Here is a 121,896-nt window from a genome sequence, read left to right as displayed (position 1 = left end):
TTGGAAAATTGAGCGCATTACGCAATTGATGGCCTCAGGGACCAGGTTACTCAGACTCAAATCCCAGTTCTGTTCCCTCCAGCCTGTGTGAACTTGCATGAGTCACTTACCCTCTCTGTGTTTCAGTGTCTTCTTCTGTAAAATGGGGATAATAATGATACCTACCTTATGGGGTTGCTATGAGGATTAAGAAATTAAGATTAGGCCGGGTGCGGTGGCTCATGCCTGTAATCCCAGCACCTTGGGAGGCCAAGGCGGGTGGATCACCTGAGGTCGGGAGTTCGAGATCAGCCCAATCAACATGGTGAAACCCTGTCACTACTAAAAATACAAAAAACTAGCTGGGCACGGTGGCTCACGCCTGTAATCCCGGCACTTTGGGAGGCTGAGGAGGGCGGATCACGAGGTCAAGAGATCGAGACCATCATGGCCAACGTGGTGAAACCCCTTCTCTACAAAAAAAAAAAAAAAAAAAAAAAAAAAAACAGAAAAAAATTAGCCAGGCATGGTGGCACATGCCTGTGGTCTCAGCTACTCAGGAGGCTGAGGTGGAAGAATTGCTTGAACCCGGGAGGTGGAGGTTGCAGTGAGCTGAGATTGCGCCACTGCACTCCAGCCTGGGTAACAGAGCAAGACTCCGTCTCAAAACAAAAACAAAAACAAAAAACTGGCTGGGTGTGTTGGAGGGCTCCTATAATTCAAGCTACTTGGGAGGCTAAGGCAGGAGAATCACTTGAACCTGGGAGGCAGAGATTGCAGTGACTTGAGATCACTGCCATTACACTCCAGCCTGGACAACAAGAGTAAAACTTTTTCCCCAAAAAAGAAGAAATGAATATTTGTAAAGCTGAAGACTGCCTGGCACAGGTAAGACAGAGCAATGTGGAAATACAGTAGCTGTCTGGTTTCTATCACACCATGTGAAAGATGCAGCTTCAGCCACGAGAAATGGGTTCATGTTTTATCCGTTTCCTTTCCCTTGGGCTCCCCCTTTACACATGCACACACACACGCGCGCGCACACACGCACACACTTGCACACATGCGCGCATGGAGGAGAAAGAGTCGCTTTTCTCCATCAGTTTCCTGAGGCCAGCCCACCAGGCAAGGGGATCGGTGAGGAGGGAGGAGGTTTAAACTCTCCACGAGGCTCCTGCTTCCCCGTGCTCTTTGCCAGCTCTCTAGGGAGAAATCATCCCCGTTTACCTTCTGCCTCCTTATAGTACCTTATTTGAACAAGAAAACATCCAATGGCCCAGGGAAAAAGTCAGAAAGGGGAGTCCCAGAAACAAACCCTCTTCTCCCCAGGGCTGAGCTGGTGGAAGCAGAGGCAGCTGTCTCTCCCACCCAGGAAGTCAGTTTTCTGCCCCTCTTTCTCCGTGGAGCAGCTGTATACGGCCACACACATCCTGCCCTGCAGCCTGGAGCGGCTGGAATCGGAAAACGGGACCAGTGTCCACACACGCTCCTCCAGGGTTGGTGCCACCAGCTGTGCATGCATGCATTCATTCATTCATTCATCAAAGTGGCACTAGATATAGAAACGGTATAGCACTTCCTTGATATAAGTAACTCCATCCTACATTTTAAAAGACATCATGACAGCAGGGACCAGATGTTTTGCCTAATCCACAAAGACTGCCCCTATCTGGATAAGGACTCCAGGCACACTCTATTCCTCTCTCAGTCTCCATCAGAAGACTCTGTGGCCATCAGGATAGCAGGATTCCCCCAGCTCGAATCAACAGTCTTAACAGACACTGTCATGCTGTCACCTGTGATAAGTGCCCAGGATCTGCCACTGAAGGCTCTGCCCACATCAAAGATGCTTCCTTGGAAGGCACTGATGGACCACTGAGGCAGGAACCATGATGGTCCCCTGTTTACGGGTAAAGACATTAAGGCACAGAGAGGTTAAGGAACTTGCCCAAGACCACACAGCTAGAATGACCAGGCCAGGCCAGGATGTTCTTCTTGTCCACATCACTCTCCCTAGACTGGTTCATTAACCCCTTCTCCTATCTTCTCCCCGCCCTCCGCTTTTTTTTTTTTTCCTTGAGATGGAGTCTCACTGTGATACAGGCTGGAGTACACTGGCGTGATCTTGTCTCATTGCAACCTCCGCCTCCCAGGTTCAAGCGATTCTCCTGCCTCAGCCTCCTGAGTAGCTGGGATTACAGGTGCACACCATCACACCTGGCTAATTTTTTATATTTTTGCCAGAGATGGAATTTCGCCATATTGGCCAGGCTGGTCTTGAACTCCTGACCTCAAGTAATCCACCCGTTTCGGCCTCCCAAAGTGCTGGGGTTACAGGTGTGAGCCACACACCCAGTCTATCCTTTCCTCTTGATGTTACTGTTACTCTGTTTGATGTGGAAGGTTTCATCCATAACATGTACACATTGAGTAAGTATCCCACTATATCCCACTAGGTATGATTTGCAGTACTGGCCGACTCGTGGCATGGCTGGAGCCTGTGTGCCTGCAGCTCACTATGGAGCCAACAGGAAGTGCTAGAAAGAACTGCCTCACCTCCATGGAGCTCATGGCTTCCGTGATGGAATTGCATCAGTAAAAGTCTGAGCGTGTGGTGAGGTGTAAACGTGCATGGTCACTCACACCTGTGATCCCAGCACTTTGGGAGTCGGGGGAGGGTGGATCATGAGGTCGGGAGTTTGAGACCAGCTTGGCCAACACGGCAAAATCCCATCTCTACTAAAAACACAAAAATTAGCCGTGTGTGGTGGCACGTGCTTGTAATCCCAGCTACTCGGGAGGCTGAGGCAGGAGAATCGCTTGAATCCGGGAGACAGAAGTTGCAGTGAGCCAGGAGCATGCCACTGCAGTCTAGCCTGGGTGACAGAGCAAGACTCTGTCTCAAAAAAAAGAAAAAGAGAAGAAGTCAGCGCCTCTCGCTCTCATCTCAGAACCTACCCTACCCACAGCTCCCGGTTTCCTAGACTTCAGGCCTAAGTCCTTCCCACAGCTGGACAAACAGCCGTCTCTGACCTGGCCACCGGTTCTCCCTCCCCCTCAGCCACTCTGTCCTTCCACGCTGGCTTCCCCCGAGCTCCTGGCCAAGGCACCCCCATCTCAGCAGCTTGAGGCTCACCAGGTTCACTGCTCTCTCCTTCAGAGCTCTCCCCATGGACTCCTGTGAGCTCCTCCCCTGCCTCCCCCTTGCCCCTTTTCAACCATCCCCTTCTTAGCAGTGAGGTCTTCCCCGGTCATCTTATTTAAATAGCTACACCCTCTGTGCTGCTGCCTTCCCCGTGTCCATTTCCTGGGTTCTTTTCCCCGACTACCCTTCCCGCCACCACCCGACACAGGATAAGTACAACCGGTCCTCTTGTTTGTTGCCTGCCTCCCGCACGTAGGGGAGGATGTAAGCTCCATGTGTGAGTGCACAAATTTGTGTCTGCCTTCGTCTCATTTGTGGTATGTCTAGGAACTAGGACAGTGCCTGGAATGCAGGAGGTCATCAATAAATGTCAATTAGATGGACAGATGGACAGAGGATGGATGGGGATGATGGAAGAATGGATGGGAGGCAAGATGAATGAATAGACGGTTGAATGGATGGATGGATGGATGGTTGGAGAAAGGATGGATGGATGGGGATGATGGAAGAATGCACAGGGATGATGGATGGATGGATGGAAGGGTGGAAGGATAGATGGATGAATAGAGAGATGGCTGAATGAATGGATGAATGGATGGTTGGAGAAGCAATGGATGGATGGGATAGCTGGAAAATGGATGGATGGATGGATGGATGGATGCATAATTGGGATCAGGGTGCATGTAGCTCCCTGATCTTCAGGGAGCTCTGAGATTATGGGTACCATTTGTTCAGGATAGCACCAGCTAGCTACAAGGTATCATTGCTGTGTTCTCTGTGGTGGCATCTGCTGAAAGGGCTGGGTCTCCCATCCATGCCCTTTCCCTGTGGGGAGATCTCCTTCAGGATCTCCTGGGTCTCTCTTTTGGGGACACGGGAGCCTCTGCCTGCTCTCCCACACCAAGCCAGGACATCGCTGCCTCACTGGGCAGCTTCAGGCTTGCTCTGCCCTGGGCTTCTTTCCAGCCCCCTCTTCCAAGGGTGCTTCAGCTTAGAGCGTAGGGAATAATGCAAGTTCTGAGTGGAAATGTGAAATAAGACCCTCTACTCTTGGATTTTCCACAACTGACCTGAGACTTCCTCCCTTAGTCCTCAGCTGGATTTGGCTCTGTGAGATGTGGGGGCAGGTGACTCTTTCCAGAAGCTTGAGTTCATTCAAGCAGATAAAGGATCTGTTAAAAGGACCTTGAAGATCCCACAGAATCTCAGGGAGAGCTGGAGGACCAGGTGGGGAAGCTGTGTAGCCAGGAACGGCTCCCAGGTCCTGCTGCAGAGCTGTCTGAGGGGACTCACTGGCCTGGTGGCAGGGCCGTGGCTCTCTGCAGCCCCCTGGGGTGGGAGCCCGGACTCTCTGGTTAGACCCACACCAGGGGTGCCATATTAACAACAGGCCAGTTCAACGGGAACTGCACATAAGCAATAAGTCGGTTTGGGGGCTAAGTGTGTCCCTTGCCATATTTTATTGTTATTATTTTATTTTGCCTACATTTGGCATTTCCACATGCTGCTCCTGAAGCCCCTACAGCTCCCCTCAGAGCTCTCTGGACCTCACTTCTTGGACATGGTGCCCAAGCTGCAAGGGGAGTCTGGGAAAGCAAGCGTCAGATACTCGAAGCTTCTACAGGGGGAGGGGGCCCCGTCTCGTAGGACTGGGGAGCCCCTCAGACCATTGCCAGCATCTGGGTTTAGGCTTTTGCTCTCCGTCATCAGGTCTGGATGGGGTGAGGAACCAGACTCACCCCAAACCAGACTCTCCCCAAATCTGACTGTTGTTTTTGAGATACAAGCATCTCTTCTCTCAACCTGTTTTCTCTGCCAGAGTGTGGTTTTTTTTTTTTTTTTTTTTTTGTCTATTTAGACACCATTCTCCACCAGAAGGAACCAGGCAACCAGGCTCCTTGGAGAAATGGCTGATTCCAGGGCTGGGCAGGGGAAGTACAAGATGAGTCAGGAACATCTTGTTATGCCGGAATATCAGGAAGTCCTCGAACTGTGGGGCCGAGCTAGAAGGAAATGGAGCCAGCTGGATGGAGCTCCCCTCTCCAAATCTGGGACAGTTTGAGCATCCAAATAAAACTGATAGGAAAGCATTTTAATCCACTGCACAAAATAAGAATTCATGAGTCCATGCCAATGTATATATGTGTATATATGCATGTGTGTGTACATTACAGATCAATGATATAATTGTATCATATGTATATCTGTATCTCATATATATATAACATATATATCTAGATATAGACTGTATATCTATATTACATGATACAAGTATGAAATACGATATATATCAATTATATAACATATACATATATATCAGTATACACACACATATGCATGTGTGCATTTGAATAAATAAATAAATGGAGAAGGGAAACCTCTTCCTTACTGTACAAGGCCAACTAATAAATACGGAAACAGTAGTGGAGTTAGAAAGTTCACCTTTGGCAACCATCGGAAAACACCTGTCTCAAGCAAGAATCATCAATAGAGGCAAAAACTAGTGGGTGAAGTTTTTATGGGGAATAGGCCATTTACAAAGTCTCAATATATCTCTCCAGAAGATAATTACTTAGTTAAAAAAAAAAAAAACAGGAGCCAGGCACAGTGGCTCATGCCTGTAATCCCAGCTACTCAGGAGCTAAGGCAGGAGAATCACTTGAACCCAGGAGGCGGAGTTTGCCGTGAGCCAAGATCATGCCACTGCACTCCAGCCTGAGTGACAAAGGGAGACCTTGCCTCAAAAAAAAAAAAAAAAAAAAAAAAGGCAAAGATAAACTAAGGAGCAATTCCAGATGCAAGGATACTAAAAAGACTCGAAAGCTTCCCACACAGTGGCTCACATCTGTAATCCCAGGGCTCTGAGAGGCCGATGTGGAAGGATCAGCAGAGCTTAGGAGTTGAGATCAGCCTGAGCAACATAGCAAAACCCCACCTCTACGAAAAAATGAAACCAAAAACAAAAATTAGCCGGGCATGGTGGCACACACCTGTGGTCCCAGCTACTCCAGAGGCTGAGGTGGGAAGATTGCTTGAGCTCAGGAGGTTGAGGCTGCAGTGAGCCCTGACTGTGCCGCTGCACTCCAGCCTGGACAACACCAGATTAAGACCCTGTCTCAAAAACAAAAAACCACCAACCAACCAACAAACCCAAAACAAAACAAAAAAAAAACAAAAAGAAAACATGAAAATTGAATGTAACCTCATGACCTGAGATTTTCTTTTGCCATAAAGGATCTTACTGAGACAACGGGTAAAATCTGAACAGTCCGTCAATTAGATGATATATTGCACCAATGTTAATTTCCTGATTTAGAAAATTATATCATGGCTATGTAAGAGAATGTCCTCATTCTTAGGAAATATACACTCAAAGTATTGAGAGAAAAGGAGTGTGATGCCTACAATTCTTTCTTAAATTATTTAGAAATGAGACAGAGGAAGAAAATGAGCAATGCAGTCCAATACTAACGTGTGGGAATCTGAATGAAAGGTATCTGGAAATTCTATGTACTATTCTCGCAACTTTTCTGCCAGTCTGAAATTGCATCAAAATTAAAAAGTGAAGACACAAACAGGCGAGTTGTGGTGGCTTGCACCTGTAATCCCAGCACTTTGAGGAGCTGTGATGGGAGGATCACTTGAGTCCAGAAGTTCAAGACCAGCCTGGGCAACATGGCGAAAGCCCACCTCCACAAAAAATACAAAAATCATCCAGGCGTGGAGGCATGCACCTGTGATCCCAGCTACTTGGGCGGCTGAGGTGGGAGAATTGCTTGAGACTGGGAGGCAGAGATGGCAGCGAGCCTAAATTCTTGCGCCACTGCACTCCAGCCTGAGTGACAGAGCAAGACTCTGTCTCAAAACAAACAGACAGACCGGAAGTCAGTGTAGAAACTCGAAAGCTGACAGTGACCTGTTTGTTCCCTCTGTTCGGCTGTGGCCTCCCTTTCCCGGGGTAGAAGCCAGGACAGCAGTGGCTGAAGCAGTGAAGGCCTGGGGGACAGTTTTAGAGAAGACAACGCAAGGAACGCCAAGCACATTGGTCGAAATAACGATATTCGGAGTGGTAACAATCTGCATGGAGCAGGGCAGATGCCACGCGCAGAGGATGCTGCGGGCAGAGCTGGAAGTATTTCGCAAACATTGGCCACTATTATCCAATCTTGCTGATCTTCGCAATTGACCTGCACAATCTGAACTTACTCAACATTTAAAATCAACATTGTAAAAGCCTGGTATTTATTAAAGAGGAAGGCTATCCCCATCACACATGGAAAAGGGCCGCACTAGGGAGCCTGGACGAAGGCAGCCACATTCACTGCACGCCCCCAAATTCCTCTGGGCCTTCGGCGCACGGAGGCTCTCAGGGAGATGAGACTGTGCTTGGGTGGAAAGGGGCTGCCTTTGGACTGAAGCCTGCAAAGAAGGTGACTGTTATGAACTAAATCTCCCACCCCGAACCCATAGGGCTTTATGTATTTCTTTCTTTTTGAGATGGAGTCTCACGGTATCACCCAGGCTGGAGTGCAGTGGCTCCATCTCGGCTCACCGCAACCTCCACCTCCTGGGTTCAAGTGATTCTCCTGCCTCAGACTCCTGAGTAGCTGGGATTACAGGCATGTGCCACTATGCCCAGCTAGTTTTTCTATTTTTAGTAGAGACGGTGTTTCACCGTGTTGGCCAGGTTGGTCTCGAACTCCTGACCTCAAGTGATCCATCCACCTTGGCCTCCCAAAGTGCTGGGATTACAGACATGAACTTCTCACCGCACCTGGCCCATATGGCTTTGAAACGATTCCAGACACTTCCACAGGTTGCTACGTGAGTGATGCACTCTGCTGCACTAAGAACCCATTGTGCCCCTTCTTCCTTGGAGAATGTGACCTTGCTCCTTATCACACCCTGTCTGTGAGCTCCTGACCCTCACAGCTGCACTTCCAAACACAGGCAGACCTGCGAGTGTGACGGACCCTTGGGAGCTCTGGCGGCACCCTCGGCCCTTTCTCCCAAGGCCAGAAGCTCCAGTGTGACAGGTCACCCTGCCAACCTTGGAGGTACTCTGAGAAGCCTCTGGCCAATGCTGGGACTGCCTTCCAGGGACCAGGGACCTTACAGCGCTCCCAAGAACAGCTGGTGGAAGGCTACACCTCACACTGAGGACTGTTTCCATGCTAAGTGAGCAGCTAGACTTTGGTCGTTCTGGAACTCATTCACCATGGGGTTCACGGACTTCGCCTGTAGAGTGTATTCTCTGTGAAGTCTGCAGTCATTCTCTCCCTGTTTAAGCTCTGGGACCCTACAGCAAAAAAATCTTTATGTAAGGCTGGGCCCAGTGGCTCACACTTGCAATCCCAGCACTTTGGGAAGACAAGGCAGGTGGATCATCTGAGGTCAGGCGTTTGAGACCAGCCTGGCCAATATGATGAAACCCCGTCTCTACTAAAAGCATAAAAATTAGCCAGGCATGGTGGTGGGCACCTATAATCCCAGCTACTTGGGAGGCTGAAACAGGAGAATATCTTGAACCTGGGTGGCAGAAGTTACAGTGAGCTGAGATTAAGCCATTGCACTTCAGCCTAGGTAATAAGAGCGAAACTCCGTCTCAAAAAAATAAATGTGGAGCAATCAACTGTGTGATTTGTGAAATCATACTTTGATCATTTCCTTATTGTTACCACACAAAACAAGTCCTAACCCCCAAGATGACTGAATTTCATGTGTGTGTGTGTGTGTGTCGTGGCGGGGGAAGAGTCTTGCTCTGTTGCGCAGGCTGGAGTGCAGTGGTGCCATCTTGGCTCTCTGCAACCTCTGCCTCCTGGGCTAAGCGATTCTCCTGCCTCAGCCTCCCGAGTAGCTGGGACTACAGGCATGTGCCAACACACCCGGCTAATTTTTGTATTTTTTGTACAGATAAGGTTTCCCCATGTTGCCCAGACTGTTCTCAAACTCGTGAACTCAAGTGGTCCTCCTGCCTCGACCTCCCAAAGTGCTGGGATTACAGGCGTGAGCCAGCCTATGTATTTCAAGGTAGGGCCTTTAAGGAGGTAATTGAGGTTAAATGGGTCCTACGGGTGGGGCCCTGACCCTAATATGACCCGTTTCCTTGAGAGAGAGACAGGCACCAGGAGTGTATGTGCCCAGAGGAAAGGCTGCATGAGGAGGCAGCCACCTGCAAACCAGAGAGCGGCCGCGGTCCTGCTGATACCGCGGTCCTGGACTTCCAGCCTCCGGAACTGTGAGGAAAACATGTCTGCAGGTTAAGTCACCCAATCTACAGTAGGGCAGAGTTAGGGCAGCCGGAGCTTAGACAGTGACAGAATGGCCTTAGCCCGCTACCACTCAGAGTGTGCTCTGGCAACTAGCATCATCAAACCTTGTAAGAAACTCACAGCCAGGGACTGCGACGCTGCTGACGCCTCTCTCTCTCTCTCTCTCTCTCTCTCTCTCTCTCTCTCAGGATATGGTCATATCGGGTCAGGGCCGCACCCTTAGGACCCTTTAACCTGAATTAACCTCAATCACCTTCTTAAAGGCCGTACCTTGAAATACACAGGCTGGCTCACGCCTGTAATCCCAGCACTTTGGGAGGCCGAGGCAGGAGGACCATTTGAGTCCACGGGTTTGAGAGAAGTCTGGACAACATGGGGAAACCTTATCTCTACGAAAACTACAAAAATTAGCCGGGTGTGGTGGCGCATGCGTCTAGTCCCAGCTACGCGGGAGGCTGAGGCAGGAGAATTGCTTGAGCCCGGGATGCCGTGGGAGCCCCACCCCAGCCTTGCTGAACCTGAACGTGCATTTTGGCGAGCTCTTCCCTCCTTCCCGCGGATGGGGTGGAGGTCTCCGGCAGGCCCCGGCTGTCAGCATCTCTGCGTACACGACACAGCCTAGGAGAGGCAGTGAACACAGAACAGTCCAGAGCTTGAGAGATGGTTTTAAATGTTTTATTTCACAAATTGTTCAGATTTGTTCTTAAAAGATATGTTACAGAAACATTTTAGAAATCAAACCAGTTTTACTGAAACAACAGCAACAACACGGCCCCTGTTCACGCAAAGCACAAAAAACATTTACAGTTAACACTCTATACACAGGAAGTAGCCAAATACATCATTTTTCATAGAAAAAAGCACACACACAGACTGCGGGCTGAGTAAGCCTACAGACAAAATGAGACAGCCGCACACGCTTTGCAACACGGTGGCGCAGAAGTACCTACAGAAGCTGAAACGTTCATTCTGGGGGCAGGAGAGCCAGGAACGCCACTGGCGTGGTGCAAGACCTTTTTCAACATGGGGTAAGTGCTGATATGGCATGAGGGGCTCTGTTTCACGCACAGGAGAGGTGGTGCGAGGGACACGGCTTATAATTTGTAGTCTCGCTTCCATTTCCTGAAGACAAATGTTCCAGTTTCAAAATGTTTGTGAGGATGATAAAGACAGCCAGGTCCATGGCCGGGCGTGGTGGCTCACGCCCATAATCCCAGCACTTTGGGAGGCTGAGGTGGGTGGATCACCTGAGGTCAGGAGTTGGGAGACCAGCCTAGCCAACATGGCGACACCCCATCTCTACTAAAAACAGAAAAATCAGCCGGGCATGGTGGCTCACGCCTGTAGTCTGAGGCAGGAGAATGGCTCGCACCCGGGAAGCGGAGGATGCAGTGAGCTGAGATCATGCCACTGCACTCCAGCCCGGGCAACGGAATGAGACTTGGTCTCAAAAAAGAAAAAAGAAAAAAAAAAAAAAAAAAAAAAAAAAAAAGACAGCCAGGTCCTGCTCTGGGCAAGGACTTTCTATCCTGCTAGCCTCCTAGCAGTGAAGGAGATGTTACAGAGCCTGGGAGCTTTACTTTTAAATGATGGGATCAACTCACACTGGAAATTTCGAGTCTCCCTTGGGGAAGGTGCTTCAGAAGCGAGCCCACTGGGGTTGTCCTGGACTCTTCACTGATTCTGCAAACCCCACAGGGTGATCTGATTTACCCTGCAAACACAGCCACAGCCACCAAAGTCTGGCAGCAGAATACCGAGCACCCAGGAGTTTCCCAGATGTTTGGTGGTAACTGGACACACAACCTGACAGGCTGACCAAATTCCTCTCCGACACGTGGGGCCGAAGAGTCAGTACTTGTGAATTATGACCACCCTACGATGCACAAAGCACAAACACAACCCTGTGGAGTTTAGCTCCGTCAAGCTAAGAGCTGAACTGCTTTTTACCAACTTCCTAAAGGGGTGTTTGGTTTTTTTTTTTGTTTTTTTTTTTAAGCTATTTACCTTCAGATTCTGCATTTATTAGGAAGGCAATCAAAGAAAGAAGGCGTCACCTAGGTGCTCAGGTAGAGTTTCCGGTCCAGCCTACAATATCTTAGTTTTTTTGCTTTCTGCTAGTCCTTTTGTCTAAGAAATATTTTGAATCAAATTTGAAGCTAGCATTCGCCAAAGTGATCTATTGGCTGGCCTGCTGGTAGAGTGGAATTTTCACCTTCTGCAAAGAAAGGCTATTTACAAAAGGATATTTCATTTCACTGCGGGCGTTTGGTCTGGGTTCACGAGGCACTTTTATAGAGTGAGGGAGCCAGGGCATACTACAGTCCTCGGAGCCTCGGGAACGTTTGGCAAGCATCCTTTCACAAAAACAGGAAGAGAGAGCCTTCTAGTGTACTCCTACCTCTCGCTGTCATGAGGCCGCAGGACGGTTTCATAACCACAAACTGAGCTGCTAACGTCGGTGAGGAATGTACCAACGACTCCATTCCTCCCATGACTGAAAAAATAGGTCACTGGGTGTGTAGGGAATCTGCACATTTAGTTGTCATTTTTAAAAAGCAGCAAAAGGCAGCCCTTCTTTGGTTGTGATCAGACATCTCAGTGGAACCTTACAAGACCCAGAGTTAAGAAGTGGGCTTCAAACAAGATCGCCTGCAAAGCAAAGTCCTGGGTGTGAACCAGGACACATAAACCAGTCTGAGGCAGGGTGGGAGCCACAATGGGTAGGGGGTAAAGAAAGGGTCCTGGCTGGGCGCGGTGGTTCATGCCTGTAATCCAAACACTTTGGGAGGCTGAGATGGGCAGATCACCTGAGGTCGGGAGTTCAAGACCAGCCTGACCAACAAGGAGAAACCCCGTCTGTACTAAAAATACAAAGAGTTAGCCAGACATGGTGGTGCATGCCTGTAATCTCAGTTACTCAGAAGGCTGAGGCAGGAGAATTGCTTTACCCTGGGAAGTGGAGGTTGTAGTGAGCCAAGATCGTGCCATTGCACTCCAGCCTGGGCAACAAGAGCGAGACTAGGCCTAGGGGGGAAAAAAAAAAAGGGTTCTAATTTCCTAATTTTTAGTCCTCAATGGGACCAAAGGTCACGGCAGAAATGGGGGACCACAGAGACAAGGGGCCTGACAAAGACGAGATACATCGCTCGAAGTTACTGCTGAACTCTACAGAAACCAGCACTGCTGTGTATAGAGCCGGCCTGCTTGCGGCCACTGAACGGGACCCATGGCAGGTCACCAGCAAGGACACGTGCCAGGGCGGAGCCGAGGTCTCTCACACCCCCAGCCCTCTTGTTCCAGCCCATTTGTCTGTCTGACCAGCAAACATTAAAATCATTTTCCTCTGTTAGTAGGGACGGACTGTGTCTTTTATTTTTAAATAACTACCTTCTACTTCATTCCTGAAACTCACGGGCACTTCCTTGAAAGGCCTCTTTTGACACTGTGAGTGCTTCACAATTGTGAGCTCCAGAAGGTTTGCTCTCTTTGCAGGGGATGGGGGGTTGAAGTCAACTTTCCCCACCAACGGAAGAACACATAGCAAGTAATATTTTGGCAACTGTCCCCTTTAAGAGACAGGTCAGGTGTCTAAAGGAGAGAGGACACCCAGATGGAGACCCCTGGGCCCCAGCAGGATTGGGCACCAGGAGTCTGGCTGAGCACCCCAGGATGCTGCTACTTCCGTGGGGGGATGAGATATCACCGCACCAAAAGGCCACAGAGTGATGGACACTGAACACCGGTCACAGGGACTTTCCTGACTCTCCATATACCCCTCTCTGCAATGACAAAATAAAAGTAAAAGCAAAACCCCAAAGCCCTCTTGAAGACGCCTCTTCTCCCGTGCTGGAAATTCACTGCCTCACAGCAAAGATCCGGAAGGCCTTTTCATTTCGAGGAGTCTTCAGGCTGACAAAGAAGAAAGATAGCCCATTACTGAGCGATCCGGAGGGCCTCCTGTAGGGACTCTGGCTGGGCAGGGAGACCAGGGTGCCCCGTGCTCGCTGCCATAGTGGAGGAGCCATGGCCAAGGGACACTGTCCCACAGCCGCCAGAAACAGAGCACGCCTTGAGCTGAGAACAGCTGGCAAATCCCATTTTCTTTGCAAACGAGCCACCGTCTGATTCTAGGTCAGAGCATCTGTCTGATTCTAGGTCATTTCCTTTTAATGCAGGGATTTGCTGGCCCCAGTCTGTCGGGACTGGACTGACCCTCCCAGACTTCTGCCTGGTTTCACTACCACCTGTTGACCCAAACGGTGGCGTCTGGAGCAGATTAGCAGCTGCTGTGTCAGCATTACCGCATAAGCCAGCTGCCTTCACTGCCTCTCGCCTTCCTCCTGAGGGAGGTGTTATTCCTCCTTCACAGGGGGGGAAATGGAGACACCAGGAAATCAAGTCACTTGCCAGGGTCCCACAGCCACTGAAAACTGCCCTCTCACAAGAGGAGTTAGAGCCTTCAGCTAACCAACCCGATTTTTAAAAACAGCTTTATTGGTCAGGTGTGGTGGCTCATGCCTGTCATTCCAACTTTGGGAGGCCAAGGCAGGTGGATCATTTGAGGTCTGGAGTTTGAGAGCAGTCTGGTCAACATGGCAAAACGCTGTCTCTCCAAAAAATTAACCAGGTATGATGGCGCACACCTCTAATCCCAGCTACTTGCAGGCTGAGGCAAGAGAATCGCTTGAACCCGGGAGGCGGAGTTTGCAGTGAGCCAAGACCTTGCCACTGCACTCCCACCTGGACAACAGAGTGAGACTCTGTTTCCAAAACAACAACAAAAAACCAAACCGGCTTTATTAACTATAACACACCATGGAAATTCATCTTTTCTAAGTGTACAATTTAATGGTTTTTAGAGATTTTTATAGGGTTATGCAGCCACCTCCACAAACCAGTGTTAGATAATTTTAAAAAACTATTTTAGACACAAGGTCTCTCTGTCACCCAGGCCTGAGTGCAATGACACGATCACGGCTCACGTCCGCCTTAACCTCCTGGGCTCAAGCGATCCTCCCTCCTCAGCCTCCTGAGTAGCATGTCACCATGCCTGATTGATTTATTTTTTGTTCCAATGGAGTCTATACACAATGTTGCCCAGGCTGGTCTCAAACTCCTGAGCCCAAGTGATCCTCCTGCCTCAGCCTCCCAAAGTGCTGGGATTACGGGTGTTGCCTAATGGTGTCTTTAAAGCACAAAAGTTTTAAACTTTGATAGAATTCAATTTATCAATTTGTTTTCATTTCTAGATTGTGGTTTTGGCATATTTAACAAACCATTGCTTAACTCAAGGTCATGAAGGATTTATACTTGTTTCCTTCTAAGACTTCGGTAATTTTTAACTCTTTTATTTTAGCCTTTGATCCATTTTGAGTTACTTTTTTAGATATGGTATGAAGCAAAGGTCTAATGTCACAGTTTTACATGTAAACATCTAATTGCCTTTGCACGATTTGTTGAGAAGCTATTATTTGCCCACTGAATGGTCTTGGCACTCATAGAAATCAATGGACTAGAAGTGTGATGGTTTATTTCTGGACTTCCAATCATGCTGTCTTTTTCTTTCTTTTTTTGAGACAGAGTCTCACTCTGTCACCCAGGCTAGAGTACAACGGTGTGATCTCAGCTCACTGCAACCCCTGCCTCCCAGGTTCCAGCAATTCTCCTGCTGGGCATGGTGGCAGGTGCCTGTAATCCCAGCTACTTGGGAGGCTGAGGCAGGAGAATTGCTTGAACCTGGAAGGTGGACGCTGCAGTGAGCCGAGATCACACCACTGCACTCCAGCCTGGGCGACAGAGCGAGACATTGTCGCAAAAAAGAAGAAATGGGCCAGTTTTCCCGAAAACAGGAGACATACAGCAGCAACAACAATCAAAAGGGCTGCAGTCTCTCTGAGCCAGCAGGATAGTGTGCTCCCCACACTTTAAACTTACAAGGAAAGTAACTGAGGCCACCCATTGGAATCTTACTGTTTCTACTCTCTGCAGCCTTTTGCTGACTCATGGGCACACCTTTCTATTCTGTAGATGGGATGTTGCCTGATACACAAATTGCTAATAAAAGCCGATTAGATCTTGCAAACTCATATTTGCAGGAATTTTGTTCTAAAAGGCAGCATGGTGCCTTCTAGACCCCAAAGTGCTGCTCACAAAGTACAAGCAGGGCCCGGCGCAGTGGCTCACCCCTGTAATCCCAGCACTTTGAGAGGCTGAGGTGGGGAGATCACTTGAGGTCAGGAGTTCAAGATCAGCCTGGTTAACATGGTGAAACCCCGTATCTACTAAAAATACAAAATAATAATAATAATAATAATAATAATTAGCCAGGTGTGGTGGCAGGTTCTTTTAATCCCAGTTACTTGGGAGGCTGAGGCAGGAGAATCATTTGAACCCAGGAGGTGGAGATTGCACCCCAGCCTGGGCAACACAGCGAGACATCCTGTCAAAAAAAAAAAAAGCAACCCAGAGTATTCTTTCCACGTCAAAACTCAGTGGAAAAGACTGATCTAACGTCCATTGGCCAAAGACAGTTTGGTTAAAAAAAAAAACAACAAAAACGAAGACTGATCATAGCTGCACATTTTAGTTTAAAATACACCATTCTTGCGTATTATTCTAGATTTTAAAGGCAAAAAACACTCGCCCTCTCATCTGTCTTTCTGCACCAAGTTCTCCTCCCTAAAGGCATCTTGTACAGATGCAAATAATTACTATATTTTTTCCCTCACCCATTTTTTCACACAAATATTATATACATACAACTAAAGACATACCACTCGGCAGTTTGCTTTTTTAGCTCAATAATGTATCTTGGGATTTGCTGCTTTTCTATACAGAAATAACTCATTCCTTTTATCAGCTGCATAGTATTCCACTGTAGCAACATATTATTTTTACCTGGGTCCCTATTGGTGGACATTTAGTTCTAATTTATTTTTTTTTATTTTCGTAGTGACGCCATCACAACTCACTGCAGCCTCAACCTCCTGGGCTCAAGTGATCCTCCCACCTCAGTCTCCTGAGTAGCTGGGACCAAGGGTGCATACCACCATGCAGGGTTAATTTACATATATATGTATATATATATATATACACACATATATATATTTACATATATATGTAAATTAACCCTGCATGGCACATATATATATACATATATATATATATATATACACGCGCACACACACACACACACACATATATATACACATAGATATATATTTTTTTTTCTAATTTTTATATTTTTTACAGATGGGATTTCACCATGTTGCCCAGGCTGGTCTTGAATTCCTGGGCTCAAGCAATCCTCCCATCTCAGCCTCCCAGAGTGGATTACAGGCACGAGCCACTGAGTCCTTGTTTTCTAATTTTTTACCTTTGTTAACAATGTCATCACTGTCCACAGGACTTGCTGCGTTTGTGTGAGAGTACCTGAGAGTGAGCTCCTAAGAGTGGAATTGCTGGAGCAAAGGACATGCACTTGCATGGTGACAGCCGCCAACCTGCCCTGCATAAACATAACACTAGCCGGCTCCCAAGACTATGACAACAGGGCTGTGTGACGCCCACTACCCCCACCCAGCACCTTGTGATGTGTCGATTTTGGTTTTTGACCAATGGAACGTAAGGAGTGGCATCCAGATATCATTTTAGTTTGCATTTTGCTCATGATGAAAGAGTCTGAGCCAAAGATTGACAGCCTAGTTATGATTTAAGGGCAGCATTTCCTTTAGGAGCCCCACTCCAAACAAAGAGAGTCCCCAGGCCGGGCGCAGTGGCTCACGCCTGTAATTCCAGCACTTTGGGAGGCCAAGGCGGGTGGATCACGAGGTCAGGAGTTCGAGACCAGCCTGGCCAACATGGTGAAACCCTGTCTCTACTAAAAATACAAAAAATTAGCCGAGTATGGTGGCACACACCTGTAGTCTCAGCTACTTGGGAGACTGAGGCAGGAGAATCACCTGAACCTGGGAGGCGGAGGTTGCAGTGAACCAAGACCATGCCACTGAACTCCAGCCAGGACAACAGAGTAAGACTCCATCTCAAAAATAAAAAAAAAAAAAGAGAGAGAGAGAGAGAGCCCCCAGACTGGAAACTGCCAGGCTCGCCAGGTGACCCCGGCCCTCTCAGACTGCTCGGTCACATCTGCAATCCTCTGAGAGCAGGCTGCTTGGAATGTCTGGTTGTTTTTCAGCCTTTCTCCATGGCAGCTTCATGCTTTTGGCTACCCCGGGATTGAACTTTTGAAACGTGTATCAGAAGGGAGCACTCGGAGAGACGGAGCTGTGAAGAAATGCCAAGAGCCAAGGCTCGAGCAGAACACTCAGCCACAGGTGGCTCCAGACCAGGAGGAGGAGACTGCGAAGCCACCCAGAGGTGGGGGCGACCCTGGCAGCCCTGCTGGTTTCCAGAAAGCTCAGATCCCAGGGCCCACCTCAGGCCTTGGGGCATGTAAGATTTCACTGGATGCTCTGCCCAAATCAATATCCTGGGAGGACCAACCAGGACCACAGGTACTTGGTTATTCTGCATGGGGGGGCCAGCCACGTGGGGATTGCCAGGCGTCTGTGACCCTCTTGACTTACTATGGGTCTGGAGAGTCTACAGATGGCGCGGTGGTTCTCATGTTCTCAGGGCCTGAACAATCCAGGGACGAGGGAGCCATTCAGGCTGCTGTCCAGATGTGGACACTGCCAGCCCAAGGTCTTGCCTGGACAATCTGGGTGTCACTGCACCCCCTTTAAACAACCTGCCCACCTTGGAAGTCAGAGCAGGAGCCGCCGAGCTGGGCAAGGATTTCCTAACACATCAAAGAGTATGCTGACACCAACCCAGTGTGCCACCGGGCAACTGGCACCATCAAATATTGGTGCCATCCACTGCCACAGGTAAGAGTTGCCATGGGTTTGGGCTGCCAAGAAAAATTCCCCACGTTCAGGTGGGTCCCCAGCTGTTCACGCCTCAAGCGGTTTTCTTTCTTTTTTTTTTTTTGAGATGGAGTTTCGCTTTTGTTACCCAGCTGGAGTGCAATGGTGTGATTTTGGCTCACCACAACCTCCGCCTCCCAGGTTCAAGTGATTCTCTTGCCTCAGCCTCCTGAGTAGCTCGGATTACAGGCGTGTGCCACTATGCCGGGCTAATTTTGTATTTTTAGTGGAGATGGGGTTTCTCCAGGTTGGTCAGGCTGGTTTCAAACTCCTGACGTCAGATGATCCGCCCACCTCGGCCTCCCAAGGTACTGGGATTACAGGCGTGAGCCACCGCGCCCGGCCAACCTCGAGCAGTTATTAAGCTCCAGGTATGCTGGGGAAGTCGATAGTTGTAAGTGTTGGATGAAGACCAAGTGTGGCTTGGTAATTATAAAATATCCTTCCCGCCCTTCTTTTCCAAAGCTTGCCCTCTGATTCTCTTTTTGGATTAGCTTGTAACTCCCACACATGCCTGAAAGCAGTATAAGGTGCTGCAGTATTTCTGGGTAGTTTTCATAAAAAGTATTGGACTTTTCATAAATGAAGTGTATCAAACAACTTTCATAAAGAGCAGTAAACAACTTTTACAAAGAGTATTCAAAATCCCTCAGGCAGGGCAGAGTCTCACTCTGTTGCCCAGGCTGGACTACAGTGGTGGGATCTCCACTCACTGCAGCCTCCACCTCCTGAGTCCAAGCAATTCTCCTGCCTCAGCCTCCCAAGTAGCTGGGACTACAGGTGTGTGCCACCAGGCCTGGCTAATTTTTTTTTTCTTGTATTTTCAGTAGAGACAGGGTTTCTTTGCCCTGTTGGCCAAGCTGGTCTTGAACTCCTGGCCTCATGTGATTCTCCCACATTGGCCTTCCAACGTGCTGGGATTACAGACATGAGGCACCGTGCCTGGCCTAGAAAGGCCCTTTAAAGGCCAGAGTCAAGAGGCGGGAACAATCCAAGACTCTCTAAAGAGCTCTCCGGAAACACGGGGGCAGCCAGGGTCAGGCTCGCCGGGCTGCATTCCCCTTGGTTGCCTTGAATGTGACCCGGAGAGGGAGAGCTTGACTTTTGGCATCACTCGACACAGATGGGATTGAGGAGAGTGGACGGCCGGTTCTGGTTCCGGGAGCAGACAGGGAAGCTGCCCCGTGGAGTCCTGAACCCAGTATTAAAAGGACGGCAGAAGAGGAACCCCTGACTGCTTAGTCCTCTGGCTTTTAAACAGTATAATTTCTAGGCCGGGTATGATGACTCACGCCTGTAATCTCAGCACTTTGAGAGGCTAAGGCAGGCGGATCATGAGGTCAGGACATTGAGACCATCCTGGCTAACACGGTCTCTACTAAAAATACAAAAAAATTAGCTGGGCATGGTGGCATGTGCCTGTAGTCCCAGCTACTTGGGAGGCTGAGGCAGGAGAACTGCTTGAACTCAGGAGGCAGAGGTTGCAGTGAGCCGGGATCATGCCACTGCACTCCAGCCTGGGCGACAGAAAGAGACTCCATCTCTCTAAAAAACAAACAAACAAACAAACAAAAACAAAAAGGTGTAATTTCTTTTTAATTATCAAGAAATATTAATTGTATGTACATAACCGTCTCTATATGGATGAGTGTACCCACAGGACTGTGGACACAGATGCTCCCCAATTTACAGTGTGTTGCGCCCTGATAAACCCATCGGAAGTCAGAAATACAGACTAGAAATGCACTGAATACGCCTCCCCTACGCCACAGCTCAGCCTCGCCTGTCTTCCGCGTGCTCAGGACACTGACCTTACCCACAGTTTGGCAAAATCACCGAACACCGGCCTATTTTACAAAGAAGTTAGGATAAAGAATTTTCAATCAAAATGCAAAATTCGAAGTATGATTTTTGCTGAATACGTATGGCTCTCACATCATTATAAAGTTGAAAAGTCGTAAGTTGAATGATCCTAAGTGTCTAGGGCTGTCTGTGTGTATGTGTGTGTGTGTGTTGCGCACATGTTATCTGTGTGTGTGTGTGTCTGTATGCCTGTCTGTCTGTCTACCTACCCACCTACCTATGTTTTTTTTAAAGGATTCCAATCCTGGCCAGGCGTGGTAGCTCACACCTGTAATCCCAGCATTTTAGGAGGCTGAGGTGGGCAAATCACTTGAGTTCAGGAATTCGAGACCAGCCTGGCCAACATGGTAAAACCCCATCTCTACTAAACATACCAAAAAAAAAAGCGGGGAGCGGGGGGCAGGCGCGTTCTTAGGGTCCAAGCCTGTAATCCCAGCACTTTGGGAGGCCAAGGTGGGTGGATCGCAAAGTCAGGAGTTCAAGACCAGCCTGACTAACGTGGTGAAACCCCATCTCTACTAAAAATACAAAGATTAGCCAGGTGTGGTGGTGCGTGACTGTAATCCCAGCTACTCAGGAGGCTGAGGCAGGAGAATCACTTGAACCCAGGAGGCGGAGGTTGCAGTGAGCCAAGACTGCACCATTGCACTCCAGCCTGGGTGACAGAGCAAGACTCCGTCTCAAAAAAAAAAAAAGTTAGACAGGTATGGTGGCAGGCACCTGTAATCCCAGCCACTTGGGAGGCTGAGGCAGGTAAATCACTTGAACCCAAGAGATGCAGTTTGCAGTGAGCCAAGATTGTGCCACTGCACTCCAGCTTGGGCGACAAGATCAAGACTCCATCTCAAAGGAAGCAACAGGTGTAACGACAGGTGTTGCCTTGCAGAGCTGCTGGGGAATTAGATGTGCTAAATGTGTGCAGAGCTAGCAGAAGTTGGGATATGGGTGGAGGAAGGGAACCTGCCCATCTGCTATCAGCAGCTCCTCTGCACAGCACAGAGAACCTCACGTCCCAGCCTTGGTCCAGCCTGGCTTGGGGGACAGTACACAGCTCATCAGATCTAGAAATAACAGCTCAATAGTTTCTGTTTCTCAGGATTTCTGGACACACAGTGAGATCTTCAGTCACCTGACCCTGGAGACTCTTGGTGCTGAGTTGTCTAACACAGTAGCCACCAGCTGTGGGTGCTCACTGAGACCCAAAATGGGCTCATCCAAATGGAGATGTGTGTAGTGTTAAACACACACCAGACCTCCAAGGTTTTATACCCAAAAAAAATGTATGTTTCTTATTACTAACAATGATTTTCTACTGATTACATATTGAAATAGTACGGATCCAGTGGGATAAGTAAAATGTGTCCTAAGATTTCCCTTCTGCCACTTCTTCCTTTGGCTTCTAGAAACTTTAGAATCTCATATGCACTCATGTCGCATGTCTGCTGCACTTGCCACAACAGACTACACCCCTCTGAGGACTGATTTTTCTCTCTTCTCTTCCTTGCTGTGTCCCCAGCTCCTACCACAGGGGCTGCCCTAAGTGTTAGGTGAATGAATTTGTGATTCAGATGGAGGTCCACCCATATGTACCTTTGGATAAAGGTGACATTTTAAAAACACAAGTGACCAAGAATGCTCACTGTCATGGTTGACGTATTTCTCAATCTCTTGCAAAATCTGTGTTAAAAAATCGTTCTGGTCTAAGGAAAAATTATGAACTAACACTCACGCAGATGTCCAGCATTTCCCCTAGAATATTCAGACACCTTCATCCTAATACTGACGAAGGTGTCTGAATATTCTCGGGGAAATGCTCTTCCTGATGTCTTTTCTTTCCCTTGCTGCCCTGGTGGGCTGGGGTGAGAAAACAGGTGCTAGTCTCTTACGTTGTCTCATTTCTGCACGGCTGCCTTTCAAAATTTCCAGGAAGCCCTCTCTAGAAGAGGACCATTGCTAAACCAAAACCATCGTGAAGCAGAACAGATTTCTGGCTGTGTGTGTGGAGAATTTTGTTCGGAGGGTTTGGTTGGTTGTGTAATTGAAGGATTCCCTACATGTAAAAAACAGTTTGCTGTGAACTGGCCACAGTAACACAACATCTGTGTCTCCCTTGGGACTGCCTGTGACCCCTCTGGGGCCCAGCAGCCATCAGGGACAGAGCCAGCCTCTGGCTCCAGGCTGGGTTTCCATAGACCCTATTGGGAACAAACTCCTGGGAAATTTCCCAGTCCTGAGCTTTGTGTAGAGACAAAGGCTATCCCCACGAAATAAGGAAAGGACAGGGCATGGCCACACCCAGCTGTCTCTACAGGGTTCTCTTGGGAGCCATGTCACCAAGGAGTCCCCTGTGGGGTAAGACTGGCCCTCTCGATGCTTCCCTGAACTGTCCCTCCACAACACTGACCCCTGGGCCCTGCCACTGGCATCGTTTCTGTACTGTGTCCTCACAATAGGTGGCAAATCCCACAAGGGGCGAGATCCGCTGTTGTGCTCCCTGTGGGATCCTGGGTGCCTGGGACATCGTCAGTGCTCCCTAAGTGCGTGACACCTACGTAGACGGAGCATCGGAAGGATGGAGGCAAAGATGAAAGAACGAATTCCTTTGAGATCCCCAACACCTTACCCTGGTCACTTACTCATGTAGGCCATTTCCTAGGACAGAGCCATCTGACCCGATGAGAAAGGAACCCTGGCATCTTGAGGTTGGGACAACAGGTGCCACTGAGTTTTCTATCATGATTACTGTGAGCCACTAGCCAAGGGCTTGCCACACACTCTCTCACGTAATTCTCACGGCGACTCAACAGACAGAGGAGCTGCCAAGGCTTGGGGAAACTGCCTGACCAAGGCGACTCCGCAGGGGAGGGGTAGAGCAGCATCTAAGAATATTGGGGCAGTGCAGTGGGTGCCACGCACTCTCCCGGCTAGCAGTCTGTGGGGGCTCCAGTGCTCACTCCCCTTCTCAGCTATGAGTTCTGTGGACTCGATCATCTGTGTCCCTGGATCCCAGCACATGTGCAAGATGAGTATTCAGTGAATGAATGACTCTTTTTGTTTGAGATGGAGTCTCCCTCTGTCACCCAGGCTGGAGTGCAGTGGCACAATCTCGGCTCACTACAACCTCCACTTCCTGGGTTCTAGCAATTTTCCTGCCTCAGCTTCCCAAGTAGCCGGGATTACAGGCGTGCACCACCACGCTCAGCTAATTTTTGTATTTTTAATAGAGATGGGGTTTCACCATGTTGGTCAGGCTGGTCTCGAACTCCTGACCTCAGGTGATCCACCCATCTCGGCCTCCCAAAGTGCTGGGTTTACAGGTGTGAGCGACTGCGCCCAGCTGAATGACTCTTAATAGCAACATGATAGGAGAATCATGGGTACAAAATCTTGGAGATGCGGTGTGTATTTCACACTCATGCACATCTCCTCATGGGCTCAGGATAAGCCCATTGTGTCCCAGTGCCTCTCCCACCGCACCCCCTCCCTACCTCCAGAAAAAAAAATTTAAAAAGAAAAAAAAGGATAAGCCCGTTTCAGGTCTCAGTGAGCACCCCTGGCTGGTGGCGACTGCACTGGACAACTCAGTGCTGAGAACCTCAAGGGTCAGGTGACTGAAATCCCTTTATGTGTCCAGAAATCCGAGAAACAGAAACTACTGAGCTGCTATTTCCAGATCTAACGGGCTCTGCACTCTCCCTGTGTGCGAGGCTGGACCAAGACGGGGACATGAGTGTCAAGTCTGCCAGGTCCGTGTCACTCTTACAACAGCGGACCTGCTCACACGCAGGCTGCTGGGACCCTCCAAGAGAGTCCGATTCAGCAGGGCTGGGTGGGGCCAGAGGATGTGCTTTTCCAACAAGCTCTGGGTTGATTTGGGCATTGCCGGCCTGGGGACCCCACCTGGAGACCTCCTGCCCTGCCCACCACCCCAGGGGGCAGGTAATATGTTTCCCCCTTTACAGGTGAGGAAACTGAGGCACAGAAAAGCCGAATCCAAGCATTGTCACAGACATCGGTCCACAGGACAAAGGGGCACACAGTCCACAAAGGAAGAGAATCCAAGTCCTTACTCCGGAAATGCTGAAGAAAATCAGCAAAACCTTTCTAGAGTGCAGAAGGCACTAGTGACATGTGTGCCTGGAAGGTATGTACAAAGACAGTGACAGTGGCGATCTGGGTGGGTGTCACAGGAAGAAAGACCGACAGCCCTCCACACCCTGGGTGACAGTGGGAGAGGAGCCACTTGTGGGGCCTTCTCTCCATCCCTGTCCTCCCCACACACCCACAAATGCCGTCCCACAGTGAGGCCCCTGTCCCCAGCCCACAGGGCCCTGCCGTGATGTTCTCATGAATCAGCCCGACAGGGAACAAAACCCAGCTGGCTGCGCTGCTCAGGAAGACTGTTTTCTCTTAAAGAGAGCACAAAGAGCTCAATAAATTGATGCCCTGGGACTTCTTTCCAGCCCGGCCAGGAAATTCCTTCTAATCAGCCACTTCATTTCCCTCCCATTAAATCAGTGGAATTTCCCTTCATTAAGCTTTTCCCAAACAAAGGCCGCACGTGCTAAGGGGGAAGCCATGGACGCTGTCTACTTGGGCTCTTCAGGGCTGCCGATGGCAGAGTCACCGGGCAGGGATCCCAGGAAGAATGGGTACCATCTGGGTACAGCTGACGCTGCGGCGTCTTCACAGACAGGGCAAGCCCAGGAGGCTGGCGGTGGGAGCATGGGCCAGGTCCCAGGAGGCAGGAAGGTTTGGGCGTCTGGGGGCCCAGGGCTCGTTTCAGCCTTGATTTCATTTCTTCTTTAAAGAGGGTCCCTCAAATATGATATCTTCAACATTGCCCTGTTATGAGCTCACCTGTGGGCTCTCAAAATCTGTATGTTAAAGTCCTAACACTCAAGTGCACCTCAGAATGTATTTGGAGATCTTCGAAGTAGCCGGGCACAGTGGCTCATGCCTGTAATCCCAACTCTTTGGGAGGCCAAGGCAGGTGGATTACCTGAGGTCAGGAGTTCGAGATCAGCCTAGCCAACATAGCAAAACCCCATTTCTACTAAAAATACAAAAATTATCCAGGCATGGTGGCACACGCCAGTAGTCCCAGCTACTTGGGAGGTTAAGCCAGGAGAATCGCTTAAACCCAGGAGGCGGAGGTTGCAGTGAGCAGAGATTACACTGTTGCACTCCAGCATGGGCAACAAGAGCAAAACTCTGTCTCAAACAAAACAAAACAAAATCAGAGATAATCAAGGTGAAATGAGGCCTTGAGGGTAGGCCCTAATTCAAGACATTTGGGGTTCTTAGAAGGGGAGATGAAGGCCCAGCACACACAGGGAAGACCCCCTAAAGACGCAGGGACGAAGACAGCCATCTGCAAGCCAAGCAGAGAGGCCTCCGGAGACCCCAACCCTGCTGGCACCTTGACCTGAGACTTCCAGTCTCCAGGGCTATGAGAAGCTGGACTCCTGTGTCGAAGCCTCCTGCCTGGTCTGTGGTCCTCTATCATGGCAGCCTGAGCTACCCATCACTCCCCTAAGCAGGATCTGCCCCCAGGTGGATATGACAACCAACCCCACTTAACAGATCAGTGAACAGAGGCTGAGGGCCAGTGCCTTCTTAGCAGCTGTAAAGGTCTAGAGAACCCCAGAACTGGGCATGGGTCTCGGACTCCCAGGCCATGAGCTGGTCTGTAAGAGTGAGTGGCGTGAGACAAGGCGTGGACTCGCAGCTCGGACGAGGGTGGGGCCCTTTTTGAAGGACACTCTGGAAAGGCCCCACCCAGAAATTTCACTTCTAGGGACTTTTTTTTTTTTTCTTTTTTTGAGATGGCGTTTTCTTCTTGTCACCAGCTGGAGTACAACGGCGCAGTCTCATCTTACTGCAACCTCCGCCTCCCGGGTTCAAGCAATTCTCCTGCCTCAGCCCCCCGAGTAACTGGGATTACAGGTGCATGCCACCACATCCAGCTAATTTTTCTATTTTTAGTAGAGTTGAGGTTTCACTATGTTGGTCAGGCTGATCTCGAACTGCTGACCTCAGGTGATTCACCTGCCTTGGCCTCCCAAAGAGCTGGGATTACAGGCATGACCCATTGAGCCCGGCCTTCCTGATCTTACATAGTTATGTGTAACTATATTATAACAGCTTCGTATGACTGGTATGTAACTATCGTTTCATCCCATTTTTTTGTGGGGAAAAAATGCACGCCTGTGCGCGCGCACATACACACACACACACACACACACAGACACACACAAACAAATGAAAGGACTTGTGGCAAGAAGTCTAACAGTAATTCTCCCAGCCAATGGGTTACGGGTGATTGTTTATCTTCAGGCTCATCTGATGTTCCTACAGATTCCAAATTTTCTACAAAAATGTTCATTGCTAATAGGGAAAAAAGGTTTTGTGTGTTTTTTCTTACTTAATCCCAAATGTGATAGTAGGGATAAACATTCTTATTTTGAAAAACAAGAAAGAGAAAAGACGACTTTGGGCCTCTTCCCAGGCCTCCCGAGGGAGCACGGCAGCCGGGCGAGGGTGTCAAGGGTTGGAGAACGCCGCCCTACCTGTCAGACTGAACTCCGTTCCCGAGCGAGCCCACGTAGGCCTTCTTCTTATCCACGGGCATCACGTCCACGTAACCCCCGCTCTCGTTACTGATGACTCCCGCGTGCACGGCCGTCTTACAGATGCTCGAAGTCTGGAGGCACAGAAGGGCTCTGATCAGTGATGGCGATTCCAGCTCACGGGTCAAGCCGCCTGGGGCTCGGCCATGCAGTGCCTGGCGACGTGGCTGGTGGGGTGTCAACCCCATCAACCCCTAGGATATAATCATTACTACCTAGATTCCTCAGTGGTCTCTCCAGAGAGACTTGACATCATGCATTCATTCATGTGTTGAACAAGTAGTTTTTTAAGCACCTATTGTATGCCAGGCACTAGATTAGGGATTAAGAAAATTCAGCAGGGAACGAGATACAGACCTTGGCTTCATGGAGCTGAGTGGGCAAATAAATAAATAAACAAATGAGGCAGCCTCCACTGTGAAGAAAACAAAACCTGCTCGCAAGGCTAAACGCCTGGGTGGAGGGGGTACTTTAGAGTTCAGAACTGCTCAGGGAAGACTGAATGACAGAAAGGAAATTGTCACACCTGTGGGAATGTCTCTGCACAGAGCATCCCAGGGAGAGGGAAGGGCTTGTGCAAAGGCCCTGGGGTGGGTGTGCACTCATTATGTCCGAGAGAGAGACAGACAGCCAGGGTGGCGGGAAGATAGTGAGTCAGACAGAGTGTGGTGGAAGGGGTGGGCAGGGGCCTTTGATGCCATGTACACTGGACACAGGGTGAGGTCTGGACTGTTCCAGGTACCAAGGGAGCAGCTGGGTGCCACCCAGAGGCAGGAGGTGCTGCTTTCTGACATCATTGAGGAGTTCAGTTCCTGGGTGATAAAACCTTCACGTTAAACTTACTTTTTTCTCTTCTTTTTGAGACAGAGTCTCACCCTGTCACCCACGCTGGAGTGCAATGGCATGATCGCAGCTCACTGCAACCTCTGCCTCCTGGGTTCAAGCAATTCTCTTACCTCAGCCTCCTGAGTAGCTGGGACTACAAGCACTCACCACCATGCCCAGTTAATTTTTGTATTTTAGGTAGAGATGGGGTTTTACTGTGTTGGCCAGGTTGGTCTCAATCTCGACCTCATGATCTGCCTGCCTTGGCTTTCCAAAGTGTTGGGATTACAGGCGTGAGACACTGCACCTGGCCTAAACTTTCATTAGCATCTTAACCTCTCCAGTAGAAAAACGGTCCTCAGGGTGGGTTGTCAGAGAGGAACCAATTCACATTTCTCAAAGTTGAGGGAATTCATTCAGGGGCAGGTGGCAGCTGGGGCATGCTAAAGGCGTAGATTCCCGGGCCTTGCCCTGGCCTACTGATTCACAGCCTCCCGGCCGAGGGCCACAGAGTCAGATGCACACTCAAGGTTAAGAAGTGCAGAGGTGCCTCCCTGACCTGGGCTACGATCTGTCCCTCTGGCCTGCACTGAAACCCGACGCTGGCTTTGGTGGCAGAATCCACCTCTGCTGCACCTCACAACCACCTGCGGGATCTTTCCACGATGACCACGCCCAGTCCCCAAACCCCCTCCCATGCTCACTGCACCCAGCTGCTCTGGGGTGCAGCCTGAGAGTCAGCATCTTAAAACCCTCCCCAGCCGGTTCTCCCATGCAGCAGCCAGGGTGGCAGGCGATGGGCTGAGTGGATTCCCTTGGCATCAACGGCCTCCTGCACAGCGAGCAGGGCTGGCATGGATTCTGAGTGTATGGAATACCAGGCCCTGTGCCAACTACCTTTCGCTTATTATCTCACTTAATCCCCAAGCGAGGTGACCGGCTACCCCACTCCCACGTTACACAGCCTCGGTGAGGTTCAGTGACTTTCCCAAAGCCACATAGGCAGTTAAGGGATTGTGAGACTCCAGCTGGGGTCTGGCAAAGGGTGAAGTCCTTGCTTCTGCGGTCAGCACAACAATGGTACCCAAAGATGTCCACAGCCTGATCCCCTGACTGGTGACTACAGGACCTTACAAAGCAAAAAAGGTTTTGGAGACAGCTAAGTTAAGGACCCTGAGGTGAGGAGAATAGCCTGGATTATCCTGTGGGCCTCATGTCATCCGAAGGGGGTCCTTAGGAGAGAGAGCTGGGAGGGTCAGAGACAGAAGCATGAGAAGGACTCTACCAGACAGTGCTGGGTTTTTTGTTTTTTGAGGGGGTTCTCACTCTGCCACCCAGGCTGGAGGACAGTGGTGCCATGATGGCTGACTGCAGCCTCTACCATCCAGGCTCAAGTGATCCTCCCACCTCAGTCTCTCAAGCAGCTGGGACCACAGCTGTGTACCACAATACCTTGCTAACTTTTAAAAATTATTTGTAGCCAGGTGTGGTGGCTCATGCCTGTAATCCCAGCACTATGGGAGGCTGAGGCAGGCAGATCACAGATTCAGGAGATCAAGACCATTCTGGCTAACATGGTGAAAACCCATCTCTACAAAATACAGAAATTAGCTGGGCGTGGTGGCGCACGCCTGTAGTCCCAACTACACGGGAAGCTGAGGCAGGAGACTCGCTTGAACCTGGGAGGCGGAGGTTGCAGCAAGCCGAGATTGTGCCCGCTGCACTCCTGCCTGGGTGACAGAGCGAGACTCCGTCTCAAAAATAAACAAATAAATACAAATTATTTCAACATCTCGCTGTGCTGCCCACACTGGTCCCGAACTCCTGGGCTCAAGCAATCCTCCCGCCTTGGCCTCTCAAAGCATAAGCCACTGCACCCAGCCCCACTGCTATTTTGAAGATCAAAGAAGAGGCCATGAGCCAAGGAATGCAGGTGGCCTCTAGAAGCAGGAAACAGCAAGAAAACACATTCTCCTCTGAAGCCTCTAGAAGGAACCAGCCCTGCTGCCACCTTGGTTTTAGCTTGGTGACGCCTACATTGATTGGACTTCTGACCTCCAGAACTGTAAAGATAAAAACGGGAGGATCACAAGGTCGGGAGTTTGAGACCAGCCTGGCCAACATGGTAAAACCCCATCTCTATTAAAAATACAAAACATAGCAGGGTGTGGTGGTAGATGCCCGTAGTCCCAGCTACTGGGGAGGCTGAGGCAGGAGAATCACTTGAACTTGGGAGGCAGAGGTTACAGTGAGCCAAGATTGCACCACTGCCCTCAAGCCTGGGCGACACAGCCTGACTCTGTCACCAAAAAAAAAAAAAAAAAAAATTTAAAAAGTAGTCAGACGTGGTGGCATGTGCCTGTAGTTCCAGCTACATGAGTGACTGAGGTGGGAGGATCGCTTGAGCCCAGGAGGTTGAGGCTGCAGCAGGCTGTGATCACACCACTGCACTCCAGCCTGGGCGACAGTGTGAGACTTCCACCGAAGAAAAAAAAAAAAAAAAAAAAGAGCGGAGCCAACATTCCAACATTAACAGTCATAGGCCTATTCAGAAAAATAAAAAACAAAGAGAAAAGTGGAGCCAACACACACATTCATATCAAAGACCTGAAAAGTGGATTTCCTGCTTTCCAGGATCAGTTTACCGAGTAGCTGATGGCCACTTTTTAAAAACCCTCAACTAACATGTCTTCATCTTCAATGAATAAACTAAATGGATGACAGTGGGGTTCCTGAACCCAAAGCGGGGTTTTGGGAACTTGGCAGGCCATGGAGCTGCAGGCAGAAGGCCAGGAACCTGCAGGGCTGGTGTTGACACAGGGTCAGGGACACCCCTCGGTCCCCAGCAAACCGGGGTGGCCAGCCTCTGTGTGTGAACAAGGATGCGTGTTCCCCCTTTGGAGGAAAGATCCACAGCTTCCCAATTCTCAAAGAGCTTTGTGCCTCCCTAAATACTAAGGAGCAATCACTTTGCATCCATCTCAAAGAAAAATAAGGAGACTTCTCAAATGAGGTGACCGTTTCAGAATTCCTCTAAAATCGCCGTGCCCGGGTCGAGTTTGCTAAGTGAACACCATGGCGCTCACTGCTCTTCCCGGCAGGCGAAGCCTCCGTGCTTGGTAAGTTCTCACACAAGTGCATGTATCAGAATCTACCCCTGCCCCCACCCAAGGGCTGGGGCAGATTTCTAGGTCCTGGCCTCATCGCTCAGGATCAGTGGGGCTGGGTGGAGCCAGAGAAGCTGCATTTCCAACAACCAGATTCAATAAGACCTCCAGGCTTTCTGTCTCCCTGGCCACTTCCCAACCGAGCGCCAGGAGGGACCCATCACTCCATGTCGCAAACTCAACCTCTAAAATCCCTGGCTGGGAAGGGACACCCTCCTGGCTGAGAGTAGCCAAGAGGCTCTGGTGGGCAGCCCCAGAGGCAGTGCTTTGCCTCAGTCCCTGAAGGATTTCTGGACACTGGTGACACAAAGTTTGCTGTGACACCACCAAGCTGCAGGCCGTGAGTATGGAAAGCTCACACCCACGGCGGGATCCTTCTCACACCACCGGCCGGTGCTGCCCCGTTATCAATACACATCCCCCACGCAAACACCTTCCCTCCTCTTTCCTCCCTTCCTCCCACACCTTTCCTCTCACCAGGCTTCTGTAAAAGGGACAACGCATCCACTTTCTTTTCCGAGGGCCTGCTGCAACAGGAATACCCGAGTATTTATTAATGATTGCTATCTGTGAGGCTGGTAACCAATCCTGCAGCCGCCACCTGCTGGCTGTGTGACCTAGGATGACCTACGTGAACCCCGGAGCCCTGCCTTTCTCCGCATAAAGCAGGGATCATCACAGGTCACTTCTGTGCACATCTCTGTTCTAAGCATTTCACATGCACCGACACAGTAATCCCAATAACGCTACCGGGTAGGTATGATCATGATTAATCCCTTTCAACAGACAGGTACACTGAGGGGGAGGGGGCTCATGCCTTGCCTCAAATCACTCAGCTGATAAAGATCAGAGGCGGGACTGCCATGTGGGGCCAGCAATCTGTCCACTGTCCTATCTGGGGTGATGATAGTGAGGAGGAAGAGGACTACCGTGAAGATTAAGTAAGGGCTGGGTTCGGTGGTTCACGCCTGTAATCCCAGTGCTTTGGGAGGCTGAGGCAGGCACATCACTTGAGATCAGGAGTTTGAGAGCAACCAAGCCGACATGGAGAAATGTCGTCTCTACCAAAAACACAAAGAGTAGCCAGGCGTGGAGGCGGGCGCCTGTAATACCAGCTACTCAGGAGGCTGAGGCAGGAGAATCGCTTGACGCCAGGAGGTGGAGGTTGCAGTGAGAAAAGATCGTGCCAGTGTACCCCAGCCTGGGTGATGGAGTGAGACTCTGTCTCCAAAAAAAAAAAAAAAAAAAAAAAATAGATTAAATAAGACCCCAGGCTTAAGGCAGGATGGCACACAGCACAAGCTCAGTAGATGTCAGTCAAGACAAATGCCACTACCATGACTGTCACGATAGAAAATTCCCAAGGGATTGTCATTGCTAGCCCAGTGGTCCTCAACAGGCAGTCCCAGACCAGCAGCACCTGGGAACCTGTGCGAAATGCAGATTCTCTGGCTCCAGCCAGCCCCGGCGATTCTGAAGGCTGAGGGTGAGGCCGGGAAATCTGCTCCAGACCTCAAGCAGGCTTGGAGGTGGATTCTGATACATGCACTACTGTGAGAAGCATCCAAGCACCGAGCAGCGTGGGGAGGACACAAGACTGAGGTTCCGAGGAGGGAAAAGCTTCCCCAGATTCGCACAACTGGCAGATGGTGTCGCCGGGGCTCGGCTCTCCCAGCCACACCTTGATGCTCTGTCTGCAGCTCGCCACACGGCGAGGGGTCTGCCAGGAAACGCACTCCTGATGAGCAGGCGGAAGCCGCGGGCATGAACAGGCCGTTAGAAGGTCTGAAGACAACGCCCCCAAATTCAGTCTCTTAACTAAACAGACACTTTCCAAAGCCATCATCATTTCCCAGAATACAGAGTGACCTAGAAACCAGGGCCAGAAAAGAACCTCCCGTACTGAGGTGGCTTTCTTTCCCTCTTCTCCTTCCCTCTTCCCTCCTTAATTCTTTCTTCCCTTTTCTTTTTTTCTTTTTCTTTTTTTTTTGGAAGAGCTGTTTAAGGACTGACTTCTGCGGTGTCTTCATTTATTTATTCCTCCAACAGTGATTATGTTTCAAGCCTTGTCATGAGCACTGGGGTCCCAAAAGCTCAAAATCCTAGTGAAACTTGTTAATGAAGACTGCCTGTAGCGTTTTACCCGCATGCCCGTTCCTATCAGTGCAGTATGAGTGCATTTTTTTTGGTTTTTTAGTAGAGACAGGGTTTCACCATGTTGGTCTCGAACAAGCTGACCACGTGATCCGCCCACCTCAGCCTCCTAAAGTGCTGGGATTATAGGCGTGAGCCACCGCGCCCAGCTGAAAAACGGTATGTTTTGTGTCACTGTGTAACATGACTTCGTCTCATTCAGTGTACTTAACTTTAAATTCCACTTTTTCAGAGAGTCATATTTCCACTCCTGCTTTTCATGTGTGTGTTTGGATTCGGCTGGGATAGCTTTGCCCAGCTTTTTCTTTTTAAATCATTTGAAAACCTCACCCTCTGTCTCTTAATGGTAGAATGTGGTTCAAACATTTGGTGTAATAATCGACATACATTATTTTACTCCTTCAGAAAATGTTTAACTCTTAGAACTTAATTTTAGCTGAATCGCTTTCAAGAAGAAAAAGAGACCCATTTAAAGAGGAAAGAAAGAAGATGAGGGGGAAGAGCTTAGTCACGAAGCCTGCTCTGACCTTACGGAGTCCAGTGACCTCATATTTACAGGAATCTGGAATAAATGAAGGCAGACAGAGGCAAAGATGGTGGTGGGGCGGAGGGTTGGGGGACAGCTGCAAAGGCGGGGATGGTGACAAGAGGCTGAGTGAAGCCCTAGCTGGAGGCCGGGTGCGCTGGCTCACCCCTACCTACACTCCCAGCGCTTTGGGAGCCCAAGGCAAGAGACTCGCTCCAGCCCAGGAGTTCAGAATCAGCCTGGCCAATGTAGTAAGAGCCTGTCTCTGTTCAGAAAATAAAAAAAATAAAAAACATTAGCTGGAGATGAAGAATGCTGCCCTAATCACGAAATTTTAAATCTAGAAGATTCCCTGGATGTGATCATCCCAGTTCTGGGTCATCCCACCACAAGGAAACAGCTTGGCAAGATCACACAGCCTGCTGGCAGCAGAACTGGGACCACAATCACATCATCTGGGTCACCGTGTCCCCAAAGCCCCGACAACCAGAGGGAACAGACTATGTTCTGCAGGATTCACCTAAGCAAAACCAGGCTAACACTCCCTGGTTAAAATTCGGAGGGAAAAAAGGGAGGAAGGGCTTCGGATAACAAGAGTGGTTATTAACTAGTAGTAAATTAGGGTAGTCTGTATTCTCGTCTTTGTGCTAAGTGTGTGTACCACTGAGAAGAAATACTGTGAGCGGGCATTTCGTTAAGTGCAGCAGCACAGCTGGGAAGATGTCTAAACCGTTGAAAAAATGAAGTATCTGAAGCATGGGAATCTTCAAACTATGAAAGCATCTGAGTAAGGCCAGGTACACCTGGATTAGGTGGCAGTGCTACTATCTCTAGAAATGGGGAAATGGGCAACGTTTGCAGAAACGAGTGGTCTCAGATAAGAAGTTGGCCGGCTGCAGTGGCTCACACCTGGAATCCCAGCGCTCTGGGAGGCAGAGGTGCACAAGATCATCTGAGGCTGGGAGTTTGAGACCAGCCTGGCCAAGGTGGTGAAACCCTGTCTCTTCTAAAAACACAAAAGTTAGCCAGGTGTGGTGGTGAGCTCTGTAATCCCAGCTACTCAGGAGGGTGAGGTAAGAGAATCGTTTGAATTCAGGAGGTGGACGTTACAGTGAGCCAGTATCAGTCCACTGCATTCCAGTCTGGGCAACAGAGTGAGACTCCATCTCAAAATAAATAACTAACTAAAGAACTTTAGCTCTGAGGCACTGGAATAAAGTCTCAAGTATGCAGCCCTCGCAGCTTGCCTGCTGAGGTCTTAACAGGCTCTGAGAGGCTGTTGGTGAAAACGCATCCTACTCACATCTGCATAGATGTTGGTTCCAATCACCGGAGCCCAGTGGGACGGTTGGTCTCTGCAGTGCGCCGGACAACGGACCCTGGAAAACAGGAAGCATTTATGTGATGGGCCTGAGCACAGAAAACCAAACTTCTTAAGCTGGCTCTCTTCACTTGAATTCCAATATTTAAGCTCTTAGATGAAAGGAAAGTGCCAAACAGTTTTCCTCTTTAAGAAAACAAAAATTAGTTTGCAGCAGAGGTAAAGACAGTATTTTTGCTTTTGTTAAACAGTACAGATAGCACTTTTTAAAACACACACACATGTGCCAGCCGCGGTGGCTCACGCCTGTAATCCCAGCACTTTGAGAGGCTGAGGTGAGTGGATCACAATGTCAGGAGTTCGAGACCAGCCTGGCCAACACGGTGAAACCGAATCTCTACTAAAAATACGAAAAAATGAGCTGGGCATGGTGGCGGGAGCCTGTAATCCCAGCTACTTGGGAGGCTGAGGCAGGAAAATCACTTGAACCTGGGAGGCAGAGGTTTCAGTGAGCCGAGTACACTCCAGCCTGGCGACAGAGCAAGACGGTGTCTCAAAAAATAAAAATAAAAATAAACACACATACGCAAAAGACAGGCACAAACAAAAAAGGGGATAAAATCTCAGAGAGAAGAGTATGGAACGTGAGGCCGCCCCTCCCACGCTTGGGTGTTGGCCAGTTCGTGCTGTGGGTACATTGTGGAGATTAGTATCGAGAGACTTTTTCTAAGGCCGCTTCCCTGTGTGGAGGAGGAAAGGGTGGAGGGCCCTCACGTCAGTGAGTCACAGAATATTCCGAAGAAGGGACACTGATAACCTGGGGCAGAAGGGGTTAGATCACACTGTGTCAGTCAGCACAGCCCTACAGACACCCCAGGGAATAAGGAAAGGGCCTCTAACTGGAAATGGGTGACCCTGGGTGGTATGACAAACCAGGAAAGAGCAGGGGCTTTATGTAAGAAAAGGTCTTCTGTGTTTATCAGGAACAGTCCACGTGGGCTGGAGCCCAGGGACCAAGAAACCAAAACGGCAGGCGAAAGCCATCTGGCCCCAGATAGGCAGGATGCCGGGAGGGAAGGAAGCCAGGCAAAGGGACTGAGAAGTTCAAACAGTTCTTAGGGGCGGGGAGGCAGGGAAATGAGTAGGTAGAAAGAAAGGGTGTGTGTGTGGACTGAAAAAAAAAAAAAATAGGCCAGGCGCGGCATCTCATGCCTGTAATCCCAGCACTTCGGGAGGCTGAGGCTGGCGGATCACCTGAGGTCAGGAGTTTGAGACCAGCCTGACCAACATGGAGAAATCCTGTCTCTACTAAAAATGCAGAATTAGCTGGGCGTGGTGGCGCATGCCTGTAATCCCAGCTACTCCGGAGGCTGAAGCAGGAGAATAACTTGAACCTGGGAGGTAGAGGTTGCTGTGAGCCGAGATTGCGCCATTGCACTCCAGCCTGGGCAACAAGAACAAAACTCTGTCTCAAAAAAAAAAAAAAAAAAAAAAAAAAAAAAAGAACTGGGGAGAGTCTAAGAACATTCTCTCCTACTTCTTTTGGAATGTTGAATGCAGGTCAGAAATGAACTTTTTAGACACTGTACTCTGTCACATTTTTCTGTTTGTATTTTCTGAAATTCTTTCCGTCTGCTTCTAGTATTTAGGGAAAATCTATTAAGCCTAAGTGGGGTGGTGGCCGACGGAAAGGAGTCTGGACCCCTCTCCAACTGGTCACCCTCCCGGGGCCTTTCCTCGCTTGGATCTTGGTGTCACCACCTATTGTCCCTTATGGAATTCACAGGCCTCCAGCCCAAGACAAGGGCTCACGAGGCCTCACCACCCAGCCTCCAGGGCTGCTGTCTTCATCCCCACAGCATTTCCACCCAGGGTCCTGGGACCTCACTGTATTTCTCATTCTGCAATGGAGCTAAGTCAGAAAGCGCACTCTGTCTGAAGCGCAGCTCAGGACCACAGATGTACCATAGAATCTGAACCCTGGGGAACATCTATAAAGTGGGCACGCCCCCAAGACCTGCGGCATTTTCCATCTGAGAAATCCTCGGCTGATTCAAATAAGAGGGAATTTCCTGTGTGCTCTTTCCAAGAGGATCTACCAGGAACTGTAGTGACACGTGTTGCCAGGATACCCTTTATTTTATGCTGAGAGGTACTGCCCCCCAAGGGTCAGTCATTTGGGGTCTGCTGCCTCTAGAACCTACTCCTGGGACAAATCCATTGTCATGTGTCCACAGAATGGAATGCTGCATGATGATATGAAAGAAAAAACTACTGACACGCTCCCCAACACGCTGGGTCTCAAACATGTAACACAGAGTGAGAGAAGCCAGACCCCCCCAAGGCCACACCCATAATTTTGCAGAAAAAACAAAATCAGAGCAACAGAAAGAAGTGCCCTGGTGGCAGGGGTGTGGCGGGGAGGTGGAGGCAGGGGGACCAGGACGTGATGATATGGGGTGGTGACTATGCCCTACACTTGGATGGGTGGCAGCTATGCAAATGTATACCTTCACCAAAACACATCATGTACTTCTAACGGGTAGATCGTATCGTGTACCTCAATAAAACCAATTTTTCATTTTATTTATTTATGTTGGGATGGAGTTTCACTCTTGTCACCCAGGCTGGAGGACAGTAGCATGATATCATCTCTCTGCAACCTCTGCCTCCCGGGTTCAAGCGATTCTGCCTCAGGCTCTCAAGTAACTGAGATTATAGGCACCTGCCACACGCCTGGCTAGTTTTTGTATTTTTGGTAGAAATGGAGTTTCAACATGTTGGCCAGGCTAGTCTTGAACTCCTGACCTCAGGTGATCCACGGCCTTGGTCTCCCAAAGTGCTGGGATTACAGGCAGGCAAGAACGACCCCACCGCCCCTGTGGCCAAACCTGATTTTTTTAAAGCTACTGTTTTCTTTGTTGTTGTTTTTTTTTTTTTTTTTTTCTGAGACACGGTCTTGCTCTGTCACCCAAACTAGAGTGCAATGCTATGTTCTCCACTCAATGTAACTGTGCCTGTAACTGTGCCTCCCAGGTTGAAGCCATTCTGGTACCTCAGCCTCCTGAGTAGCTGGGTCTACAGGTGCGTGTCACCATACCTGGCTAATTTTTTTATTTTTAGTAGGTGAAACATAATTTCACCATGTTGGCCAGGCCCGTCATGGACTCCTGGCCCCAGGTGATCCACCTGCCCTGACCTCCCAAAGTGCTGGGATTATAGATGTGAGCCACATCACCCAGCCTAAAAAGCTCCATCTAACACCTCCATAGAAAAGATGACAGATCAGGCCCACCTTACCTTGGGCAGTGGGTCGCTGGCTTTTCAAATGGACACAGCTGAGCGACAGTGGTGTAGCAATCCAAATCCTGCACTGTGAACAGGAGGAAGGGAGAAAGGGTCAGGTCCCGGCATGCCTGGGCCTCAGGCTACTGGGCTGTGAAATGAGCTACTACAATACCAGGGCCTGTGGGTTCCCTGAGACCTTGAACACAGCTGGGACAAGGACCCAGTGGGCTCCTTGTACCCCACGTAGGGCCCTCAAGAGATGAAACAAAACCCAGGGCCTGTGTGTGTCTGTGGGTTGAGGGCACTGTCACCCCCAGTCATTTCTCTGTGGGGCTGATGGTGCTTTTCATCTGAATGGTGCCTGTCTTATTTGGAAGCTTTTCCTGACTTGATTATCTTTGCCCCTCACAGCAGGTATTATTCTGAGTATGTAGATGAGGAAAATGAAGCTCCGAGAGCTTGGAATGGCCTCCCAAGGCCTCCCAGGACTGAAGTGGGAGCCCAGGTTTCCCGGGCCCGCTCTAGAGCTCTTCCTGACATGCGATCCACCTGCTGCCGCTAACCATGGCACATCCATCCCTGCCAAGGGACCAGGAGCTTTTTCTTCAAGGTCATTAGTTGTGTTTAAACAACAGCTCTAATACTGGCCACCTGTGATCTCTGACAGCCTGTCTTTCTTTAGTCCAGGACTAGGTAACCTTTCCCTTTTTCTTTCTGTTTTTGGGTTGTTTTTTTTTTTTCTCTCTTTTTTTTGAGTTGGAGTTTTGCTCTTTTTGCCCAGGCTGGAGTGCAATGGCATGATCTCAGCTCACTACAACCTCCGCCCCCCTGGGTTCAAGTGATTCTCCTGCCTCAGCCTCCTGCGTAGCTGGGATTACAGGTGCCTGCCACTATGCCCAGCTAATTTTTGTATTTTCAGTAGAGACAGGTTTCACCATGTTGGCCAGGTTGGTCTTGAACTCCAGACCTCAGGTGATCCACCCACCTCAGCCTCCCAAATTGGTAGGATTACAGGTGGGAGCCACCTCACCTGGCCTGTTTTTTGTTTTTTTGTTTTGTTTTTTTGTTTTTTTTCCAGCAGGAGTCTATGTGGTCCAGGCTGGAGTGCAATGGCATGGTCTCGGCTCACTGCAACCTCCACCTCCCAGGTTCAAGTGATTCTCCTGCCTCAGCCTCCTGAGTAGCAGGGACTACAGATGCCCACTACCATGGCTGGCTAATTTTTTGTATTTTTAGTAGAGGTGGGGTTTCACCATGTTGGCCAGGAACTCCTCACCTCAGGCGATCCAAACTCCTCTCAAAGTGCTGGGATTATAGGCGTGAGTTACCGTGCATGGCCAGGTAAATTTTTTCTTAAAGGACTAGAGGGTAAACATATTTGATTTTGTGCTGCTATGGTAAAAGTCAAGACTAATCAACCCTGGGGATATAAGAGAGAGGAGCTATAGATGATATGTAAATGAATGGGTGTAGCTAGCTGTGTTCCAATAAAACTTTATTTACAAAACCAGGCAGTAGGCAGGATTTAACTTGAGTCATCCTCTGCTGTACCCTGCTGGTCCAGTCTACCACTTCAACAGGCCATGGTTCTATACAGCTGTCTAACAAAGGGCACTGGTTTAGTACGACAGAGAACTTCTGTTCAATGGGGAGATCATTCAGATTAAGTTTGGAAGAACATTTAAAGCAAAGGTGTCCAGGCCAGGTGTGGTGACTCATGCCTGTAATCCCAGCACTTTGGGAGGCTGAGGCAGGTAGATCACCTGAGGTCGGGAATTCAAGACCAGCCCGGCCAATGTGGCAAAACCCCATCTCTACTAAAAAAAAAAGTACAAAAATTATCTGGGTGTGGTAGCAGGCACCTGTAATCCCAGCTACTCAGGAGGCTGAGGCAGGAGAATTGTTTGAACCCACAGGAGGAGGTTTCAATAAGCCAAGATCATTGCATCAGCCACTGCACTCTAGCCTGGGTGACAGAGTGAGATGCTTTATGGAAAAAAAAAAAAAAAAAAGAAAGAAAAGAAAAAATAGGCCGGGCACGGTGGCTCATACCTGTAATCTCAGCACTTGGGGAGGTCAAGGTGGACAGATCATGAGGTCAGAATTTCAAGACCAACCTGGCCGACATGGAGAAACCTCATCTCTACTAAAAATACAAAAACTGGCTGGACATGGCGGCATGTTCCTGGAATCCCAGCTACTTGGGAGGCTGAGGCAGGAGGATTGCTTGAACTGGGACCTGGGAGGTGGAGGCTGCAGTGAGCCCAGATTGTGCCATGCACTCCAGCCTCGGCTACAGAGCAAAACTGTCTCAAAAAAAAAAAAAAAAAAAAAAAAAAAAAGCAAGCAAGGGTGTCCAATCTTTTGGCTTCCCTGGGCCACTCTGGAAAAAGAATTGTCTCAGGCCACCACACATAAAATACACTAACACTAAAGAGAAATATAAGCTACAAAAAAAAAAAAAAAAAAAAAAAAAGGTCCATGTAGAAATCTCAAGTTTACCAATTTGTGTTGGGTAGCATTCAACACCGTCCTGGGCCACATGCAGCCCATAAACCACGGGTTGGACAAGCTTGATTTAAAGGCACAAAAATATATTTCTGACATATACATACATGTTTTGAAACAGGGTCTTGCTGTGTCACCCAGGCTGGAGTGTAGTGGCACGATTGTGACTCACTGCAGCTTTGATCTCCCAAGCTCAACCCTCCCATCTCAGACTCCGCACTAGCTGAGATACAGGTCTCTGCCATCCTGCCCAGCTAACGTTTTGCATTTTTTTTGCAGAGACAGGGTCTTGCTGTGTTGCCAGGACTGGTCTCAAACTCCTGGGCTCAAGCCATCCTCCTGTCTCGGCCTCCCAAAGTGCTGAGATTACAGGTGTGAGCCAATGCATCAGTTAGACACGTAATGATTTAAGAAAAAAATCAGGTTACCAAATTGTATGTAATTTCAAGTTTTAAAAGTCATCAATGTAGATATTACCAATGTACAAACTTGTAATTCATAGAGAAAACAAACTGAAATATTCGCCAAAGTGTTGACGACGGTTATCTCTGACTGCTGGAATTCAGGTTATCGTTACAAACAAATGTTCCACTCCATGTTTAAATTATCTGGAACAAATTAGGCATTCTTTTTGCAATAAGAAGAAAAGCTATTTTAATAAAGATAGAACTTGTGCGTCAAGGGCAAATGGTAAGAGTTGCTTTCCCCAAGGAAAGGCACGGTTTGCAGGCAGAGCTCTGGGGAGGAAGCTGCAGTGGCTCCTGAATCCCTGCTTGCCTGAGATTATTCCAGTCAAAGGTACAGTGTGGGCAGCTATAATCCATCCCCCCACTTCTGGATGGATTGTGTTCCCCCATCATGCATCCCACCTTCCAAATGAACATACCCTGAGCAATGTAAAAAGCTGGACCAGAATGGCAAGTAAGGGCCACACACTTCCCTACACCTCCCTCTCTTGCCCATGGCAGACATTACTAATCTATCAAGCTCTGTTTTCTGCTAAGCCCAGATGGAGGCCTCGGAATCCTTAACACAACACCCCAGGTAGCCATTACCGATTGACAGAAAGTGGCACTACCAATGAAACCTCTCAGACACTCTACCCCAGCCGTCAGTACATCTGTGGCATTCAGCTGGCAGCCTCAGCCCTGTGTTTCCGGTTCAGTGATTTTGGGCCAATTTCCAGTCCAGATATTCTTAGAAGCTGGTTCAAGAAATAACCTCTTGAAAAAGCCTTGACAATGACGAGAACCACAATATTCACAGGCATGACAAACATTAAATCAGTGACTAAAGGAAGTGAAATTTCCAGGAAAATCTGAGCTAACCCAGGTATTATGGTCACAAAAAAGACTGGCCAGCAGCTTACCTTTCACTTTTGACACCATGAATGAGCCAGAAGATTTGTATTTGCTGTTTAAAAAAAAAAAAAAAAGCCATTTAGGTAAATGCAAACAGAATTGCTTCTAAAAGTGAACGCTCGCTCCTGTACCCATCTTATTTGCAGTCTCGACTGGACACTTTTCTACTTGTTTCCTATCAGCCTGAGGGCTGTCAGAACGTTCTAGAGCAGGGCATCTTAACTTCTTCTGCACCAAGGATGCTTCTGGTAGCCTGGTGAGGCCTATAGACCCTTCTAAGAAGAATGGTTTTCCAATGTTTAAGATAAATTTAGTCTAAGCACAGCTGCAAGATTGAGAAATTATAAAAAGATAAATTTAAAACATTACAAAGGAAGGTAGTTATTTTTAATACCATGATCAAATCATAAAAACACATTTGCATCAGAGCTGTGGGTTTCCTTCCTTCCTTCCTTCCTTTCTTCTTTCTTTCTTTCTTTCCTTCTTTCCTTCTTTTCTTTCTTTCTTTCTTTCTTTCTTTCTTTCTTTTCTTTCTTTCTTTCTTTCCTTCCTTCCTTCCTTCCTTCCTTCCTTCCTTCCTTCCTTCCTTTCTTTCTTTCTTTTCTTTCTTTCTTTCTTTCTTTCTTTCTTTCTTTCTTTTGAGATGGAGTCTTGCCCTGTCGCCCAGGCTGGAGTGCAGTGGCACTGTCTTGGCTCACTGCAACCTCTGCCTCAGGCTTAAGCAATTCTCCTGTCTCAACCTCCTGACAGTAGCTGGGATTACAGGTGCCCACAACCACGCCCAGCTAATTTTTGTATTTTTAGTCAAGATGGGGTTTTACCACGTTGGTCAGGCTGGTCTTGAACTGACTTTAGGTAATCCACCCGCCTCAACCTCCCAAAGTGCTGGGATTACAGGCATGAGCCGCCACACCCGGCCTGCCTGATACTTTTCAGTTTCCACAACACTGTCAAACACAGGAAAACTTCCCCGGAACCCTGATCACTGAACAGTTACCTGAGGGAATGCACGCCATTTCTCTCGGACTTCACGAAAAAGGGGACCTTCCCGTTCCTGGTGATGTCCACCAGGCCTCCCTTGTTGTCCAGGACTCCGTAGTGGATGGCGGCGCGGCATATGCTGGACGACTGGCGGGAGGGGAGGGCAACATCAAAGACAGACTCCCAGTTAAGCTTTGTCAGCAATTTTCATCAAAAATACCCAAATGTTAGTCCTCAACTCACTAAAAGCCCAAAGGACGTGCCAAAGTTCACCCCGCTCCTGCTTCTTGCCTCTGTCCATACCACACATTTGTTTCTGGGGTCGTTTACCTTACAAACTCATCCGCGTTGATGACAAACTAAGAGCAGTGACAAACAGCCCTTTCTCCACACTCAGTCCAGCATGGGAATGCTCGGTCTAAGACAGAGACTGGCCTGCAGGAGGATCGGTCCCCGAAAGTGGCTTTGCCAGTTTGTAAGCCCTTAAGTATACACCCGTACCAGTTCTAGAAACGCCAGGTTTGACTAAGGAGCGGAAAGAAAATCTTTTCCTACTAAAGTCAACCATGTGCTTTAAACATACGCAATGAGATTCCACACTAGCCATTTAGAGAGGGGCTGGGCACACTCACACTCTCGTAGAACAGAGTTCCAAAGATCTTTGCCTTGTGGTTCAGGCAGCCTGCCGGGCACTGGTACCTGAGGCGGAAGAGACAAAACGGTGTTGAGAGAGAAGCAGGCTGACGACATCTCACCATGACTTCATCATGTTTTTCATCGATGGCTCTATTACTAAACGCAGAAAAGCTTGATTCACGCGGATTGCACTGTTTTTGGACAAGTCACGATTTACCCGGTGCAGACTGAAGTTCATATTTGCACAATCACAATACAGTCATCGTTCAGGATCCGTGGGAGACTGTTTCCAGATCTTCCCTAGGATTCCAAAGTCTGCGGATGCTCAACTACCTTGTGCAGTGTCCTAGTATTTGTGTATAACCTTTGCATCTTTCCCGTATGCTTTAAAGCATCTCTAGATGATGTACGCTAACTACCACAAGGTAAGTGCTATGTGGATGGTGTTATACCACATTGTTCTTAAAATTTGTACCACTTTTATTATTGCATTGCAATACCATGCCCTTTTAAAAAAAATATTTTTGATCTGCAGGTGGTTGAATCTGAGGTTGGCTGAATCGGAGGCTGGTTGAATCTATAGAAACAGAAGATCAACCATACTTTTTTCATTTAAAAAAAAAAAAACAAGGGCAGGCATGGGGGCTCATGCCTATAATCTCAGCACTTTGGGAGGCCAAGGCAGGCAGATCACCTGAGGTCAGGAGTTCGAGACCAGCCTGGCCAACATAGTAAAACCCTGTCTCTACTAAAAATACAAAAATCAGCTGGATGTGGTGGCAGGTGCCTATGGTCCCAGCTACTCAGAAGGCTGAGGCAGGAAAATCACTTGAACCCAGGAGGCAGAGGCTGTAGTAAGCCAAGATCATGCCACTACACTCTAGCCTGAGCAACAGAGCAAGACTCTGTCACACACACAAAAAACAACCAAGATAGCACCTCACTCCATCACCCAGGCTGGAGTGTGTGGCACCGTTACAGCTCGCTGGAGCCTCAACGTCTTGGCTCAGGTAATCCTCCCACCTCAGTAGCCCAAGTAGCTGGAATTACAGGTGTGCACAACCACGCCCAGCTAATTTTGGGAGTTCTGCCATGTTGCCCAGGCTAGTTTCCAACTCCTGGGTTCAAGCGATCCACCCACCTTGGGGCATCCCCAAATGCTGAGGTTACAGGCACAAGCCACCATGCCTGGCCCCCCAAGCACTTTTTAACAGGGTAAAACTCAATGATGGTGTTGCTGTTTGTGGAAGTATAATCACTCTGATGCTTAAGAAAAGCTTTAAGAAAGCCTTCAACATTCATATCCATTAGCTCTTCAGCCTCCCTTGTAAATATATATCCCCAGCAAAAAGTCAGAAAGCCAGACCTGCAAGCATATCCCAACTGTTTATTTATTTATTTTTATTTATTTTTAATTTTTGAGACAGATTCTTGCTCTGTCACCCAGGCTGGAGTGCAGTGGCGTGATCTTGGCTCACTGCAGCCTCTACCTCCTGGGTTCAAGCGATTCTTGAACCTCAGGGAGCCTCAGCCTCCCGAGTAGCTGGGAACATAGGTGTGCACCACCACACCTGGCTAATTTTTGTATTTTTAGTAAAGAAAGTGTTTCACCATGTTGACCAGTCTGGCCTCAAACTCCTGGCCTTAAGTGATCCACCCACCTCGGTTCTGTCAAAGTGCTGGGGTTGCAGGTATGAGCTACCACGCCTGGCCACAACTGTTTATAATGGTGAAAAGCTAGAATTTAGCCAGCAGGTGGCAAAGCAATGGCTAAACGTGTTTATGTGCAGCTGTGTGTCAGAATATCATGCAGCCACTAAGCATGAAGTATGTGAGGCATATTTAGTGACTTTGGAAAATACTAAGCTTTCAAAAATACATAAGCAGGCTAGGCGTGGTGGCTCACGCCTGTAATCCCAGCACTTTGGGAGGCCAAGGCCGGGGGTCACCTGAGGTCAGAAGTTTGAGACCAGCCTGGCCAACATGGTGAAACCCCATCTCTACCAAAAATACAAAAAATGGGCCAGCCGTGGTGGCACGTGCCTGTAGTCCCAGCTACTTGGGAGGCTCAGGTGAGAGAATCACTTGAACCCAGGAGGCAGAGGTTGCAGTGAGCCAAGATGGCACCACTGCACTCCAGCCTCGGAGACAAAGCACAACTTCGACTTAAAAAAAAAAAAAAAGACCAGAAAATACGTAAACAATACATAAACAGCATTAGCCTCATCTGTGCACAGAAAAAGGGACTGGAAGGAAATACATCCAACTGCTACTGGTATTGATGAGATTCTGGGACACATTGTTTTCTTTCTACTTTTTTGTTATTTGCTTTCCTGAATCATTATTAATGAGCATGGATACTGCTTCAAGTCAGAAATAAAAAAGCCCAATATTATTTTTGTAAAAGCACCATGTACAGAAAAAAGGCATGCCAGACTGTGGGGCAGCTTCCACAGCAAGACTGCGGATGGTCCCACAGTTGCAGATTGGGGTAACATTTCTTGACGGGAGGCCTCTAACAGCCTTCTCCCTGCACGGGGAGTGCCCCACTCACCCCAACTCTGGAACTGCCTCAATGTTGTCTGACAAGGAATGTTCTCCAATACCTGTTCACTTTTTTCAACTCAGTACTACTCAGGTGTGATGCTCTCAAGATGTGCTGAGCATTCAGAAAGACGCATCACCACAAAAGGGCAACTCCAGCTCCTCAGCAGCCCCAGACGTGGCAGTGCACACGGTGGATGCCCTGCCAGGCGATGCCTGCTTCCTCGCAATCCACCCAGCACAGAGCCACGCCAATGGCACCCTGACCCTGAGCTCAAGGTTTTTGGCATGGCTACTCCACCACTGCTGTTGATCCATCAGGCTCCTCTCACCACAGCAACACAGGGGAGCGCACTGAGCCACCTCATCCCGCTGCTCCAGTCCCTCTCACCACCGTCCTGCCGACACCCAAGTAAAAGTGTTCTCCTGGCAAGCGAGTTCCCAATTCTTGCGATATGAACCCGCAGATTCCACCTTCTCTTTTTAACGTGGGCTTTAAATAACTCAATTTAGCTTTCAGCAAACTGACGCCAGAATTTGTAGGAAGACAAGAAAGTCCCCCTCTCCTAATGGCACGGTTTTCCCACCTCCACCCTGAGGGTTTTCGAGTGATGCCTGCACCTGTTGGCTGCTGACTACCGGAGAGAGCAGCCTGCACTCACACAGCCAAAACCAAACTCGTTCTTTTGTTTGTTTTTTTGAGATGGAGTCTTGCTCTGTCACCAGGCCAGAGTGCAGTGGTGTGATCTCAGCTCACTGCAACCTCCACCTCCCAGGTTCAAGCGAGTCTCCTGCCTCAACCTCCCGAGTAGCTGGGACTACAGGCGTGCACCACCAAGCCCAGCTAATTTTTATATTTTTAGTAGAGATGGGGTTTCACCATGTTGAACAGGATGGACTCAATCTCTTGACCTCAGGATCTGCCCGCCTCGGCCTCTCACAGGCGTGAGCCACCACGCCCGGCCCAAACGCGTTCTTTTTGGCAGACAGTGTTCCTCATGTGAATGACTGTGTCGGCTAGATGGATCTATTCACCTACCACAGGGGACACACCGGTGGCCCATCTGTCCACTGGGAGCAGCCCTGCTCAGATCCAGTAGCAGTCCCATAGGATCTGCCAATGCCCGAGGCCAACACGTGCCCGGACACTGCCCAGCCCTAGCCCCTGCTCTGCCTAGTGAGAGCCCAGCCCAGCCCCGGCTCACCTGTTACACGTGGACCCTTTGCACCTGTCCTTCATCTTGGTGTCACATCTGACCACTTGCGCTAGGAGAGAAATGCAAAAACACACATCACAGCACGAAAGCGGGAGGGTATGAAGACCTTTTCCCATGCTGAGGGGCATCCCGGAACATTCTGTAATCCAATCCATGCTATCCTAAGAGCAAGGGCCCTGCCTGACGGTTGCAGGCTTCCACTGGGGGCTCAGGGCTCAGACCCCCGGCCTACCACTTTCCAGTAACAGCATGACCACAGACAAGTTACTTCCCCTGTCTGAGGTTCATTTCCTGCATATGAAAGAGGGGGACAGTGACAGTAACCTGCCTTCAAGGGCTTTTGTGAGCACTGAGTGAGAAAGTGAACCTGGCCTTGGAGGGTGCCTGCACACTACGGGCCTGTGGTCCCACAGGGCTCTGCAGGGCAGGACTGATGAGGGCTAGGGAGGACCCTGCTCCGAGCCTGTGGGGCAGGGTACCCAGCCAGGCTCACCCGAGTCATCTCCTCCACTGCCAACATGCCTTTTGCAAAGCTTTTTGCTTTATTTTATGGGGACATATCAGGGTCTCGGAGTCCTGTTACGGTTTGAAAAGGGACTTAATCATTGTATGTTATTAAAAGAAACGATGGTGCCGTTTTGAACTCCCGGACAGACAAGCGTCTCAGGATATCTCCTGGTGAAAGCAAGCTACAGAATGATTCAACATCACAGGCGAAGACGTTTGAAGAGGACAGAGAGACCGGTGGAGCCAAGGAGAAGGTGGTTATGAAAAGAGAGGGGCTCTGAGGAGGCGAGTGTGAGGCTGCGCCTCAAACAGGGGCCAGGTGTAGGGCCTTGGAGGCTTGTGGGGCAAACGGAGAGCGCCGAGGGCATCCAGCCCAGGCCTCCAGCCACACCTGGGTGAAAACGCCCCTCCACGGCCCCAGCCTGCAGAAAGGTGGCTGCGAATGAGGCCCTGCAGCAATGTCTGGGGAATTGGAAGGGGAGCTGAACCCCATCCTGGGGAGGTGAAGGCAGCAAGAACAAAAGCTGGAGGAGCTGAGGTGCCCGGGGAGCCCCAAGGCCAGAGGCAAGTAGGGGAATAGTTGATATTTGGGGGATTCCCAGAAGTCTCAGGGAGGGGGAAACATCTCCAGGGGAATTATAGGCAACTTTGCAGTGATCTCAATGCACAGGGGCCTCTGCTGGCCCCGGGTGACTCGCGTTGCTTCAACTCATCCTCTGGGCAACGCTGATGTGGCATCACTGCCCCCACTTCATGGATGAGCCCACTGAGTCCCAGAGCCGAGACCCGGTGAGGAACGAGTGGAGCCTGCCAGAGCCAGGATGGACGCTGCCCTCAGCAGGGCCAGCACTTCCCAGAGGAACCTGACCTCAGCCCAGGTCCCTTGTGAAAGGACCAGGGAAGGTCTAACTTTAAAATACCTGCCTGGAGGAAAACAATGCCACCCAAGCGCGTCTCCTATAATGCTTGCTTTTGAAATGACTTAAAAACATCCCTTTTGAAAAACGTCTTAGGGTTGTGCTCCCACGAGCTTCGCCATACCCTGTTCCCCACTGTTTGTGGACTTGGAGACCTAAATCCGCTAGCTCCCCTCCTCCACCCACCCATCCCCTTTGGGGGTGGCTGGGAGGGCAGGCGGCTGCGGACGATGGCCGGGACTCACTCATGTAGGTGACCGCGGAGGCTTTCTTGGGCTTGGTGGGTCTGTTCACCCTCGGCTGGAGCCAAACATGGTTTTCTTCAGGAATGGGAGCCGTTTCCACCTCGTTCATCTCGTCTGTTTCAGGTTTGGGGGTGTAGGTCTCTTCTTAATAGTGGAGAGGAAGGAAAAGAGAAATCACACACTGGGATTCAACAAAAACGCACTTTGGGGGAAAAAAAGCCATTTGAAAACTAAACTTGTTTGAGGTTTGGTTTTACAAAGAATCATTTCAGTGGCAAAGACAAAGTTACATTTCAGAACAGAACTGGCCAGGTGGAATTCTACCAGCCCAGATGAGATGGGAACGTTTTCTGCTCACTGTGTTTGCTTTGGACCCACGATCAGCCAGGCAGCCCAGAGGTTACCAGGCCCCGTGCCCACACCTGGGTTATCATAATGGTTTCTTGTCCCATCTCCTCCTCTACCTGACCCTCTGCCCCAGGAAGCAACTTCAAGAAGCTGCCTTAGGCCCAGCGTGGTGACTCATGCCTATAATCCCAGCACTTCGGTAGGTTGAGGTTGGAGGATCACCTGAGGTCAGGAGTTTGAGATCAGCCTGGCCAACATGGCAAAATCCTGTCCCTACTAAAAATACAAAAATTAGTTGGGCATGGTGGCAGGCACCTGTAATCGTAGGTACCTGGGGGCGCTGAGGAAAGAGAATTGCTTCAACCCAGGAGGTGGAGGTTGCAGTGAGCTGAGATCACAACATTGCACTGGTGACAAGAGCAAAGCTCCATCTCAAAAAAAAAAAAAAAAAAGCAGCAGCAGCAGCTGCCTCGACCACTGGCCCAAAGCTGTAGCACTCTCCCGGGCGGTCCCATGCCCTCGGGTTTACACTGGTGGGGGGGGGGTCTTCCTTGTCACGCTCTCATCATGCTGCACAAAGGCCACCATCAGTGCTCTGAGAACCCAAATGCACGTCATAGCAGCACACTTACGTCCATCCCTTCTCTCCCCCTGCGAGTCAGGGCCACTTGACCAGCTCAATCGATCCTCTGTACTGGAATTCTGCTGCCCAGTAATGTCAGGCTCAACATGCAGAACCATCCAAAGACCCAACTCCTGGGTTTTAAAAAATGTAGTTCAACAGGTCCCCATCTTTTCCTAACTCAAGGACACTGTATATTATTATTTCTCCAACTATGACCATGACCCATGTTTTTTTTTTTTTTTTTTTTTTTTTTTTGAGACAGAGTCTCGCTCTTGTTACCCAGGCTGGAGTGCAATGGCGCGATCTCGGCTCACCGCAACCTCCGCCTCCTGGGTTCAGGCAATTCTCCTGCCTCAGCCTCCTGAGTAGCTGGGATTACAGGCACGTGCCACCATGCCCAGCTAATTTTTTGTATTTTTAGTAGAGACGGGGTTTCACCATGTTGACCAGGATGGTCTCGATCTCTTGACCTCGTGATCCACCCGCCTCGGCCTCCCAAAGTGCTGGGATTACAGGCTTGAGCCACCGCGCCTGGCAGACCATGACCCATGTTTTAAACATTTTAATTAACCAAACTTATTAAACCTCAGTTAGCTTATCTTCCAGTTTTCATCCCAAAAGACAACTATAAACTCCTCACCAGCATCTGCAATTAGACCACCAGGGGACCCATCTGTAAATTTCAGCTAAAGCAAATAAGCTGACTGCTATTTTCATTTGCCTGAGCTGCCCGATCAAGGACAAACTCATGAGCGTCTCTGCTGGCCCCCTTCACACCTTTATGGCATGCACCTCCCATGCTACAACAGATGTCTCTGGACCAGAGTTGGAAATCTGTGGCCCCCAATCTCCCCAAATGAAAAAGGTAATAGATGTGTTTCGGGGAAAACAATTTCAAGAATAACTAGAGCACCCTCCCAGGTCTCTTAGTGATTTTGGATTAAAGTCCAAGTTTCAGGCCGGGCGCGGTGGCTCAAGCCTGTAATCCCAGCACTTTGGGAGGCCGAGGCGGGTGGATCACAAGGTCAAGAGATCGAGACCATCTTGGTCAACAAGGTGAAACCCCGTCTCTACTAAAAATACAAAAAAATTAGCTGGGCATGGTGGTGCGTGCCTGTAATCCCAGCTACTCAGGAGGCTGAGGCAGGAGAATTGCCTGAACCCAGGAGGCGGAGGTTGCGGTGAGCCGAGATCGCGCCATTGCACTCCAGCCTGGGTAACAAGAACGAAACTCCGTCTCAAAAAAAAAAAAAAAAAAAGTCCAAGTTTCAGGGCCAGGCATGGTGGCTCATACCTTAATCCCAGCACTTTGGGAGGCCAAGGCGAGGGGAATGCCTGAGGGCAGGAGTTCAAGACCAACCTGCCGAATGGTGAAACCCCATGTCTACTAAAAACACAGAAATTAGCTGGGCATGCTGGTGGGTACCTATAAACTACTCGGGAGGCTGAGGCAGGAGAACTGCTTGAACCAGGGAGGCGGAGGTTGCAGTGAGCTGAGATCACGCCACTGCACTCCAGCCTGGGCGACAGAGTGAAACTCCGCCTCAAAAAAAAAAAACAAAAAAAAACACCAAACATCCAGTTCCATCAAGTGTTGCTCAATTCCTAAGTCTTATTTCCACTTCTTAAAATACATAAACTTTCTTTGCTCAAGGACAGACCAAGTATTTTATGTCTACACACCACCCGACACCCAAATGAGGGACAAATGAGTGACTCCCTGGTGACTTCCCTGGCCAGGGCACCCTGTAGCTACTTCACTGGCCAATCTCACTACCCTACAACCACCTCCACAGGCTGGTCCTGTCCCACAGGGGAAGAGACAGGTTTAGGTCAGAAGGTGGGAAGCCATTCTGAGCCCCAGTTCTAACGCTGGACGTGCTCATGGGTCACCCGGTACTGCTGCTCCCCAGCAGCTTGCTCAGGGCTGTCATTTCCCCATCACCTGCCTCATCCACCAGCTGCAAACTTCCAGATGCCAGGGGCCAGCCTGCTTCACCCCTGGCACCCAGCACACAGCAGCTGCTCAACAAAATTCATCAAATTCATAAATTATCAAACCCCCCAGAGAATCCTGTCATCTAAAGAAAAGAGCATACGTCCAGCAGAAGAGCTTAAAGACATTCAAGATGGGAACTCTGGAAGCACCTCTGGTAGCAGAAGCTATCGGTGGAAGCTTCAGGAAGACACCAGGTTTGCAAAGGCTGCCCAGGCGCGTGTCTGTTCTTCCCGTCAATGAAGCCATTCAGGCTTGCCCTCACTGAGAGTGGCAGCTGGCTGGAGAATAAGCCGGGTTTTCTTCCACTGGCCTGAGCATGTTTAGACCTCATAATCGCAGCTTTATTTAGCCGAAGAGAGTTTGGTAAAGCGGTCTAAAGCATTTGAGGACTCTCTATTTAAGAAAATGGGCAGACAGACAGTCCCGGCCCTCACACCCACACACAAAAAGGGGAAGGCTTTACCCACAGGATGGGCTGGATCTAAGTACCTCCTAATTAAGGCACCTTGTAGGGACCAGCACAGACCTGGGGAAATTCCGTGCAGAGGTCACGGCAAGGTTATTCTATGCTCCATCCTGCTCTGGGCTGGGGGGTCTCAGGGCCCAGGGCATTGATTATGTCACCCTACAGATTCCCATCTGGGTCTAAAACAGTGCTAATGTTCACTGAGCACGGGCCAGAGGCCGGCTGGGCCCTCCCTGCATTTTCTCCTGTCAACCTCCCGTTGCCTTCAGAGCATGACTGGCTGTATGTCACAGATGAGGAAGAAGGCCCTTCCCAGGCTCACACAGCTGGGGAGTAGCAGAGATGGGAGTCAAACCACCTTTCCCGGAAGCCTGTGCCTTCTATCACCACACAGGCAGGAGCGGGAGAGGAGAAACCTCTTTTTTAGCATCCTTCTGCCTGCTTCATCTCTGTGAGAGGTCAAGACCTTACCATGCCCCCTGGATATGCACCTGGTAAGTAGCTTCTGCAGATAAGCTGCTTCAGAGGAGACGTGCTGCATAATTAGCTACGAAAATTGGGATGCCTGCCAAGGGAAGTTGAATATTCCGACCAAAAATTTAAAAAATCAGCACCCAGAGCTACGTTGGCAGGGGTAAACTGGTATCTAATGTCTCTGTGTACATTTGTTCTTTGAAAATGCCCCTCTGTGACTATTGGCATATTTATTCAAACACCACACAGGGCACCCGTGCCATGTGCCCCTGGAGACCCCGGAGTGAGCTGACATCTGAGGCAACAGAACGATCAAGGTTCCCAAGGAGTCTGGAGGGTGATGAATATAGGCAGGTGCGCTGTCTGTGAGGTCCAGGAAGGCTCCCTGGAGGCAGGGCTCACACCAGGACTGCCACACATGACACATGACCCAGAGGACCTGGCACAAACTAATTTGTCATAGCAGATTTTGCAGAAAAGACACAGATGGGTCTGTCTTAGTGTCCAGATCACTGCTTCTTCTGTCCCCATCCCCGTTGAGGATGTCCCCTGTCCCCAGCGGGCAGAGTCAGCCACGAACGGCTGGCTGAGACAAGACAGCCTGGCTCCTGAGAGGGTCTGGGACCCCTGATCGAGCCCACCTGTTCTCCACTTCAGAGCCCGCCAGCCTGGTCCTGCGTCTAGCCCACCCTCTCCTGCTAGCAGAGCCAACTCAAACCTCGGTCCCAACAAGGCTGCTGATGGAGCCACGCAAAAAAACAAGCCTGGGCTTGTGGTCAGCCCTAGCCCAGCCATGCCCCATTGGGGACACAACTTCTGGGAGCCCAGGGAAATAACCCAAAACATGAGAAACCTGTTATTTATAGTAGCACAAGAAGTGGACACATCCTGATTGGAAACCAACAAAGAGATGGTGGGTGGGCAGGATGGCACATGCCTGTAATCCCAGCACTTTGGGAGGCTGAGGAGGAAGGATTGCTTAAGCTGGGAGTTTGAGACCAGCCTGGGCAATATAGTGAGATCCCATCTTTATAAGAAACTTAAAAAATTAGCTGTGGTGGCATGTGCCTGTAGTCCCAGCTACTCAGGAGGCTGAGACAGGAGGATCACTTGAGCCCGGGAGATAGAGGCTGCAGTGAGCCGAGATTGCACCCTGCACTCCAGCCTGGGCAACAAAGGGAGGCCATGTCTAAAAATAAAAATAAAAATAGTGAACTAGGTAGAAAACCACACTGCCTCCGACAGCTCCAGTTCTGACAGCTGTAGGAGTGGGGGACAGAAACCTTTAGCACAGTTGCAGGAGCACGAGCAAGACATGCCTGACGGGAAGGCCAGTGAGGCAAGGACACAGGAGGAAGGGCCCACAGCCCGGGAGGAATGATCCTGCCCAGCCACCCTCCTTGCGGGTGCTTCCCGCTAGCGAGCTCATTTGGAATATCACGTTGTTGTTTGCTTTTACTTTCTTGTGTGAATGTCTGTTTCACTGTTTTATTTTTTTAGCGTTGGGGTCTGGCTGCGTGGCCCAGGCTGGAGTACAGTGGTACCATCACGGCTCACTGCCGTCTCAAACTCCTGGGCTCAAGCGATCCTCCCACCTCAGCCTCCTAGGCCATAGCCTGGACCACAGGTGTGCATGACCACACCTGGCTAATTTTCTATTTTACTTTTTGTAGAAATGGGTTCTCGCTATGTACTCCAGGCTGATCTTGAACTCCTGGCCGGTGATAGTTAATACTGAGTGTCAGCTTGATTGGATGGAAGGATGCAAAGTATTAATCCTGGGTGTGTCTGTGAGGGTGCTGCCAAAGGAGATTAACATCTGAGTCAGTGGACTGGGAAAGGCAGACCCACCCTCAATCTAGGTGGGCACCATCTAATCAGCTCCCAGAGTGGCCAGGACATAAAGCAGGCAGAAGAATGTGCAAAGCCTAGACTGGCTTAGCCTCCCAGCCTACATCTTTCTCCCGTGCTGGATGCTTCCTGTCCTCGAATATCAAACTCCAAGTTCTTCAGCTGTGGGACCTGGACTGGCTTCCTTGCTCCTGGGCTTGCAGACAGCCTATTGTGGGACCCTGGGATTGTGTGAGTTTAAACTCCTTAGTAAACTCCCCTTTATCTATATATCTACCCTATTCTGTTCCTCTAGAGAACCCTGGCTAATACAGATTTTGGTGCCAGGAGTGGTCCTAGAGGAACAGAATATTAAGGATAGAGTTCTTTCATTGGTTTTAGGGTTTCTGGAATTGGCTGCTTAATATGATTAGATCCCAAAATGCTAAGGACTCTACTCCTAATAGTATGGAGAACACTGATAGTCCTTGGCATGACCTGTTTTAGAGAGTCATGCAAAATAAATGCATTTGACACTCCTGATTCAGTGCTCCTGAGGGGCAAGGAAATTAGTGGCAATATATATAATACCTTTGGCCATATATGGAGAACCAAGGAACATAACGAAGCTGGTTAGTTGCTCCTCGGTTCAGTGGACAAAGTGATGAAAGAAAATGACGAACTCAGGGATTCTAACTCTCGGCTTCAGAAGCAGATACTGAGCCTCAAATCTGCTAAGATCGCCCTGAGTAAGTCTTATCTCCTACAGAGGAAGAGCTGAAATTTTGTGGGAAAACAGACACAGGCTCTTCTCATGCAAGTGGTTGACCTGCAACCAAGGTGTACGCACAGATTCGCCAGGTGTCTACTATTAAAGTGAGGGCACGGACTGGAAAAGAATGGGAGCCTGCAACTTAGAATGGGGACATGTGGCAGGACCCTGTTGAAGCTGGGGACACTGAGCTTGTGCATTCTGATGAACCTTTTTTTTTGCCAGAAGAAACAATCCCCAACCCCAGCAGCAGCAACATCCCCTCCCTGGCACAGGCCACCGTCAGCCTTTCCACCTTTGTCTGAGGGGATAAACCCTGCACTGCCTGAGGCAACTGTGATGGCCACCCCTGAGGCTGAGGCCAGGCAAGATGATGTCGATTCTGCTCAGGAGCCACTCCCAACATTCCTGTTTGTTTATAGACCTGTAACCAAAGTCCTGATGGGCACCTAGACATCAGGTTCAGAGGGGGACACACAAGGAGGTGTGCTACACTCGAAAATAACAGCTTGAATTTTCTAATATACATAAGCAGAACTCTGGAGAACAGGCATGGGAATGGGTATTAAGGGTGTGGGACAATGGCAGAAGGAACACAGAGTTGGATCAGGCTAAATGTATTGATCTGGGCTCACTAAACAGGGATTCTGCATTTAGTGTTGCAGCTAAGGGAGTCATAAAAGGTTCTTCACTTTTTAAATTTGCTTTATTTGTTGGATAGCTGAAAGGTGGATTAAAAGGGGATCCACTGTGAGCAAACTGGAAGTGCCTGATGCCCCTTGGTTTACGGTAGAGGAAGGGAATCAAAGGCTTAGGGAGATTGGGATGGCGGAGTGGATGCGTCACTTTGGACCTACGCATCCCAGTGGGGAGAGTCCAGAATATATACTCCTGATTAATGCCTTGACAAACAGATTTGTAAAGGCAGCACCTGCATCTGTGAAGAGCCCTGCAATTGCTCTTCTCTGTATGTCAGATCTAACGGCGGGAACTGCAGTCACTCAACTCCAAAATTTAAATACAACGGTGGGAATAATTGAATCCCAAGGTGGTAAGGGCCAAGTGGCCGCACTCAGTTGTCAAAGGCAAGGTGGGTATAGCTACCATAATGGACAGCAGAGGCAAAGCAGCAGTCAGAATAGTTTAACTCCTGTAGAGTTCTGGCATTGGCTAATTAATTGTGGTGCTCCTAGAAGTGAAAGTGATAGGAAGCCTACTGCATTCCCACTTAATTTACATAAGCAGAAAACTTCTAGGTCCAGTGGACCAAAGACTAATTTGAATTATTAAAACAGACAATCATGGCCTCTCTATCAATTTCCAGACTTGAGCCAGTTTACAGACCCAGAACCCCTTGAATGAAGTGGAGGCTGGGTCCCCTTGAGGAAGGACCATGCTATGCTACCAAAAATTTATGCTGTTAATCTTTCTCCCATCCTTCCCCAAGGAGACCTCTGCCTTTCATTGGGGTGCCTGTGCACTGGGGAAAGGGAAATGATCGGGTATTTTGGGGACTGCTGGACACTGGCTCTGAGCTGATGTTAGTTCCAGGGGACCCGAAACGTCATTGTGGTCCTCTAGTTAAAGTAAGGGCTTACAGAGGTTAGTAATTAATGGAGTTTTAGTTCAGGTCTTGCTTACAGCGGGTCCCTGGACTCATCCTGTGGCCATTTCCCCAGTGACAGGATGCATAATTGGCATAGACATACTTGGCAGCTGGCAGAAGCCCCACATTGAAGCCCTGACTGGTGAGGTGAGGGCCGTTATGGTGGGAAAGGCCAAACGGAAGCCATTAGCGCTGCCTCTCCCTAGAAAAATCATAACTCCAAAACACTACCACATCGCTGGAGGGATTGCACAGATGAGTGCCGCCATCAAGGCCTTGAAAGACACAGGGATGCTGATTCCCACCACATCCCCGTTCAACTCTCCCATTTGGTCTGTGCAGAAGGCAGACGGATCTTGGAGAATAACAGTGGATTCTCATAAGCTTAACCAAGTGGTGACTCCAATTGCAGCTGCTGTACCACATGGGGTTTCATTGCTTGAACAAATTAACACCTCTCCTGGCACCTGGCATGCAGCCACTGACTTGGCAAATGCCTTTTTCTCCATTCCTGTCCGTGAGGCCCACCAGAAGCAATCTGCCTTCAGCTGCAAGGCCAGCGATACACCTTTACCGTGCTACTTCAGGGGTGTATCAGCTCTCTGGCTTTGGGTCATAATCTGATTCAGAGAGAACTTGACAGCGTTCACTTCTGCAAGATATCACACTGGTCCCCGGCACTGATGACATTATGCTGACTGGATCCAGTGAACAAGCAGCCGCAAACACGCCGGACTCACTGGTGAGACATTTGCACGCCAGAAGATGGGAAATAAATTTGACTAAAATTCAGGAAACTTTGACCTTGATAAAATTTCTAAGTGTCCAGTGGCATGAGGCCTGTCAAGATACTCCTTCTAAGGCGAAGGGTAAGTTGCCCCTCCTACAGTCAAGAAACAGGCACAACGCCTAGTGGGCCTATTTTGATTTCCGAGGCAACACATTCCTCATCTGGGTGTGTTACTCCAGCTCGTTGATCGAGGGACCCAAAAGGCTGCAGTTCCCATTGGGGTCCAGAACAGAAGGCTCTGCAGCAGGCCCAGGCTGCTGCATGAGCTGCTCTGACACTTGGGCCATAGGATCCAGCAGATCCAATGGTGCCTGAGGAGTCAGTGGCAGACAGGGATGCTGTGTGGACCCTTGGCAGCCGCCATAGGAAAATCACAGCAGAGCCTCTAGAATTCTAGAGCAAGGCCCTGCTATCTTCTGCAGATAACTACTTTCCTTTTGAGAGATAGCTCTTGGCCTGTTACGGGGTTCTGGTGGAAACTGAACATTTCACTATGGGTCATCAAGTCACCATGCAACCTGAACTGCCTATCACAAACTGAGTGCTTTGTGACCCATCTAGCCAGGAAGCTTGGGCACACAGTAAATATTATTATTATTATTATTATTATTATTATTATTATTTTGAGACAGAGTTTCCCTCTTGTTGCCCAGGCTGGAGGGCAATGGCGTGATCTCAGCTCACTGCAACTTCCACCTTAAGAGTTCAAGCGGCCGGGCGCAGTGGCTCAAGCCTGTAATCCCAGCACTTTGGGAGGCCAAGGCGGGTGGATCACAAGGTCAAGAGATCGAGACCATCCTGGTCAACATGGTGAAACCCCGTCTCTACTAAAAATACAAAAATTAGCTGGGCGTGGTGGCGCATGCCTGTAATCCCAGCTACTCAGGAGGCTGAGGCAGGAGAATTGCCTGAACCCAGGAGACGGAGGTTGCGGTGAGCCGAGATCGCGCCATTGCACTCCAGCCTGGGTAACAAGAGCGACACTCCGTCTCAAAAAAAAAAAAAAAAAAAAAAAGAGTTTCAAGCGATTTTCCTGCCTCAGCCCCCTGAGTAGCTGGGATTACAAGCATATGTTACCATGCCTGGCTAATTTTTTTTTTTTTTTTGTATTTTTAGTAGAGACAGGTTTTCATCATATTGGTCAGGCTGGTCTTGAACTCCCGACCTCAGGTGATCCGCCTGCCTTGGCCTACCAAAGTACTGGTATATAGGTGTGAGCCACTGTGCCTGGCCCCCCAGCCTATTTGATATGAAAGTATGAACGCGGTGGCTGGGCGCAGTGGCTCACGCCTGTAATCCCAGCACTTTGGGAGGCTGAGGCGGGTGGATCACGAGGTCAAGAGATCGAGACCATCCTAGTCAACATGGTGAAACCCTGTCTCTACTAAAAATACAAAAAATTAGCTGGGCATGGTGGCACGTGCCTGTAATCCCAGCTACTCAGGAGGCTGAGGCAGGAGAATTGCCTGAACCCAGGAGGCGGAGGTTGCGGTGAGCCGAGATCACGCCATTGCACTCCAGCCTGGGTAACAAGAGTGAAACTCCGTCTCAAAAAAAAGAAAGTATGAACGCTAACAAGGGTGAGCAATGCGTCTGCGTTTGATGCTGTGTGCAAGATCCGCAGAGCCAGGCACAGGAGATGCCCAAGAGAAGCCACGTCTTGGGGTAGTGGGGCTTTCCAGGGGCCTGGAAGCTGAGCCCAGACCCTCAAGGTGAGGCTCAGCTCATCACGGAGCCGAGAGGAATGTGCTGACAGTGTCTTCAATAAGGCAGGGTAGGGCTGACTTTGACATCTTTAATTCCCCCGTTTTACGTAACGCTTTTGCATGACTCAGACAGAGGGCAAATTCTTTGTGAAAGTGTTGGGAGTAAGTTTCCTACCTCGGTAACACAAGTTGTTCCTGCAGCCGCCTCCGTAGCTGGGCGGGCACTCAGAGCAGGGCCGGCCATTCTTATAGGGGGCTTCTCCAATCCAGTTCCCCCTGAGGACAGATCAAAAACAACCATCAGAGGGACCCACCACGTGAGGCCCTGGTCCTCTTCCAAGGCCGGCTTGAGTCCCTGACAGGTCAGGGAGGAAGGTACGTGCTGTGTGAAGCAGCAAACGTGGCTGTCCCAGCACCCCCTGTGCACAGAGAGTCTAGAGAATTCCAGAATCCCAGCGATTCTGCAGAAGCGAGTTACAAGATGCCCTTCCACCCAGTCCCTTTGCCCTGGCTGGCTGTAAGCCCCAGACATCCCCACAGCCCCGCTTCCACCAACATTCCTCTAAACACTGTCAGGGCCCCCAGATCCCAACACCTTAGCACTAAAAACTGCCAGGACCCCCTTTTAAGGCATTTTTCAAGTGTGTAAAGCCAGCCTGTGCTGGAGACGGCTTGCACTTCCCCAGTTCTTACCGCACGCCATCCCTGGTCTGTGCTCCTCACCCCATCTCCCCAGCACCCCAGGAGGGAAGAGCTGGAATTCAATACTTTTGCAGAGAAGGAAACCGAGGCACTGTGAGGTTAAGTGACTTGTTCCAGGTCACAGAGCAAGCAAGTGGCGGGCCTGGGATTTGAACACAGGTTGTAGGGCTCAGAGCCTTATTTAGGCACATTCCACTCTAGGGGCTGCGTCAAAGGTCTCTCTTGGGTCACAATTGCTCCCTGCCTCCCTCTGGCATTCCCAGGGGCAGGAAAACTGGAGGCTGCACCATAGGGGCCAGGTGGTAGTGACGGTCAGAATCCCTAGACCCTTCCTGCAGCTCCTGGGCTGTGAAGAGCGGGCTCCCCGGGTTGGGCCCCAGGCTGCCAGCGTGTGCCCTCAGCCAGCCTCCTCCAGCCCCAGGCCCAGGCTCAGTCTCCCTCTCTGTAAAATGGGGACACGGCAGCAGGGGTGCTGTGAGACGGTGGGAGTGACCTTGGGACGCCCTTGGTCCCCTGGCTCATGGGGAAGGCCATGCTCTGAGCACTGGTGAAATCCACAAGCTTGTCCGGGGAAGGCTCTGATGCTTTCCAGGGAAGACGCGGAGGGGCCCTGCCAGCATTGGACAAAGATAATCAGCAGGAAACACGCTGGGTCTGACAGGATCCGTCCTTACAGATCGGCCTAGAACCTCCTGTGGCCCCAGAAGCAGACTGGCCTCACCAAGGGGCCTGTATGCCGTGCAGTGTGGCAGGCCGGGGCTGGGCACTCTCTGGTGCTGACGTGCACATGGCCTCTCCCACGCTCCCACCTTCCGGAGGCAGAACGACCATGTCCGTGCCATGCCATGAGGCATCCCCGCTCAGACACCCTCTGCTCAAATCCCCAGAGGACTTCGGGATGACTCCCTGACAAGGACCACCACCAAAGGACCGAGAGGGCCCAGAGCCTGTCCTGTCTCTGGGTGAAGCCCAGCCGGTTTCTCCGATGACTGTGGCCCTGTCGTGGGTACATCCCACTGCCACTGCCAAGCTTCCCCTTGAGTCTAGGGTTCGCTATTTCTCAGACAAACCACACCACTGACACTCCCAGCTCAATCCTTAATCCTCAGGGTTGGCATTGATGGAAGGTCGGCTGGGCACCGGGCCCTGCAGACGAACAGTCTCCTTAATTTTTGAGACAGAGTCCTGCTCCGTCACCCAGGCTGGAGGGCAGTGGTGTGACCACAGCTCACTGCAGCCTCAACCTCCTGGGCTCAAGCAATCCTCCCACCTCAGCCTCACAAGCAGCGGGGAATACATGCACACACCACCGCACCCAGCTAGCTTCTTTTATTTTTTGTAGAGATGGGGTTTTGCCAGTTGCCAAGGCTGGTCTTGAGCTCCTGGGCTCAAGTGATTCCCTTGCCTCAGCCAAAGGAGGCTGGGATTCCAGGCATGAGCCACCTCGATGGCCAGTCTCCTTAATTTTTGAATAGCACCATGAAGTACCCACTCCACTTCCCTCACATGCCAAGCCCTCTATGTACACACCCACTCCACCGTGTCTGGCTGGGTATCCCCCTCAAGGGATCTGAGCCCCCACTGCACCCACTGCCACCTTCCCAGCCACCCTCCCCACCCTGGTGCATGGGACAGTGTCCTGCACAGCCCAGGGGCTCAGACCCTCTAAGAAAGAGGTCGTGGACAGCACGCAGTGACACACAGCGGTCAAAAGCAAAGAACCAGTGACCACCCAACCCCGTGGGAAAGCTCACAGATGTGATGTTGAGCAAAAGACCATTTGGGGGCACAGGGAGTGTGCTGTGTGGCCCCCGTCATGTGAGGTCCCACACCACACACCACAGACCCACGGGGAAGATGTGGGAACGGTGGTCACTTTGCGGGGCACAAGGAGCCTCTGGGGCATGGGAAACACTGTTCATCTCCATCTGGATGGTCACTACACGGGAACACTGTTCATCTCCATCTGGATGGTCGCTACATCTGGAGAGCCACTGCCATGGACTGAGTATATGTGTCTCCCCAAATCCCAGGGTTGAAGCCTGAACTCCCATGTGACTGTACTTGGAGATACGGCCTTGAGGAAATGAGTTAAGGTTAAACGAAGTCGCCAGGTGAAGGCCTGGTCCAATAGGACAGGCCCCTCATGTCTCACCACCATGTAAGAAGGTGGCCGTCACTGAGACAGGAAGAGAGCCCTGACCGGAGCCCGACGCTGCCACACCTTGATCCAGGGGACTTCCGGCCTCCAGCATGGTGAGAGATAAAGTGACGTGTAAGCTGCTGAGGCTGTAGCATCTGTTGTTGCAGCCCCAAAGACTAATGCATTATGAGAAAGTGTCAGGCTGTATACTTAAGATGAGTGAGTATATGGCCAGGCACGGTGGCCCACGCTTATAATCCAGGCACTTTGGGAGGCCAAGGCAGGCAGTTTGAGACCAGCCTGGCCAACACAGTGAAACCCCGTCTCTATTAAAAGAAGAATGAGCTGGGCGTGGTGGCAGATGCCTGTAATCCTAGCTACTTGGGAGGCTGAGACAGCAGAATCACTTGAACCCTGGAGGCGGAGGTTGCAGTGAGCCAGGATCACGTGCCACTGCACTCCAGCCTGGGCAAAGAACTAGACTCCAGCTCAGAAAAAGAAAAAAAAAAAAAAAAAGATGAGTATATTTTACCACGTGCAGGTTATTCCTTTTTTTTTTTGAAAAGGAGTCTCGTTCTGTTGTCCAGGCTGGAGTACAGCGGCACGATCTCGGCTCACTGCAACCTCCTCCTCCAGGGCTCAAGCGATTCTCTTGCCTCAGACTCCCGAGTACGTGGGACTACAGGCCCACGCCTCCATGCCCAGCTAATTGTTGTATTTTTAGTAGAGACTGGGTTTCATCATGTTGACCACCATGGTCTGGATCTGACTGGTGATCTGCCTGCCTCAGCCTCCTAAAGTGCTGTGATTACAGGTGTGAGCCATCGCACCTGGCCAGTTATTACTCTTTTCAAGGAAGCAGATGGTGGCTACAGAAGGAAAGAATTTCATTTCTGATAGGACCATATAGTGTCTATTTTTTATACAGAGTCAAGTCAAATGATTCCTCCTTTCCACCTACTGCTGGACCGGGAATTGCACCACCTTGGACCAGCCTGCTGCCCTTGCCCCATGCCCTTGCCTGGGGCATGCGTCCCTCCCGGGCAATGACATACCCTCGGCTTATCCATGTGGGCTGCCCAGCGGCCCTGCCACCGCAGGCGTGCCAGATGGTTTTGGGAGAGCTTCTATTTTTCCTCCCAACCTCAGCGATTCCCCCTTCATCCCACCTTTTCACAACTGCTTCTGACCCAAAACAAATAAATGAGGTCACTCCCTTTTCATTCAGTCACTAAGCAAACATGGCCTGGGGCCCACTCTGAGCAGGGCCCAGGGGAGAACAGTGGTGGCCAGCAGCGGCCAGCGGCCAGCGTGTGAGCAGGGGGAACCGCTCTCCAAGGATCAGCACATATTTGCCCCGTGAGCAAATGAGTCAGGACTGGATACCACATCGATGATGTGAGCGTGCTATAGGCGGAGGAGGCGCTATGACTGGGAGCCTGCGTGCCGACCCTCTTCGGGAAAACAGAGAAGCTATGCTTCGTGGGAACGTGTGTTTTCTAGGGTGCTGTCTACTGCCTGTTTTCAGAGAAAAATAATCATACAGCCAGGGCAGGCCATGCCGGTTGTGCAGCCAGCAGCTATTCCCGATTCTGACTCTGTTCAGCTGGTCCAAGAGGATGTCTTGAGAAGCCAGTTGGGGCAGTCCTGTTCCCCCTCACCTATGATTGGTCTAATTCTGACCAACATAAGGAGAAAGTGTGTCTGTGTGTGAAAGACCTAAGGAGAGAGGCTTTTTACCATCCTTCCCTATGCTTGGGGAGATGTGATGCTGGTGCTCTGCAGCCATCTTGGGACCATGAGGAGTGAATGGCACGACAGGAAGATGAAAAGGACCCGAGTCCTTGTTGTCACTGCTGAGCTATTAAGCTAACTCAGATGCACCGAAGTCCAGACTCCTTGTTATGTGAGATAATAAAGACTTCGCTGTGTAAGCCGGTTTTAACTGGGTGCTCCATGGCAAGCAAAGACATCCAAGCTCCCACCCACATGAATACGTCAACTTGTCTTACTTGGGAGCATAATTGCAGACGAGGTAGACCGCATTCTCCCAAACGTCTCCCCAGACGGTCATCCTCCGGCAGGTGTTCACAGCACAGCCAATCTTGGTGGTGGTGGCCCAAACTATCTGAAAAGATGACATCTGTTTGTCACAGCTCAAGGGACAAGGCACAAAAGGGTGACGTAATCTGGCTGGATGTATAAGGTGCTAGCGATGAAGAGGTTTGTGGTGAAGAATTGGGGAGGCAGATATTAGTCCCTAGCTCATTGAAGATACATGGATTTTCTCAAAAAGCAAGCAAGTAGGCCAGGAGCAGTGGCTCACGCCTGTAATCCCAGCATTTTGGGAGAGGCTGAGGCGGGTGGATCACGAGGTCAGGAGTTCAAGACCAGCCTGACCAACATGGTGAGGTCAGAACTATTTTTAGTAGAAACCCCTTCTCTACTAAAAATACAAAAATTAGCTGGGCATGGTGACACATGCCTGTGATCCCAGCTTCTTGGGAGGCTGAGGCAGGAGAATCGCTTGAACCTGGGAGGTGGAGATTGCAGTAAGCCAGGATTGTGCCACTGCACTCCAGCCTGGGTGACAAAGTGAGACTCCATTTCAAAAAAAAAGCAAGCAAACAAACCAACCCCCACACAATGAAAACGCCCCAGCAGTATCAAATTGCCATCAAAGTTTCCTCGGTTGGGTGTAGTAGCTCACACCTGTAATCCCAACTCTTGGGGAAGCTGAAGGAGGAGGATCGCAGGAGCCCGGGAGTTGGAGACCAGCCTGGACAACATAGCCAGACCCACCTCTACAAAAACTACAAAAATTAGCTGGGCCTGGTACTGCACACCTGTAGTCCCAGGTACTCAGGAGGCTGAGGTGGGAAGCCTGCTTGAGCCCAGGAGCTTGGTGCTGCACTGAGCTAAGACCACGCCACTGCACTCCAGACCAGGTGGCAGCAAGACCCTGTCTCCAAGCCAAAAAAAAAAAAGTTTGTAGTGCTCACTCTCAGTTTCTGGCCTTGCCAGTAACAAACAACTTATTCCACCAGTTGTGGTTGGCATAGAACTGAATTTTTAAAAGTTAAGGCAATACCAGCACAGAGGTTTTACAGATTTGGTCAGTCCCTCAGGGGTGGGGGTAAATGACTGAGATTAAGGTGCAGGGCTGAGGTCGCGGCCAGTCCCCAAGGTACCTGTGTGTAGTGCGTGCACATGGGTCCCGAGCACCTCTCCGGACACCAGGGGTTGCACTCACTCGGGTAGGGGTAGGTGTAGTCCTTCACCTCGTCATACCAGGACTGCACGTGGAACCCGGGAGAGCGATACCTGCAGAGCAGAAACAGCTACGTCCAAGCCCTTCCTGCCACCCACCAATGGAGACAGCAGCAGCCACGGGCGGGTAGGAGAGAGGGAGGGCGAGGTGGGGGAACAGCCCTCAATTCCAGCAGCAGCCACGGGCGGGTAGGAGGGAGGGAGGGTGGGCGAGGGAACAGCCCCCAATTTCAGCAGCAGCCGCAGGCAGGTAGGAAGGAGGGAGGGAGCGCGAGGCGGGGGAACAGCCCCCAATTCCAGCGGCAGCCACGGGCGGGTAGGAGGGTGGGAGGGAGGGCGAGGGAACAGCCCCCAATTCCAGCAGCAGCCACGGGCGGATAGGAGGGAGGGAGGGAGGGCGAGGGAACAGCCCACAATTCCAGCAGCAGCCGCAGGCAGGTAGGAGGGAGGGACGGCGGGGGAACAGCCCCCAATTCCAGCAGCACCTGGTACAGGTGCTTAAAACCATTATTAGTGAGGAGCTCACCTGGGGTCTCTATTAGGCTCCCCAGGTGGCCCACATACCACCTGCCTGTGCAGGAAACCCAACCTGGCTAGTAATGAGTCCTTCTTCTTGTCAATTAGGTGTTTGTTTTCAGGTACATTGGAGAAAGAATACCCAGCCCATGAGCCCATATTTCACAGATATTATTGCCCAGGACAAAACCTGGTTAAGACATGAGTTCATTTGAGGCTGAACATGGTAGCTTACGCCTGTAATCCCAGCACGTTGGGAGGCTGAGGCAAGTGATCACCTGAGGTCCGGGTTCAAGACCAGCCTGACCAACATGGAGAAACCCCATTTCTTCTAAAAATTTTTTTAAAAATTATCTGGGTGTGGTAGTGCATGCCTGCAATCCCAGCTACATGGGAGGCTGAGGCAGGAGAATCACTTGAATCCAGGAGGCGGAGGTTGCAGTGAGCTGAGATCGCACCACTACACTCCACCCTGGGTGACAAAGCAAGACCCTGTCTTAAAAAAAAAAAAAAAAAAGGGTGCCAACCTTGGCAGCTGAGGCTGAAGCAAAGGGGTGGTGGGCATGAAGCGACCTCACGGAGGATGTCCAGGGGCAGGGGCAGCTGATGGCTGCCCCAGGAGCTGTGGATGGTGCCTGAGATTCTCCTCGACAGGGAGGAGCCCAGGGTGGTGCTCCAGCTGATAAAATCTTAAATAAGAAGTTTCTGGCTGAGCGCAGTGGCTCACTGCCTGTAATCCCGGCATGTTGGGAGGCCGAGGCAGGTGGATCACTTGAGGTCAGAAGTTCGAGAGCAGCCTGGTCAACATAGTGAAACCCCGTCTCTACTAAAAATGTAAAAATTGGCCAGGCATGGTGGCACGTGCCTGTAATCCCAGCTACTTGAGTGGCTGAGGCAGAGAATTGCTTGAACCCAGGAGGCAGAGGTTGCAATGAACTGAAGCTGGGATCATGCCACTGCACTCCAGCCTGGGCGACAGAGTGAGACTCCATCTCAAAAAAAAGAAAAGAAAAAAAAAAAGTTTCTTAGGCTGGGCACAGTGGCTATCCCTGTAATCCCAGCACTTTGAGAGGCTGTGGTAAGTGCATCACTTGAGGCCAAGAGTTCGAGACCAGCCTGGCAAACAGCCGCTACAAAAAAACACAAAATTAGCTGGGTGTGGTGGTGTGCACCTGTGATCCCAGCTACTTGGGAGGCTGAAGCAGGAGAATCACTTGAACCTGGAAGGCGGAGGTGGCTGTAAGCCAAGATGGTACCATTGCACTCCACCCTGGGCAACAGAGCAAACCTCCATCTCAAAAAACAAACAAACAAAAAAAAAGTGTGAAGTTTGTTAAAGTGTTTGCACACCTGACTGCAAGCTCTGTGCACTGGGAGGCTTCTCCTGCATGAGCTTTTGGCTTTGTGTCTGGGTTTCTGGGTCTGCCAGCAGCCAAGGAAAGCAGCTGGCCATGACGACACTGAAACCTCAGGCTGGACCCTCCTCTTCGCGGGGTGACAGAGACCCCTTTGCCCTGTCCTCCGAGGCTGGATTTGTTTCCAGCTTTCACTCCTTCCTGCTACAGGGGGTGCCTGCTCTGTGGTTTAGTTAATATTTTTCTCTACACAGTCTTTAAAGACAATCACATCTTTTTTGTGGGGGGAGGCTGGGATTACAGGTGTGAGCCACCGCGCCTGGCCTTTCTTTTTTTTTTTAAACTAGGGAAATAACCAAACTGGGTGCAGATCTGGTCACACTGTCACCAGCAATGTAAACACAGTGGTTTCAGTGAAGAGAAAACGCTAACAGGGAAAATGACCATTTTTAAGGGCGATGTGGTGAGCGAGGCAGTTAGAGGTCTTGTAACAATTACTGTCTGGAAACTGAGGTGGCAGCGGTCAGCGGTCAGCGGCGTGCCCTGGGGCCATTTGCGGAAAGATGTGCACACAGGGAGGAGGCAGGAGCAGAAGGCCTCTGGCCTCTCATCCGCTTTCCCGCAAGCTCGAGGTCACACAGACTCAAGGCTGGCGCTGGCACGGCTGTGGGGAAAGGAACCCCCGGCTGCCCCAGGGCACCGTGCAGAGTCGGGGGCTCTTTTGCAAAGCAAGTTAGCCACACTCCTTAAGAAGGGGGAAGTCTCTGTGCCCTTTGGCCCACCAATCCCGCTTCCCAGGAGTAATCCGAATGAAACCATTCAAGTGAGACAAAGCGAAAAGCAAAAAAACAAAAATGAATCTGCAAGAGCCGACGTGTCAACTGTGGTCTGTCTGCAGAGGGACCATTAGGGCATTTGCAGGGCGACACTCATGACCACTGTATCCTTGACAATGTCCCGATATTGTAGGAGAAGGAAAAAAGAAGAAAGTTTTCAAAGCGATCCAGGCCACAGTCGCAAGGCTGTAAAACTCTGTCGGCGCCCAGCCAAGTGCCACAAAGGAGCCCAGAAAAATGCAAAGAGCCGAACCAGCTAGTGGAATTATAGACCTCCTCGCTTTGGCCACTTTCCTTTCATATTATTGTAAGATGGTTTTTATGAAAGCTAACTTCAGCAGAGAAAACCCATGGTGCGGACCTGCCTCTGCACAGTCGCAGCTGCCGATCTGCTGTGACACCTGCCGGGTTTGTTCTGGAAACGCACGGATGCAGAGGAAGGTGTGGCCGCCTGTGGCCGGATGATGCCCAGGCTAGGAAATCCCTCTGTGCGAAGTGAAAGCAAACCCTCACCTACATTTTAAGAGGCTGTCTAATGCCCAGTGCAACTTTTCAAGAATTAGGGCAAAACGGATGTTGGTCCACGTCCTGGATGGGTCTGAGGATGTGCATTCTGGCCTTAGGCATGGCACACTCACTGGTCTTATGTGGTCATTAGTTATTGCCCTAGGTGTGGTCAAAAGACATTTTTCCACTTTCCCCAATGAGACCAGCCCTCAGCCCCCAGGAAGGACTTCCGGCCTCTTTGGGAGCACAGATACGTGGTCCAGGTTACTCTGGGGAAGGCCAGTCGGCTGCATTTAATAGACGACCATCAATGCCTCCTACGGGAGACAAACCACTGCCAGACAAAGCAGCCTCGGGGGTCTGGAGGAGTTAATGAGTCTCCTGACGGCTGGATGACACGGGAAGGGCAAAGGGCATCTTGCCAACAGGGTGGAACGAACCTGGCTCAGCCTGAAACTGTGTGCAGAGCCAGACAGAAATGACCCACCACAAACACAGCAGCTCACCCCGCAGGAACAGGGACTCAAGAACCCAGCACAGGAGATGGAATGGAAACCCCAAACTACAGGCCGGGCATGGTAGCTCATGCCTGTCATCCCGCACTGGAGGAAGCCGAGGTGGGTGGATCACTTGAGGCCAGAAGTTCGACACCACCCTGGCCAACATGATGAAACTCTGTCTATACCAAAAAAATAAGAAAAGTAGCCAGGCGTGCTGTCACGTGCCTGTAGTTGCGGCTACTGGGGAGCTGAGGCTTGACAATCTCTTGAACCTGGGAGGTGGAGGTTGCAGTGAGCCACTGCACTCCATCCTGGGTGACAGAATCAGACCCTGTCTCAAAAAAGAAAAAAAAAGAAAGAAAGAAAGAAAGACAACCCAAACTATATACTTTAATCAATCCTCAGTGTCTGGGGTCAGCCAACCAAGCTTGAATACATTTTGTCAGTTACTCAGGAGTGTTCCTGGGTGCTGAGCCTCAGTTTACCCAAATATCGATGGGATGGATGGTGTCTTTGCAGGCTAAACTTGATAATGGGCACAAGTGCTGAGCCTGATGCATGGCAATGGGGACCTTCAGCAGCTGCAGTGGGGCTTGTGGTTCTTACCTGCCCCAGTGGGCGGCCAGGTTCTGCCCGATGGACACCAGGAGACTGGTGGGCCCGTGTTCCCAGATGCACTGGCTGGCCCACGCCGCCGCTGACTTCTCCAGCTCATCATCCCAGGTCTGCAGGAGGAGGAGAAACAGGCACCAGGAGGTGAGGATGAGGGAGAGGCGTAAGAAACGTACACGCAGCAACGCCCCAGCCTGGGCCCCCGCTGAGCCCACAGCCAGTGCTCTGCGGATGTATCTCCGGCTTCCTGCGTCAGCCAGAGGGGCATGGCAGGCCAGAGGTGCCAGCTCCAAGCGCGTCCTCAGGCCTCCTGTTGGGCCTCTACCTTGCCAGAGGTCCAGGGCAGGTCCCTTCTCTCCGGGCCTCAGTGTCCGTGAAACAGGAGCGGCCCTGCTGAGTGACCTCTGAAGCTAACGTGGTGTGCTGTGTGGGAGAAAAGAGGGAGGTCGGCAGCCATCTCTAGGGACAGGCTTGTCCTGGGAACACATCCCGATGACCACGGCTTCCTCTCCTTACACGTGTTCCACACACACCAGCCCTCGGGCTTTACCCCAATCTTTTCATTACATCCTAACAGGGGGCCTCTGAAGTAGACCCTTCTTATCCCCATCTCACAGGCAAGCAAATCAAGGCTTGGAGAAGCAATGCCAATTTCCCTGGGTCCCACAGCCAGCTGGTTGCAGAACCAGGACTTGAACCCAGGTCTTGAGGACCCTGGAGCCGGAGCTGTCTCAACGTATGCAGTTGTGTGTGGCCCACACAGGTAAAAAGCTGATGCTATTCCTAGACCAAGGGCTAGAAACGATAAGTTATCCATGTGGCACTGGATCGGCGCTCTGAATGCAGGTGCTAGAAGGGCTGTGTGTGCCTAGGCATGCGGTTGCCCTCTCTGAGCCTCACTGGCATGTCCACAGCCCTCACTGTGTGCCATCATGGGGATGGGAAACCTAGGAGGGGGTGCCCAGCCCAGGGCCTGCTGCAGTCAGGGAGGCTTTATCCACATCAGCCGCAGGAAAAAGCAGCTGAGGTCCCCTGCAGGGGATTTTAGACTCTCACTGGCCACCTGCGGGGCCACACAGCAAGAAGGGCCCTGAGATGAATGGGTGCCGCCTTCCAGTCGGAAGCTAGAAAGTGCCCGAGATGGGCAGGGGGCAGTGGCTCATGCCTGTCATCCCAGCACTTTGGGAGGCCGAGGCGGGCAGATCACTTGCGGTCAGGAGTTGGAGAGCAGCCTGGCCAACATGGTGAAACCCGTCTCTACTAAAAATACAAAAATTAGCTAGGCCTAGACAAAATGAGACTCTGAGAAAAGAAAGAAAGAAAGAAAAAGAAAGAGAGAGAGAGAGAGAGAAAGAAGAGAGAGAGAAGGAAGGAAGGAAGGGAATAGAGAGAGAGAGAAAAGGCAGTGCCGGCGATGGACGGTAGGGATAGCTGCAATGTGAACTTAATACCACAAAACTTCACCCTGCAAAATGGTTAAAATGGTCAATTTTATAGTTCGTATATTTTACCACAATAAAAACAAATTGACAAGCGACGTCTTCAGCTTGCCCAGCCCTGCTTACCTCCCAGCATGGCCCATCCTGAATCAGCAGGGCCTGGGCAGGGGTCTGGGCAGAGACTCTGAAGACAGGCTCTGCAGTCTAGCCTCCCCAGGAACACACGTGACTCCTGGGGACAGAACCCCGTGAAGAGAGCATGCGTGTCCTTTCTCCTCTGCAGAGAATAGACGCCAGACAGCCCCGGTCACAGCTGGCAGCTGACACTTTGCTTCCTCCCCGGAGTCCTCCTGACGGATGCTCTAGCTCTGAGCAGGCAGAGGCTGGCCTGCCCGCCTCTGCACACCCAGCCCCAGGCGCACAGCAGATGCTCATGGAAGACTGTCCTGCCTTAGCCCTGGGAACCCCCAGCAGGAAGTACCTGCCCAAGACAACGGCACCCACTCTTCCCTCTCTCCCACTGTCCCATCAAGACTCCTCAACCACCAAGGGACAACAAACCTTGAGTCTCAGAGAGGTGAGGTAACCTGCCTGAGGTCACACAGCCAGGAAGGCTTTGACAACCCCCTCTTGTCTGGCTACAAAGGGGGCTCTTCCTGCTTTGCATACTGTAACCACGTGCCAGACCCACCCCACTAAAATAATGTTACTGAAATATGCTAATGCAATATGCTGCATACACAATATACTAAATGATAGCAGTGTTCATGTTTGCTTAGAACTGATCACGCATCACCTCATCACCCCTCCAAACAGCCCTGTGAGAAAGGGTTTCTTGTTCCCATCGTGCAGGTGAGAATATGAACAGACAGGCTAAGCCATCTGCCTGAAATCACACAGCTGGCCAGGGACAGAGCTGGAGAGGCAGGCAGGCTGGCTCCAGAGCCTGTCCACTCATAATATGTCAGAACAGGCTGCTCCACAATTTGGGGTTTTAGAATCCACCTTTCAGTACTGAGGCTGTTTGGAAGGACTGTGTCATGACGCCACAGCAGGCAAGGTTTAGCAGGAAGCCACGTTTCCGAGACGCTCTCCCAGATCTGCACTGCCATCTGGGTGTGAACAAGAGCAGAGGGGCAAGGCAGTACAGGGCTGAAGGCGCTGGGCTGAGCGGCGGGGCTTCTGCCTTCCCTTCCTGGCAGCCCCCTGCTCTGAGACAGCCTCAGTAACATCCATGAAGGCTCAGCCTCCCCAGAAGGCCAGCCTTTTAGACCAAAGGACCCAGATCCCAACTCCAATCCTGAAACATCACCAAGTCAACAAATAGGATAACATGGAAGGCCCCCTATGGCTGCCGGGCAGCCTGACCTTCCCTGCTGCAAAGAAGCTCCTTTCACTGGCGCTAAGTCTGACGTGAAACTGGAGGACCGCACAGTGTAAGGAGAAAAAGACCCGCACGAACCTGGCCTGCTCCACACCGGGAGGCAGGAAGCATCTGGGATCCTGGGGGTGGCAGCTTAGTCAAGCTCCAGTCCCAGATGCCGACAACCTCGAGAGAGAGAGACGTGGGGTCTCCTTGCCCCACAAGGCCCAAGGCCAAGCCACCAGGGTTGCGCGGATGGGACATTCGATGGGTCTCAACGTTCCTGTGGCCCCTTTCCTTTCATTTCTCGTAAAGCAACTCTTCCAACAGCATTTTCCAACAAGCCCCCTCGGGTCTTAGAAATTGGGGGTGAAAAAGAAAAACTAATGTTGGGCACAGTGGCTCATGCCTGTATTCCCAGCACTTTGGGAGGCTGAGGTGGGTGGATCATTTGAGGTCAGGAGTTCGAGACCAGCCTGGCAAACATGGTGAAACTCTGCCTCTACTAAAAATACAAAAATTAGCCAGGCGTGGTGGTGGGCATTTGTAATCCCCGCTACTCAGGAGTATGAGGCAGGAGAATCGCTTGAACCTGGGAAGTGGAGACTGCAGTGAGCCGAGATCGCGCCATTGCACTCCAGCCTGGGTGACACAGTGAGACTATTGAAAGAAAAAGAAAGAAAGACAGGAAGGGAGGGAGAGAGGAAGGAAGGAAGGGAGGGAGGGAGGGAGGGAGGAAGGAAGGAAGGAAGGAAGGAAGGAAGGAAGGAAGGAAGGAAGGAAGGAAGAGAGGAAGTCAGGGAGGACTTAGAAGTGGAAGAGAGTCTATTCAGGCGAAAGCAGACAGGAGGGAGAGCCGGCAGTGCTGGGGGAAGGCTTGCTGGTCTTCCAGCCTCTGCTCCGCCCCTTCAGAAGCAGCCCTCGGGCTGGGTGGCTCTGCTCCCAGGAGCCTTTCACACAGTGCCTCCAGAGCTTGGAGAAAGAGAGAAGGCCCAAAGAGAAAGCCAATGTTGCCCAGGCCTGCGGACAACGCCTCCCAGGTCTTTGGAGGGGCTCTTGTTCTTCACTCCCCGTCTCCCACCCAAGTCCAGCCCCATCACCCCTCCCCTGCCCATCGCCTGCCTGTCAGAGCCACCTCCCAGCAGCCTCGCTGCCTCCCGCTGGGCCCTGCAATCCTCTGCCCTGCACAGGAGACGTCCTTCGCTGCTGGCTGAGCTCACGTCTGAAATCCCAGCACTCTGGGAGGCCAAGGTATGTAGATCACGTGAGGTCAGGAGTTAAAGACCAGCCTGGCCAGCATGGCAAACCCTGTCTCTACTAAAAATACAAAAATTAGGCATGGTGGCAGGCGCCTATAATCCCAGACACTTGGGAGGCTGAGGCAGGAGAATCGCTTGAACCGAGGAGGCAGAGGTTGCCCTGAACCAAGATCATGCCACTTCACTCCAGCCTGGGTGAAAGAGTAAATCCACATCTCAAGGAAAAAAAAAAAAAAAAAAAAAGTGCTTCACAGTCATAAATCTATCCTCCTCTGCAAAAAACCCTGTTTCTTCTTTTTTTTTCATTTTCACCATTTCAGCAATACCAAAACCCTACTCCTCATAGACTAAAAGGCAGGCTCCTCATCTAACCTCAAAGCCCTGTGTGCTTTGCCCCTGCCTGCCTCTCTGACCTCTTCCAATGACCTCACTCCCTCAGAAATGAGCCATGGCCCTGCTGGCTTTTTGAGAGCTCCTTGAGACCCCAGGCTTTTCTCCCCTTAAGGAAAGAGACTCACAAGGCAGTGGGGGCTTTCACACCTTCTGTTCCCTCCACCCAGAACACCCTTCTCTGCATGCTTGCTCAAGCACCCTCACTCTTTGGGTCTTAACTGAGATGGCTCCTCCACAGAGTGGGCTGCCCTGCCCCTCCGGCTCGGTCTGGCTTCTCCCACACCTAACATTCTTTCTTGCAGCTCCCCGTATTTCTTCATCTGACTCTGGACAACTCATTACCATGCCTCCTCCCAGAATCCAGGACAGTGCCTGGCACATCGAAGGCGCTCCACAGATACCTCCCGGCTACACTAGTCTGGAAGTGCCATGTGGACAGGGACCACCTCTCACAGTCTGCTGGGCACACGAGGGGCACTCCAAAATGCATAGAACTCACCAGCTGATTAAATCCCAGGTGTGTGGAAGGCGGAGCACAGAGCCGGGAGGCCAGCCCGCCTCCTACCCACACATTCAATAAATAGGTATAGGCTGGGCATGGAGACGCACGCCTATAATCCCAGCCCTTTGGGAGGTCGAGGTGGGAGGATCACTTGAGATCAGGAGTTGGTGACCTGCCTGGCCAACATGGTGAAACCCCATCTCTACTAAAAATATAAAAAATTAGCTGGGCGTGGTGGAGGGCACCTGTAATCCCCGCTACTCAAAGGGCTGAGTCAGAAGAATCACTTGAACCTGGGAGCTCGAGGTTGCAGTGAGCTACTGTACTCCAGCCAGGGCGAGAGAGAGAGATACTCTGTCTCAAAAACAAAGAAACAAAAACAATAAATATCTATTAACAGCTACAATGTGCAGGCTTTGGGGACAGGCAGGGCGGCTCTGAGTCACAGCCTCACCGTTCGTAGCTGTGTGGTTTGTGCAAGTCCTTTAAAGGTGAACCTCTCAGAGCCTCAGTTTTCTCCTCCGCAAATTCACGCGATTGCTTTGTCTTCCAGGATTACTGTCAGGATTAAAGAGGACACTGCACGCAGCACATAATAGCCACTCGACACTCATGCCATGACCCTCCGTGGCAGCTTTGTTGGGGAGACAGGGGTCATCACCCGGGCCAGCTCAGCCTGTGCCGAAGGAACATGACCACAGCTTTAAAGATGCAGATGAGACTACATCATGTCTACCAGAGCAGTCACAGCAGGGACCACGGGTGCATTCCAAAGGCATGACAATGTCTGTACCCCAAAGTGGCAAAGACTCAGAGTCTGGGAGAGATGTGGATTATTTATTTATTTATTTATTTATTTATTTCGAGACCAAGTTTTGCTCTTGTTTCCCAGGCTAGAGTACAGTGACGAAATCTCAGCTCACAGCAACCTCTGCCTCCCGGGTTCAAGTGATTCTCCTGCCTCAGCCTCCTGCGTAGCTGGGATTATAGACATGCGCCACCATGCCTGGCTAATTTTGTATTTTTAGTAGAGATGGGGTTTCTCCATGTTGGTCAGGCTGGTCTCAAACTCCCAACCTCAGGTGATCCACCTGCCTCGGTCTCTCAAAATGCTGGGATTACAGGCATGCCCGGTCTGGTTTTTTGAGACAGGATCTTGCTCTGTCACTCAGGCTGGAGTGCAGTGGCACAGACTCAGCTCATGTAGCCTCAACCTCCTGGGCTCAAGTGATCCTCCTTCCTCAGCTCCCACCCCCCAGTAGCTGGAACTACAGGTGTGCACCACCACGCCCAGCTAACTTTTGGATTTTTTTTTTTTTTTTTTTTTTTTGAGACAGAGTCTCACTCTGTCACCAGGCGCCAGGCTGGAGTTCAGCGGCACAATCTCGGCTAACTGCAACCTCCGCCTCCCGGGTTCAGGCAGTTCTTCTGCCTCAGCCTCCTGAGTAACTGGGACTACAAGCGCAAGCCACCACGCCCAGCTAATTTTTGTATTTTTAGTAGAGACGGGGTTTCACTGTGTTGGTCAGGATGGTCTCAATCTCTTGACCTCCTGATCCGCCCACCTCGGCCTCCCAAAGTGCTGGGATTACAGGCTTGAGCCACCGCGCCCGGCCACTTTTGGATTTTTTGTGGAGACAGGGTTTTGCCATGTTACCCAGGCTGGAATGTGAGTTGGTTTAAAAAGCCCTTCGTAGCTGATGGATAGACAACGTGGAGGCTCCTGGTTGGTGGAGAAAGAGTGACCCTCGAAGACTGTGGTCCATTTCTCCGCCATTCTGGAAAACCAGCCAGGAAGGAAGTTTCCACACTGGCACTGGGGGACAGATGGCAGCATCCTCCAGCCACACCTAGAACACCCATAACGAGCACCCAGGGGAGTTGACCTGAGCTGTCTTCTGTCGGCATTGGCTCCTTTCTGGTTAGCAAAGACTGGGGTTCAAGGGAGGCAGGGTTAGTCTGTGCTGGACCCGTCGCAGCCTCAGCTCATCTCACAGTAATGGGAACCATGCGAGGAAGTACTCTCAAAAGGGACCGTGAGACTCACTGGCTACGGAGGTCTCAAGGTCATGTACCGAGCCGGTGGCAGAGCCAAAGTCAGCGGCAGCAAAGCCCGGCCCTGGGCTCCTCCCCACTCTGCCTCCAGGAGGGCCTCCAGGTAGGAAGAGCTGAGAGCTGTGTTCTCAGTGGAGCTACCAAGAGTGGCATGAAGGCAGTGAGGCAGGCTCTGCACAGGGAACCCACGTGTATTGCTTTGGCAACACGTTAAGAACACAGCCAGAGCCAGACATGGTGGCTCGTGCCTATAATCCTAGCACTTGGGAAGTCTGAGACAGGAGGATCGCCGGAGTCTAGCAGTTCAAGACCAGCCGGGGCAACAGAACAAGTCCCCCATCTCTACAAAATATCTAAAATCTAGCTGGGCACCGTGGTACGTGCCTATAGTTCCAGCTACTAGGGAGGCTGAAGCAGGATCGCTTAACCCCAGAAGTCTGAGGTTTCAGGGCATGGCGATTGCACCATTGCACTCCAGCCTCGGTGGCAGAGTGAGACCCTGTCTCAAAACAAACAAACAGAATAGAACAGAGTCAGGATGCTCGCCTGCCAGAGGAGACCCCAAGCCAGCCATCACACACTGGCTGGGGGTCAGAGCAGGCTGGTGGCCTGGGCCCCACCCCCCATGCCAGCCTCTGTGGCCGGAGCCGGCGCTCACCATGTACTCCATGTTGGAGGCTGGAGGCTGCACCTGGCCCCGAAGTTTGTTGTGAAGCATGAGGATCTCCTCCTTGTCCTCCCTGGGGATGGCCCTGCGGATCCGCGAGTGAGACTCGTTGTGCTGGTATTTGCTGAGCAGCTCCTCTAAGAGAGTGACGTTGGGCAACAGGTAGCCTTGGGATCCGCAGAGCAGGAACAGCAGCCCCAAGGGGATGACACCACCTAGGACACAGCTCATGGCTCCACTCCCGCGGCAACTATGGCACTGACAGGGCAGCCTGGGCTCCTGGGGCACCGCTGGGCACTCAAAGTCTGAAAGGAAGCAGAGGGTGGTGGGGAAAGTCGCCTTAGCAGGAGCCAGTCACAGCGCTGGCTGGAGCAGCGAACGCAGCACGAACGACACTCTCCATTTTGCAGATGTGGACACGGAGGCTCACAGAAGCTAAAGAGCCAAGGTCCCATTGACAGGAAGTGGTGGAGCTGGGATTTATGCCCAGGGTTTCCAGCGAGGCGAGCTGTCTGGATTCCAAAGAGGATAACCCGGAACAGGTCCTCCCAGACTCCAGTTTCCCTTGAGAGAGTCCCTGTGTTTTCTAACTCTGAGTTGGCATCCCTTCCTCATTCAGGACTCAGGTGAATCTCTGGCACAAATTAGCTTCTATCTCCTGCCCCAAGGGGATTGGTAACGTCCTTTCCCATCACCAAAGGGTGCTCCGTGACAAACGTTGATAGCCAGCTCCTAGTCCCTGTGTAATGAGACTTGGTTTACCAATAGTGACTGATAGACACATGGCTTCTCTTATCACGGCCCTCGCCCCGGGCCCGCCCGCACATCCGCATGCTAAGACACAGCTGCCAGAACAGAGTCTCACCAAGGACTCAGAGTTTTGCTCCATTAGAAACCCTTTGTAAGCACCTGCGCAGCCCGGTCGTTTATGTTATTCCCTGTGGGAAATAAAAAACTTTCTCTTCAAAGTTTCCTTTCTTGTTAAAGAGCAAATTTGCTAATAACTCTTTGTGAAGCCCCATCCTATGCAGCTGTTAGACATGCCATGCTTACAGGCACGTACTCCAGTCTATGTCCTTGTACTTTAACCAAGATATCTGTGCTGGACGTGCTCACAGGCATGTCCTAGCTCACAGTGTATGCCCCTTACCTGTTTAGAAAAGTTTGACGTTGTCAGCCAATCAGGTTTTAGTTTAAATTGCACAGTCTGGCTCCAGCCAACGGAAATCAAACACAGCAGTAAGAACAACCCCAAATGCATACAGGATACATATGTCTGCTTTTCCTTTGTTCATTGTACTCTTGTGGCAAGATGGCTAGCAAGGGTACCCGTCCTGCAGTCCAGGAAGTAAAAATTGCTTTGCTAAGAGATCCTTTGTCTCAGTGCTAATTTTTCTTTGTGGCACCGAGCATCTGTTTCCAACATTCTCAATCACCATGACAACTCATCCCCATTTCACAGATAAGAGAGCTGTGGTTTAGTGTGGTGACATGACAAGCCCAGGCCCAGCATCCTGGTTAAGCAGAGACACTGAGATTCGAAATGATGATTCCAAAGATCCAGAATATCCCAGAAGCTACCTTGGCTCCTATATCCCTGAGGGCCAACTATCTCCCCTCCATTATAGGGACACGAACTGCAGACCTCCTCCCCCTGGCTTGCTATCTGAAAAATGTATGTTATTGGCCCAAGAAGACAAACAAGGGCTTGAACAAGTGTGTCCACTCACACCCCGCCTGTCTGCTTTACTCCCAGGGGAGAGTCGGGGCCACCCAGTCGCTTCCATCCAGCGCCTTAGTTTGTGCTAGACTCTGAAATGAAGGCTAGGGATGCGAAGATGAAGAGGACTCTGCCCCTGGCCTCAAGGAGCTCACAGTCAGGTCAGGGAGAGAAGAGGGAGCCTGCAGTCCTCACACGGCAGGACAAAGCTGACTGTAAAGACAGGGCCGGGCCCTCATGGCCAGAGGAAGGGGCTCTGTCTGGAGGGGTAGGGTGGTGGCCGTGCCTCAAGCTGACCCAGTGGAACTCCCCAGGGCTCAGTTCTTCAAATGGGAGTCTTCCCTGGTCTTCACACCCATAGCACTGACCGGTGTTTACAGATCAAGTTGGCTGGGACAGTGCGTGCAAGGAGGGCGTCCTCAGGGGGAGACATAGATCAAGGCCCGGAGGGGATGGAGGCCAAGATGGGCATCCCAGGAAGCAGAAACGTTGGCACCAGGCGGCAGAGGCTGGGCCAAAGAGCTATGGGAACGGTGTGGTTCCCATTCCTGACCCCTGGAAACTCTCCAGGGTCCAGACTGAGGCTGTGCTCCAGACAAAAATAACCCCATGCGGAGAGGAGAGGCTTGGCTTGCTTTGCAGTGGGCAGACAGGGCTGCCCTACTCCGAAGCAGAGCCTGAGACGGCGGGGGAGGGCCGCTGCGTGCTCACTCGTCCCCCTGGGAAGCAGACCAAGAATGCAGAACTTCTCAGGATCCCTGATCGCTCTCTCAGGTTAGTCACACTACCATATATGAGCATTCCCAGCTGCAGGCGGCCAGGCTCAAGGAAGAGATGCCAGAAGACTCTGACGCTGGGCTGAGGTTGACAGTGCAGTAATCAGCATCATGGGGCGTCCCCCTGGTGTCTGCACGATGCTCTGCTTGTTTTGCTCCACACTTAGGCCACGGGAGGAGCAGGGACTCCCAAAGGCATGAAGTATAAACTGCTGACACAACTCTGCTGTGACCCCACGAGATGAAGACCCCGTTCTGGTCTAGATCACGGGTAGGCGTCACTCAGATGGTTATCAATAGGGAGACTGGTAAACACAGTGTGCCTAGAATGTGGGGCAGGAGTGCGTGGTGGAATATTACACAGCGGGTAAAAGGGAGGGCTCAGGCTGTGCGAGCATTGGCACAAAGAAATCTCAGCATAGTGTTGAGTTTCAAAAGCAAGTTGTAGAACATGATGCTACTGCTGCTATTTGTGCAAATTTAAAAACACGTAACTATTTTTTTGCGTAGAATTCTAAAGTAATCAATACATAGCACAGATCCATTTCAGGATGTTTAGCAAGTGATGGCTACACTGGGAAGGTGGCAGGGTACCAACAGCCTGGTGGCTCCTCAGCACAGGGCAAAACTGCACATCACATTATGATCCAGTGTGGAAACAACCACGTATAAACACAAAAACTTCCGGGGAAAGAGCCTCCAGACATTACAGGTATCCCCGTTTCCTGCCTTCACTAACAAAGAGACAAAAACGTTCATTCCCAAACTTCTCCTATTTGGGTGCTCGTTATGTACCAGCCTCTGAGGAACAGAGGTAAAAAGAGCAAGAGGGGCCCTGGGCCGGGGGCCAGGAGCTGGGAGAGGAGAGAAGTCAGGCAGGGATACAAAGAACGCGTTTAATTGCCGCAGGAGGCAACTAGAGACACTGGCAGAGGCTGCTGATAGTGGCTAGGATGGAAAGGGGGGCCCGAATCAAGAAACAGAAGAATCCAGAGGATCCCGATAATTGGAAATGGAGGTGAGGGGTGAATGGACCCTTGTTGTGGCCTGGGACACAGAGGTGCAGGGTCTGAGAGCTGGGGCATGTGGGTGATGTCCCTGTGCAGACAGGGCGGGAAGAGGCGGGTGAGTCCCGAGGACGGAGAACAGCCCTGCCCCCTGTACCATTTGAAGGTCGGCAGATGTAAGAGGAGAAGGGCGATGTGGCCAGGGGCGGACACATACGTGTATGTACAGATAAACATGTATGTGTGTTCGTGTACATGTTTTTGTATACGTTTATGGTGCGTGCGTGTGTGTCATAAAACCAGGACTGAACTCAGAGAAAGTTCATGTTGGGGACTGACTCTGAAGCAGAGGATGAGAAGCAGGGAGGAGAACATGAGAGGCTTCATCTTTACCTTTAATATCTTATTTCCATTTTTTTCTTGAGACAGGGTCTCGCTCTGTCACCCAGGCTAGAGTACAGTGGCACAATCACAGCTCACTGCATCCTCGACTTCCTGGGCTCAAGTGATCCTCCCACCTCAGCCTCCTGAGTAGCTGGGACTACAGGTGTGCGCCGCCAGGCCCAGCTGTTTTTTTGTTTATTTTTTGTAGAGATGGGGGCTTCACCATGTTGCTCAGGCTGTTCTTAAACTCCTGGGCTCAAGCAGTCACCTAGCTCAGCCTCCCGAAGGAAGGGCTGAGGTTATAGGCAGGGGCCACTGGGCCTGGTCCTTATTTCTGTTTTTTAAATCTCAAGCAAATATGGCAAGATGCTGACATCTGTTCATGTTAGGTGACCAGGTGGAGTTGCCAGGAAGTGTGAGGTGGCAGCCACGGGAGGCGTCTTTGGGACCTCTGTGGGAGGCCTATGCTTTGTACTTGTTTGTCTAGTTTCTATTTTTTTAAGTATTACAGGTTGAGTATCCCCCATCCAAAATGCTTGGGTCCAGAAGAGTTTCAGATTTTGGATTTTTCAGATTTTGGCATACTTGCAAGTTCATAATGAGATAGCTTAGGTATAAGACCCAGTCTAAACACAAAATTTGATTATGTTTGAGAGACACCTTATACACATAGCCTGAAGGTAATTTTATCCAACATGTCAAAATGATTCTGTGCACAGAATAAAGTTTTGCCTGTGTTTTGACCGCAACCCATCACAGGAGGTCAGGTGTGGAATTTTCCACGTGGCTTCAGGGCAGTGCTCAAAAAGTTTTGGATTTTGAAGCATTTCGGATTTTGGATGTTCACATTAGGGAGGGCCAACGCGTGCTTAACAAAATAAAACAAAATGCCAGAGCGTGAGAACAGGAGGAGACAAATGCTGTTTTCAAATGAGTCCTCTGGCACATCCCCGTGAAACAGCGTGAGCGATCCCGGGAGATCCACCTTCGTTCTGAATGTTAAAGGGACTTCCATGGCTCAGAGGCCGCTCCTGCTCTAAGGATTCCAGAGAGAATTTATGAAGTCTCAGCTGGAGCTTGAGAGCTGGGAGAATCACGGGGTTTCGGCAAACCTCCACACTGTCATGGAAGAGAATGGAAGGAAAAAGAGAGAAGAACGTGGGGGTGTGGGGCTAGGGTTTTCCAAGTGTCCTCATGTGTCCTACAAAAGCCACCAACCTGGGCAAACACAGGCCTGCAGTGTTGGGTGGCGTGCCAAGTACTATTGGGTCTGAAAGTAGTTAGGCCTGACTTCAGCCCAGTGGGCCTGAGGGTGGGGGTCCCTGCTGGGGAGGGGACGAGGCACCTCCAGATCTGGATGGCTCCTGCCACATTTGGGCTGCAGAACACAGAAGACTTTAAGCGGAAAAGCAACCATAGGCCAGGCGTGGTGGCTCATGCCTGCAATCCCAGCACTTTGGGAGGGTGAGGCGGGTGGATCACCTGAGAAGTTTGACACCAACCTGGCCAACATTGTGAAACCTCATCTCTACTAAAAATACAAAATTAGTGCCAGGCGTGGTGGCTCACGCCTGTCATTCCAGCACTTGGGAGGCCAAGGCGGGTGGATCACCTGAGAAGTTCGACACCAGCCTGGCCAACATCGTGAAACCTCATCTCTACTAAAAATACAAAATTAGTCAGGCGGGGTGGTGCATGCCTGTAATCCCAGCTACTCAGGAGGCTGAGGCAGGAGAATCGCTTGAACCGGGGAGGCAGAGGTTTCGGTGAGCCGAGGTTGCGCCATTGCACTCCAGCCAGGGCAATGAGAGCAAAAATCAATCTCAAAGGAAAAAAAAAAAAACAAAACAGAAAAGTGATCATAAAAGGGCCAGCATCTCATTCCAGTCTATACCCCCAGAGCCCAGTGCTGGGTGCACAGGAACGAGCACACAGCGATGGGCTGAGCTGTACTTCCCCGAAGTCACATGTTGGAGCCATAATGCCCAGGACCTCCGAATGTGACGCATTTGGGGTCAGGGCCTGTATGGAGGTGACGCAGGTAACGTGGGGCCATGAGGCTGGGCCCTAACGAAGCTGACTGGTGTCCTTACTAGAAGAGAGTAGGAGCCAGACTCATGCAGAGGACGACCACGTGAGGACACACGGAGAAGATGCCGTCTGCCAGCCACAGAGAGAGGCCCTGGGACAAAGCAGCCCGGCCAGCACCTTGTTCTTAGACTTCTGGCTCCAGAACTGTGGGAAACTGAATTCCTATTGTTTAAGCCTGTGGTACTTTGCTGTAGCCGGCTTAACAGACCCACACACATCAGATAACACATGGGTAGACAGGACTGCTTCCAAATACGCCCCTGGCTGTTGTAAAGAAGGGACAAGGAAGCCACAGGCAAGTTAGGAGGCCGAGGCCGGGGTCCTGGCCGGAACCTGGCTGGTGCCATCTGCCAAAGCCATAAGCCAACTGCCTGAGGCCCAGTTCACAGGGGCGGTGCCCATAGCCCTGGCCCACACTGCCCATCCCACCCCCGCCGCCAAGACAGCTCAGTCCGAACCGTGGCCGAAGCACTGCTGCCCCTTTTCCATGGACAACGAAAACTCTTTCCAGATGGGACAGACCTCCAAGGGCCCCAGGTCGCCTGGGTTTGCCAACACCAAGAAGGTGCTGTCACCAGCATCCCTCAGGGTGAAGGGGACCACAGGGAAGACCTGCCCTTCACCAGTGGCGGTGTGAGCGCCGGACCCCCATGACCCTTCCCGCCCTCTGTGACCTCCTCTTACGCTCCCGAATTTCCAGAGCTGGGCTCCATCACTCCCACTCTACAGATGAGGAGACCGAAGTCCCTGGAATTTTTTTTTCTTTTTTTGAGACAGAGTTTTGCTCTTGTTGCCCAGGCTGGAGTGCAATGGCACGATCTTGGCTTGCAGCAACCTCTGCCTCCTGGGTTCAAGCGATTCTCCTGCCTCAGCCTTCCAAGAGCTGGAGTTACAGGCATGTGCCACCACGCCCGGCTAATTTTGTATTTTTAGTGAAGATGGGGTTTCTCCATGTTGGTCAGGCTGGTCTGGAACTCCTGACCTCAGGTGATCCGCCCGCCTTGGCCTCTCAAAGTGCTGGGATTCCAGGGGTGAGGCACTGCGGCCGCAGTCCATGGAATTTAAGGAAGCTGCACAGGGCAAGCAGCAAGTCTGGAGCACAGACATGGCTCTTCCAATCTCAGGGCCCAGGTGTGGCCTCCTTGCCTCCCCGGAGTGGGTTTTCCACTGGATTTGAAAATCCCAAGCCCCTCCCCACCCATGTAGGGGGAAGGGCTCTCCAAACAAAACAACTTAATTTTGCCCTGAAGGTTTCCACCCTCTTCTGTGTCTTGGGATGGCTGCTGGGCAGGGGGAGCCAGGGTACAGACCTCCAGGGTTACATGGTGCCTCTGCTGATGAGAAGGCACCAATGCATCACCCCCCCATGGGAGACAAAGGCCCTTGCATCATGGCAACATCCCACCAACGCAAACACGCCCACCCTCATTGGTGCTGCCCACTTGCCTTTGACCCAGCTGACCTCCAGCCTCTGACCTCGGGTGGATGGATGCCCCCTGCAGAGCGCTCTCCAGCTGCCCCGTCCCAGGCAGTTTTCCTAATGTCCTGGAAGAGCTCACGCTTTGACTCCAGCTCTGCTCTCCTAACCCCGATGCTCCCAGGTGGGGCCGAGTGCACACGTCACTCCTAGAGACAAGCCCCTGCATCCTGTCTGCGGCCACTCACTGCTAACGAAATATCTGCTGGGGACCGAGGGACAAAACAGCAGAAAAGCTCTCTGGAAGATTTTGTTCTCTGGCTGGAGTTGCAAAACTGAGTCCGTAAGACCACAAATCAGATAGCGGCTCCAAGTCCTCATGAGAACACACCAGATTTCAGCACACAGCAGAGGCTGGCACAGGAATGGACAGAGCTCTCTGGTCCCAGGGTCAATGGTGAAACCCATGCCTGGCAGATCAAGGCGGCAGGAGCCAAACTCCTTCCGCAGTGCCCAGAGCCTTGAGATGCATTTGGACTCCACCAGGGAGGCGGCTGTTTTCAGCCCTTTTACAGAAGGTGTGGCAGTCCAGGAGACTGCCATTTAGGAGACCGTGTGGCTAGTTTAAAGTAGGACCAGACTGGAAATCAAGGTTTCCACAAGTTTGGGGAACTTTCAACACAGCTGGTTTGCACTGCGAGCTCCACCTGCACCCTTCTATGCTGGCCAAAGCTTTGTAGACATTTAGGGGATCAGCAAACCATGTGTCCAGGTCTAGCGAGGGGTCTCCCTGACGGTTATGTCTTGGGCACCATCGTGCTCAACACTCAGAAGGGAGTGAAGGGAGAGGGAGCTGGGCTGAGGCTCATTGCGTCATTGGCCTGGGCTCGAGTGCTTTGTGTTTAGGAGAATGTGCCAGGAAGATGAATCTCGGGACTTAGCCTGTCAGCCGTCAGCTCCCAGCCTGTGCCAACTCCTGCTTTTGCACACACTGTTCCCACAGCTCATCCCATGACCCCGACGTGCCCCCCTCCTTCACTGGCCCAGGCCGGGGAGATGAATTCCTGCTCATCGCTAAGACTCAGCGCAAGGATCACGGCTTCCTAGACACCTCCAGCTTAACCACGCCGCAGACCTGTGCGTCTTGTTCACCGGCCGAAGCGCTGATGTCTAAGTCAGTGTTCAAAAAATATTTATGGGATGACTGTGTGGCCCCCTCCTCCTCCAAGATAGGTCAGAAAGACCGTATAAAGACTACGTCTGATTCGGGCTGCCTCTTTAATGACTGCAGCATGGGCTCTTGGGGAAGAGAGACCTGGATTCAATTCCTGAACTTGCCCCTCACTGCCCCTTGACCTTGCCGAAGCCTATATGGTCTGGGACACAGCACTGAGCTTCTGAGTCCGTGTCTGTAAGGTGCAGCGGAGCGACAGCCCCTCTGGCTGTGAGGAAGGAGCAGGGTCCTGCACGTCGGTCCCCAGTCAGTGCACTGCCTACTGTAATAACGAGGATGTGTCAGAGCCTCCAAAAATGCATCATGTGGAGGGATCTTAGAAAGCTGGAGTTAATAATGTAGACTGCAACAAAGAGACAATTCTCTCTTAATATTATTTCAAAGCCCACAATTGCCTTAACAAAATACAGTGTATAAAAATCTGGCCAGGCACGGTGGCTCACACCTGTAAATCCAGCACTTAGGGAGGCCAAGGTGGGCAGATCACCTGAGGTCAGGAGTTTCAGACCAGCCTGGCCAACATGCTGAAACCCCATCTTTACTAAAAGTACAAAAATTAGCCGGGTATGGTGGCGCATGCCTGTAGTTCCAGCTACTCAGGCGGGTGAGGCAGGAGAATCCCTTGGATCTGGGAGGTGGGGATGCAGTGAGCCGACATTGCGCCTCTGCACTCCAGACTGCGCAACAGAGCGAGACTCAAAAAATAAAAAATTTTTTAAAAATAAAACTCCTATTAGGCCAGCTGTGGTGGCTCACATCTATAATCCCAAAACTTTGGGAGGTGGAGGTGGGAGGATCGCTTCAACTCAGGAGTTTAAGAACAGCCTGGGTAACGTGGTGAGACCCTGTCTCTAATAAAAATAAAAATAAAAAAAATTAGCCAGGCGTGGTGCCGTCTGCCTATAGTCCCAGCTACTCTGGGAGGGGCTGAGGTGGGAGGAGCGCTGAAGCCTGCGAGATGGAGACTAGACGGTGTCACTGCTTTCCAACCTGGGCACCTCCATCTCAAAAAAAGAAAAAGAAAAAAAGAAAAAAATATGTGAATTGTCCAATGCTTGGGGGATGGCAGGGGGACCCTCTACCAAATTTGAAATGTGCATTAGCTCAGTATATGGCTTGTGTGCTGGCCATTTTTACCCAGCCTTCTGAGGAAGTAGGTTCCAAGATGTCACACTCCAGGTATGGACAGTTCATGTCACCGCTTGGCCAGGTACCACCTGTGCAAACGTATTTGGTGATTCACGCCGAGGACGGTTACCCAGTCTGACGTCATTTTCTGTCATGGAGCTCTGTCCTCTTACATGGCTGGGTCTCAACTGAGTTGACAGACCTGTGAGAACCCCCGGCCCTGGGGTCCCCACCCAGGATTGCGGCTACTCCGACTCGGCCTCCCCCGATAGACCCCGTGCTTCTCAATGGCCGTAAGCAGTGGTGTGATGGTAAATCATTCACCACCAACTTCCAAAGCAAAAACCACCCTGCCTTGCAGTGTTTGCCCATTCCCTTGGTGTAAATATCTGCAGCGTGTTCAACTTCAAGCAAACGGTGTGAAGTCACTAAACATGGAGTTTCTGGAAAGAGATCCCCAGAAGCACACGGTCACACAGCCTTTCCATCAGGCAGCTCCCAGAGACAGACACCGATGATCTCAAGAGCAGAAGTCACAGTAAAGTGCAGAAGGAAAGTCAGAAGTGACAGGTTTTAAGTATTTATTACGTTCATTTTAAATATGCCTTTTTTTTTAAGATGGAGTCTCACTCTGTCGCCCAGGCTGGAGTGCAATGCCGAAACCTTGCTGCACCCCAACCTCCCCTGCCTGGGTTCAAGCAATTCTCCTATTTCAACCTCCCGAGTAGCTGGGACTACAGGCTCATGCCACCAAACCTCACTGATTTTTGTATTTTTAGTAGAGACAGGGTTTCACCGTAATGGTTAGGCTGGTCTCGAACTCCTGACCTTAGGTGATCCGCCTGCCTCGGCCTTCCAAAGTGCTGGGATTACAGATGTGAGCCACCATGCCCGGCCTTTAAATATGACTTAACGGCCGGGCACGGTGGCTCAAGCCTGTAATCCCAGCCCTTTGGGAGGCCGAGGCGGGTGGATCACGAGGTCGAGAGATCGAGACCATCCTGGTCAACATGGTGAAACCCCGTCTCTACTAAAAATAGAAAAAACTAGCTGGGCATGGTGGCGCGCGCCTGTAATCCCAGCTACTCAGGAGGCTGAGGCAGGAGAATTGCCTGAACCCAGGAGGCGGAGGTTGCGGTGAGCCGAGATCGCGCCATTGCACTCCAGCCTGGGTAACAAGAGCGAAACTCCGTCTCAAAAAAAAAAAAAAAAAATATGACTTAACTACGTTTTTATAACCTAATGCTTAATGATGGTTGTGTTTAATTGATTCACAATCCTGAAATTTTATTTTTTGTTGATTTTTATTTATTTCTTTGTTTTGAGGCACGGTCTCACTGTTACCCAGGCTGGAGTGCAGTAGTGCAATCATGGCTCACTGCAGCCTCAAACTCCCAGGCCCAGGTGATCCTCCCACCTCAGCCTCCCGAGTTGCTGGGGCTACAGGTGTGCACCAGCAGGCACAGATAACTTTTTGTTTATAGTAGAGACGGGGTTTCACTCTGTTACCCAGGCCAGTCTCAAACTCCTGAGCTCAAGCGATCCTCCCACCTCGGCCTCCCAAATTGTTGGGATTCCAGGTGTGAGCCACGATGCTGGCCCTGAAAATGTAACTATCAGCTCTCAAGAGCTGCTATGAGCCAGTCCAAGCTGGCTGCAGTTCATGACTGGCTGGCACTGAGCCTTGCTCAATCAACCTTATGCCCCAACAAATGTTCATCACCAAACCCATGGCAACGCTGGGTGAGGAAGGGACTGCCGCGGGCGTGGCCGGGGCTCTCTACTCTTGCACTGCACATTTCCTGTGGTCCACGAACTCATGAGGTCAATGTGACAATAGCCCTATTTTACAGATCAGAAAACCAAGGCTCAAGAAGCATCAGCAACTTGGCCATGGTCATACAGAGGGCCTGAGGACAATGATTCATTCGCCAAATGCTGCTCACTTACCAGTTCCGGCTTGTCCACGCAGTGACTCTCCAAAAAGTGTGGACAGTCCTGACCTGTGGCCCCACACCACTCAGCTGAGGCCCACGGTTCACACAATAGTGTGACCCCAAAAGGCTGGGGGGCCGGGGTGTGCTCTAGGCTCTGCTCTTTCTCCGAAGTATCTAAGGAGAACTCAGACCTGAGCAAGAGGCCCAGGGCAGATCAGAGTCATACCCACAAGCCACCCAGAAATTCCAGGAATGAAGTGGTGGCTGGAGGGAGGGGTACTCTCTTCCCCCGCCTGCGTCTCTGGCAGATCCCGGGACTGGGCAGAACATCCCGTTAGAAGCGCCTGGGTAAGCAGCACACAGTGAGCGGGGCCCTCTCCCCTCCTCACTGCAGCCTGACGGTTTTCCTTAAACCCCTCTTGGCAGGATTAGGGCCAGACCCAAGGGTGGCCACAGCCCAGCTCCAGCTCTTTCTCTAGCTGCTGCCTGCACCACACTGAATCCCCATATCCCCAGGACGACCAACGGTCCACTCAGCTTAAAGGCGACAGCAGCCCCACGGGCACGTTCTCTCCTCTGGTCCCCTCAACAAAAGATACATTCTTATGGGATTTCTGAGACAGTATGTCTGGATGCTTAATTGAGCAAATATAATCTAGACAATGCTTTCCATCATTTACATACTATGCTAAAAATATACAAAATTCTGGACAAAAAGCAAACAGTCACTCAACAAACTCTTATTTAAAACTGAAAAGCAGGTGCACTGGATGCAAGTCAAGATGACACTTAAGAAAAGTCACTTTGGCCAGGCCTGGTGGCTCACACCTGTAATCCCAGCACTTTGGGAGGCTGAGGCGGGCGGATCAGCTGAGGTCGGGAGTTTGAGACCAGCCCGACCAACATGAAGAAACCCCATCTCTACTAAAAATACAGAATTAGATAGGCGTGGTGGCGTATGCCTATAATCCCAAACTACTCAGGAGGTTGAGGCAGGAGAATCACTTGAACCCGGGAGGTGGAGGGTGCAGTGAGCCAAAACTCCGTCTCAAAAAAAAAAAAAGTCACTTTTTTTTTTTTTTTTTTTTTTTTTTTTTAAGATAGGGTTTTGCCATGTGCCATGTTGGCCAGGCTGGTCTCAAACTCCTGACCTCAGGTGATCCACCTGCCTCGGCCTCCTACAGCGCTGGGATTACAGGCGTGAGCTACCGCTCCCAGCCAAGAAAAGTCACTTTTAAGGGACCAGGTAATAAATACATTCTTTAAAAACCCAGGACATAACACCTGGGACTCCTTTCTCCATTCTTGAAGATGTGTGGATGTTTTGCCAGAAACAGTGTTCCCAGCAGAGCTTTAAAAGATAAACAGCAGGATCCCTCCCGCTCTGAAGGGAAAGGAATTATGCACTCCCAGAAAGCAATGCGGAAAGGCATAGAGAAGAGTGGCAGCCCTGGGTTCGAATTCCGCCTTCCCTGCATGCAGCTGAGCACGCCTCAACTTCCCTAAGCCTCTAATTCCTCACTCATGGTGAGGGCCTGAGTTTCTTCCATGGCTGGGGAGGGAGGATTACCCAGGATTATGTTTATAAACAGTCCAGTGACAAAATCCCAGGAACAATTTAATGATGCTTCCTTCCCTTCTCCTCCTGAGTGAATTCAGGGCCCCGATCACCTCTGTGCCAGGCTCCAGGGCTAGCAGCCTGAGCCAGTCTCCCTGCCTGAGAAGCATGATTCACTGATGGGTGGCATCCTAGAAGATGAGTCAAGAGCCGGCTGCGGAACCTCCACATCGCTCTGCAGGTGAAAATCCCAGGAGTCCTTGGGATTTGCAAGTGAACAAGACCAAGTCTGCCCTCGGGACTGGGAGGAGACAGACGGCAGACAGTAAATGTGGCAGTGGACAGTTAAACCAGAAAATATGAGCAGGATAGCCCGGGGAAATGGATGGCAAAGATGGTCAGAGGAGAGGGAAGAGCCACTCTGGTTGGGGTGGACAGCAAGGTCCTGCTGAGCTCTTAAAGAAAGGGCACTGTAGGCTGGGCATGGCGGGCTCACACCTGTAATCCCAGCACTTTGGGAGGCCGAGGCAGGTGGATCAACTGAGGTCAGAAGTTCAAGACCAGCCTGGCCAACATGGTAAAACCCCATCTCTACTAAAAATACAAAAATTAGCTGGGCATGGTGGCACACGCCTGTAGTCCCAGATACTTGGCAGGCTGAGGCAGGTGACTTGCCTGTACCGAGATTATACCACTGCACTCCAGCCTGGGCAACGGAGTGAGACTCTGTCTCAAAAAAAAAAAAAAAAAAAAAGAAAGGGCACTGCCTGGTCACAGTTGAGGTGTGACCGAGGACAGGCGAAAACCCTATGAAGCTGGGGCGGAATGGGGTCACGGAGGCAGCCAGGGCCAGGTGGCGAGGGGCCCTGAAGGCCATAGTGAGGACTCTCAGTTTTACTCCAAATGCAAAGAGTGTCCTCGAGGGAAGGAGGTCAGGCGGTGACAGGGTCTGATATCTGTCGTGAAAACTCTGCAACACAAAACAGCACAGACAAACCCCGCAGACACAGCATTAAACAGACGGGGCCAGATGGCAGTGATTCAACACGCATGGTTTCATTTAGGTCAAGTTCGAACCAGGCTAAACCAGCCTGCACCCTTAGAAGTCCGGAAACGGCTCCACTTCCCGGGCAGTGAGAGGGGCCTGAGGGCCTTCTGGGGCCGGCCAGGCTCTGCAGTGACCAGGTGACAGCGCTTTGTGAAAATCGTCTGAGGGGACAGGGACAGCTGTGCCTTCCTCCCTGGTATGTTAAGCATCAACAAAAAATGAACAACAACAACAAAATGGATGTTGCTCTGACCTGTGTTTGAAGGCGGGATTGAGAGGGCGGGAGTGGTCCAGGGAGAACAGCACTATGCAGAAGGGGCTTTCCCTCAGGAGTCTGAGCCATGAAACAGGCCTGGCGCCCCGGCTCAGCAGCCTTCAAAGTGAACTGCGATGTGTCAGAGCCCAGATAAAGTCCGGCCAGCGGCCGGGCCTCCCACGTGGACCAGCGCGCGACTCTTCCCAGACAGGGCCCAGTTCATCCCGCGTCTGAGAGGGCCCTTTGTCCTGCGATGCCAAGGCCCCACTGAAAATACCTCCTAGTCCCAGAACAGCCCCAGCCTCGCAGGCCCCGGGGAATAAACAGTGTCTTCAGCGTCAGGGCTGCCCTCCCGGGGAGAACAGGCTGGCTGTGTGGGGACCCGGCCTGGGGTGGGAGGGGGGGCGTCAGGGACGATGGGTACACAGCACAGAGGTGCCATCAATGCCCTTGGGGAAACAACCCACCCTTCAGGGGTTATAAATAAACACGGGTGGCTTGCTGTCCCCAGGCATACAGGGGCATGAAATGCGCTCTGAAGAAAGGGTCCGGAATCCTCAGGAGACTGGCTCAGGCCCCAGAGCATCGGGGAGTCGCAGCCTCAGCCCAGAGTGCCAGCGGGCTGAGTCTTCTTCCGGAAGAAAGCCTTCTAAATATGCCAACAACCTGTGCTCAAGGGGCCCCCTCATTCTGGAGGGAGGTGGTCTTTCAGCTCCCGGGTCCCACCAGGTCCTATAACCAGAACCGTCCACACAGCTCCACACTGACCCCAGTGACCAGCCCTCCAGGCCCCACCTTTGTGCCAGGACCCCGGCACACCTGCCTTAGCTTTCTAGGGCAGCAGCTCCCACACATGAGGCTGTGTCAGAAAGGGCTGGATGCTTTGTTACAACAGGCTGCCAGCCCCGCTCCACAGCTTCTGATCCAGGAGGTCCCCGGGGGGAACCTGAAAACCTGCATTTCTAGGAGTACAAAGTCTCCGCTGCTGCTGCCGGGCCAGGAACCCCACTTTTTATTTATTTCTATTTTTTGAGCCAAGGTCTCACTCTGTCGCCCAGGCTGGAGTGCAGTGATGTGAATAGTGCTCACTGCAGCCTCAGCCTCGTCAAGTTTCTTACCTCTCAAGAAGCTGGAATTACAGGTGTGCACCGCCACGCCTGGCTAATTTTTTTTTTATTTAATTAGTTTACTTTTATTTATTTGTTTATTTAAGATTGAGTGTCGCTCTGTCGCCCAGGCTGGAGAGCAGTGGCATGATCTCAGCTCACTGTAACCGCTGCCTCCCGGGCTCAAGCGGTTCTCCTGCCTCAGCCTCTCAAGTAGCTAGGTTTACAGGTGTGCACCACTATGCCCAGCTAATTTTGTATTTTCAGTAGAAACAAGGTTTTCCATGTTGGCCAGGCTGGTCTTGAACTCCTGACCTCAAGAGATCTGCCCGCCTTAGCCTCCAAAGTGCTGGGATTATAGGAGTGCCACCACGCCTGGCATTTCTTCCTTTAGTTTAGAAACATTAACATTGAGAGGGCAAGACACACTGAGAGGACAAAGGGTAATTATTACATCTGTTGTAGAGATGACTGATAGTGACCCTGACCCCCACGTTTTTTTAATAGGGCCCAGGCAATGCTCCCACCTGGACCTCCCAAAAGAAAAAGGTTACAGGTGTGAGCCACGGTGCCCGGCTATGGGCCCCCACTCTGGGAAGCACTTCTGTAAATTATGACAGCTTCTCAGTTCTCCTTCCCCACCTTGGCCCAGCAGTTCCCAAACCCCATCCTTTGAATCCTCCCTTCCCAACTTTGTCTGCCTTCCTACTGTCTACCAGTACAAGTAGGTATTTCGTATTTTTATTTAGCTTGGCTTGTGTTTTGGGTGCCCAGAAACGTAAAAAGGTCACTTGCTATCACTTGCGCTGGCAGAGAACCTGATGACTGGTGTTGCGAACAGAGGGCAAGAGCGAAGTGAAACACGATGCATACAGAAAACGGTGATTTCCTCCCAGCCAAAGGCTTTGTTGTAGAGGGTGCTTGCTCTTTGTTGTAAAATGAGATCGGGGGTGGGAGAGGTGTTAGAGACACCCCCACCCCCTGCGACTTTCACCTTGCCGTAAGCAGCAGAAGGACCAAAGGAACAGAGGATGGAAAGAACAGCTCTCAGATTGGGGGGATTTGCTGCTGAATCTGCGCACGTGCTCAGTCGCCTTGGGGACCTCTAGGTATGGGCTCTGCACACTTTGGGGGACACAGTTCACTCTAGAGCGAGCTCTTCTCCAGTGCAATGCCACCGTGCTACCCTCTGTTCATCTTGATGGTGCCCACGAACTGGTACAGCCCATCACAACACCTGCAGGCCAGGCCTTTGCCGCCCTGAGCCCGACGCGCAGACTTCAGGCACAGCAAACTTCCTGTCATTCTCCAAGAGTCCCGGGCCCATCTCCACCTTCAGGCTTTGGCACACACACGGCGCCTCTGCCTGGTGCACCCTCGCCAGCTCCCCACCCACCTACTCTCATCTTCAAAACCCTGCCTCTTTCCTCTGGGAGTTCCCAGGCTGCTCTCAAGTCAGACTCAGATACCAGCTCCGTGCCAGCTCCCCAGTCCTATGGGTCTTGGGTTGAGTTTTTTCCCCATTCAAAAAAATTGTGGTGGTGGGGGGGCGGTGGCAGGGTTACTACCAGATCACTTGATTACAAGCAAAATAGGAGCATGACTTTTTTTTCCTGGGATGTTGCCATTCTTCTCTCAAAATAAAATACGTTCCAGGAATTGGGATTGAAAATGTGGGATTTCATAATTTATAATTTTTAAAAAATGATGCTCCGGAGATTGCACAATCCTCATCAGGACTTTTTTTTCCCCTCTGACTCTGTGGTTTTCGTCTAAGCTGACGCAGCACTCGAGACAATCAAAGATAAATCTCTCTCGGGCTGGACCATGATGTCCTCACAGCCTTGAAAGGGGGACATCTGTGCAAGAGTACCCATCATTGCACAGCCTGGGTAGGAGGCAGGGCTCCCCCAGGGCGATGTCTCAGGACTCCCAGCCTGCTGTTGCTGGGACCAGGGTGGCACGTCAACACTGCCCACAAACGCCAAATTCCAGGCTTCCCTGCACCCACGGAGAAGGCCAGCCACACATTCTGGAGTGACACAGCCTGGGCCGATGCTTCAAGAAGGAAGTCCAAAAAGAGGCCACAGTCTCCTCAATAAGTCAAACATTAAGTTACCATGTGACCCAGCAATTCCCTCCTAGGTAAACACCCAAGAGATATGAAAACATACGCCCACGGGATACCTTGTACACAAATGTTCACGCAAAAACCTTCATAAAAGCCAAAGGTAGAAACAGCCCAGATTTCCTTCAGTGGAAGAACGGATGAACAATATGTGGTCTATTAATACAACGGAATATTACTTAGCCATAAAAAGGAATGAAGTCTAACACACATTACCACATGGATGAACTTTAAAACCGTGCTGCTGAGTGAGAGAAGCCAGACACAAAAGGCCACATACTGTATGAGCCCATTTATAGGAATTGTCCAGAATAAGCAAGTTCACAGAGACAGAAAGGAGATTAGTGGCTGCCAGAGGGGCTGAAGGGAGAAGAATGGGGAGCGATGTCCAGTGAGAACGGGATTTCCTTATGGGATGATGAAACGTTCTGGAAGGAGTGGTGGTAGTTGCACAATACTGCAAATGTCCAAAATGCCACTGAATTGTACACTTCAGAATGGGTTAAATGGTAAATTTATATTTCTGTGCATTTTTACAACAATACATTTTTTTCAGGAAGAAGAAAAAAAGAACATGGCCCATCCTATCAGCCACCACCCAGATCTCCCTGTCCCTTGCCTGTCCCAGAACTCAGCGTACTCTATTTAAGACTTTACAAGGTACTCTGGGTCCCCATCCCACGAAGGTCTGAGTATCCGTTCTGCTCAACGAACTGAAGACAAAGTGAAATAAATTATGCCCAGATTGAATTTTCCTTTCTTGACAAGCCATCAGCCCCTTTGAGGGATCCTGGGTTTGCACATCTGGGACTGATCAAAAACCAGTGCGTTTGCAACAAAAAAGAAGGAAAGAAAGAAAGAAAAAGCCTCCTGAGTCAGGCGCAGACAGACATGCAGCCACCTCCCACACACAGCAAATGACGCCGGGGATAGAGGAAAGAAGAGTTCCAGTTCCCACAGGTCAAAGAGGTCAGCGCTCTGCCTCCAAAAACTTTCTGACCTCCAAAGAAGTCAGAGGGTCTTGCCTCCAAAAACTTTCAAATGCAGCCTACAAAGGGCCAGATACTTTGGGGTCTTTTGAGGGATGCAGTTCAGGGGCTTTAAGGGACCTAGAGGTCTTCTTCCCTCGCTCAGGACTTCCCAGTCAAGCCAACTCTCCTCTCCTGGCCAGAGGGAGGACTCTGGGAGCCAGCACTGATCTGGGCTCTGGGACAGGGTTCTCAGGGCATTGGTACCCGTACCTGCCAGCAGTGTTAAGCCCAAGCCCAGGGTCAGTTGATTCCCTTCCAGCATCACCCCAGTCGGGACCAGAGACCCAGATCTCTGCCAACTTAAAAGAAAAACCCACATGGCACGAGAAGCCTCGACTAGTAGCCAGCTCTGCCGTGACAGTCATGTGGCCGTGATTAGATGAACACCTTCCCCCAGAATCTGGCACAGGGCCCAGCCAGGATGGCAGCTCTACCCATCCTGGCTGCGTCATGTCAGGCACACACCTAAGTAATTCTGAGCCTCAACTTACTCCTTGTAAAAAGCACCCAGCTCATAGAACAGGCAGTGAGATCTTCTGAGGCACCCCTGGGCATGTCTGGTCTGTAGCAAGCATCACATAAATGTCAGCTGCTTGTATTATTACAAATGGCATTATTACTATTCCTACTCTTACACCTTAAGAGACTGTGCAAAAATCAAAATCACCTTCTTGGTTTCTCCTCCCTGGGTACATTGTCCAGCAGTTTTACCCGGACCTCCTCTAAGATGAAACACGACTTGTGTGAAGGTCAGGTTCACATGTGGAGGTGGCAGTGGGCAGAGATATGTCTTACAGAAAGCAGGGTCAGAAGTACAGACGGGACCCCCGGTGGGGGGGGGGCGACAGCATTCCATACCAGTGGGGGAACCTTAGGCAGGCACTTCACCTTGCTGAGCCTCAGTTTCCTCAGCTGTGAAGTGGGCATCAAGAGGCTTACCGCCCAGGGGTGTTGCAGCAATGACAGTACAAGTAAAGTGAGTGGCACAGACTCCGTACCTGCCGCATGGGCTACACAGCCCCACACCCCCTCCTTCTCCTGAGTGGAAACAGCCAGAACAGGGGCAGAAGCAGAGAATCAGGTGCATACAACCCCAGATCTCTGGGACCGGACAGCCGACAGTCACAGCTCATGGCCTCAGTCTACTGGAGCAGGTCAAGCCCCAGTCCTGTTCTGCAGGCTCTCTTCACCGTCACACTCCACACCCTGGATGGGGAAAGCAGGCTCACCCCATTCTACCAGGGCAAGGGGTCCAAAGGCCCAAAGGGGAAACTCACAGCCCCACTCTTGGCTGCAAGACAAGCCAGGCTTTGCACGGGTTCGCAGATGCTTCTCTCAGCCAGAGCAGCCACTCACATTTTGGCTGAGAGACGCCCAATTCAAGTTGGATTGCGACAAGCAGGCATCAGCAAAGTCCGCCCTGGCTTGTCCACCAGCCCAGCCTTAGAAAGGGAGGCTCTGGGTCTGCACCACGTGAGACACCAGCCCTGGCTCTGTCCACGTGGGACGGCTGACCTCCCCCACACTCCAGAGGGAGCTCCCAGCTTCCAGGGTAACTCTCCCCACGCAGGAGTTACGCAGGTGTGCACTCTGGCTAAAGAGACCCAGAAACGTGTTCCCCCAAACTGCACAACCCTGACATGGCCCCACGTCTCTACACTTCCATTTGAAGCCCTGGAGACAGGCAGAGCTGGGTTCCAGCCTGATCCTCAGCATCTTCATCTGAAATACGGGAAGAAGGCTACCTTGCAAATGAAATCATAGAGGGGCGTGACCCTCTAAACTGCAGCGCTGAGTGCACATGCCACTGGATCACCCTGGCCCTCCAGCCATGAGTAGGACACATTCTAATGTCTGCCATATCCTTGTCATCAGCTTTCCGGTTACTGACACCCCCTACGAACACAGGAATGCAACAAATGCTAGTGAATCGCACACGGAAGGCAAGAGAGTAAACAGCCTCCAAGGAGAAGGGGTCTGCGCGCATATCATTGTTGAATCCCGGCTCCCTGGCGTCCTGGCTGTAAGGTCCTAGGCAAATGAGTTGTTCTCCCTGAGCCTCAGTTTCTCCATCTGCAAAAGGGCATGCCGCAAAGCTAGGTTCCGCAGCGCAAGCAGAGCACTCAGCGTGGTGCCCACACACAGTCAGCCCTGCGAGGTGGCATCTGCTCTAATTACTCCAGCGTCTCTGGGAGGGTAATAGTTTGCAAAAGGGAGAGGGGCCCGGAAGTCACACTTACTCCTCAGGGCTCCAATTACCAGCTCGCTGGTGTCTCCCGCGTCGAGCAGCGGTAGCAGCGGCGATAGCGCAGGCACGGCAGGCACAGCGGACACAGCAGGCAGACAGCTCGACGCGGGCAGCTGGATACGCCCAGGGATGCGAGTGGGTGCCGGGGCTCAGCGCACGGCCTCTTGTAGGCTGCCGGGAGTCCCCGAGGCCACGCCCCCAGGTGGCCGGCAGCGCTGATAGGACAGGAAAGCCCCGGCCCCGCCCCCAGGCTCCGCGGGCCGAAAGGAGGCGGGGGCCGAGGCGCGGGTGCTGGGTGGGCGAGCAGGGCAGGGCCGCTGGCCTCCAGGGCCGGCTAGGGACAGGGACACGCTCAGCTTCACTGGCCACACAAGTGTAGTTTTCACTGAGCGCTTACTTTGTGCCTGGCGCGGTGCCAAGCACTTTCCACCAGGAGCTTGCATATTTACCGAATCCCAGCTCTCTACAGCTCAGCTGGAAAATGGGACTTGAGAGGCGACCTCCCAGGATTTTAGTAAATGAAATCCGCAAGGGCTGGGCGCTGTGAACCGTGGCGCTGTGCAGAGTACACAGTTGCTGAGTTGACTCCCGCCCTCTACACGTGCTTTGAAAACTGGCGCACGCTCTTCCCAATTTGCAGAGGAAGAAAGGAAGACTTACCACAGGATGGGGGCGCTAGCACAGGGGTCCAGGCTCTGCGCTTTAGTTTCATTGCCCCCAGGAATCCAGCGAGGTGGAAATCATCCGATTTCACAGATCCAGTAGCTGAGGCTTAGAGAAGAGCATGCCCCAAGTCCCGTAGCTAAGAGCAGTGCAGCCTGGGAACCTATTTTGCCCGAAGTCATTTAGCATTCTTAACCTATGCAGGTATATGCGTAAATCATAGTTGAGCCAGACGAAATCACCTTTGTAAATCCACGTTCCTTAAGAATTGAAGGACTCCCCCAGCCTCCTCCCTCAGTCACAGAATGTGGACCTGTATGCAGGCATAGTGGGTGCTGGGGCCCAAGGACACTACTCATCTCTGCACCAAGACATCAGAATCGGCTCCTTCAGCATTCAGCCATTCCCTAAATACCCATCGAGTCACTCTGTGTGAGCCCTGTGCTATGTAGCAGGGACAAACAAGACACCTCTGCGATCTCAGAATCCGCGGCCCCCACGAGTCAGGCACGTGGTAGAAACAAGGATGGGGAATGGGTGGGACAAGGGCTGTGGAAAGCTGCCTGTGTGACGTGGACTCCGACTGGGAGGCTTGGTCCAAGATTTTGGTGCGGCTCAAAGGCAGATACAGAATAGTATAGATTGGCCCGGGGCGGTGGTTCATGCCTGTAATCCCAGCACTTTGGGAGGCTGAGGTACCTACCTCACCTGAGGTCGGGAGTTTGAGACCAGCCTAGCCAACATGGTGAAACTCTGTCTCTACTAAAAATACAAAAATTAGTGGGGCATGGTGGTGCATGCCTGTAGTCCCAGCTACTTGGGAGACTGAGGCAGGAGAATCACTTGAACCTGGGGGGCACAGGTTACAGTGAACCAAGATCATGCCACTGCAAGACAGAACAAAACTCTATCTTAAAAATATAATAAAATATAATAATAGCGATTCCTCAAGGATCTAGAAATAGAAATTCCATTTGACCCAGCAATCCCATTACTGGGTATATACCCAAAGAACTATAAATGATTCTACTATAAAGACACATGCACATGTATGTTCATTGCAGCCCTGTGTACAATAGCAAAGACCTAGAACCAACCCAAATGGCCATCAATGATAGACTGGACAAAGAAAATGTGGTACATATACACCATGGAATATTACACAGCCATAAAAAACGATGAGTTTGTGTCCTTTGTAGGGACTTGGATAAATCTGGAAACCATCATTCTGAGCAAACTGACACAAGAACAGAAAGCCAAACACTGCATGTTCTCACTCATAGTTGGGTGTTGAACATGTGGACTCAAGGAGAGGAACATCACACACTGGGGGCAGTTGGGGGGGTAGGGGAGAGACAGTGGGAGGTGGGAAATAAGGGGAGGGGAGGGAGGGATAACATGGGGAGAAATGCCGGATACAGTATACACCTAAAGTAAAATAAATAAATTAAATATATATATATATATGTATATAATAATGCAGATGTTCTCTGTTCTCTCTCTCTCTCTCTCTCTCTCTCTCTCTCTCTCTCTCTCTCTCTCACTCTCCTTTCTCTTCTCAGTCTTTGAAGCATCATTCTTCAGATCCACTCACTGGTGTGCAGTCATCCAACACATATTAAGCACCTACTATGTGCTGAGCTGTTTCAAGCACTGAAGGGTTTTCAGCGGTGAAGACTGCTCTGAAACAACAGTCCTTGGATTGACAAAGGACACAGCCAAGGGGAGAAGAGATCTGTGTTGACAGATGCCTTTGGGGCCTGGCACGATGGCTCTGGCCTGTAACCCCAGCACTTTGGCAGGTGGATCACTTGAGCTCAGAACCAGCCTGGGCAACATGGCGAAATCCTGTCTCTACAAAAACTAGACAGCGTGGTGGCACGTGCCTGTGGTTACAGCTACTTGGGAGGCTGAGATGGGAGGATTGCTTGAGCCTGGGAGGCGGAGGCTGCAGTGAGCTGAAATCAAATCACTGCACTCCAGCCTGGCTGATAGAGCAAGACCCTGTCTCAAAACAAAACAAAACAAACACAAAACAGCAAAACCGATGCCTCTGAGTACCTGGCCCAAAGTATTATACAGCCAAATCCTGCCACCCCCAGCAACCCTCCAGGCTGGTAGTGTTAATAGCCCCATTTTTCCAATAAGGGAACTGAGGACAGAGAGTGTAAGTCACCTCCCTGGGGCCCACAGCTTCTGAATGGAGGATTTGGGATTTGAATTCACATTCTCACCCACTCGGCTGCCATTGCCCATGACCAGGAAACCTTGGGTGCAGGGGAACAGAATAAACTGGGTCCCCACTTCATCCTCACTCCTGCAAAGGGGAAGCCACACAGAATCAGTCTTTTCATAGGCCCAGCATATGGATGGGTGGCCAGTGGTCAATAGTGAAATGTCTGCTACTTTGCTCATCCAACCCTCATCTCCTAACAGATCCTTTGTCTAGCCACCCGCAGGCTCCTCACCAGCCCCGCATGGCCCTGCAGAGACCCAGCCCAGCCCCGACGCTCCAAGGACACCAGTGGCAAAGCTGCAACCAGAGACCACTGCTATGCAGGCGGTAATTGCTGTCTAGCTGCACCATCCCTGGGGCAGACTGAGTCGTTAGTGTGCTGGTTTGTGCCATCATCTGGTATCAGGCTCAATTCAAACCCCAGCTCCTCCACTTCCACGTTGTTGGCCTTGAGCAAGTCACTTCATAGCTCTGTGTTGCATGCCCCATCTGTGAAGTGAATGTGGTAATGATGGCATCTCTCTCTCTGTGGGCATAAATGGTTAATAGATGGGAAACAATCTACGGCCTGACACACAGGAAGTGTTGGTTAATACCATTATCATAAGAGCCAGCAAAGCAAAAAGAGAGAGGAGGAGTTCAGTGGTGATCAACTTTTCCATCATGTTGCAATCTCAGAACCTAATTACCAAAAAAAAAAAAAAAAAAAAAAAAAGCGTTTCATGGGCAAGGGGGATCCCTGGGAAGTCCAAATGGGAGAGCACCAAGTTGTACCTAGGAAAGGAGCAAGATGGCCAGTCCCGTCCTAAGCGCCCCCTGGAATGAGACTGGTCACTGATACCCTTGGAAATCCCAGCAAAGGAACCTATTTTGTTACCCAGGCAGTGAGTTAAGTTTTGGACAGTTTGAGGCAAAGGAAAAAAATCATCTTTCTGGTCACAATGAAGCCCAACCTGGAAAAACGAACAGACAGGCCCGGTGGGGCCACCCTAGAGGGCCCAGCCCTCTGCCCACTCTCTCTTGGGACCCAGATGGGCCGACGGAAGGGCCGCACGCATGCCTGGAGAATGGTGGGTGGGGCCGGTGGTCATAAATGTTACTTACGTGATGTCAAGATCAGGGTCTTTCTTTCCTCTCAGTGTGGTTGCTGCAGGGCTTCTGTCCTCACACCAATTTCTTATTCACCATTTAGTTTATTCTATGAACTGGACATAAAGAGCAGAGGCCGGGGAGTCCCAGTTTCTCATTTGTTCCTGCCACACCCATTCAGCAGCTACAGAATGTCACCAGCCCTCAGTCTGGCATCAAAGACCACTAAAAGCCTGGGCAACATGGTGAAACCCCGTATCTACAAAAAGCACAAAAATGATCCAGGCATGGTGTTGCACGCCTGTAGTCCCAGCCACTCGGGAGGCTGAGGCGGGAGGATTGCTTGAGCTCAGGAGGTCAAGGCTGCAGTGAGCCGTGACGGCACCACTGCACTCTACACTCCAGCCTTGGCAACAAAGCCAGACCCTGTCTCAAGGGAAAATCAAAACAAAACCAAAAAACCCACTAACAATTTGAGGTGAGGGGACATGGGGTGCCATTTTGTGATGGGTGATGTGTGATACGGTACGTCTTTCCAAGTCTTTTCCAGAAGCCTTGGAAAAGTTGTGCTACCTCTGTATTAACAGGTCATCACGATCCTCAAAGGTGCTCCATGGGACCCACTCCTCTCCCCTTGCTGGAGAGGAAGGGGCAAAGGTGACATCTTGTACATCTTACACCGGCAGGTCATTCTTTGGGGGCAGTGGGGACTCTACTAGTGGGGAGCTCTGGGGCGAGGTCTTGATCAACTGGAGTTGCAAGTAACAGAAATCCACTCAAGTCAGCTGAAGCAGAGAACGGGGCTGCTTGGGAGGATACCGGGTTATTTTGGAACCAAAGGCAAGTAAGACTCTCAAACAAGTAAAGGGAATCCTGGAAAGGCACCAGGCCCTCTGGCAGTACTTTCTATTTCTTCCCTCTGCCGCGGACACAGCTCCCTTCTCCCTCTCTAGCCAGGCCTCACCTATGCCCTGTGGACATGGCCATCCCATCAGCTTCGGCGGCTGGATCTCCTCTCTCCCAGGGCCCAGCTCAGGCTGTGCCTCGCCATCTCCCACTTCAGCTTCCTAGACAGAGAATCTAATTGTCTGTTGGGAGCAGGTTTCTACCTGCAGTTAAACCGAGTGAGACCGCCAGATGTTATCAGGCTACACAAACGTGATGGGACAGTGCTGTGAGCTGGTGGGCTTGATGACAGCAAAGATGCTGTGCAGGGTCTGTAGACACAGCCAGAAAAAAAGCCCAAAATTGAGCGGGACAACAGCTTTGGGTAAATAATCTACCCCTAGGACTGAAGCTGACTGTCCCCCTTCCACCCATGTCCCCACAGATCCCAGCCATCTCTGTGAAGGCCAGCCTGACTTCCCACAGCCACACCTGTGCCTTTGCTGGAGGGCTGCCCCTGGTCTGCCTGAACCCACAGAGTCCATGAGCATGGTGGCCCATGAGTGGTAGGATTTAATATCCCCTGGAACCCCGGCTAACGACAGCAAATGGGGCTGGGGATATAAATACCCCAGATTTCTCGTCGTTGGCTGGGATGATTCAGAGCTGTTTCTCGGAGTTTTCCAGAGAGATTTTCCAGCCGGCCATGTGGTAGCAGGCTTACTAACCCACAGTGTCAGCTCTCTTCCATTCCCTGGATCACTTACCCATCCCTTCCCTATGCTTTTTGCACCTCTCAAATAGACTGCCTGCCCTCAAATCCTCAGCTCAAGGTCTGCTTCTGGAAACCCAAACTAAGTCAAGGACCCCAAAGTTTGCAAAGAGGGTCTCAGGAGTCACTGCTGTTCTCACAGGTGACCGTGCATTCGTCCAGGTAGCCAGTGAATGTGTGGTGAGCATCTCCTTTGTTCTCGGTGGGAGAGAAATAGGAGGAAACCAAGGAAGAACGCAGCGGTAGAGGAGAGGGCATGTTACAAGGAGAGCGTAGGAAGCCAGCGGCAGAGCTGTGCTATTATTACTACTATTATTATTAATTACTTGAGACAGGGTCTCCCTGTCACCCAGGCAGAGTACAGTGGCATGATCACGGGCTCACTGCAGCCCCGACCTCATGGCCTCCCAAAGTGTTGGAATTACAGACGTGAGCCACCACACCTGGCTGGTATTCTTTAACTATATACAAACTATGACTCATGTAGGAAAAGTGAACACCCAATACGATGGGCACCCGTGGTTTAGAGCAAATTAAAGGAATATTTTCATCCAACAGCAGACAACAAATTTATCCAACGCGGGTTACCCCATCAGAAGTTATACAGGCAGAAAATATAAACCGATTTTTAAAAATAAATTAATGACAAGGGCCGTGAAATGCAAGCTCATTTTTTCTTCTTTTTGATGATCTTCGTGGAGGACTTTCTCTGGACCAGGCGTTACGAGGGAAAAGAGATGAGTAAGGCAGATGTGAGACAGCGATTTTGATGGCGGGACGCTGGGTGACCAGCAGACGCTGTCCTCTGTGCTAAATGCAATAACAGAAGGATCCAAGGGAGGGGTCAGCTTCAGGCAGGCCTCATCCCAGGGCCTCAAGCACGACAGCCATGGTCTCCCTGCCCTCTCCTCGTCTCCCCTCTCCTCCCTGGTTCTACCTAGCCATGGCCATGTTCCCTCCTATTACTCTGGGAGGCAGAGAGGGTGGTCCCTGGCAGCTATCAACTCAACCTCTCCAGCTCTGTGACCAGCAGGGCCGACACCACTCAACTTTGCTGCAAATCGAGAAATAAAATCCCAGGGAAAGACACTGATTGGCTGGCTCGGGTCACATGCCCTCTCTGGCAGATGACGTCATGCCCCATCCTGGTTCTCACTCCCTGACTTCCCACCACCAGGGCGTGCGTTCCTCAGCCTGAGTGCTTTTTCTGTGTGTGGGAACCCATGGCGGGCTGGAATCAATGTGGGTCACGCTACTCAGCAGCAGCCTCAACCAGTGATTTCACAGGCACGGGGGCACACACACCCCGGCTCCCTCACCTCTCAGGGGGACCCTGCAGTGTGCTCCACAGTGGCTCCCCGAGTCCCCCGTGGGATTGCGCTCCAGGGGCCCGCACTGGTGGCTGACTCCAAAGTCCCTCTATTGGCTGCCTTTCCTGTCTCACATCCCCACTCGTTCCCGGGATTTCCTGGGAATCACTTCTCAAATAAACTACCTGCACCCACATTCTGTCTCAGAATCTGTTTGGGAGGGCACTCAACTTGAGACATCCAGTCATTGGAACAAGCCCTTGACCATGGCCAGGGGAAGGGACCCTGTGATTGGCTGACCTGGGTGACGTGCTCCCTGCCAGGGTCACATAATCTGAGTGAGGGTGAAGCTGCTCCCCTAAGGAAGGAGGGCTGGGCAGAGAGATGGGCAAGACAGATGGATCTAGAAGGATGCACAAGAGACAGGCTCGGGGCTCTCCGGACAAGGACGGTGTGTGCGGATTGCAGGCAGGAAGGCACACGTGTGAGAATCTCAGGATGGAGGTGAGGCTGGAGAGGTGGATGCCTGCAAAGCATTTTACACTTGAACCTCCACTAGAGTGAAGCCTGCAAATCAATTTAGACACGAACCCATGAGGAACAGAGAATGAGGAGCCCCAAAAAGGCAAGACTTCCATTTTGGACAGATCCTGGGGGGCCTGTGGGGAGGGTGATCTGGAGGGAGAGCTCCTGGCGTCAAAGAGCATGACAGCCCATTCCCCAGAACAACATGCTTCCTCTGTGGGCAGCTGGTGAGCCCCGGCCTGCCCAGACAATGGCCTCACCCAGGGAGGCTTCATTTGGTGCACAGCTCAGGGAGCAGCAGAGACACTGGCCTGCTGAGGCTGTCTCGGGGATGCCAGGACAGACTACGGCCACCGCATGCTGCTCACTGCCTGGGTAACACACGGGAGGGGACTGGGAATGCCAAGTTCTCACCTATGGAAGCTTTACAGGAATCCTGCATCCCATCCTCACGTCAATGCTGTGAGGTAGGGTCTGCAAGATGCCCATTTAGCCGAGGAGAAAACTGGGGTTCCAACGCATCCAGAAAGTGCCAAGGACAGCACAGCAAGAGACACCGAGGGAGTGAACCCAGCGGGCTCCAAAACCCGGCCTTTTCACAATTCTGTCATGTGGTCGTTCATTACTTGTAGGTCAAGTGCAGTCCTCTCTCTCCCAGCACCCCCTGAATCTATTCAGGTCCTGAGTTCCCACTGTGAGCTTTCTGCTAGACAGCGACACCTGCTCAGGCAATGAGGGGGGCAGAAGGGAGGTGTCCTCTTGAATTCTTTGGTTAGAAATTACTGTAATATTCGTGGAGGCTTTAGCCACAAGGCTTAGGATGGAAATGCTTTTATGGTTTTAATAGTATAAAAAATTATCAGCTGGGCATGGTGGCTCATATCTGTAATCCCAGCACTTTGGGAGGCTGAGGGGGATGGATCATGAGGTCAGGAGATCGAGACCATCCTGGCCAACATGGTTAAACCCTGTTTCTACTAAAAACACAAAAATTAGCTGGGCATGATGGCAGATGCCTGTAATCCCAGGTACTGGGGAAACTGAGGCAGCAGACTTGCTTGAACCCAGTAGGCAGAGGTTGCAATGAGCCGAGATCGTGTCACTGCACTCTAGCCTGGTGACAGAGGGAGACTCCATCTCAAAGAAAAAAAAAAAAATATCCCAGAATGCTCGTGAATCCTTCCTTCTGAAGCCAAGGAAAGATCTACAAAAAGCGACGAGGTTGCCAAGTCATCAACACCCAGGGTGGCAGCTGGTGGCTGTGCTGTGACTCTAAGGCCAGCTTCCCAGGCCTCCATCTCACTGTCAGGTCCCTTCTACCACAAAAGTCCCCAGCAGTGGCACAGACCGTTCAAGTTGACTCCCAGTGTCTTCTCTGCTTTCTTCCTTAATAACAGGAAGATTCGCGACTTCTAAATGTGTGCGTTGTACTCAACTAAAGATGATACTCCCCAGCCTGCCTCACAGCTTCTCCTGCCCATAGAAATAAGTTTTAGCCAAAGAGAAGTGAGTGAGACAGTCATGTATGACTTTTAGGACATCTCTTTAAAGGAAGGAGGAGGTGTGTCCTTCATGTTCTCCTTCCTCCTTCCTGCTTGGAATAAGGGTATGATGTCTGGAACAAAGCAGCCACATTGGGCCATGAGGTGCCTTGGGAACAAAAGGCATAAATGGTGGATCTTGAATCCCTGACACTACAGGTCTCTATAGCAGTCGCACTGCCTGTGTCACACTTCTTTTATATAAAGGAGAGATACATTTCTATCCCCATTTAGGTGGGGGAGAAGAGGAACAGTGTTTGCTACCCGCAGTGGCTAAACCTGATGCACCTTTAGTGTAAAAGTGAAAATAGGCCAGGCACAGTAGCTCACACCTAGAATCTCAGCACTTTGGAAGGCTGAGGCAGGAGGATTACTTGAGGCCAGGAGTTCAAGAACAGCCTGGACAACACAGTGAGACCCCATCTCTACACCAAATAAATTAGCTGGGTTTGGTGACGTGCGCCTGTTGCCAGGTAAATGACAGCTTTCCTTTCTTAGGACTTCCCACCTACTTGGAAGGCTGAGGTGGGAGAACCACTTGAGTCTGGGAGGTCGAGACTGCATTGAGCCATGATCTCCTACACTCCCGCCAGGGCAGCTAAGCAGAAAATAAAAGTGAAAATAGGTCTAAAGTTGGAACAAGGGCGTTTTTTGGTTAATGCATCTTGGTTTTCTTTCCTTTGAATCCTCCATCTGGCACCTCTTCGTCCTTGGGGGAAAACCACAGAACGGAAGGATGATTGCATCTCTACGAGAAGGGGGGGCCGGGGGAGCCCCATGGCGCAATGTCGTAAGAGACTCCTTGCTAAGGCCGCTTTGTAACCACCACCCCGGACAGCCCAAGATCAAATCTGAAGCACACCTGGACTCCCGCCATCCCCCGAGTTCCTGCCTTTCTTCTTTCTTCATCATCCGAGCTTAGGAGTCAGAGAACCCGGCTGATGACCTGGGAGTGGGAATTCCGCAGAAAAACAGCCCCCTTTGGCAAATGCTGCTGCTGTGACCACTTTCTCCCCTGGCAGACAGCCAGGAGGCTTCTCCAGAGCAGATGGGGCCTGGGCTTCACATCCAGGGTGTGGTTTCTTGACGATTCTAAATCTGTCAGGCCATGAAGCAGCCAGGCCTCTGGATGCTGCTGGTCCTGCAGATGGTGTCCCCAGCTTCAGGGTGTGTGCTGGGGCCTCTGGGTGAGCCTAGATCCCTCCACACCAGCCTGGGAAAAAATGGAAACCTCCCGCCACGCCCCTGGTGAGGACTCAACCACACCCATGCGGGGTCCCCAGGGCCCCTGTTGGGCATGAACCCCCAGCTCCAATGCTTCCTGGCTTCAGACCCTGGACACGTGCCTTGGCTTCTCTGCACCTCAGTGTTGCATCTGTAAAATGGAATGATAATAAGAACCCCTTCCTAACATGGGTGTGCCAGGTGGGTTCACTATTGGGAGTTCTCGGCATTAGTCAGCTACCCTCCATCTTTGCTCTCGAGTCGTCCATACTCCAGACTCTGTAAACACTACGACTACTATCGCCCTGCTATCAGCTGCTGTAATCACCCCCACCCCAGAAAAAAAATTAAATAAGTAGAGTTTCTGGTCAAAGCTTGAAAAGCAAGTACATGACAAGCATTCCTTTCTTAGGCATAACGAATTATCCCCAAGTGGGTGAATTAAACCAGCAGAAATGTATTCACTCCTAGTTCTGGAAGCCAGAAGTGAAGCCAAGACACCAGCAGGGTTGTGCCCCCTCTGAAGGCTCTGAGGGAGGCCCCCTGCCTCTGCCGGCTTGCGGTGGCGACTGTAGACCCCTGGAGATCCCTGCAGATCCCTGCAGACCCCCGGAGATACCTGGAGTTCCCTGGAGATCCCTGGAGTTCTCTGGAGTTCCCTGGAGTTCTCTGGAGTTCCCTGGAGATCCCTGGAGTTCTCTGGAGTTCCCTGGAGATCCCTGGAGTTCTCTGGAGTTCCCTGGAGATCCCTGGAGTTCTCTGGAGTTCCCTGGAGATCCCTGGAGTTCACTCTAGACCCCTGGAGTTCCCTGCAGAACTCTGGAGATCCCTGAGATCCTGGAGTTCCCTGGAGATCCCTGCAGACCGCTGGAGGTCCCTGGAGTTTCCTGGAGATCCCTGCAGATCCCTGGAGTTTTCTGCAGAGCCCTGGAGTTCCCTGGAGGTCCCTGCAGAGCCCTGGAGTTCCCTGGAGTTTCCTGCAGAGCCCTGGAGGTCCCTGGAGTTCCCTGGAGTTTCCTGCAGAGCCCTGGAGGTCCCTGGAGTTCCCTGGAGTTCCGTGCAGAGCCCTGGAGGTCCCTGGCTGCTCCTCCAGTCTCCGCCTCTGTGGTCACTGCATTACTCTCCTCCGTGTCTGTTCACGTCTTCTCTTCTTACAGACACAACAATCATTAGACCCTAATCCAATGTGACCTCACCTTAACTAAATATATCTGCAAAGACCCTCTTTCCAAAACCACCTTCTGAGGATCCCAGGGGACATGAATTTTGGGCGGCCACCATCCAACCCAGTGTAACGAGTTCAAATAAAATAGGCAAATGCTTGGGCACACAGTGAATCTTATTAAGGTTTAAATAAAGATCAATATTAACAATAGGATTTTTATTGCCAGGATAAACAATAATGGGACATGGCACCCACCCTCTCAAAAAAAAAAAAAAAAAAAAAAAAAAAAAAAAAAAAAAACCCAACAATAACAACAACAAACCTATAATCCTAGCACTTGGGAGGCTGAGGCTCGCGGATCACTTGAGATCAGGAGTTTGAGACCCACCTGGCCAACACGGTGAAACCCTGTCTTTGCTAAAAACACAAAAAATTAGCCAGGCATGGTGGTACATGATTGTTATCTCAGCTACTCGGGAGGCTGAGGCAAGAGAATATGGGAGGTGGAGGTTGCAGTGACCCAAGGTTGCACCATGGCACTCTAGCCTGGGCAATGAGATGAACTTCATCTCAATTAAAGAAAAAAAAAGTCTCAGGCCAGGTGTGGTGGCTCAGCCTATAATCTCAGCACTTTGGGAGGCCAAGGCAAGAGGATCACTTGAGGCCATGGGTTCAAGACCAGCCTGGGCAACATAGCAAGACCTTGTCTCTACGAAAAATAAAAAATTAGCTGGATGTGGTAGTACACGCCGGTAGTCTCAGATATTTGGGAGGCTGAGGAGGGAAAATCACTTGAGCCCGGGAGGTAGAGGTTGCAATGAGCTGAAATCACGACATGTACTCCACTCCAGCCTGGGCAATAGAGCAAGATCCTGTCTCAAAAAAAAAAAAAAAAAGTCTTCTGGCACGCCTGGCGGCAGAGGCCACCCTGGCATGTGACAGTCTTGATTCATGCACCTGCATTTGTATGTCCTCTTCTCCACAAGGGCTTGAGCGTCTGCCCTGTGACGGGCCCTGTTCTGCAGAGCCATGCCCCTCTGACACCCTTCCAGGCGCCCTCTCCTCTCTCCAGCACTTCCTTGGCAGGGGCTTAGCCTGTTTTTCCACCCTGCTAAGGGTCTGTAGAGGGTGGAATAATGGCACCCCATCTAGGCCTGTTCCTGATTCCTGGAGCCTGTGAATGTGCCCTCACATGGTGCGTTAAGCTCCTGGAACTGCTGGAACTAAGTACCAGAAACAGGGGACTTCAAACAACGCAAACACATTCTCCCACAGTCCTGGACGGCAGGAGTCCAAGATCAAGGTGGCGATGGGACCATGCTCCCCACAGGTCCTAGGGAGGGTCCGTCTGTGCCTGTCTCAGCAATGCCTGATGTCCCCAGCTGTGACCATTCCAATCTCCGACTCCCTCTTCACACGGCCCACCTTCCCCGGGCATGTATCCCTCCTTTCCTCTTATGAAGACATCAGTCACTAGATTAGGGCCCATCCCAGTCGAGTGTGATGTCTTCTCAACGTGATTACATCTGCAGAGACCCTAGTTCTAAATAAGGTCCCATTTCAAGGTCCCAGGTGGACGTGGATTCTGGGGAAGTGCTATTAGACCCAGCACTTGCTGTAACAGGGCCTCAGCAGAAGTGATTCTGTTAACGGTGGTGATGTGGGAACAGCAGCCTGAATTCTCCCTTGGGCCCCATGGAATCACAAGTGTCCCTTGGAAGAGGGAGGGAGGCGGGAGGGTCAGGGTCGGAGGAGAAGGTGCTGACATGGTGGAAGCAGCGGTTGAAGTGATGTCCTCTAAGGATGGATGAAGGGGCCACGAGCACCTCTAGACGCTAGAAAGGTCAAGGAGAAGATCCTCCCCTGGAGGCTCCAGTCAGAGCCAGCCCTGTCCACACCTTGACTTTAGCCAGTGAGGCTGATCTGAGACTTCTGATGTCCAGAACCGTAGAGAGGAGACTTACGCTGTTTTCAGTCACTAAGCTTGTGGTCACCTGTCACCGCAGCCATGGGAAACCATACGGATCCAATGAAGAGCTGTGTCTGTGACAGGGCGTCGGGCCCTCCAAGGGGAAGGGCCATGAATGAGCTGGAGGGCACATTCTGTCCCTGCAGAGCATCGGGGGCCTGGCAGCCAGCTGCTCCGAGACCACACATGCTCTGCACAGCCCTGAGTCATCTGGCCTGAAGGTGCTTCCTTAGAGCCTCTTTACCGGAAATGGCCTGTGTTTGACCAGCTTATTTTTCTGGCAAATTGATGAATAGTTCCCAGATGCAGAATTGGACAGTGGCCAGTTTCAGGCTGTGCCTTCTGCCTATGAGGAGCGCCTCCAGGGGGTTCTCAAGCCTGATGGTGTCACTGCATTTCCGCTGTCCCCGCCACCAGGGGAGCCCAAAGCACCTGCAGAAGCTCTGGCCAGACCCAGGCGGTGGACAGGAAGCCCAGCCATCCTTAGCATCCCATGAACCGGTTCTTCTTGGATTTTTCATCTCCATGAGTCCCACTTGGGTATCTGAAAATGCAGCATCTTTATTTTCCCTAACAGTATGGTTGAGGAGTGGGGTAGTACTTAACCTTAACCTTGACAACAAGACATCTCTTGGTCTTTTTTTGGGGGGGAGGGGCGGACAGAGTCTCGATCTGTTGCCCAGGCTGGAGTGCAGTGGCGCAATCTTGGCTTACTGCAACCTCCACCTCTCATGTTCAAGCAATTCCCCTGCCTCAGCCTCCCAAGCAGCTGGGATTACTGGTGCCCACCACCACCATGCCAGGCTAATTTTTGTATTTTAGTAGAGACAAGGTTTCACCATGTTGGCCAGGATGGACTCAATCTCCTGACCTCATGATCCGCCCGCCTGGGCCTCCCAAAGTGCTGGGATGACAGGCATGCGCCCCCCCGCCTGGCACATGCATTTTTTAAATTGGTCTTTTCCTAACCATCATCTCATGATTGGCTTCATTATTTTAGAAAAATCATCTATTTTATGTACATCCCTGATGAAACTTCAACTTTTTAAATATCTGCAAGCAAATAATACAGACAAATTGGAATCAGACAGGCAATGCAACTAATCTAAAACAAGACAAGAAAAACGAGGGAAAAATAATGAAGAAGAGAGAAGACAAACGGAAAGCAAATAGCATGATGGCAGGTTTTCACCCAGCTACATCGATTTTCAATGTAAATGTTCTAAACATGCCAATAAAATGTAAGGTTGTCAGACTGTATGAAAAAGCAAGGTCCAACTCTATGCTATCTACAAGCAACCAGCTTTAACTACAGACATATCAACAGATTAACAGTAAAGAGATGGAAAATGTGTAGCATGCAACACGCTTATACTAACCAAATGAAGGCTGGAGTGGGAATTAGTATCAGGCAAAGCAGACTTCAAAACAAGGAATAGTTCCAGGGATAAAGATGGGTTTGTCATAATGATAAAAGTTCAACTTCTCAAGGATATATAAAATTCCTAAATGTATATATGCCAAATAACAGAACTTTACAGTATATAAAGCAAAAACCGATAGAACTGAAAGAAGAAACAGACAAATCCAAATGATGGTTGGATATTTCAACACTCCTTTCTCACTAATTGATGAAATAAGACAGAAAACCAGTGAGGTTACAGAAAGCTTAAACAAACTTACCAACTAACTGAGCTAATTAACATTTATATAATACTCCACCCAGTATTCTAGAATATACATTATTTTCAAATGCAAAAGATACTCACTTAACTCATAATCTAAACCAAAAACTGTACCTCAACAAACTTTGGAAGATCAAAATATTATAAAGTATTTTCTTGGCCAGGTGAGGTGGCTCAAGCCTGTAATTCTAGCACTTTGGGAGGCTGAGACAAGCGATCACAAGGTCAGGAGATTGAGACCATCCTGGCCAACATGGTGAAACCCCGTCTCTACTAAAAATACAAAAATTAGCCAGGCGTGGTGGCACACACCTGTAGCCCCAGCTACTTGGGAGGTGGAGGCTGGAGAATTGCTTGAACCCAGCAGGCAGGCCGAGGTTGCTGTTAGCTGAGATTGCTGCCACTGCATTCCAGCCTGGGCAACAGAGCAAGACTCTGTCTCAAAAAAAAAAAAAAAAAAAAAAAAAAAATTCTTGGCCAAGTGAAGTGGCTCATGCCTGTAATCCCAGTACTTTGGGAGGCCGAGGAGAGCGGATCACCTGAGGTTAGGAGTTTGAGACCAGCCTGGCCAACATGGTGAAACGCTGCTGCTACTAAAGATACAAAAATTAGTCAGGCGTGGTGACGTGCGCCTGTAATCCCAGCTACTCAGGAGGCTGAGGCAGGAGAATCACTTGAACCCAGGAGACAGAGGTTGCAGTGAGCTGTATGCCACTATACTCCAGCCTGGGCAACAAGAATGAAACTCTGCCTCAAAAAAATAAAATAAATAAAAATAAATAAGTAAATAAAATAAATATTTTATCTGACCACAATGGAATTAAACTTAAAAAATAAAAAAATCAACAAAAGAAAAGTATCTGAAAAATCTCCAAACACTTGGAAATTTAAAAACACATTTCTGCCGGGCACGGTGGGTCACGCCTGTAATCCCAGCACTTTGGGAGGCCGAGGCGGGTGGATCACGAGGTCAAGAGATCGAGCCCATCCTGGTCAACATGGTGAAACTCCGTCTCTACTAAAAATACAAAACATTAGCTGGGCATGGTGGCGCGTGCCTGTAATCCCAGCTACTCGGGAGTCTGAGGCAGGAGAATTGCCTGAACCCAGGAGGTGGAGGTTGCGGTGAGCCGAGATCGTGCCATTACACTCCAGCCTGGGTAACAAGAGTGAAATTCTGTGTAAAAAAAAAAAAAAAAAAAAAAAAAAAAAAAAAAAAATTTCTAAATAATCCATGGGTCAATAAAGAAATCACAGGAAACAGAAAGTGTTTCAGCTGCATGAGAATGAAAACATGATATATTAAAATTTGTGGGGTACAACTAAAGCTTAACACAGCACTTTGAGATTAATAGGATTAAATGCTAATACTTGAGAAGAAGAAAAGTCTTCCATCAATTATCTAGGGTTTCTCCTAAAGAAATCAGAAAAAAAAAAAAGCAAATTAAATCTAGAGTAAGGAGGCAGCCAGGCAAGGTGGCTCATGCCTATAATCACAGCACTTTGGGACGGTAAGGCAGGACTGCTTGAGGCCAGGAGTTTAAGACCAGCCCGGGCAACATGGAGAAACCCTATCTTTACCAAAAATATACAAAATTTAGCTAGGTGGGGTGGTGCGTGCCTGTTGTCCCAGCTACTCAGGAGGCTGAGGTAGCAGGATGGCTAAAGCCTGGGAAGTGGAAGTTACAGTGAGCTGAGATCATGCCACTGCACTCCAGCCTGGGTGACGGAGCCGGACATTGTCAAGAACAATAGCCCCGTATCTATTAAATCAATTGATATTGTGGTTAAAGCCCTTTCCATATGGAGAACTCATGGCTCACAGGGCTCACGGGTGAATCCAGCCACTCTTTTGAGAAAGAAACCGTAACAATTCTATACCAATGCTTCCAGAAGACATAGAGGAAGGAACACTTCCCAACCTCTTTTATGAAGCCAGCATTACCCCGATACCAAAATCAGACGAGAACATGACAAGAAACAAGGACACTATAGGTCAAGACCCCTCATAGGAATAGATGTGAAAATCTTCACAAAATACTAGCAAACCAAACCCAGCAACACAGGAAGGAGCTCACCTGCCACCTGCATGCTGATTTTCAAGCGCCACCCGCCAAGGAAAGGCCCGGGACTGCTCAGGAAAACGGCTGATTTAACTGCTGGGACAGAGAAAACACGAGATGAGCTGGAGTACCTTGAAGAGCCAGAAGCAGAAGTGCTGAAGAAAAAAAAAGCGAACCCCAAACCAAAAACACCTCCTACCCCCAAAGAAAACACAAAAACAGAGGGATGTCCAAGGAGCACACGAGCCAATGGGAAAGACTCCCCCTGGATCAAAACTGGAGAAAGGTGAGCAACGGAACAATTCATCAGGGCCCGGGGCGGCGGCTCACGCCTGTGATCCCAGCACCTTGGGTGGCTAGAGAGGTAAGATCGCCTGAGACTGGAACTTTGAGACCAGCCTGGCCAACAGGGCAAAACCTGGTCTCTACCAAAAAAAAAAAAAAAAAAAAAAAATAGCTGGGAGTGGTGGTGGGCACCAGTAATCCCAGCTACTTGGGAGGCCGAGGCAGGAGAAGTGCTTGGACTCAGGAGGAAGTTGCAGCGAGCTGAGATCGTGCCATTGCACTCCAGCCTGGGCGACGGAGCAAGACTCTGTCTCAAAAACAAAACAAAGCAAAAAGAATACAGGCCTAGAAATAGACCCACACGGTCAACTTTTTTGCAAGGGGCAGAGGCAAATTCAACGGGGAAAGAAAAGTATTTTCAACACCTGGAAGAACCGCGTATCATTCACATGCAAAAAAACTACCTTTGATCTCTGCCTCCTGCCGTACAAAAGTTAACTCAGTCAAATCAGAGACCTCAATGTAAAGGCTAATAGTATAAAACTTCCAGTAGAAAACATAGAAGAACATTTATGAGCTTGGGTTAGGCAAAGATTTCTTGAGTTTATAACGGGTACAGAAATCGGCTGGGTGCAGTGGCTCACACCTGTCATCCCAGCACTTTGGAAGGCTGAGGCGGGCAGATCACTTGAGGTCAGGAGTTGGAGACCAGCCTGGCCAACATGGTGAAATCCGTCTCTACTAAAAAGACAGAAATTGCCTGGGCGTGGTGGCACACGCCTGTAATCCCAGCTATTTAGGAGGCTGAGGTGGAAGGATTGCCAGAGCCTGGGAGTCCAAGGCTGCAATGAGCTGTGAATGATTCACTGCACTCAGGCCTGAGTGACAAGGCCAGACACTGTCATGAATAAAAGCGTAAGTGTGCCCGCACCTATGGCTGAAGTGCTTCTGACGCAGCTGCCTGCCTGGATAGGGGCCCAGGCCAGCCCGTGGCCGGTTTCTGAGATGAACCCGAATGCCAGGGAGTCAGAGAGTTTCCACCTCTTTTCCAGCACTAAGTAAGGGGTAGGAACGAACTGGGAGCTCTCTGAGTCAGTCAGGGCGCAGACAAGGTCAGCTGAAGAGAAGGTCAGGAAGTTCCCATGAGTGACGCAATCCTGCTCCATCTTCAGAAGGAGCCAGCATCTCGGAACGAGAGAGATGGCAGCTCTCCACGCAGAAAGACGACTCTGCCTTCCCAGAACTCCTAATCAGAACAGAACACTCTAAATGTGCAGACTTTTCAAGGAAACCATTTCTTTACTGACATTTCCCACCACGAAGTCGCAGTCCTCTGAGAGCACTAACTCGGCCTTTTCATGAGCTTTCTGTGAAGGGTGTCCGCTGGCACAGTGGCTGGGTGTGTCATCGTGAGGAAGCACTACCCAAATGGGCGCTGGAATCCTTGCTGTGTGCCCCTGGAGTCTCTGCCCTCCTCTGGGACTCACTTTCCTCCTCTGTAAATGAGAATAATAAACACCCTCGGCCTCACAGGGCTGCAGAGAGATCAATGAGACGTCATAGAATGTGCTTCATGGATGCTAAGTGCTTAATGGTCCATGTGCAAGAGTTTCATCCATAGGAGCCCCAGTTATTGTTGTTATTATTATTATTATTATTATCTTTGAGATGGAGTTTCTCCACGTTAGTCAGGCCAGTCTCAAACTCCTGACGTCAAGTGATCCACCTGCCTCGGCCTCCCAAAGTGCTGGGATTACAGACTTGAGCCCGGCCGTTATTATTAATATTAAATAATAATGTTTAGAATACAGATTCTTGGCTGTGCATGCTTCACCCAAGCACTGTCACTCCCTGGATGAGGGGTGGCCTGCTGACTGAGAGCCCCAGAGCCCTCCCAGCATTGATCGGGCTGGCTGGGGTTCTGCTCACATCAGGGCCTGGTGTCCCGAACCGCAGGAGTGCAGGAGTGACTCTCAGCTCTGCCCCCTTAACCCCGCACTCTTCCTCCTGGCACTGAGGCTTCTCCACGTGTAACATGGTCGGGGGCAGGTCCCCATGTTTCCGATAAAGAGCAGCACTGACTCCAGCAAAATACCCAAAACGCAAAAGGAAGGTGAGGCGCACACATGTGCCCCAGAGAGCTGAAGCCTTGGAGTGGATTCCTGTGCCACTGTAAAGGAGGAAATTCCTGCATGGACACTCATTGCCTTCCTGGGTCTCTGTGATGTCAGGATGCGCTCTCAGCCACCACCAGCTCCCACACAGGTCAGCGTCAGGAAAAGGAAAATGGTGGAGGTTTGGCTCAACAGAAAGCCTGTCCTGTCCTATTTACCCTGCACATGCCACTGAATGCAACCCAAATCCTGAAGAGTGCAGGAGCTGCCCTTGGGGCCCCTGGAGAGTACACGTCGCAGACAGACTGGGGAGGCACCCGAACCCTGCACCCGCCGGCCTCCGTAGCTCCCAGGCTCTTCCCTCCTGGCTTAAACCCCAAGGCAGCTGGAAACTTTCCTAAAGAGCATCTTCAGGCCCAGATGCTTTTGCTGGCAAATCCCGCCAAACACCTAAAGAATAACCAACCGGAGAGAGAAGGGACTTCCCCGTCCATTCTATGAGGACAGCAAATTACCCCACACCAAAACCACACGGAAGAAATGCGTGCAGAGCAGTGTCTATCAGGAACAGAGACATGAAAGTCTTCACCAATCTACTGGCAAGTTGTATTCAGCAACATATATATTTGCTAATATTCTGGTCATAGATCATACAACCCCATTACCAAGTGGGGTTTATTTGGGGAAGGAAAGGCTGGTGGAATGTTTTAAAAAAATCAATCAAGGTTGGGTACAGTGGTTCATGCCTGTAATCCCAGCACTTTGGGAGGCTGATGCGGGAGGATCACCTGAAGCCAGGAGTTTGAAACCAGCCTGGGCAATATAGCAAGATGCCATCTGTACAAAAACATTTTTAAAGTGACCTGAGCATGCACCTATAGTCCCAGGTACCTGGAGGGGTTGAGGCCAGAGGATTGCTTGAGCCCAGGACCTCGAGGCCGCGGTGAGTGATGTCACGGCACTCCAGCCTGGATGACAGAGTGAAACACTGTCTCTAAAAAAAAAATTTAAAAATACAATAAATTTATAAAAATAAAAAATCAATGTAATCCATCGTATTAACAGACCAAATAAGAAAAACCACATAATGATATAAATGGATGCAGAAAATACATCTTGCAAAGTTTGACATCCATTCATGATAACAATTCTCAGAAAACTAGGGTAGAACAAGAGCAGAAGGCCACTTCCTTGATCTTTTATTTATGTGTTTATTTTTGAGACGGAGTTTCACTCTTGTTGCCCAGGCTGGAGTGCAGTCGTGTGATCTCAGCTCACTGCAACCCGTCTCCTAGGTTTAAGCAATTCTCCTGCCTAAGCCTCCCAAGTAGCTGGGATTATAGGCATCTGCCACCATGCCCGGCTAATTTTTTGCATTTTTAGTAGAGACGAGATTTCACCACATTGGGCAGGCTGGTCTTGAACTCCTGACCTCAGGTGAGCCACTCGCCTTGGCCTCCCAAAGTGCTGGGATTACAGGCCTGAGTCACTGTGCCTGGCCTCCTTAACCTTATAAAACGTATCCAAAAAACCCTTCAGCTAGCATCGGACTGACTTCATTGGCAGAGAGAATGCTTCCCCTGAGGTTGGGAAAAGGCAGCTTAGAAACTCTTACCTTTCCCATTCCACATCTTATCTGGAGGCCTAGTCAATGAAATACAATTAAGAAAAAAGAAATCCAGGGCATGTAGACCTGAAAGGCAAGAATAAAACTGTCCTTATTTGCATATAACATAATTGTCTATGTAGAAAATCTTTTTGAATAGAAACCTATTTAAAAAGCTTAGGCTGGGCCCGGGCATGGTAGCTCATACCTGTAATTCCAGCACTTTGGGAGGCCAAGGTGGCTGGATCACTTGAGCACAGGAGTTTGAGACCAGCCTGACCAACATGGTGAGACTCCAACTCTACAAAAAAAAAAAATAATAATAAATAATTAGCTGGGCCCATGTGATGGTGCGTACCTCTGGTCTCCGCTACTTGGGAGGCTGAGGTGGGAGGACTGCTTGAACCCAGGAAGTCAAGGCTGCAGCCAGCCATGATTGTGCCCACTCTGGCCTGGGTGACAGACTGTTAATATGATGGATTACATTATTTGATTTTTTTATTTTTATAAATTTACTTTATTTTTTACTTTTTTAGAGAGACAGAGTCTCACTCTCTTGCCCAGGCTGGAGTGCAATGGTGGCACTCACTGTGGCCTCAAACTCCTACGTTCAACCAAGACACTCTCCAAATGAACAAACAAAAAAGCTTATCGGCCGGGCGAGATGGCTCACGCCTGTAATCCCAGCACTTTGGGAGGCCAAGGCGGGTGGATCACAAGGTCAGGAGTTCAAGACCAGCCTAGCCAACATAGTGAAACCCCATCTCTACTAAAATTACAAAAATAAGCCAGACATGGTGGCAAGCGCCTGTAATCTTAGCTACTTGGGAGGCTGAGGAAGGAGAATCCCTTGAATCAGGGAGCTGGAGGTTGCAGTGAGCCGAGATCACGCCACTGCACTCCAGCCTGAGTAACAGAGCTCCATCCCCGCCCTCCACCAAAAAAAGCTTATCAAATTAATGACTTTAGAGATCTCAGGACATAAGGCCAACAGATGAAAAAAATCAATCATATTTCTGTATACTAGCAATAAAAAATAGATAAATGATAAAAATGTTAAACCCATTTCCAGTAGCTCTCCAAAAATGAAATAGCTACAAATCTAACAAAACTCAAGCATGACCTGTATGCTTTATCAAAATGCTGACAAAAGAAATCAGAGACCTAAATAGAGAGAGATACCGTGTTTATGGACTGGAAGGCTCACATACAGCTACGCTGTCAATTATCCCCAAACTGATGTGGAGGTTTAACACAATTCTAGTCAAATTTCAGCAAGACTTTTTGTAGATAGTAAAAATTGATGTGGAAAGCCAAAGAACCCAGAATAGAAAAAATGATTTTGAAAAAAAAAAAAAAAAAAAAAAAGAATTCAACACCTGCTGCTCAGCCAGTCCCTCCTCTGGGCTCTGCTACCCCTGGGCTCTGTTCTGCAACTCGGAGCCCCTCCTCTCACCCCACCCCGCCTTTTCCCAGTTACCCATGTCTTGCTTTCTCATATTGGCTGCAAACTCTTTAAGGCAAGAGTTGACCGGGCGCAGTGGCTCAAGCCTGTAATCCCAACACTTTGGGAGGCCGAGGCAGGTGGATCATGAGGTCAGAAGTTCAAGACCAGCCTGACCAACACAGTGAAACCCTGTCTCTACTAAAAATACAAAAATTAGCTGGGTATGGTGGCACATGCCTGTAATCCCAGCTACTCACCTGGGTGACAGAGTGAGACTGTCTCAAAAAGAAAAAAAAAAAAAAGACAAGAGCTGCCAAAATTCTCACCTCCTTTCAGGTTTGATCTCCCTGAAACCACAGGCAATACTTGGCACAGACGTGGGGTTCAATAAGTGTTTGATGAATGAATAATAAAATGCACTTGCAATTGGCCCAAGATCTGATTCTGGTAATGGCTGACAGTGGACTTGGAGCAAGTATTTCAGGGGGGTGAAAA

At 50.6% G+C, this 121,896-nt stretch overlaps 1 protein-coding gene across 2 annotated transcripts; it reads right to left on the bottom strand.

The window, feature by feature from the left end:
• Positions 1 to 10,057: 10,057 nt before the first annotated feature.
• On the bottom strand, positions 10,058 to 98,964 carry CRISPLD2 (cysteine rich secretory protein LCCL domain containing 2). Of its 2 annotated transcripts, none has more exons than XM_010333667.3 (15): positions 98,815 to 98,964; positions 77,745 to 78,058; positions 70,070 to 70,188; positions 65,671 to 65,803; positions 64,492 to 64,607; positions 59,810 to 59,910; positions 49,019 to 49,162; positions 47,338 to 47,398; positions 43,585 to 43,651; positions 42,969 to 43,099; positions 41,980 to 42,023; positions 38,115 to 38,187; positions 34,797 to 34,872; positions 26,762 to 26,895; positions 10,058 to 13,308 (listed from the first exon to the last, which is right to left on the bottom strand). In XM_010333667.3, the coding sequence occupies exons 2-15, from the start codon at positions 77,982 to 77,984 to the stop codon at positions 13,254 to 13,256; spliced, it is 1,494 nt and encodes a 497-aa protein (XP_010331969.1). In that variant the 5' UTR covers positions 77,985 to 78,058; positions 98,815 to 98,964; the 3' UTR covers positions 10,058 to 13,253. The 2 variants fall into 2 exon arrangements, with proteins under 2 accessions (XP_010331969.1, XP_010331970.1); XM_010333668.3 differs by having other exon boundaries at positions 98,834 to 98,964.
• Between the last annotated feature and the right edge of the window lie 22,932 nt (positions 98,965 to 121,896).

The sequence above is a fragment of the Saimiri boliviensis genome, chromosome 1 (assembly GCF_048565385.1).
Source record: "Saimiri boliviensis isolate mSaiBol1 chromosome 1, mSaiBol1.pri, whole genome shotgun sequence".
NCBI lineage: Eukaryota > Metazoa > Chordata > Mammalia > Primates > Cebidae > Saimiri > Saimiri boliviensis.
This window is presented reverse-complemented; position numbering and strand designations above follow the sequence as displayed.

Excerpts from the sequence above, each read along its gene's own strand:
- CRISPLD2 (XM_010333667.3), bottom strand. The coding sequence starts at position 77,984 with ATGAGCTGTGTCCTAGGTGGTGTCATCCCCTTGGGGCTGCTGTTCCTG. Across the intron at positions 49,163-59,809 it reads GAACAACTTGTGTTACCGAG|AAGAGACCTACACCCCCAAA; the intron begins GTAGGAAACTTA and ends TCCACTATTAAG. Across the intron at positions 43,100-43,584 it reads GAACTCTGTTCTACGAGAGT|TCGTCCAGCATATGCCGCGC; the intron begins GTGAGTGTGCCC and ends CCCTCCCGCCAG.